Here is a 140412-nt window from a genome sequence, read left to right on the forward strand (position 1 = left end):
GCGGAACCGGATCCGTAAAGGGTAAACGACAAATTAACAAGTTGTTGATTAATCCTATTGAACACTCCAGAAAACGTAATTACAGAACGGAACTCATTTCAAGAGTATTCATTTGGAACGAAACCAATTTACTTCAAGCAACACTTCTAGAACCACTAAGGCTACTGATTTTCACACGGGACCGGTTCCAAATGGTTCCTGCCTCGGGGGCGAATTTGTAAAATGAAGAAAAAAAATGAAAATGATCTAAAATTCGTGACGGATAGGCCTTTTGTTCTCACAGGACCTGCTAACCGTACCGTCAATCCATTCCCGATCAGGTCCGATAACTGGACCTCCAAAAAAGCAGGTCCAGTTTTGGAACCGTTTCGGTCCCAAATGGATCTGTCACCGTGTAAACACCTGGACCGGTTCCCTTTGGTACTAGCAGCGCAATTAAGCTTGGGTACTAGTTGAATTTATCGTCCTTCGGTCAGGAAAAACACCCTTTCCTTGGTGAAAACGTTCTTATCTCTGCCGTTAGGATATTCAGCTACTTGTGAGGCAACGGAAATCTCAGAAGGATATCTTTCGAGAAACCTTTAATGATGTCTTCATAATTCCTTTTAACAGTTTCCCAATCTTTTCCGTTTGAAGGCTGGTAGGCTTTGCAATTTATAATAACTTTTAAGAGAAGGTATAATTCATCGTCTGTCCAGCTAAAGGCTTTATCTCCTTTCTCTATCGATTTAGCCTTCTTCGGCGCCATTTTTAAAGCTTCAACGTGTATTCTGCGCATGCTCAACTGGTAGAAACAGCTGCTTTTCTTACTTCGACTGATTCAGTACCGAACCATAACAGACCGGTCCCGTGTGACCTGACGTTGATAAGCGGAACGGTGCCGTGTGAACAGAAACGGTCCGTTCCAGGAAAGGGTCGGATCCATTTGGGACTCGTCCCATGAGAGCATAGCCGAAGTTAATTTACCTTATTCAGATCTACTAGGATAATTTAAAAATATTTCCTTGCATAGCTACTGTTGGCTTTTCTAATTATTTTCCCTTTAGTAACAAATGCAAGCATGATAAGGTTTTCGAGATCTTTTGCACAACTTGGCAAATTACTGAAAAGCTCAAACGGAAACTAAGGTTACCATTGCTCTAACTAATTGAACGATATAAGATATAGAAACAATAATAACACAACCTTAAACCACAAAATATACTTGGATCTGCTGTCTCATTGTGGCCGCTGTCTCGGCCACAATGATGATGATGATGATGATAAATTTGAAATATTCCCTATAAACTCGAATACGAGTACGATAAATATTGACCGAAATTTCTCTAACACACGAACCAGTTTGAAGAGAATGGTATGAAACTCGTACACCGTGGCGCTGAAAGACATGCACGCAGCAGGATTTTTTTTCCTTGAATTATCACAACGGAAGAAACTAACAAAAGTAAGCAAAACATATTAAGAGTCATATTTATACTCCTGAATTTTAACGTTGAAACAAAACATTTAATTAGCTACCATACGTTGAATTGTGTACAAATCTCTGTATCTGATTGAACGAGACGAAGGAATGACGTTATTATCTTTGTTTTGTAGTAAGATGTTAAACATTGCTCATTAATATTGCTAATCAATATTTTTTATTCTATTGCTCATTACGGTTCCCCTTTTAAAAAAAGAGAGTGAAATCCCTTTTTGCTAACTTAAACCATTGCTATAACAATAATGAAGAAACGAAAGTCATTTGGAAAACAAAAGGTCCGCTTTTGAAACGTTTTGATGTGAACTTTGAGACTTGGTGGCCAATAGGTGTTCCAAGCTAAATAAATATTCTCGAGCAAGTAAACAGATAGTGAATCTGCCCAGAAGACTTTGTTTTACAAATCACGAATCTCCACAGAAACGGTTTTTTGTTTATCACCGAATAAAACCGTATTGACAAAGAAACAAAATTATATTTATCTTTAAAATCAAAATTGGTAATGTTATTGTTGAAACGAAAAGATAGCGTTGGATTTTTCAACAAAAATCTTTTCTTTTTTTTCTCGTGAGCTTGTCGCAAGGTAAAACGGTTTGGGATTCGGTTCCAAGGTGTTGAAGGCAAACTGTCTGCTGCTGAATCGAAGTTGCTCATTAACACTTTACTAATGTTGTATTAGCGGGGAATAACTCTAGCAAACGTAGGACAACAACTTGGGATATAACAGCACCAAATCACACTTTGTTACCGGAAACTGAAAACTGTTGTTGAAAGACAGAAGGAGGAAAAAAACGCACTAAGAGTAAAAAAAAATATAATAAAATAAAAAATGCTGGAGTAACGCTTTTGGTTCGTTTGTATTCTTTTTTGCAAAGAAATTAAGATAATGAAATGTATAATGCTCTCTGTAACCTCATAGTCATATTCAGATTATGTATCTAACACATGATTTCGTCCGTATTTAGTTCTAGACCTGTGACGTCAGAGTCATTTATCAAAGATTACCCCGTGCGTCTCAAATGTCTGTTAGTTGTTTTGCTCACCGTGCATATCACAAATTTCATCGCGACGCTCTGAGTTTACCCTTTTTTTTATTTTTCGCAGCTCGTCAGCGTTAAGCTAAGCTTTGAGTATGTCCTTGGTAAAGTTATGTCTTCTGAAGATCGCTGTGATGGCTGTGAACGTTGCTACCGCTGAGTTGGACAAATCCCAAGGTAGGAAAAACACTTGTTTCTTTTCAAATCGATGCCCGTCTTAGATCGGTTTACAAATTGTTTATTTGAAAGGGGATTTCTTTGGCCCGTCATATTTATTTCTTAATGCAAATCGCATAAGGTCGCTTTGAATTTATTTCAGGAGGGTCTTATCATCATAGCTGCTAGAACATCGCTCTTCTTAAAAATGGTTTACATCTATTAGAAACGATAAGGCAAATTACAGTTTGAATTGTACCCCATATTAAAGGCTGAATTTCGTTGTACTTGTGTGCGAGTTTACTTGTTTAGTTTCCTTTCATACCATGGCGGTTTTCAAAGAAGACGACCAAAAATTTCTATTTTTAATTTCATTATTATTATTTTTTTATTTTCTCGAGGAAAATTAATTCAATTTCGCACGCAGTTTCTTACTTTACTCAAGGCTAGATATCATGCTTTCTATTCGCTTCAATAGTTTGACACAGGTATACAAACATTTTTTAGTTTTAGCTTGAAATTTATGCGACACTGCTGGTGTAAAAAATAATCAACAAACTAGGCCTTCGTTAAATTTTTAATGATGTAAAAACATTATAGTTGCTAAGATTCTAATATCTTCGGGCAAGCATAAGCCGCCAAAATTTACAAATTAAAGCGGCGACAAAAAACTAGAGTACATAGCTTGAATTTAAAAGGTTTAAGAAGTGCAAACAAAATTTCAAGAAAATCAAAATATGGCGGTGTCGATGATGGATCCCCCTCTTGCTTCTGCTCATTTCGTGGGGTTATTTAAATAAATACCAATGCTTCGGGGTTGATTGAAAACACATCTTTACGACTTCTTTGTTGTGAAACAAAAAAGGAGACAATTAAAGATACACACATTTTTTTCCATGTTAGAAACTTATTTTACCATTGTCGTTTTAATTTGCACTATACAATTAAGTAACGGCCGCGGACTACCCATGTCTACTCGCATTTCCCGAACCAACTTTCCGTGCGTCACAAATCAAGTGATATGACGGTCGCTTTACTATAAAATAAATTCCGGTTTTTGAAATCTCACTTGGAGGTATACGAAATATTCATTCTACTAAAATGAAAAAAGGAACATGCAATTAAGTCTATTTTATGCCCCAACACTGGTTGGCTAGGAATTTTTTTCATGCAAATCTAAATCTTAGTTTTGTCTAGCATCTTGCGTTTCCAGCGGTGACTTTCGGTTAAGACCGGAAAACCACGGTTTGTGAAAAAAATGATTTTATATTCGAACTTGCAGAAGGGAAGTCGAATTCTTCAGAGATTAAATCTCAATACTGAGTGGACAACCAAACTGTAAGATGTGCCAGTGTACTAATACAACTTACGTCTTATTCAAATTAAACCAGTTTAAAATTTTTCAAAAATCTTCGGCCGGAATGTACATAAATTGATTATGTTAAAAATAATAAATGTTGTATAGGTAAAGTAAAGCATATGTCGCTAATAACAATATTTTTATCTATGTTCATGAAAATACAAATGTATTGGGATAATAAACCTATTTAAAATTTCGAACTAGAAATCTTTGTTTTTCGACACTGCCGAAACATTAGTTTGCAAGTTCAAAATATACAGGGGTTTTTTTTTCGAATGTCAACAACTATCCCCCGAGACCCAAGACCACATCTGCCTCTGGCTCTCAGAGGATCAAAGACAACCGGATATAAAAAAAATGCTTGCTTCCAGAAAAAAATATATTTCAGAGACAACCCTTTCAATTTCATTCAACAGAAAATAATTTATGCTAAGCAAATACTGTTTTTTTTAAGGATTGTTTTCTCACATAAAAAATAGATTAAAACAATATAATGTTTCACTGCTATTCAGTCAGCGATAGGTATAGACCAACATCGCTTGTGAAGATAGTATTTTACAAGCATTGGGTTTGTTATACATTGTGTTGTAATTTCATCGCTTAAGGCAAAATGCAATCATATGACGTGAGATTTTTCCTTGATTTAAGGCGCCTGACATTTGATATGTGAGTCAACATTTAATGAAAGAATTATTCAAGTAGTACTTTTCAGTGGCAGTTTGTTTGGATTTTTTGCAATCGAGTCAAATGTATTATTCAGGGGCACCCAACGGTTCATTTTAGTGGATATCTGTTCGGAAGGCCTATCGCCTCAGATATTCACTGGAAAATGAATTCCTTCCGTTTACCGCGAAGGGTCAAACATGAGGTTAAAACTGAATACGAAAAACGTCCAGCTAGCATTTTCGTAAAGCCAACAGAAGCTAGTAAATTCGGGTCGAATAAGATTCTACTCCCTAAAACTATCTGGAACTTTTCAGCTTAATAGTCGGAACAGATCAAACAATGTTCACTTATACAAATTTACCTTTTAAAAGGCCATAACATTACATTTTAACTATTTTACTTTAATGTTCTCGTTGGGTGCCACTAGAAGCGCGGCGCTTTATATGAATGCTGATATGCACATGCACTAAAGATCGATATCTATTTAACATCTAAAGAACCATTTTGTCATTTAAGAGCCAGGTTCGTTCTAACATGGCTAGTGGCGGGGGCGTAAAATAAATAACGTCACTTGTGTCGCATCGTTCTTCAAACCTTTTAGCGTCTTTAAACTGCAAAATAATTACTTCGTCATAGAATTTGTTCCCGGCAGTTCTCGAACGTTCGAGTCAGTTTTCACTGTGGGATTCAAGTGGTAAGAAATCTGGTAATTCAGGGTTTTGAGATTTCTTGATTCTATATTTCCGGACCTCGCGCATTTTATAACTTGAGGATCTTCGTAAAACGCCGCCACAGTGAGAATAGTTTGATTCACGTTGTTTTTCTTCTTCAGTTTTAAGTCATGTCTAATACAGGTTTGGATTACATAATAAGCTTGCTTCAAACTAGGATCTACAGGTTTCAGCACTGTATAACAAATCGCCATTATGTTTTAGTAAAACAGAACTGAACAAAATTCTGTCTATGGGTGGCATCAAGAGTTTAACAATTCATTTTCACTACTCAGATAATTCTAAATGAACATATGTCTCATTTATTCATCCTTCACGAGTCTATTACAAACTCACAATATAACCAGCTCCCAGTTGGCTTGATAGCTCATTTGGTAGAGCACCGCACCGGCATCACAGAGTTCATGGGTTGGAATCCCGTTCAAGCTTGAATTATTTCCAGCCTTTCTCAGTTTCGCAACTGCTAAAGTTGGGTAAATAACTGCAGGGGTCTTTCTTTTATTTAATCAGATCATTCTATTCATTATATTGTTTAGTGAGAAAACTGAATAAAATTCTGCTCTGGTTAACAAGACATCGCTTAAATAAGAATGCAGTATCAACCGATAATACCGACCTACCGATATGATGTTTATTAACCGCGGTATCTTTTAGCTAAACGACTCCCTACTATATATTTCTTCCTGTCGAGGATGTATGGTAGAATTTCCTTTTCAATGGATTCACCTTTGAAGAAGCCGTCGTTGTGATCTTGACTTATCTAAAATGTCAATGTTACCGGGGAAATATCTCCTCTTATTGTTTGGCTAGGACAAATATGACAGCGAATTTAATATTGTATTCTACCTTTGACGCATTTGTAGCTTTCTGTAGACGTACGAATGACGTAAGTTTATCTTGCTACGAACTGCAGACTTGATAATTTCCTGGTTTAGCAACTGAGTAAGGATGTGCACTAATTCTTTTTTAAAAGCCGAGGATACAATGACCTGTCTCAACAAATAGCAGGGGTATTATAGGGAAAGTAATGCATTTTTAAAGCAGTAAAAACGAATAATGTGACAAATGGATAAGGCGTGCCATAGCAAAATTTTCAGTCCCTTACTTCAGCGTAGAACTGAAGGCTGACGTGTAGAGCGCGGGCCAACCGCGGTCACTTGGGCTTATTCAGTTCCATATTAATGTTACTTTGAATCAAATGTGACTGGAATATACCAGGGGAGAATGCTTTCTGGCCATCAGCAATTACGTTTTACATGTTACTCCACTGAAAATGCAACAGTTTTTTGCTAATTAAGTGAGAACATTAATTTTCGTCCTTTCGCGTTCCATCAGTAATTAATTGGTCGTTTGAATTGGAAAACCGTTGTTTATCGGGTGGTTTAAAAAGATCACAGGATGCGGTCGGGTAATGATCAAAATGGTTTCAAAAGGCAATAAAAATAAACTCTTTTCATGCCCGGCTTTTGATCTGCCTTTGACACACATCACTCAATCCGGGGTTCCGAACTAAGAAACCAACTGAACGATTCTCACTTGTTCGACAAAGTATTGGCTTGAAATGATAGATCCGAGGATTAACTCGGCAGTGTATGTTAAAGTGCTAAAGTGAACCCATGAATTTCCCACTGAGCGGGAAAAGGGAGATAGCACGCGGCAAAAAAAAAAAAAAACTCTGCCGTGAAGGTTCGGCAGAAAAACTAGATCCATGCTTCAGAACTTGCAATACAAACCACAGAGGTGGCTAACAACAATATATTTATTTGATAAGAAAAAATTCGAAGTACACACTTCCAATGTCTCGTGCAAGAATAAAACAATTTGAGAGATTTCGTCTCAAGAAATGAGCGACCGTTTTCGTACTAGAGAAATAAAATCCGTCAGGAACGAAATTGCATGGCCAAACAAATGCAGTGAGTCTATGCAGTTATGCGTCTCAAAATCCCTCTATTTTAAAGACGGGTAGACGCACGATCGAAGATAGTTCGTCCATGTATACTCCTTGTATGGACTACGAGCAGTCCCTTAATTTTCTTAGGGATAGTAAAACCACGCTCGCTGGCGGGAAAAGAGCAATAGAGTATTCACATTTTGTTATTCGCACATTTGTGCACTTTGCAGAGCATGCAGGAAACATAACCCATGAACAGAGACTGTTGAATCACCTACTAGAGGACTACAAGAACCGCAGACTGGTTCGACCGGTTATGAATCGCTCAGAACCGATTATCATCAAGTTTAGTGCTGAGTTGATTGGAGTGGCTAAAGTGGTAAGGAGAAGCAGATTTTTTCTAATAAAAGAAAAGTCTCCCTTCTTGCTTAGCCAGCTGGTGGAAAAGCTTTTCTTTCCAAATACGATTCAGAGTAGCATTCTTAACGATTATTAAATTAAATTTTGACACCACAGTACTCAGTGCATTATTTTTGCACACGACCTTCCTTGAAAAGGTACTTTTCAATTATTTATTTTTGAACTTCTAGTCTATGACAGTCATTTTGTTTGTTAAAAAACAAGTTATTTGTACAAAAAAATTTAAAATAATTAAAACTGATTAATCTACTTGCAGAAAAGTTGGTCGCAGAGCACCCAAAATAAACTAGTTGAACTAGTTGGGTGGTCATTTAATATTTTGACAATTGAATAACTAATTAAATCAATCAATCAATGAAGAGTAACAGCAACATACAAATAATTTATAAATAAATTACCCAACACGACTAAGTATACACAAGGCTGGAAAGTGCTGTGAATATCAAAAGACCAATAAACTTATAATTCAGACTATGTTCACACTTAGCACCCGAGCATAATGCCGAGTATAATTCTCACTGGGTACTACAGCGTAGTGTGAACACATCCTTTTTTAAAATAAAAACCCACAGCAGAATTGGGGTATGGTGCCCGTGTCAGAGTACAAGGTTGAGACCTTGTAGTCGAGCACTAAAGTGGGCACCAGTTCCCAGTGTGCACATGTTTAATGTAGTTCCAAGGCACTTGACCCCCAAATCATTGCTTTGCAGAATTATACCATGAATACATGATGAAATCCGTGCTCAGTTTATTGAATTTGAACATAATATCTTGTGTACCCAATGTCTGAACACAGCAGCATTCTGTGCTGATACCCAGGCACTAGTGCTTCTCAACCCCTCCTCCGAGTCCTGCACGCTGTGACTGTTCATAGTTTTATATGAGTAATCAATAAAATACACCCTACTTTTGATAAATGAGGTGGGCGGTCAAAATGTGCATGCCACAGGTCTTTTTACAGGTCACATTCCACAGGTCACTGTTGCACTGGTATATAACCAAGAATGTTAGCGTGCCCAAGGCCTGACTTAGCTTTTTAGTATGGAGTTAGGGCTAGGAAACCCTGCTTAGCTAGTTTATATACAATTATCACAGTACTTGTGACCTGTGACCTTTAAAAGAAACCAGCCGTTATTACAAAAAATAATACAAGACACACTTACTTGTTGGACATCGTTTTATGGTGTCTTTGTTGTTTCCAATTTGCCTTTGTTTACCAATTTCCACGTTAAACCACAGCGATGTAAACCCATGTTTAAAAACTGTGCACGTCAGACTTTCTACAACGAGGATCGACTGTCTATTTGATCGTACTTTGAGGCGTATTTTAAGCTGGAAAAAATTGCTGCAGAAAAGCCCATATTTCATATTTTGTAGGTATAGATCTCTTCTGTGAAAACGAACTCTCAACTCAGGAAAAAATTAGAAAAAAAGTGTTCGAGCTCGCGACAAAAACAGTCGCCATCTTAGCCTTTGCGGCCTAGCTTTTCAGTGGATTCCCGCTGTACTATAAGAATTGAAGTCTCGCTTCGCGCAAATTTTGACGTAAATTTGGTTTCATGAGCCTGGCCTGAGATACATTTATTTGTAGAAACGCAAAAATTCCAAAGCGAAAATGCCTGATAGATTCCACTTGAGAAGCACTTTACAGTTAGGTAGGCGCTTAAGGGGATCACGGGAAAGTTGATAAAAAGAAAAACTGAATTGTAAGTAAAAACAAATTTGGGTAATTTATCATTAGAAAATTGATACATTAAACAAGCAGAATGGAAACTGACTATTTGCCGGCCTAGCCGAATTAATTCCATAATGATCTTAATTGTAGAAGTTTTTAAGGAGTCTGGAAAATGTCTAATCCATTCTATTTTGCAGCAGAATGTGCTTCATTCAAGCGACATAATTGGCCACAAAAATAGTGAAGATATCATAAGTTGGTTTGTGTTAGCTCCTCTTAAGCGCAAAAAAGTGAATTGAAGCCACGCACTCTAAATTACTGGTTTTTGGTACTTTGGAGGAGTTTTTTTTAACTGACTTTGGCGGAGTTTCTTTTTCAAACGCATAGTGAAGCTCCCATAACTCCTTCAGATTTAATGTGGAAGTTCCCACCCTCACGATTTGAACTTCTCCTTGCAACTTACATGACTAGCCACTGACTAATTAATGGCACATTTCATCGTTACAGGATGAAAAAGAACAACATATCAAGACACACTTTTGGGTTCGCCAGGTAAGAGAACCTCATCTGCGTATGAAATTAAACTGATCTGAAAAATTTGACGTGTACTCACTGCGTTGTGTTATACTTGTAACAGTTTTTCCTTTAAGCATTCCACTCCCAGGGAGTGGGGGATATCGATACTCAGGGACATAAGCTACCGGGAGGGGCGAAAGAGACAAAATTGTTTGACTCAAGAGAATTCCTATAAGGCTAAAGGACTCCCAAAAAATCCACAACCTATAACATAGCCCAGAAAGTCTATTCTGCTCCACACAAAAACCCTAAAAAGGTCCTGGTCGGAATCTTTCCACCCCAAAAAATTCCACCAGAACATTTCTCCGCCCCCCCCCCCCCCCCTTTCCTCACAAAAAAAGCCCCCAACCCCTAATCTCAATCTTCACACTGTCCCGTCACTAATATACTTGAGTAACGCCCTTAGGTTTTTTAGTGCTAGTAATTCTAATCTAAATTCTGTCTACAGGACTGGAATAATCCTTTTATGACATGGAAACAGGAGGATTATGGTGGCGTCAAGGAGATCAGAATCCCTCCCGACATGCTTTGGGTGCCTGATATTATTCTTTACAACAAGTAAGTTTCATTTACTTTCATTTAATCCATGAGTGTAAGTGGTTGTATTTACCAAAGAAAGAACTGCTTTAACTTTCTTCAATCACACCTGTCAGCTGCAACCTTTGACACAAATCAATTTTCCATGGACTGTCTGTACATCGCCCCTTTCTCTTTCTACCTCCTCTTGTTCTTCCATTCGCTTCGAAACGACTGCCAAGTTGACGTTAACAGAGGTGATGTTGCGTATTGAAGCTAGGATTCCTGCATGAAAGTGAACATCGAAGCTTCCTTCTCAAGTAATCAGTTTTCTCTCCGATTAGCTACTGTTCTTTGAATTCCTGTCAATCTGAACTTTTCTTTCCTAGGGATTCTTCTTCTGATTATGTCCTTTCTTCTACAAAAAGGTGAGATGTGAGACGTTTTTTTACCCGCAAAAATTTTAACTCTTCAAACACCTCTCCTTTTTTTCTTAACAGCGCAGACGATCGCCTTAGCTTGAAAGCGACGTCTGGTTTCACAACGTATGTAAAAGTGCGCCACGATGGAAACCAAACATGGAGAGCTCATATCATCTACAAGAGCATGTGCAACATTAACGTCAAGTATTTCCCTTTCGATGAGCAGACTTGTAAATTGGTGTTCGCGTCCTGGTCACATGACGTAAGCACCCTCGACTTGAGAGAGAGGCGAGGTCTGCCAGGAGGAAGGGCTGTTGCAAAGAAGAAAAGAGGCTCAGACGTGTTTCAGGAAAACGAGGAATGGACTGTGGAGTGGATTAACATCGAGCGGGAGGAGGTGCGTTTCATTCTCCAGTTACAATGCCATGCCATAGCACGCTATACCAGTGACAATTATTTTCGGTGGCCGTTCAGGCTCCATTCATTGCAGTTGATGGAAAGAACAAAAGCCGGTTGCTTCTAATGGTGCTCCTTTGTCTGGATGCATTCCTAGCACTGTTTTCGTCAGGAGCCTGTTTTCATTAAAGGGATGCAAAGAAAAATCTTTGCAATTTCACCCCATTTCACAGTCAATTGCGTATTTACCTTATTATATTGGATAACGCAGTTCGAGAGTTTTAACTGGTTTAGCGACCATGGTATATGAGCCATTATACCTTGTCCCACAAATATGACAGGAGTACGCGTCAGGGGAAAAATATCACTAAATCAGCAACATTAAGCGATTTTTCGTGGTTATTTTTAATAAAACAAGTATTCGGCTCGCGCTTGTTGGATACGAGATGACAGATAGCCAACACGGCGCTGCGCGCAAAAAATCGCTTTCTTTGTGCCTATTGGTTGTGTTAGGTTCGCAAGGTATTGTTGTAAAATGCACAGCCGCCATCATTTTCCGTACGGCGGATTATCGTTTTCAGATTTTATGGCTGATATTTGCAGAGAATTCTTCCAGCTTTATTACATTTTTTTTCTCAATCATTGGTGACTTACAGGTGTGCAATCTTCTTTTCACTAGAAAGAAAACGATTGTTGTGATTTGGCAGTTGCGGATTTGACCGTCACCATGCTTCTACGTAGACGTACGTACTATTACGTCATGAGCCTGATCTTGCCTTGCACGCTCATAGCTTGCACCATCTTCCTAGAGTTCATTCTTCCAGCAGAGTCTGGCGAACGAGTAGGCCTGGGCATAACCATTCTGCTGTCAATGGCCGTGTTCCAGGAGCTGACGTCAGAGAAACTGCCTTCAAGCTCAGAACACTTTCCTTTGTTAGGTACGTGTCATGCATTGAATAAAGATTATATATTCTCTATTTGATAAATACTGTATTCATAGTCTGAGTGCTGGCGAAGATAACTCGATCGGGCAAGTTCCAAGTTCATTCAACATAAGTTATGATAATAATCCGGGAATTAATGAAAATTTCTTAATGGCAAAAAGGAATGAAGATTCTAAATTTTTCATCGACACTTATCGAGTTTAAGCATTGAAAGTTGTAGAATATAATCGATTCAAATATTCGAAATACCAGAAGACCTGACGTGGACTAACCGCAATTTGTCGAATTTGCGCAATTAATCAATTTTAGTTTTCAAATTATTAACTGTTATGTTTCTCTGTTTAATTTCAGCCATGTACTATTCAGTATCAATCATGGAAATAGGCACCGCCCTTGGTGCTACTTGTATTATACTGAACTTTCACCACCGCAACACCAAAATGCCGAACTGGTTTCACAAGATTGTTCTTGAGTGGATGGCCAAGTTGGTATGGTACAAGCCCAGGTGCGTCATGTCTCAGTTAAATTCAGGATCAGTGGACGAAAATGCGCAAGCGATACTTCAAGTCAACTCAGGATCGGATAGAAAACGAAACGACGCTTTTGACGTGGACAGGGATTCCATAGAGTTTGAAATGGACCTTTACGAGGAACCTCGCGGGGGACGCGAGCAGGTACCTTTGGCCCAAAATGGCAACCTTAGCATTTCTACCGGCCACGTTACCAGAAAACGGTCGATTAAACGGAAACCGCAGGACAATGAGACTGAGGCAACAGAGGTGCAGATATCGGAGACGCGGTTTCCAATTTACGATGTTAGCAAGGAGGAGATTTATAAGAAGCAGTGGCAGGATGCGGCCAGGATATTAGATCGGTTCTTACTAGTGGCATCGTTTGTTATCGGCTCCATCTCGGCCATGAGCATCTTCTTGCAGTCTCCTCGCATACGGGAACTGTTTATTCCCTGACACAGGGCTCGGGTGTCAGATGGGACTGAGTCGTATGAGAGAGAAGACACTGAGAAGATTACGCTAGGATATGTTTTATCGGTTGGCCTATCACTCAAGATTAACTGTGGTAGTTAGCCTGTTTTGAAACCTTATTTGCCGGATTCAGGCATTTGATTGAACGATCTTTGATCAAAGCTAACCATTAAATGAAGGTAAGCTGAAGCGAAAACAAAAACAAAAACAACGACAACAATTTTGTCAGGTCAGTCGTTACCCAGCTCAACAGAGAACTGACTGGATTTGCTAATAAATGTCTACGGGACCATACTTTTGATCGATTCAACCGTATGCAATGTCAGCAGTTTCAAGATCCCGCATGTACTGGATGCAAAATACAACGTGGATTTTCAGCTAACTTGACAAGAAATGTGTGTATATATACGACATATAGCAAGTATCAAAACTATTTTAGTCATCATTTCGCCACTCCAAGGTTAAAAGTTTATGAGAAATTTTATTCAAGATTGGCGAAGCAAGAAGTTAATAAATTATTGTTAATTAAGGCACAAATAATTTTGAAAGGGCGGCTGAATCAGGTTTAGGTTTCAGATATAACAGCACTGCGCAAAACCCATTTTGCAAAACCCATTTTGCAAGGCATACACAAAATGGCGTCATTGCCATTATAATTTCATGAACTAGAAGTTTCAATTTCAAAGCTTTGTGACCGTTAAATCTTAGGTACTAGTTTCAATTACTTTTCTTAGCTCTCAATGAGTTTGTCTCCACCCGAATTTCATCTCGTTTTGTCCAGGCTTTAAAGCACACTGTTGTTCACACCATGCATAGCATACGGAGCCATGACGCCATTCCCGTGCTTTATCTCATATATTCTCGCAGAAGGCAAGCTCAATTTCAATGAGCCACATACGCAAACTACATATTTATAAATCGTGACCAAGGCATTTACCAGTAACAGAGAATTGTGTTGTTTTCTGTTGAGCGCAAAAAAAATCACAGTGACTTTCGTAAAACTAAGTTAAAATCAAACCGAAATCAAGGAACCATCACTTAAAAATAATGGCAAGCACAAACCATCGTGAGAAATAATAACTCCATGAAACATATACCTATGTCAAGCGCGGGAAACCTGCAAACGAGTATTTACCGCGGTCGACTGGAAATACGTCTGCTGTTCGGAGGCTGCGGTGAACGGGTATTAAGCGTGGGAAAACATACAACCTGCGTCAAAGGCGGGAAAACGTGCGCCCGGTGTCAAGCGCGGGAAACCATGAATACTAGGCCAGCCACTCTTTCTTTTGATTTGAAACTAACCTTTACCCTGCTGGTTGGTCAGAGCTGAACACATCTCAGTTCTACAGACAATCGGACGTACTCTTTTCGTCAAGTTTTCATTAAACGTTTTGCATAGTCAATTACGTGACGTTACGTGATTGTGTAGAATTTCTTTCTTTACACTTTCAGATTCAATTGTATAAAGAAGTAGGTTGCATCCAAGTAAGAGTTGAGTTAACTATTTTTTGAAGACATGCAGTGTCTGAGCACCACCATTGAGAGAATAAACACAGTTCCAGAGCCAGAGTATGTGTTGAGGTTTAACAGTTCTGAAATATTTTCACTTTGCCAACACTCTAGCCTGCGTCGCAGGCGGACTATAACCTACCAATACTCTTTACTCCTCACAACTTACCCTCTTTTCTCGCACTTGGGAAGAAGAACCACTCCAACACTCTCTTCTTTAACCTTCCTTTATTATGTAATACTACAACTTCTCGATCTCTCCTGAAACTCCTGAACTCTTGTTGAATTCCTTTTAACAACCTGGCTAGAACCGACCTGTCAAGGACACGTCTATCATCCATCATCTCACACTTATCAAGCGAAGTATGCTTGCACAGTTCCTGCATTAACATATTTTCCTTCTCAATATTAGTTCTTTTAAAATGATTTTCCGTTTCGATTTATATACAGTTCTGGTTTAGACATGGTCATACCAAGACAATATAAGAAATATTAAAACTTACAGAGAAAATAACGTTTAAGGACTGTTTAATACATAACAAAAAGATAAACCGGCATTACATTTGGAGAAGAAGGGACGGACTTGGGATACTACCTATTTCCATAAGTTACTGAAGTATGTGCTCCGGGGTTATAAATTCAGTACCGAAGATGTACAACAATAATCAGGGCTTGGCACTAACTTTTGACATCACGTTCCACTTTAGGAAGTAAATTTCAAATTTTTACTCTCCATTTCAAAACTTTAATCTCCAACATATTTTGCAGGATTAGTCTCTAATAACAATAATTAAATATTTCTTACAATGTTCACAGTTGTAGTTATTAATTAGAAGTGCACCCCCCTTTCTTTAGTCATTGAAATTGGGGCGTCTCATCCTTGTTCCACTAGCCCGCCATATTTGGAGTCCAGGGTGACTAGGAGTTCAGCAACACACCGGGTTCTACAACTGATATCAATCCTCATTAGGCAGTCAAGAATGTCCACTGATAAGCAAGATCTGCAGTCTAACTTAACCTTCCCCACTACAGAAAAGCCTCATTCGCAGCAAGCTGTCGACAGTGGTAGTATCAGAAGTTCATCCAACACCGGCAGGATGTTGGGAAATCTGACATTGTGGTTAATAAAAACTCTCTTTCGCAAAGCTTTGGGAGTGAAGTGAAGATACAGTAGTTGTTAGAAATACATGCCTTCAAACCACTCCATTCCCCAAATACGGCATCAAATTCAAAAATGTTCTTCTCAAGTAACAGTCTGAAATTTACTTTCCAGAGGTGGCAAGTATTTTGGTTCATTTTCATCTTTTTACTTTCCAGAGGGAAAATAGTACTCTCCAGTGATAAGTGGGTGAGTGTTAGTATGGAGCCCTGTAATAGTTGTATACTCTTACAGTCACCTCTAATTTAAAGGTGTTTCAACCGTTGAAACACCTTTAAATTAGAGGTGACTGACTGCATATTTGTAAAAGAAGAAACACCATGTCGAAATAGAAGAAACTTCTATCTATCATGATCTCAGTTTAAAATTCGTGGGAATACACAAAAAAAATGATCGAGAATACGAAGGAAGGTTATTCCTAGGAAATTCCTGTAGAAGAATCAAGTGAACTTTAGTCAAGGCATTGTTATTGTCATTTACGTCAACCAATTTAAACATACCTCACTGACAAAGGCCACGTTGCCGCGGTAATGTAAACGCATGTCTCATTCCGAATTCACTAATAAGAGACATTATTAAAAACTGTCTCATTGGATAACGCAGTTTCATAGTTTTGATTGTTTTAGCGGTCCTGGTACATGAGCCATTATACCATGCCCCACAAATATGGCAAGAGTACGCGTCAGGGGAAAAAGAAAATATTGCTAAACCAGCAAGATTTAGCGGTTTTCGTCGTTGTTTTTAATAAAACAATTATTCCACTCGCGCTTGTTGGATTCCAGATGATTATAGCGCTGCGCGCCTCGTTGGCTATCTGTCATCTTGTATCCATCGCGGGCTTGTGGAATAAACGTAGATCATAGCTATAAACAGTCAAAGTTTAACTAATAGTAAGTAGAGTATGAACTTAAGCAAAACTATTTTTTCACCGTAGGGGAGAACACTGACTCATCATCTACATTGTCAGTAAACGGAAGGGCAACTTATTTTTCAATATTTCCCGAATACATATATAATAAAATTGTGGTATACTTTTTTTTAATTTCCAACACCAAAACAAGTAAGTTATCATGTTTTAAGTTACTAAAGCAATATAAGCGAACACTTTTCATCGAGCTTGCTACAGGCAAGTAGTGATAGGTGCACCGAATTATACCCGGTAAATGAGCAGCCATGAACATAAAGTGAGCAGCCAGAATAAATTTAAAAAATGCGCGGGAAATTTTATAAGCAATAATTATGAAGTCACAAAAGAATGTGTGGGTGTGTTGACAGGTTAGGGGGCACTTATGATTGATGGGTCCTTGACAAGTAAGCAGCCCAACGCTGATTGGTCGTCGCCAGACTATTATGTTTGCAAAATAAAAGGCCGCTTTCATCAAAAGCGCTATTCCACTTTTAGAAAACAAGGTTGTCTTACGTTTGTTGGAGAAAACAGAAATGTTTCGAGTGGAATCTTGCGCTAAGACTCTGTTGACTGTAGACGAAGTTGAACAAATCCATCGCAAGAAGGTAGCCACAATTATTGGTCATGTGTTCCAACTTACTTACGCTGCAGTGTTTGACAAGCTCATTCATCAAGAGAAAGTAAATCGATGTCATGGCTGCACGATTGACCACCCAAGCCAAAGACAACACTCTTGCCTGATGATGGATAATGAAGATGCGTGGTTCTATTATCATGATGAAGCCCGTGAGCAAATAGATCTTGCAGTGGTGATGAAAACTGTGGAAAACGTTTGCAGCACTCTGGGGTTGAAGCTTGACCAGACATGGGAAAGTTATCTGACGGAGTTACCGAAGTTGCCTTGGACCAGTCTATATCTTACTTCTTTGGAACTCGAACATTACGATGAAGATATGAAAAAACGCATATTGTATGCTCTTTATGACGGCCCCTGTGGACTAAAATGTAAAGATTTTAATGAAATGGAAGCTCGCGAAGATCATAACGCGGAGACAGCTGGTAACGTTGACTCGACTGAAGTGATATGTCCTGAGAACATTATCAGAAAAGAAGAAAAAGTAATGGATCTTGACTATGTAATTAATGAAATTCAAAACCAGTTCTATTTTTAAAACAGTAAAGTGTGTACATGATTTGATTGTGAGTCAGTTTGTGCTTGTCTTTGTCTTTGTTAACATGGGGCTCTCTCTGTCTTTGCTTCGAATCGACTTTTATCGTTATCGCTTTATAGCAAGTACTATCATAAGCGTAGAAACAAGTGAGGTGAAATTGCTTAAAGAAAGCTTTTGTAAATTACCAGGCTCCAATCTTGAAAAGTTGAAACAACTCCATGCTGAAGTATTCTCGAAAATTAACTGGGGGCGATTGGTGCTATTTTTGCGATTCGCTAAACAGCTCGGTTTAACCGAGGAGGAATGGGAACTATTATTTTGTTTTCTTGTTCCTACTCTTACCCAGATTCGAGAACAACTATATCAGTGAAACATCACCTGGAAATGAATCATTAGTGCTTCGACCTTGGAAGTAAACACAAGTGATGGGTTGCTTTCCACAATCACCCTCTGTAGGCTTAGAGAGAATTTTTAATCGCATTCGCTGTGTCCTCGCTTGCTGCGGTGGGAAAGTCATTGTGAAAAACTCTGAGTTTTGCGATGGAGAAAAAGCTAGCCAGCATTTATCTCAATCCAAGTCACCCCGCAAGTTTCGGTGGTTTAGATGCTGTGTACAGAGCAGTCAAAGAGGACGGCAAGAGTAAGATTTCTCGAAAACAAGTCCAAGATTGGTTGAGTCAACAAGATGTTTACACGCTACACAAACCAGCCCGGAGACATTACAAAAGAAGTCGGGTGATTGTACCTGGTATAAATGCCCAGTTTCAAGCGGATTTGGTCGACGTTCAAAAACTTAGTCGCTATAACAAGGGATATAAATACTTATTGACTTGTATAGATATCTTCAGCAAGTATGCTTGGGTTGTTCCCTTGAAGACGAAACAGGGCCAAGAGTTAGTGAAAGCCTTTAAGAACATACTTTCGTCTGGGCGCAAACCCATAAAGCTTCAAACAGATCAGGGTACTGAATTCCTTAATCGCGTATTTCAGAAATATCTACGAGAAAATAACATTGATTTCTTCACAGTCAATTCAGGACTCAAAGCATCAGTGGTGGAGAGATTCAATCGGACATTTAAGAAATAAAATGTACAAATATTTCACAGCCAAAAACACCCTCTGTTACATCGATGTGTTATCTCAGTTGGTAAAATCTTACAATAACACTTACCATCGTAGTATTAAAATGAAACCAAGTCAAGTCACCAAAGCCAACGAAGATAAGGTGTGGGACACACTCTATGGTGGTGATGTGCAAAAGCGAGTTCGCTTCAAATTTCAAGTGGGAGATCGTGTAAGAATAAGTAAGGCTAAAAGAATCTTTGAAAAATCTTACCTTCCCAATTTTACTGAAGAAATGTTCACAATCTACAAACGATTTGCGCGTCAAGTACCCGTCTATAACCTGAAAGATGATGCTGGAGAGATCCTAGACGGGGCATTCTACGAACCTGAACTGCAAAAAGTAATCAAGAACGATGATGTCTATCGAGTTGAGAAAATCTTACGCAAAAGAAAGCGAAACGGGGTGGTGGAATATCTTGTCAGATGGAAAGGCTACGAAGATCCAAAATTTGATTCCTGGGTTCCTGGGAGTGATATTTCGAAATTGTAAAGTTTTTTTTAATGCGATCAATAAAAGAATGTGAAATTACAAAATGACTGTTTCATGCCTCCTTATAAATTGAAAATATCTAGAGTTAACTGTTCATTTGAACACAAGATACGATGGAGGTAACACAGTTCTACCTTCACCTTCCTAGCAATAGCAGCCTCGATAAATTTCCCAAGAATACGCTAACAGAGTACCGGGTTTGTTTACCACAGACAATCAGCTTGACCGGGGACTGGGAAGTAGCCCTAACAGAAATTCATTACCCTCATAGCTGGAATAATGTGCAAGGAAATTTTGAGAATCGATTTTACCTTCGGAACCAAGAATTAGCTGGGGTCTGGGAGGCAGTTATCATTCCACCTGGTTATTATTCTTCAACTGAAGAGGTTCTTTCAAAGATGAACGAGTTGATCGGGAAGCGTTTTGGCGATGACGTAAAATTTACGTACGATATGCTTAACAGAAAGGTGACTGTTAACTTACAAAACAATGCAGAAGTTTATTTTGGTGACATAGGATACGTGCTAGGATTTACTCCGGGTAAGGTTATTTCCAAAACATCGACCGCTGAAAGAGCAGTAGACTTGGAACACGGATTTCATGATCTTTATATTTATTGTGATATCATACAGTCACAATTTGTCGGAGACGCACTTGTTCCCTTACTTCGAATCGTTCCCGTGGAAGGAAAAGAAGGGCAGAGAATCAGCAAGTCTTTCATTCGCCCGCAATATGTACCTGTCAGCAGAAGACAATTCGAATCAATCGAAGTCAACATAAAGCGCGACACAGGAGAGTTTGTGCCATTCGAGTTCGGAAGAGTATTGCTTACACTTCATTTTCAACAGAGTCGTCCCATGAACTTTTAAAGAGTGACATGAAGAAAATTCATACTCCAAATCACAAGTTGTACGAACAGTATTATTTAGATCAAGCAAAACAAAGAGGTGGAAATTTACCAGCTTTCCATGGTGGTCGATTTCAGCAAGGGTATGGATTAGGTTCCATATTTAAAGGCCTATTTCGATTTGCTGTGCCGCACCTACGACAGGGTGTGAAAATGCTTGGTAAAAAAGCTTTGCAAACTGGTGTCAATGTTGCACAAGATGTGTTAGCTGGAGAAAACTTTAAAACGGCGCTCACTAAGCAAGGTAAAAAAGCCCTGGGTCTACCTTCCCAAAATTCTCCTCAGTCAGGCGCAGGTCGAAAGGGTACAAAAAGGAGAGCGCAGCCGAGAAAAAACAGTTTGCCTCCAGGCAAGAAACGGAAAACATCTCCGCAACAGCATAAAAAACTCGAATATAAATATTCCTTCTTAAATTAAAGGAGAAAAATGGCTTTTGTTCATCACGAATCTCAAGAATGCACCAAATCGGAACTTGATCTCTTTACGATTCCAGCTACGCAGACATCTATCACCAAGGGGCAATGGATTGAATATCACCCCCTCAGTAACATTACTGACAGTGGCCCTATAGAATTTAACGTCTCTGGAACTGGAGAAGAATATTTGGACTTAGCAAGAACCCAGCTGTTTGTAAAGGCAAAGATCACCAAAGCAAACGGGGCAGCTTTAGACCCAAACGAACAAGTGGGACCAGTGAATCTATTTCTACATTCCCTCTTTTCGCAAGTGGATGTTTCTTTGAACGAGCGACTTATTTCCCCATCGACCAATACTTATCCATATCGTGCCATAATTGAAACATTGCTGAACTACGGAGGAGACGCCAAATCGAGTCAACTATCAATGGCCATGTTTTACAAAGACACTCCCGGGAAGATGGATGTTGTAAACCCTGTGGAAGAAGAGGATAATGCTAATATGGGTTTAAACGCTCGTTATGCATTTACGAAGCAAAGTAACACGGTCGATATGGTGGGCCCCATCCACAGCGATATTTTTTTTCAAGATCGGTTAATTTTGAACGGAGTTAATCTACGACTAAAGCTTAACAGAGCCAAAAATTCTTTCTGCCTAGTCTCATCTGCCCCCGGAGCTAATCACAAGGTGGTTATCACAGAAGCAATCCTTTATGTTCGAAAAGTAAAAGTGGCCTCTTCTATTGCTTTGGGACACGCGGCTGCACTGAAGCAAGCGACAGCTAAATATCCTATCCGCAGAGTTGATTGCAAAGTTCTCTCCATTCCAACAGGGTTCAGTACCTTTACGCCAGATAACCTTTTTCTGGGTCACATTCCGAAGCGCCTAGTCCTAGTATTGGTAGATTCAGCAGCTTATAACGGGACATATGACTCCAACCCGTTTCACTTCAAGCACCATAACCTCACTCAAGTGGGCGTTTACGTGGACGGGGAACAAATACCACGAAAACCCCTGTTTCTCAAATTTGACGATGCCGGTGGTCAGAACTTTATAGCTGGATTTCAAAGCCTTTTTTCTGGTACTGGAAAGCTTTCCCAAGATGCAGGCAATCAAATAAATCGAAGTGATTATGGCTCTGGCTACACAGCCTTCTATTTTGACCTGTCCCCAGACCACTGCTCGGGTGATCATTTTGAGCTTATAAAACAAGGCAACCTTCGTGTCGAGCTTCATTTTAAACAAGCGCTTGCCAACACGGTTAACCTTATGATCTATGCCGAGTTTCAAAACGTGATTGAGATTGACGCGAGCAGAAACGTTCTATACGACTACACAAACTAGAATGGATACCATTCAGCTGGCCCAAGTTTTGAGAAAAGATAGCTATACGCGTGGTGTGTTTCAAGGGGTGTATCCTTCAGACCAGCTACCCACAAGTGTATCTTCCTACCCAGCCTTGTTCATTGCCAATGTGGATACAAGTGAAAAGCCTGGTTCACACTGGGTTGCGTTTTATTTCACCAAGGACAAAGAGGCAGAATTTTTCGACTCTTATGGATTGCCTCCAAGCAATTATACTGGAACATTTACTAGTTTTTTGAACAATAATTCTAGCAGCTGGAAGTTTAACACTTTGACATTACAAAGCATGACAAGTAAAGTGTGTGGGCATTATTGCTTGTATTTTGCCTTATTTCGATGTCGAAATATTAGTATGAGCAGCATTGTATATCGTTTTTCCAATAATAAACAACGCAATGATTTTCTTGTTAAGCACTTTATCGAAAAACATTTCCCTGTAATTTTCCAAAAAAAAACCCATCACACTCCTATAAACAAACAAGCAGCGAAAGCACAGCATCAAGTTCAATAAACACACTGTAATTAACTTTGAACGTATTTTATTGAGTGATCAAAATAAAGAAAGTGATTTACAATAGTAAAACGTCTGATATTGTTATTTATAATCGCAGCCATCTAGCAACTTGCGGGCGTGGGCTTGCAATTTGTCGCCTTTGCTTCTTCGCAGTGGGCTCGTTAGAGGGTGGGGTAGGTAACCAGCGAGATGGGCTATCTGGAGTCTCGTCTCTAACTCTTGTTTTAAACTCTCGGATGGCGCTCTGCCTCTGCGGATTTCGGACTATGTTCTCGGGAATATTCATTCGTGCCAGACCTCTAGCAAACACAGACCAACCAACAGGCTCGAAACCTTTTCGATGACGCAGCGTATCATTCACTAAATCCACTAAATGAGAGCCAGATATCGGTTTGTTTTCATACAATAGCTCCCCCTTTTCGTTCCAATGCAGCACGTTCTGGTTTTCTTTAATTTTATCCAACAGCTATCTTGCCCCAGACTTGTACAGTTTGGGTACACTTTTCATCACTTCTTGTTCTACCGTTGATAGCGCAGGTTTCTCGACAGGGGCCGGTTCTTCTGTTGTTTCCTTAGCTTCTTCTTGTTTAGGTGTTTCCACGGGCTTAGGTGTTGTTAGTTTCACGTGAAGCGGTTCACTTTTTCGCTGATCGTAGTAAGTAAGATAACGCTGCAAGACTTGATTATATAGTTTTGCTTTCTCTTCATCGTCGAGTTGTTTACTGGATAAAATGTCTCCCATCTCACTATCCAAATTTTTCAGTGTTTGTGTCACTGGTGGTGTTAATATTTGCTGACGTTGCTGTAAACGCTCTAGTGTTGTTTCAGGCACGAGAACCATTCGTTTAGCGTGATTCATTTTAGAGAAGAATCGAACTCAACACACGGAGCACGGGTGGTAATAAGATACTTAAAAAATTCCCTCCGTGTTGCACTAATATTTTCTTTTTCTTGTTTAGTGGAGTACTTTTTTCAGCAAGAGCAATCAGTGATTTCTTGTGCTTTAGAAGCTTTCTTTTGGCTGGTCTACTGACAGGCACTGTTTCTTTAAGGACGTTCAAAACACACTCGCAAATGGTTTTTACCAAGCCGTCGTCAGCCGTTTTCAAAATCGCCTTACGTTGAGCAGGAGTACACTTGGTGAGAAGCTTCAAAAAATCGTGGTTCTTTCTCAATCGCTGGGCCATGCTCAACTGACTCACAACGCTGTGACAAGGCTTTTTTATACCTTTCTGACGTAAGCGTACTGTGTTTCCCCGGGGAAAATGTTAGCTCTCAACCGAAAGTCATTAGGAGTCTGTGCTTTGAGATCGCATAATAAATAGCCATAAGGCCTACTGGTTGCATCTTGGAAGGATTCTAACATGTATTTGGAATGGCCTGGAAACATCTGTTTTGCTAAATGAGTGACTTGGCTGCTATCTCGCGGAGACTTGAACAAAACTAAGTAGTGACAGTTCAGACTCATATCTCTAAGTTCTTTTCCACGGTGGAAAATGTTTTGTAGAATAAAAATGACGCTTAAGTTACGGTGATGACATCCCTTGGTAAACAGACTTGTAATTCGGGGACAATTACTAACCTCCTGCATGAGATCATCAATGACTACAGCATTTCTTATGGAGGGGTTAATCATGGATTCTAAGTCAGTGGGAACTCCTTCCACAAACTGAATGTTTGGAATACTATTTTGCATTTCATCATAAGCGGACTGATATAATGAATAACACCATATAATATTCTCTGGTGCACCATCAATCATCTCCTCACCAGACTCTAGCAAACGTTTTACAAATTGACTTTTTCCACAGCATGTCGGCCCAGCAATAAGCGCTGGAAAAGGGTGTTTCCATCTCGTGTCCATGATCACAACTGACTGTTTGAACTGTGTGCACTCTCATTTATAGAAAAATCGTTTTAGGTTCAGCCTCTTTGTCATACACACGAATCATGTTAGTGTTTTGTAATTTAGCAAATTGCAGCCAATATTTTCGCTCTAACTCTGTTAACTCGTGTACTAGTCTTAAATGATCTGCTAATCGAACTAAATATTTTGACCCACAATCTGGTATCGGACAATGTTTACATTTCCTCCGCACCATGTTATCTCTGTGAAAGTTGGATTCCTACTGAACAAAACTGTTAATGACATGAAATTTATTGTTAATTTAACACGAAACGACAGCCAAAAGCGCCAAAAGCGCCAAAAACGCCACATTTTGGAGTTGTGTTTCCCAAGGTTGCGCGTGGGAACTCGCGTGGAATACACACGCTCGCGTGGCTAAGCAGAAATCAAGCCATGATTATATCAAACCATGTTTATTTTCAAAATACTATGTACAAAATGAAATTCTTTAAAAAAATTAAGTCTTCAAAATATGTACAGTGTAAAGGGGGTGAAAACCTATATACAAGAACTCAAAATTTTTACAATACTTATATGTCTAAAGGCAGTGTACTCACTCCATCATCCAAGACTTTGCGTTTCGGATAAAAGTATGAAAATCCATCACGAGCTTGTTGATAAGTATACATGCTATTTTCAACTACTCGGAAACCTTTGTTTATCCCTGAACTGCTCTGCTTGGTGAGTAAAACACTGAGATACTTATCTTTGCTGATTTCATTACACCTTTTGTTCACACCTTTACAGCTAAATTTGTCTTCTGGTCCGAAACAATAATACGTTTTACTGCTAAGTCCAATTATTCCCTCCCCCGACCATTCTTCTTTAAAGAGCCCAGGTGTTCTCTTGTCAAAGGCTTTGTGCTCAGGGGTGTCTGTTCTTGGGAACCAATTAGATTTTTCTTTCTCATACTCGACTCTTAATTCAGGTTTGACTAAACTTTCAACCGATGGACCCGAAAGAGCAACATAAGCACTGTCAGTGTCAGTTTCACAATATTGAAAGTCACTTCTATCTAAATACTTGTCAAAAAAATCAAAATAAAATTGGAGCATTCGCAACTTTGCGTACTGATAAACAAAAAAACCTATTTGCATTGGTAAATTTAACTTTATAGTTTTCTTACAGCTTTGTATTTCATACGTTTCTCTGTCAATCTCCTCAATTTGTCTAAAAAATGGGCTGTTTATCAGTCGGGAGGCTTCTGTTTCTTCACAGAACTTCACGTCTCTGTGGCGCTCTTGATCAGTAATGGTTTTTCCGTAACTGGAATTTCCAACCTAAAAGAAAAGGAGAGATAAAAAGAAGAGAAAAAGAAATTGATTTACCTCAAACGATATTATACTTAAGAAATTACTTTTAGTTTTCTTACCAATTTCATAGTATCTGCTATGATAGCCTTGTTGGAATCAACATCCCCTGCGCGTCTGGCATCAGAAACAGCTTCACCAAACGGCTTGAAGCACGGAACTGGAGTATATTGTATAATCTGATAGATTTTAGTGACTTTCAGCCCGTGTTCCAGGTACCATTTGATGAGGGGAGTTGCAAGCAGGATCTTCTCACCGAAATAACTCCCGATCAGACTGCGGCGAGGACGACGCATGAGGTTGTGCTTTTCCGCGAACGCTTTCATGTATGGCCCAATGTCGTCTCGTGATATCTCGGTGTTTTTAAAAATTGGGGGCATTTCTGAGAATTTCTGTTTGAGAGCCTCAGGTACACGTATATCGCACTCTACTACTCCAAAGAGAATTCCCCTCTTGATGGCAGACAGGATTTGTTTTTCGTTTAGTGTGACGTAGTTGCCAAATGGGCGGCGGAACTTGGACTGTATGAAGTGGATGACTTCCAGGTTGGTTCTCTTCAACTCTAACCATTGACATTCATACATCTCGACGAGATTATATCCTTGATCCTTGATATACGCCGAGATGTTTTCCGTTTCTTTCCTGAGCTCGACCATTGGTTTCTTTCTCGTATCGTTCATTTCCTTGCCCTCGTTTAAAAAGCACTGATGACCATGCCAGTAGCATCCATGGAACTGGAATACAGTCTGGGATGGTCCGTGAAAACCGTCCACAGGCAGCCGTTTCTCTCCGATACGTTTTTCGATGTCATTCATTTCGTGACGGATGTTAATGTTTCTTGAGTGAGCCTCCCATTCCAACCATTGCGTTGCCATTTTCACGTTTTGTTCAGCTCTAAACTCGTTCTCCTTTCTTCTTCTTGTAAAAGAGCCCGTGGGCATCTCCTGCATTATCGCCCATAAGTACAGTCCATTTGCGTCATATCCAACGACTTTCTGACAGAGTTTAGGCGTCTTTCCTTGTGATTTCATCTCATGTTCTCTGATCACTGTTTTTCCCGCTTCGTGGTAGCGGTGGAAGATGATAGAAGGGCCGCCAACCAAGTTTTGTTTGAAGAGCGTGTACAGATCTTTGTTTTTTTCGTTAAATAGAGAAAAGAAGATACCAGGTTCCAGAGTAGAAAAGAGATAGATTAAAGTGATGCCGGGGATGGAAATGCCTTGCCGTAGCATATCGATTTTTTTTGCTTTCCAAAATGCACTCATCTTTTCTAATGCGTCGCAAAAAGGCTGAACGTCAAGGTTGTTGTACCAGATTAGGAAGTCTCTGAATGTTTGTATATTGTTGTCTGTCCACACTTGCTGACAGTATTTATATTCCTCGAAGGATATGTTTTTATTGGAGAGAGATGAATAGAATGCCTCATGGGGAGGGAGTGCTGGATGTTGGAGCTTGTCAAGAGAGTCCACCCATTCGTACGGGAAGAATCCTTTTGTTTGAGGACATTCGTAAGCTTTCAGGAATTTTTCGTAGCTAAAACCAGGTGCTAGAAAGTTCGTGACGTCCAGGAAACGGAGGTGCTCAGTTTTTAGACACATGAAATTATTGTTACGCTTGATCGTAAACTGTACTTGCTCTTTTTTAACCATGACGGGAAAGAGAAACTCTTTCACTGCATTTAAATCGTACTTTCCAGAGTTAAAACCAATAACTGGGAGTTCTTTTAAGAAGTCTTCTAGTCTCTCTTTCAGTTTTCTCAAAGGACTTTGTTTCATCTTCCTGGGTTCTGTCGGTTGTTCTCTGTCAAAGTCACTTTTACTCTGTTCTGGGAGCACAAAGTCTAAAGCTCGATAAAAGGACGGACCTTGCTCGGTAAGTTCCTCGTCGTTTATAAAAGTACGATCCTCCTCCGTCTCTACCTCTATATCCTCTTCTTCACCATCAGTATCAATTATATCTTCTCCTTCACCTTCTTCATTTTCTTTTTCTTTTGAGTTTACTTGTATTTTTAAACTGTCCTCCACTTTCTCTAATTTCTTGTCAATCGCTTCAAAGATGGCATTAAACTTTTCTTTCGCCAGGCTGTAACTTTTTTTACTGATTTCAATAAGGTAATCCACCATCTTTGTTACCAGCTGCTTGGGATCTCCCTCGGATACAAAGCACTTGGGTTCACTGTAGTCGGGAACGTTAGAACAGACGCTGACACTTAAAGGTATATGCTTGGCATCCCAGCTAAGTTTTTTCGTGTTCTCCAGCCCAGGGTCTGTATCAAACATGCACTCAAAATCGAAGGTGGCTCTGTACGGGAAGAACTTCATCTGCTGTGGTATGATGAATCCCTCTTCTTCAAGAAGCTGAAAAATGGTAGGTGGATTCTTGTAAACACCGCCAGGAAACTTATGATGAACTTTCGCCTCACAATTTTTTTCATGACGATGAAGCATCCCGGTATGTCTCCAGAATTTGTCACAACGCGTGCAGCGGAAGGACTTAGCGTAAATGTTCAGATCTTTAATGTAAGAGAAGTGACTTTGATAGAGGTTAAGGTAGAGTGTGCTGGAATGATTGCATAGTGAGCGGTTAATCAGTTGTGCAGCAGTTTCTGGCGTTGGACTGTTCTTTTCATCTTCTGACACATCAGCACCATCTTCTCCATCCGTTTTTGTCGGCTCGAGAGAGTAGACACAGATGTTTACTTCGAATAGGCGTTCTAGGGCTGGAAGGTCCTCCAGCTTGACTCCACTAAACTTCTTTTTCTCTGGTACATTTAGGCGATATCGTTCGTAGTAGTGCTGCGTATCTCTCTCTAGATTTTTTGAATGACAACCGTTATGGAGCGCTATAGCACGAAAGAAACACAGATTGTCATTGTAAGGCTTCCCAGTTCGTATGTTTTTGTCCAAACTGACGATTCCGCGGTTTTCTACAATATAATGCGGTAGAAATTTGCCCCGTCCAATGGGATGATCACGAAGCTTGGTGATGAAAAACGTAACGTTTGTCACCTGTTGCACGACCCACTTGGAATTCGGGCGTTGCTGGCGTACCCATTCTAGAATATCGGTGTCCTCCAACGTTCGCCGAACTTGTTGCAGGTCAGCCGCTGAAGTGATCTGGAAGGGTGCGTCAAAAATATGGTTGTTATTACGAGAAGCGTAGTAGTACTGCAGTGCACCTGTCTCATTATTTCTTAAAATGAAGCCAAACGAAATGTTCAGTTTATAGACAGTGGTCTGGTCTGTGAAGATGTCGTCAAGATATGAAGTTATCTCTTGAGGTTGTAAGGAAGACAGGCGGAAATTATACCAGTCTAGAAGGCGGTTATTCCGACTAAACCTTGTTCTTATCTGATGCCAATGGCGTGTAAACTCTGGTGTGACATCCTGCTGTTGGTTGTCAGGGAGGTTGCTGAAAGCCCTTGGATCTTCAAGCCAAGTTGAACTTGTGGTTGCTGTTGTCTTTAGAGGACTTGATTTTGATTTCTTTTTTGTCGGTTCTAAACAAGAATAAAATTAGCTTACAAAATGTTTAAATATAAGTGAAGCTCCCATCAGTGAAGGTATGATCATATTTAAAAAAGATGATTTTTTTAACATTATCCTTGCGTGATGTTTACATAAACTGTGCAATTAAGTTGTTAATGGGGTTTGACCATTATAAAATAAATTAACCCAAAACCTTATTTATATATATGCTGATTCCTATTGTCTTTAATGTAATGAGTATCTTCACACACCATTGAACGAATGTGACACAAAGCAGTTGATTTCGCATTTAACAATAAAGGTATCGTGCAAAATCTGTAAAATCGCTTAAAACTTAAAAAAAGTACCAACCTGATCGGTTTTCACTGGCTCTTTTCTTGGCCGTAGAGGTTTCTGTGTGGGCCGACTTCTGATGAGCTCGGAAAGGAGCCATGTTTTGAAACTTCTCACCGCATGTTTTACATGTGAATTCGCGTTGTGCTGCCCTCCGAGTATGTACTTGCGTCTCGTGACGTTTCAAGTTGGACTTGCGTCGAAATGCCTTATCGCACATGGAGCACTTGAAGTTATTCTCCTCTCTATGGATCTGCTTATGTTGAGTTAAATTTTTTCCTTGAGTGAAAATTTTCCCACAGGTTTTACACTCGTGACGTTTCTTTTTTGAAGGAATTATTTGCTCCTTGTCCTATCAAAATAAATTACAAACAAAACCTTTACATCACTCCTGTTCAAAATAAAAACAAATTTAAAAAATAAAAAAATATATAGAAAAATAATAAAAAGTCTATACCTTTGCAGGTCTTTTTCTGCCGCCCCCGCTCTGGAGTGTACGTTGCGCGGACTCATTAACATTCTAAAAGAACAAAAAAAAGTATTGAGAAAAAACTCCGCCTTCTTATGGTGCCTTTAGAAACTTAAACAGTCAAGAACACATTTTCACAAGTAAAATGTTATTCAAAACTAGAAACGGCGACTGGAAAAAAAATCCTGTGTCGATTACTCAGAATATTGAAAACCAAACTCACCTCTACGCTAGAAAAGTTTCCCTCTAGAAAAATACTTCTCGGTTTCATTGCTGACTCCTAAAGAAAAAGCAATCACAATGAGATGATAGCTTAACATAAAAAGATTTTTAAAAACCCTTTTTATTTTCTGTAAACGTCAAACTTACTTGTTCTAATTGTGAGTATCTTTCCATCATTTCATCGAATGCGCTTAATGGTTCGTTGTCCTGTAACTAAGGAATAGAGAGAGAAAATAAAGTTTGTCAGTCACTACGACAACAGATCGTGAAGAACAAAGACTGCAGTGTGAAATTTCAACACATAAAAAAAGCTATTGTTTAAAATTTACTGCATCAGTGAGTAGATTTGCGGTATGATTCAAAAGAAATTTCAAAAGTTTATTAAAATCCATGTCATGGTGTCTTCAAACTAAAACTTAAAACGGGGGCTAGAAAACGAGAAGCATGTTCCATTATATATAATCGCTATGTCGTAAAACCTCACCTCGACGCTAGAACAATTTCCACGAACTTCACCTGAAAAATTACTTCTCGGTTTCATCGCTGACTCCTTAAGAGAAAGCAACCACAATGAGATAATGGATAAACATAAAAATGCATTAAATATTTTTTTTGTCTGTGAAAGTAACGTCAAACTTATTTGTTCTAGTTGAGAGAATTTTTCAATCAGTTCATCGAAGGCGGTTAACGGTTCGTTGTCTTGTAACTAAGGAATAGAGAAAGGAAAAAGTTTGTCACTCACTATTACAACAGATCGTGAAGAGCAAAGGCTGCAGGGTGAAATATCACCACATCAAAAAAACTATTGTTCTATAATTTACTGCGGTATGGCTCAAAAGAAATTTCAAAAGCTTATTAAAATCCATGTTATGGAGTCTTCAAACTAAAACTTAAAACGGTGGCTATAAAACGAAAATCGTTGTCAATCGGTCTTTTTTAAAACTAACCTCAACGCTAGAACAATCTCCACGAACTTCACCTGACATCTCCAGGTCTGATTCCTAAAAAAGACAGCCACAATTTAATGAGATAAAGACTTAGCACAAATAGGTACTTAAAAAATCGACCTTGCAAATATCATCATACTTACCTGTTCCGGTTCGGAGCATGTTTCCACCAATTCATTTAACGCGCATGTAGCTTCGTTATCTTGCAACTAAAATATGAACAATATGTTTGTCAAATTAGAAAAAAGCGAAAATGATTTAGAGTTTTAAGCCATCTGGATACGTACCATTACAGCAGTACCGCTAGTTGTCGCGTGGTCCAAATTAACAACCTCTGTTGTATGCTCGGTTGGAAGCTTAAATAAAAAACATTCGTTTAGAAAATATTCTGTAGACGATGAATCGACACAGCTCATCAGTAAATCGGTATAAATGCATGATAACTTACCTCAAATGAAATATCTTGAAAACTGAGCTCTAGAAGCCTCTGGTACGCTATCGGGATCAAATCTTCAGGAATCTCCATGGAAGTTGTTAAATTCTCCCATTCTTCCATGGTAGAACATCTGTTTAACGCGGCTTCGATATCGGTAGAGTTGGTGAAAGCCATCGTAATTAAATTATTCGTTTTGCGGGCAATTTACGAGAACCTCAAAAATAAGATTTTTTACAAAATCCAAAGGCGAGATAATGCGTTTGCTAAACGCGCGCTTTTATTTCGGCAACGACCAATCAGCGTTGGGCTGCTTACTTGTCAAGGACCCATCAATCAAAAGTACCCCCTAACCTGTCAACACACCCACACATTCTTTTGTGACTTCATAATTATTGCTTATAAAATTTCCCGCGCATTTTTTAAATTTATTCTGGCTGCTCACTTTATGTTCATGGCTGCTCATTTACCGGGTATAATTCGGTGCACCTATCACTACTCAGGCAATTATGTAAATTAATTAAAGATATAGCAATTTTTATCTTCTAACAACTTACCTTAATTCTCAGCCCTAAAGCGTTACGTTTTCAGAATATTAGCTTCCCGGACTCCACTGAAAGAGTCAATAATCATTGTGGCAAACGCTGTAAATGCGAAAGGTCTCGCAGCGAATACTCCACTTATGAATAACCCATTATCCAGTTTGTTTTTAGTAAACGCATAGAGATTTAGAAAACCAGTACAACGAGAGAAGAAACTCCCGTTTTTCAGTGTTCCCGCTTTTTCCATTCCCCGCTCCCCGTTTCCTAGTCCCTATTCCTACAATTCACATTCCCCTTTGCACTGTAGAGATTACCAAGTTGGCGCCCAAATCCTTAAATCGCATAGAAAAAATGAACAGACAAATTGTGGTAAATTTTAGCTTCGCTGGTTCAAGGGGAAATTTTTTGGGTATTAAATTTGGGTTTATTCGCACTTGCATGTTCAAATTTGCAGCACGAAGCCGAATTCGCGAAGGATTAGCCCAATTTGAATTACAAAACTGACGTATGTCTTTTGGTGTGACAGTGTCACGGATTTTATTTTCTTCCTTATGCGAAACTGATACTGCCGTCTGCCTATTTTCGTCAGTACTGAAATGAGTCGCGATTGAACCATGCTCTTCTAGAAACTTATATGATAATTTGTTGGTTTTCTTGATTTTGTTATTTAAATTTCGGAGCAAGCATGCATGACATGCGATTGACAAACCTGGCAACGAAACCCACATGAATTTAACCCACTGAGTAAGTGTATGTGATGAAGGGAATTAATTTAATTTTTCTTTTTTGATATGACTGTCCTCGCAACATAAATTTTAAAGGATGTAGAACACCGATGGCAAGTTTAATTTCTGCCAATGACCAAATATGGTGAAACAATATATCATTTTCGTGATCACTCTTTCGCGTAAAGCAACGACGAAACGTGACCAAAAAGAATTTTTAAAAAGCTTTTATTATATTGTGAAATAGCGCTCATGGCGAGTAAAATGCATGTGATCCAGAGATGTTGCTGAAATGTGACAAACGGTTCCTGTGATGCTGTCACGAATAAAAATATCGATGATGTTTCCTTGTCGAACTTTGCGCGGGCAGTGCGGTTGTTATGGTAATCAAAGTTATTTCCCAGCATGCAGCGCATTCCTCCTCCTTTTCAACCACTTCAGAAATGGAGTGACTGTGTGGTGTAACGAAAGTTACTCTACTCATACACAAAACACATAATTCCTCTAAAAGAACTCCCATTCCATATACGCAGATCATTTAATATCGCCGTACTCTATCCAAGGAGTGTTCTTCGTCGATATAGATTGAAAGTTGAACGGTTGAATTTAACGTCTTCTATCCGACACACCCGCTCAACGATCCAACGCCATATTGATTGCATTTTACAACTGCAGTCACTGAACCGAAAGCAACACAGAATTCTCCGACCAAAACCTCACTGGCACGCGCTCATTTTGGAGGTTTACGAAGAGGAACAATGTCAAGATAGCAGTATTCTCTTGAGGATTTAATTTGCTTTGGAGTTTGGAAGAAAGTTCGTGAATATTTGGAGCGGTTGCTTTAAAGCTTTTGGCGTGGTTAACCGACTAGCTGCTTCAAGAAACAACAAACATTTCTTGGGGAGAAAATTTTAGAGACGTCTACGATGAGTTCCCGGACTGTAAAACATTTTAAGAGTGACAAGGATCTAATCATTCACGACAAAACTGGAAGGGTAATTTATTTGTATTATTTTACAAGTTCTTAGCTAGAGCGTACCTCCCGTGAGCTTTCGTGTACACAAGCCTGTATGTTGCAGATGACAATAGCTAAGACACTTTTGCATCTCGTAACCGTGTGGTGTTTTATTTGCAGATTTTGATTTCTTGGAATCGCTTTGCAAGGACGCTGAAAGAAGCCTTCGAACTCTACTGGGAAACTAAACAGGTATGAGCGCGGGAGTGCAACTGTTTCGTCATTAGATGATTTTACGATTGAACTGTGGTAGTTTTGTGGCGCAAATTTACCACCTTGGTGCTCCTTTTTGAGCGTACATGACTGCTTGGTTATAGCGTGTACATTTTGTTTTTTGAATGTCGTGTTCGCAAACATAGAAATTGATTTCATGGTGTACATTTCATTGATTTCAATCCAATTCGCTCGTTGGTATTTGTGGTTATTTTAGTAGTTCTTTCTTGTGTTAATGATGCGTAAAATTTATTCAAGCTTTTCTTGAATAATTGATAACTTGTGGCGTTTCTAATTCTATCCGCTCCCAGCACTTAAAATCCAGTATTTTGCCCCATTGGTGACATTAAGAAGATATTTAGCGAGCATAGTTTTTGCTGCACGCTCCTGGAAAATCTTTTGTTTGCGCAATGCGCGGTTGCGTGCAGAGCAGGGGAGGTGGAGGAGTCATATTGATTTGCATTTAGCCTGAGGCCTTTAGAAAGTAAACAAGGGCTTTTTTATTTTAATCGACCTCTGAGTTTGGATAAATATTTTGTTCAAAGTACTTAGAGTCTTTTCAAGTGGTGTATTTCTTATTTTGCATGGTTTTCTGAAGCTAGAATACCATGTTTTTGAAACGTGCTTTGAAGAAACAAGTTCAAAGGTCACGCTATATCATTCTCTTGTTTCGTCCTGACTTGGCTGATTATGAACTTTTTTATGTTTTTTTTTTTTCTGAAATTAAGTGATCAAATTGCAGTGTTAATCCTCCCTTTGCAGATAATTGTCAGAATTTCAAACGTGAGTATTCTTTTCCCCGAAACGTCCTCATCAAACAGGATGGGTTTGTGAGTTGAACCTGCTCACGTCCGGTTGGGATTTTATTTTCTTGGGGCCTAGCAAAATAAATATTTGACTCAAAGAAGTGGTCTGGGGAATGTCATACTTTTTGCAGCATTTCCCCAAAAGTACTCTTGAATTAAATTAAAAAAATGGTTGTAAATTACCATCAATATAACTATAATTTTATGACATGCTTGCTTAATGCTAAAGATACATCTTATTCCAGCAAGTTTTGTCCAGACCTTTAGATTCTTTTACATCTTGTTCCCCTCCCCCCACCCCTCATTAAACACCGTATTGCATTTGAATACCTTATGCTCAGAGCTACCAGTTTTCCAAGCAACCATGTTCCCTTCAGCAGTTGTCTTATTGACCTTTGCTGATTGTTGATGAATCAGTCCTCAATCAAACACTTTATGAGGGGGGTGAATAGGTCTACGGATCGACGGATTTGGTAAATATTTTAGCCCGGATTCTGGATTCAGAGCGAAATTTTAACGGATCTGCGGATCCTATGATCACAGCGGATCGCGGTTTTATCCAGTTTTGGGGAGCGAATTTTGGATTTTGGTTGTTAGGAAGTTCAAGTTTGCTCTTTTTTCTCGTATCTGCAAGATTTTGTTTCGATACAGACGTTGGTTACATAAATATTTCAGGGGCACCCAACGACAATTTTCTCTCAGTTCCTTTGAAACGTTATTTTAGGCGATCTGGAGTGGCTTTAAACCTCTATAGGTTCATTTTAGGCAGCGCTATAATATTTTTATCTGTTCGGTCATTCTAGGGGAACTTGAGTCTTTTCGAAATTAGTAGGGCATATTTGTTCATTTCCAGAAAACCTCAAGTCTTATTTCCTTTCCGAAAATCTTAGCTGACCTATTTTCGGTACCCGAAACAACATTTTATCAATCCGAAAACACTAGGCCTTAAATTTCCCATATCACGAAAGTTCGTGGTGAAAATTCCCTTTAGAAAATTGTAGGGGATTAAGGGCGTTCCGATCAGATAATTTACCGAAACGATCCGTTGGGTGCCCCTGATATTTCGGTGATAGTCATCCTCAACGCTAAAACACGCAAGGTAACTCCAACAACTGAAGTCGCTTTGTACATCGCGTATCATCTAACGCGGCAAACGATTTGCGGATTCGGATTTAGTTGATTTTTTGAGCGGATCGGCGGATTTACATACCCCTATTCACCCCCCTCCTTTATATAGTACCTTTCACAAGTAGCCCTCTTTTGTAAGTTTCCACCTTTCTTTGCCTTGAAGGATGTTGCTTACACTGGTATTTTAATAGTGATAGTGCATAAGCAACAAGATTAAGAACATTTTGAAAGTTTATTGCCAACATTTTTTTTTCTTTTTAATAGGCTGAAGTAACATCTTGGTTTGAGGAACTGCCAAGAAAGATCAAGAAAGTTCCATTCAAAGAAACAGTGATTGCTGCTATCCCCTTCCTATGTTATCTTATAGTTTATTCAAATTACTCTCTTTTTCGAACAATGCTTGGACTTGGAAAAGTGACAAAACCTAATCACACGTTCCTACCATGGATGGAAATATTAGTGTTTCACTGTTTTCCTCATCAAATGCTGGCAAAGTTTGCCCATCCTATACTTGACTGTATTGCTGCCATGCCATACTTATTTCATTTTGCTCTTCCATTCTTATTCATATTCTTCAAAGTGGTCAGCAATCGCAACATCCGTGGAGTGTTCCCATTTCTTTGGTGTGCTGGCTGGGTGAATCTAGTCGCAACAGTAATTCAGTTCCTGTTTCCTACAGCACCACCATGGTATGTTGACTCTGTTGTGTTTAGTCCAAAAGGAGAATTTTTGAAGGCTGCTGCTAATGAAGCTGGGTTTCACAGACTAGATGCAGTTCTTGGAGTACCGTTCTTTCATGGCATTTATGCTGCGTCACCGTTACCATTTGGAGCATTTCCTTCACTTCACGTTGCTTGGCCTGCTGTAATACTTGTTAGTGGACCTTGGATAAATGAGAAGTTTGCCATGTTTCATGTTGCGTGGATCACATGGGCTGCTCTCTATTCAAATCACCATTATGGAGTTGATGCAGTTGGAGGAATATTTTTGGTCTTCCTGGTTAATTTTATGATGCGCAAAGTATGGTGTCCATTTCCTCTGGAAAATGGCAAGAAACCTTCTTGCCATCTGTGTAGAAGAATGTCACCTCCTTTGTTGCAGGTTTAGCAGTGTAGAACTTTCAAAATTATCTGAACTTAAATTTAAAACAGTACTGGTTGAATTAAAAAACAGATGCTTAAATAGAGGGAAAATGTTTTGTGTTGTCAATATTCGTGCTCATATAAAAAAACTCAGCTTGTCAATTCAGTTATGCTTCTTGTTTCACTTTGGTTTGCATAATTTTACAACCTGATAAATAGAATTATAATGGAGAGATTATAGAAGTCTAGTTTATTGAAAAGTAAAAACATTAGGAAATAATTTTTAGAAAGTATAACCTACTTGCATTCAATGCATTTTTGATAGTTGATGACTAAAAAATAAAATAGCTTTTTCAAATTATATTGTTTTGGAATTCAATGCACTTACATTCGTTCATGCAACATTGATATAGGTAGCACATTGAATTTTTGTGGGAATTTATCAAAAGTATTGTATTATAATGCATTAAAAGTAAACTAGATTTTGATTTCATTTTTGTAATGAAACGTAAAATCTTACAAATGTTTTGTACTTAATACTCTTTTCCTTTCTAAAAGATTACATATTTTAAGGAGATGGTCATTCATAGCATAGTAAGCTGGCTATATTAATGATGGATTGTATACTGGCAATATATGTTGATTATAAATTTGGGTTTATCTCTATAAAAAATATCGGATTAAATACCATTTTTCAAGTAATCAAGAAAGTTTATAACAATTCCTTGTAATTCAGTTTGAGGTTTATTGGTTTAAAATGCTTCAGTTCACACTTTTAAAATGATGTCGGAGTTCTCATTTCCTTGTTTGGGTTTAGTGTTGCCTTGATGTCTAAAGCAAGGCATTGGACAAGTCATAGAGTTAATTTACTTTAATTATTCTAATAACCAAATACAATAGAACGTTATCTGTTGAAGTTTCTGTTGTTACAAAATTAGTCAGTTCACTGTTCTCAGAGACAACCCAGTGACAAATATATCTATAGAAAAAAATCCACTTAATTTTAAACAGTGGCCAGGAGTGATTTTGTAACAACAGCTTGGTGTGTGAAGGTTGTAAAAAATATTGGTCATTGAACACAAACACTTTTGATATTGGGAATGTTTTCAATAAAAACCTCGCTGGATTGTTTTTATACTTTTTTATTCATTTCTGTTTGGTAGATGGGATGGAAGGGAGGGTGAGGGAGTCTTGCACCAACCAAGAATTCAGCTTTACATGTACATTTATTTGGATTCCTGTGGTATAAAAGGGGCAAGATTACCTTTTTGTGGTGTCACTTTGAATGGCCAGAAAACGTTAAAATAATGATCCAGTTTTGTTAACGATTACCCCACCAGAGCAAAGAAACTAGTCTTAATTTTTTTGGCTGTGGTTGCGACGGTACATAGTGAAATTGAGTTCAACTCTCTTTCTCACAAGCAGAGGTGCTTTTTGACCGTCCCAGAGAAATGCCTGTTCAGTGGGCAGTCGTGGGTGATATTATGACTTTACTTAAAACCACCAAAGAAAAAGAGATCATTGATAAGTGGAGCGCAGCTCCAGGAATTTTTGATAGGGTGGGGGATCCCAACTCCTCAGAAACACTTCTGACACTTTTGCGGCAAATCACTTGTCCACCACACCTCCGAGTTCCCTCCCCCACTCGCGGTTACACGTTATAATCAATTTAACGTCAGTTTCCTAGCCCCTCAATTATACCGTGTATATGAATTCTACTCGTAAAGGATGCACCCTTTGAACATCCTCTTGTGCTTCGTAACAAAGGTTGCACAGATGTCGTCAGTATCAGTGTTAAGGCCATGGTGCAAGTACATGAGTGCAAGTCCTGACTGAACCGCTCTTCCACATCCTGTTTCTGAGATATGACGTAATTCTTCGCAAGCCGGAGAATGAGCGCTCAGGTTCGGCAGAACTAACAGGAAGTGTACACCAAATTATGAGTAAAACTCGTATGTTCGGATATTTGTCCTTGTCAGCATATTTCACCGGCACTCGATAAGATTTCCGGGTAGTGGTAAATTTGGTGTACGCTGTTTCCAAAAGTATTGCCATTCCTTTAACTCAGAGAGAAGTGTGCACGGTGTAGGTAAGTCCTGTTTCTGTGAACGCTGGTCGGGCAATACTACTTTGCGAGCAGAGGCGAGCAGATCACTAGAGGGTACCCCCCCCCCCCCAAAAAAAAAAAAAAAAACTACATTTTTGAATATACCTGGAATTTAGTAACTACTGGAATTAATTAACTACTATGGGGAACACTTCAAAACATCTTACGAAATTGTGAAACAATTGAGAAGTTAATTTTTTCTGGAGTATTTTATTTTAGCTTATTTTTCAACAGGAGCCATAATCAAGCAACGTGACCAGTGATTGCTTTTGGCGCGAACTGGCTGTTGGAAAAGCATTTTTTTTGTCACAAGGACTTTTTTCTGTAGCTGAGTTAAAAAGAAACTCAATCTCTTAGAAATCGATAAGTATTTTCAGTTAGTGTTTTAGGAAATCGATAATCTTTACAAGTGAATTACTTGGAATGTTACTTAGATCGAGAGTAACTCGTTAGCGTAGAGCGAAAGTTTCGATCGTTATTGCGCTATGAACGAAAGCTGTTTAAATACAGACAGACATTTTAAAATATTTTCCAAGAACGCTCAAGTCCTCGCGGAGTCGTCACGGAAGATTTATTGACATTTCAAAGCAGACCAAAATTCCATTTTATCGTATCTTGTAGTAAGCAGTGCACGCCGAAAGCCAAGCAGAGAGCAGATTCAGCTTTTATCTGCAACTTGACGTGCACCAAAACTTGACGCCGGCGGACCACAACGCGACATCTAAATTTTTTTACATTTACCATATTACAAGCATTCCCTCTCTACAAGGCTTATATGCTCGGATTCGGTCAGGTTCGTGAAGGTTCTTAATGTTTCAGCTCACGGACCCCACTCTTAAAAACATTAAGACTTGGGGCTGTGGCTAATGTGGCGGGCAAACTGTTCCACTGCTTTATAGTTGGCGTGGCTATTTCTAAAGTGTCTCGTAAGTGGTATAAGTTCTTTAGAAAGATCAACTTCAACTAGGTTATTTACAATTTTGTATAACATAATTAATCTTTGGTCTAAATTGCTGGCCTTGGAGTAATTCCAGCGCGGCTGTTGACGTTCATAGAAAAAATAATGCTACTTTTACACTATATAATGCGGTAAATAGGCTTGGTGACAAATTCATTAGTGTAGTAATACGGTTCCGTTTGAGCTTGTAACTGAACCGTCAGTTTTAATCCTACTGAATAAAAACATTGGTCTAACGTTTCAGATTTTTTGATTCAATTAAGACATTTCATTTTATTCAGGAGGCATTTTATCGCTAGAAGCTTCTTCATTAGACATTGCTTTTCGTCAAGCTAATAGAAAGGAAGCTGCTTTAGCTCGGTAAGCTACAGCTCCAGCGGGCAAAAATGACAGTTTTAAGGTGGCTTCATCAGTCGCCAGTCCGTGTTTGGTCGTATGACAAAAACATGACTGAGGTATAGCGACATTACAATTCGCCAAAATTCCTTTCACCGGTCGGTGAGGGGGGGGGGAACAAATTCGTCGGGAAAATCTTCAGTTATGTTTTTCTTCCTAACGAATAAGATTAAGCTGAGCATATCGCCCACGATGGAAAAAATTAGTTTCCGCGAGCCTTGCACTTTAGAGGCAGTCATTTGACAACTTGCGTCTTTCTCAACCGTAGAACATGGAACAACAGCACATTCCTACGAGATTTTTTATGCCAAGATATAAAGATTTACCCTTTGACTCCGGATACACGTGGACATCGTAGATAGAACGTAAGCAATTTAACTGTTGCGAAAACTACCTTGATTAATTACTTCCCTGTTCGTCATAATGACAATAAATTGTATTTTCTTTTTTCGTTCATTCGGAAATGTGAGCGACTAAAGGAGACCTATCGCCGCCAATGCTTTCCCGGACCTGCACAACTTGGTTCAAAGAAGTTTTTTAGAAAATGACAATGACTTGATAACACTTGAATCACTGTTATTCTTTCCGGCACTGTTTCTGTTAAGGACGAAGCATTTTTCTTCAAGTTTCAACTCCCTAACAAGAGGTAACGCCCATTCAATGTCGCTTTTATCATTTCGAACCAGAACTTCGAATGTGCTCTACTTGGATTATATAGCAGTCTACATGGCTTACATTGAATAATTTCAAAATGAGAAGCTCTGCTTGTACAATATTTCTTGTGCTTTGTCTCCTTCACACAATTTCTAAGCATCTTTTGACTGCTCACGAAGCAGGAAACACATTTCACTGGAGTGGATGCAGTTACGTAACAAGATACTGCAATTCATGCATCGCAGACGAACTTGATGGAACACAACATAGTTCACTGGTTGTGGTCGATTGTTCCGCGAAAAATCTGACAGAATTCCCAACAGATTTGCCAAAAACGACTGGAAAACTGGTGCTCAGTCGTAACATGATTCCAAGTTTAAATCCTGAAGAAATGAGAAGGATTCTATATCTTAAAGAGCTGTTGATCGATGAAAATAACATTTCTTTTATTAGCGAACGAACTTTTCTAAACAACGTGATGATGGAATCACTGGATTTGGGAGGCAACCAACTGGTTGATGTTATTCCAGGAATATTTCCAGGACTAGAAAACTTATTGAAATTATTTATCAATCGAAATCGGATTTCCAGAATAAAGAATGGCACTTTCAAGCGTTTAATTTTGTTAAATACGCTTGATTTGAGTGAGAATGGAATATTTGTAATTGAAAAAGGAGCATTTAGTGGGCTGAAACATTTAACATATCTTGGTTTGGCCAAAAATAAGCTGCGCAAAGTCTTCGATTTTAATTTCAGGAAACTTGCATCTCTACAAACATTGGAACTTGAATTTAACATGATCAACGAAGTTGAAGACGAATCTTTCTCTGATTTAATACACTTGAAAAGTCTTTCTATGCATCATAACAACTTAACGGCTGCTCCAAAAGGTTTAAATATCCTAGGAGCATTAGTATTCCTTGACCTAAGCAACAACCTCGTTGAGTTCATACCTATGGAAACGTTTGTACACTTAAAATCCTTGGAATTCTTAAACCTGAGCTTTTCAGATATTCGAGTGTTTCATGGTTCACTCCTAAAGAAAATTTTGCCCAATCTGAGACTTGTCGTTCATCATAATCCTCTGGATTGCACTTGTGATTTGCGATGGCTCAAAGAATGGTTTGATAACATTCCTCATCTAAACATTACATTGCATGACCGGTCTCAAGTGACTTGTGAACATCCCAAGACATTATATGGAAAAACCCTTAAGAGTCTCAAAATCACTGATATGAATTGCTCTTGTGAATATTGTCAGAAGTCTTCGATGTGTGCTTCTAGCGGAAAAAGGTGCAACTGCAATATCGAATGGGCGGGGTTATCATGTTCCGACACCTGTCAATCTAATGTCACAACCAGCGACTTCTCATCTGAATTTATGTGTAGTTCGTCGCAAGGGAAGTGTTTTTGTTCCAACATGTCTAAGGTTTGTGCCAATAATGCTTTGCTCGCGTACCAAAACCACAGTTTGCCTGATTGTGTTTGTAAACCAGGCTATCACGGCGACGGTTTTCTCAACTGCACGGATGTTGACGAGTGCGCAAGCGCACATAATCTATGCCACAAGTACGCTGACTGTATCAACACCAGGGGCTCGTTTCGATGCTCTTGTCGTGCTGGTTATGAGAAAGATGGGGTGTTATGTCATTCAATCAAACATCATAGGATTGTTGCTATAGCTACCACCGTAGTTTCTGTTTTGATGTTTATTGTTCTGGTCATCACGCTGGTGTTTTGTGTAGTTCCTAAAAGGCGACAACGAGCCAAGGAAGGGAGCAGATCGTCTCGATCTGGCGGGAAGAAAAAGAAAAAACAGTCCACCAGGAGATATGTGGACCTGTGTAAAATCCGAGAACTTAGCTTCACCAACACTGTTTTCAGACAAGGTATCTTGCTAAATCCTGGTTCTAACTCGCGTAATAAGCCAAGGACTAGCACAAGAATAAGTACAAGCGCAAAGAGGTATTTGCTAGCGCACAGCTGCTGACTAATCAGCTTGTTCTTATTTTACGCATGCTCGCACTAGAGAAATACGCTGCACAAGCCGACTGCAGAGATAATCACAAACATAACAAAAAGGATATCTGTGTTTGTGATTATCTCTCGCCATATGTTTGTGTTTGGCTTCAGTAATCAGACACAGCTTTGCTTGCAACTTCTACATTGCATCGATTGGCCACCACGGAAATAGCTGCGAGTAAGATTACTGCAACATTTTAGACGCTGTAACTTTGTTAGACGCCGTAATGCACAATGTTGCACACTGCCTAACTTTTTTGGAGAAGGGAAGACTCGTTTTGCACAAATCGTGATTTGAACTTCAGTAACAACTGTTTGTAATACTAGAAGAAAAATGTGTTAACTGAAGAGTGAAAAATATAATCTGCGCATGTTTATCAGGCACAATTCGTTTCTGAAACTGAATCCGATTTCAAATCAGAGGTAAGTAGCGGTCAGTCCCAATTTCAAAATAACCCGGGATAGATTTGGTATTCAGGAACACAATTTTCTTCCTTGTTCATTCATGCTTTGAAAGTCATAATAAATTAACTATGAACTAGATTTCCACTGCGAAAATCCACAGTCAACCAGAAAGGTGACGAGGAGGGAAAGAGTTGTGCTGAAGTCTCCGAACAAAATGGGATTAAACTACGGGAAAAGTAACTAAGAAGATTTTTCGTGTTGGCTACAACAAGATGGGTAGAGGACGTTCAATGACTTTCAGTTAACAATTTGACCTTTTATTTGTCAGAGCTCGAGTCATCTACCCGCGTGGACGACTGGGAAATTCCACGAGAAAAGCTGCGCTTGATCAGAGCCATTGGACAAGGAGCGTTTGGCGTGGTAATGGAAGGAGTGCTTGATACAGGTAACGACACAGTTGTTCGTGTTAGTGGCGGGGATTGGTAGGGAATGAACAAGAAAATAATTTTAATTCAAGCAAGAGTGTTTTAGAGGCCGTTTCTTTGAAGATGATGAAGTTGTTTAGAACACTGCGAGTGCTTTGCACTTGAAACACTTTTTCATCCCCATATCTCATATATTTCGTGACCATTTTATGAATGTAGATTCAATAGTGCTCTTGCTACATGGCTGTTTAGTTAGTGACAGCAGTTTGTATATGGAGATGACCATTCATGAAAACCACACTGCGGTAAATACGTTGAACAGGTTGCCAGGCCATGTGTATATTAAATAGTGGGATGTGGAGCTTTTCTCTCACATGCAGCCAAAAAAAACACACCGGCAAAATCGTCTTTTTTTGTCCCGTTCAGATTATAGCTGCTTTAAGGCAAAAGTACTTCATTCAGTTCATTGCAACTCTTTTTTGTGTCTCAGACGAAGGAACGTTCAGGGTGGCCGTGAAGACTTTAAAACCAAACGCTGATCGTTTCGATTACAACGACTTGATTACCGAACTGTCAATCATGAAGCAGGCGGGAAGCCATCCTAACATCGTGAGTCTCCTGGGCGCATGCTCCATAGATGGGCCGCTGTACCTCGTGATGGAGTTCGTTTCTGGCGGGAATCTGTTAGCTTTTCTCAGAAGAAACAAATGTCACAACCCACACTACATCAACATGTCATCCTCTCTGAATGAACGACAGCTTTTAAAAATCGCGGAGGATGTGGCAAACGGAATGAATTACCTAACTAACTTGAACCTGGTACACAGAGATTTGGCCGCCAGAAATGTGCTACTTACAGCAGAAAAAGGGGCAAAAGTGACAGATTTTGGTCTCGCACGCGACGTACACTCGGAAGGTGTTTACACCAAGACAACAACAGCCGGCAGATTACCCGTGAAATGGATGGCCCCCGAGTCCATACGATTTCATGTTTATACCACCAAGTCTGACGTATGGTCCTTTGGAGTGCTGTTATGGGAAATTATCACGATTGGCGAATGTCCATACCCGGGTATCCCCGCGCGATTATTAGCGGGAAAGCTTATGATTGGTTATCGCATGAAGAAGCCAACACAGTGTTCAGATGAGCTGTATGAAGTCATGAAAGCTTGCTGGCAGCTCGATACGGAAGCGAGACCAACTTTTGCTGAACTGGCAAACATTTTACGCGGATTTTTAGCTCGAACAGGGCAAGGATACGTAAACTTGGCAGGAACATTTCCCGATCTAAATCAGGTTCAAACAACGGTTGCTGAAATGCATGATTTCAGAAACGAAGAAAGCATGGCAACTATGGTAACCGAACCGAAAGTGATCCAGGACACGGATTTTACATCGCAGAATGAAGACGTTTTTCAACAACATTTCATTACAAAATTGTGACACTAGTAACGAACACACTGATGTAGGCTATCGTACATGTGCGACAATTACTAAAGTAACTTCAACTTCAGCTACTTTAGAGGCAGCTGTATGTTAATTTAAACAATACTATACATATTATTATAAATAGACTATTTTCTCTCACCGGTTTAAGTTTTGGTTATATTCAGTTGCTGTTTATCTCGTGATTATCAGGATAACGTATCGGTCTGATAAGGGCAAATTACAAGCTAACGATTCATGGAAACAGCGTATAAAAATACACACACTATAAATAATTCGAGGACTTTTCTCGTAAAAAATTACAAATGGCAGCGTATCGCACGGTATCAAAGACCAGTAGGCAACCAGCATCAGTCTCAAAGATATACCAGGATAAAGCGCGCTACTGATACAAGGTGTGTTGAAGACTACCAGCCATTAAAAAAAAAACCCCTTTAGTTTTTCAAACACCCCTCTAGAGTACAACTAAATATATCTGCTCTTACATTTAAGAGCCAGCTACTGAGTACTGCACCATTCTGTAACTATTCTAACACAACATAAAAACTCGACAGGATGTGCAGTGTAATGATCAATTTTTAACCAAATTAAAAAAAAAAAAAAGTAATCATAATACGTAAATAAAAAAATAAATTCTCTCCTATATAAAGACCCCCCTCCCCCCCCCCCCCCCCCCCGTGAGCCCTTCCCAAAAATATACTCCTCAAAGCGTCCTCTTGACGAATAGAAACTTCTTTTCCTAAATATTTTTTCTTTATTCGGTTGCAGCCTTAAAGTATTACAGCAATAATATACAAAAGCAACTATTTGGAGTGCAGTAATTACTTTCTGTTTGACATCCGATTGCAACAATACAAAGCAGTCCAGTTCTAGAAAAAAAATGGCGGGCAAAAGTTGAGTCATGTCGTCAATATTTGTACAGTTATTCCAAAATAGTTGCAATGAAAGCGAACAAGGAAGAGAATTGGGCATCGTTTGTACACACGAAGCTCTGGGTTTACCTCGCAGTTTGTGTCAACCCTTCTGGTTAATTGTAATAATTGTAATCAGTCTACTTTTAATTTTTGCTTGCAAATGTTTAGAGTTATAATTTTATTGCGCGCGATAGCGGCTGTAGCTCAGCTGCACTTGTAGTAACAATTCTACTTAATGTTTGAACCTCTAAACAATCTCTGTCAAATCCCAGAGCCTGTCTTCGTTTGACTGGGTATCAATTCAACGCTGAGTATGTGTAGCGTGGGCTCACAAAACTGGTGTGGAACAAAAAAAATAGTGTGTCACTAAACTTTCGTTGTCTGCTCATGCACATCATCGCCACCCTCGTCCCCAGACCCCACAATTTTGTCGCTCACAGTGATATTGACGTAGGATCTTGCCGATTCCGACAGCATCTCCGAAAGGGTGTGGCACATTTCAGCAAACGTCGGTCTACTCCTGGGGTCCAACTCCCAGCAAGATGTCATCAAGTCATAGAGCTCGTCAGAACAGTGGACTGGTTTGGACATACGATATCCACACAAGAGTTTGGTTAGGAGGAGAGTGACGGGAACAGAGGGATACGGGGCTCCCCCGATAGTAACAATCTCCCACAGGAGGACACCAAATGACCACACATCTGACATAGTAGTATACACCTGGTCTTGAATAGATTCTGGAGCCATCCACTTGATAGGCAGTCGTCCCCCACCACTCTTCACGTATTGTCCATCTCCGTATACATCGCGCGCCAGTCCAAAGTCTGCCACTTTAGCCTCGTGGTCTTCTGTGAGAAGAATATTTCTGGCTGCAAGGTCGCGATGTACAAACTTTTTGTTAGCAATGTGGTTCATCCCTCGCGCACAGTCCAGCGCGATTTTCAGTAAATCACGTGAGCTAAGCGTGGAAGTGACGTTGACGTACGTCTCATCCGCTGGCCTGCTGGACCGCAGATAGTCGAGCAAATTTCCGCCTGAGACGTACTCGGTAATTATGTACAGCGGTCCTGGTGAGGTGCAGGTTCCCACGAGGCTGACGACATGTGGATGGTGGCCAATCTCCTTCATCATCTCCATCTCTTGTAGCAGATCTTTGATATCGAAACGATCTGCATTTTCCTTAACTGTCTTCACAGCAACTCTCATAGAACCATCCTCTGTAATTACAAACAGCAATTAATATGACGTGCTACGAAAAACAAAGCGGTTTTCGAAAGAAAAACACGGCTCTACGCTAATGATTCAGTGATCGGAAATTAAGCTGTTACCGTATGTAACGCAATATGCCACCACTACTTGTTTGAAAAGCACGTGTTGGAAATAGAAGTACGAAAATTGCACTTTTATTTAGTACTTTTCCTTGTTTCCTTTGGCGTTTTGCTACTCAATCCACTTTTTATCTCCCTGAAGCTCGCACTAATTATGGTACGTATAATATTAGATTTCTTGGTCCTAAAATCGACGACTCAATGAAGGCTCTAAGTAATCACTCGTTAACTAGATGAACAGAAACTTAAAGCAGAATTTCATTAGCCTTTACCAATAATATTACTTTACATTCATAGACACTTGTATGTAGTTATTTATTTATTTATTTATTTATTTATTTATTTATTTATTTATTTATTACTATTATTTTTACCTGACCAAACAAATTAAATGTAAACCTTTAAGGGGCACCCGACTAGTTTAACTCATCATAGTTACTTCGGGTGCCCTGCTACCAACTTTCTTGTTTAAATCAAAATTAATTAATTGTAATTTCTTTCTTTTTTTGGTACAAATAAATTGCTGCTGTTGGGTGAAGTTAGAGATATGGTCATATATCTGTATTTTGTGAAACAATTGTTAAATATACACTAGCCATAATTACGCTCCCTTTCCATCCCATGACACCCACCAGTCATAAGCGTGCCTTCCAGCACCAGACCAAACTGTCCTTCGCCGATTTTCTGACCAATCACCAGCAGATCACGAGAGATCTCCCATTCGTCGTTGCCATCAACCGCACAGCTCGCGAATGAGGGCAAATTACTTCCTGGATAAAGTGCAAATAGAAACACTAAGTAAGTTTCAAGATGCAATCGATGAACTGATCGACGAACGAGAATCCCACATCAGGAAAATTGTATAATTTGTGCTAAAACATGTTTGGGGTTTGAAGTTTGAAGAAGCAAATGATACAACACCACCAACAATTTAGATGAATACCCCTGGTAGACAGCCATAGAGTTTACTCAAAGTCGTGCGACGTCGTGCTCGCAGTCGTGCGAGCACTTGCCTCCCACCAATGTGGCCCAGGTTTGATTCCCGGTACTAGCATCATAAGTGGGTTTAGTTTTTTTGCTGTTTCTCGTCCTTTCTCCAAGAGGTTTTTCTCTGGTTACTCTGGTTTTCCCCTCTCCTTATTCCAATTGGACGATACGTATTGAACATGCTGCTGAGAGCTCTTAGGTGCTCCATGGGTAGACAAATTGTATTTACGTTCCTTTAAATTACTGCCTCTCATTTGATTAGTGCTATGAAATGTAGGCGAGTTAGGCCTTTGAGTCTCCTTTCCGATGAACTTAACTTCGCTAAGTTCATTTTGCGATCCTTTAACGACGGACGTAAAAAAACAAATTAAAACCCAAGTTAAATAAAAGTCATGTGAAAGACAGCCACAAGCATTCAGTTTACCGAGTTCTAAGAGATCCCTGTGCCCTCTCGGCTCAGCTCCTCCGCTGTGAGAGCGCCTCCTCATCTCAATGAGATCCTCCAGTCCAGGCACAAATTGAGGATACGGGGCTTTCCTTTCATATCTTTTCCTTCGTTTCATCAATAAATAGAGTGCAAAAGCTATGAACCCCAACACAGCAATGCTAACCACGATCGACACTCCAATAACGATGGAAGTTTGGGAATCATCAGTAGCAACCACACCGCTAGGGTCAGAAATGGCGGCAGTTTTGAACATTGTCTCAGCACTGTAGATGCTTGTGTTAAAAATGGAAAACGCTCCTGAGCAAGCAAAGGGAAAAAACAAGTTATGCCATGGTTAGGGTCAGCCTTAACGTGTAACATAACCATGTTTAGTCATAAAAAGCAGCTTCTTTATCGTCATTGTCATCGTAATTGTTATCATCGTTACTGCCACCATCATCGTCATAATCATTAACATCAACTTTGATCACCATCATCACCGCCATCAACATCATCTTCTCATCATTATCATTATAAAAGCTATTACCATCATTGAGTTCATCGTCATCGAAACCCACTTCTCCAAATTATTCCGATATTTAACTGTGACTTGAAGAGCAACTGGCTCAGCAGTTGGCTGAACAGTTATCTATTCAATAATTGAATACTTTCGTGACTCTTTACACCCTTCCTTTTTAAATACGTTTTATCATCCAATTTTGCTATCGTTTCATTTTATGATAGTAAATTAACTGTGAAGACTCAGCTTGGGAACCTAGTTGTATTGTGTTGTACTATTGTATTGCCATCTTCATCGTTGTTGTTATGATCATTACCATCACTTTCAATTTTTACCATCATCATCATCATTCTTACAACCACTATCCCCATCATTGAACATCGTCATTGTCAACTTTATCAGTATCGCTATTTTTCTAATCGCCTCTATCCTCGTTCTCATCATCATGATCATCACCGTTACCTTGATTGTCAACAACTGCACGAAAACAAGCTAAAATTACAAGAATTTATAAAACACTCTCGAGGTGGCTATCGCTATGAATAAATAAAGAACAGTATTTTTTAAGGGCAGGAATTACATTTCTGATTGGTTTCCTGAGCCCCTCCTCTATTCACTTATTCTGTTAGTCCCACCAAGAACAATGGTGGACCTCTTGCTCTGCAATAGTTGATCACACCGGGTGAGACTGTGCTCTAGTCAGACGTTGACAGTCACGTGACCTACCTATGCGCACTAGGTATGTGGAATCAGATTGCAAATCTGTTAAACGTGTCGTTGTTTCGTGCGGCTGTACGGCAATAACCTCCCATTTTGGGCGAAGAATTCCAAATCTCATATACTCCACCGTCAGATGTTTTACTATGGACGTGTTAGCTAAGTTCCATTCCACTGAAACTTCGCTGGGACCAATCTCCGTTACAGTAACTTGTGATGGCTTGTCCGGTACCGGAAAACAGATCTTTCCGTCCCCGGTGTAACCAGGAAGACACAAGCAGGTATAAGCACCTTTATGTTAAACATAAAAAGAGTTAATATGGTCGCCAACCCATTAACACCCTAAGTATGACCCCTCAGGCTCTTAGGCTTTACCTGTTAGCATTTGACCGCGGTCAGACGTAAAATAATAGAAAAGTCCGTTAAAAATAAGGTCTTTATTTTGAGACCTCAAAGATGACAAGTATTTTTGAGTCCGTGAGTTTACTAAATCATTTTACGATTTACTAAAATAGTTTCAAGGTTTTTTTGAGGGAAGTCTTGCTGTGTCTGTTTTCTGTTTGAATGCGTGACATAAGGAAAACCGATTTCACTAAAACTGTTTTTTTAGTAAATCGTTAAAAGATTTAGCATACTCACAGACTCGCAAAAAGCGTATCATATTTGTGCTCTCAAAGTGAAAACCTTACCGTTTCCTATAATCACGCGCTCTCAATAATCACACAACGAAAGGTTTCGGCAACAAGTTTATTGAGTCAGATTCGACTGCTGTACACTGAGTAGCGAATGACGTCGTAGCTGAGTCAATAGACTCCCGTGGGAGGGAGGGTTGGGTTGACGTGCTTGCCCTATGAAAACGAGCTTATGACTGACCGATCCACGAAGCTCGCGTTACGATAAGCTTACTGACGTCATATGATACGCACCTAATTACCAAAAATCACTAAACGTAATTTATGCTCTTATTTCCGTTTGGCCGTGGTTAAGGTTTGCATGCGCACGACAAAAAAACGTGGTATCCAAGAAGAATAACAAACGCTGTTGGGACATGCGCACACAGGGTGTGTAGAGCTCTTCCCTTTTACGCATGACCGACGGGGGGAGGTGACCTGCGCATGCAGTCAAGCCAAAGGCCCTGGAAACTTTACCTGTTCACAGACTAACTTATTTTGTTTCCGTTCACCTATTTATTACTTTGATCTATATCCCTCATTTATAGTTTGACATTCTCCTCCAATGAGCTCAAGGCAGTTGTCAAAAAACATAAAAAGAACGCTTCAACGTTCTGTTAGAAACTCTTGACCTGAAATAGTCCTTTTACTTCTGCGCCTTTTATACGAGATTAGAAAAAAATTAAGGAATTTCTATCATTTTTCGTGGTTTTCTCCCGCTTAACTGAAATTGGCAATAAGATATCTGAAGCTTTCGGGCGTCTGATTACGATGTGCATTCAAGCAATTAAAGAATTGTTCGCAGGTATTTTCAACGAAAGTACTTAGAGAAACGTTTTTGAAATAGTAATAAAAATAGTCACCAGAAAGCAAATACATATATTAGAAATACCCATGGCTGCAATAAAAGTAATTTCAGTGAAGTGAACGCACATTGGCCTTAATCAAAGTAATTTGGTGGCACAATATATTTATTAGTTTGGGTTACATATATATGCAGGACAATTGTCTGAAGACACTGTCACTTAATGCCCATTGAAACGATCAAAAATGATTTCAATCCTTCAGATTTGCTATATGAAAAACATTTTTTGTCCATGCATTTGTTTAGGGAGCTCGCCGGCAACTTATTGTTATCCACGTATTGCCGCGAATCTTTTTGACAAATTTCATAGTTCACTGTCTGTCATATTTCCTGCTTATGAAATCTTTTCTATGTACGTACGTGCGTCAATAATTACAGCCGGATAAATCAGATTTGCCCTCCAAGCGAACTGAAGGATATGAACTTGCAAAGACCTTCAAGTAAGTAAATATACCACATGGCGGACAGTAAATATTTTTTCTTTTTTCGTTTTTTTTTTTAAGAGTGAAATGAAACGGGCAGTTATAAGATTGAACAATTAAGGAAAACTGCACGAAAACCCTCATCGGCACCCAACGAGGAAATTTAAGCAAAATGCTTAAATTCTTGTCTCCTGTGTTCCCAGATCATTTTGTTTGTTTTTTTTTGAAAGGCATATCTGTGAAAGCACTACAGTAAGATATTATTCGGCTACTTTAGCCGAAGATTTAGCTGCAGAAACCTTTAGGGCCATGAAAGGAGTCAATATTCCCGGAATTTACGAGCTGATATGGTCTGATATTGGCTTTATGAAAAGCTAGCCGACCTTTCTTCGCACTTTAAACGACATATTTGCCCTCCCGCGAATACAAAAGGAAATAGTTTTCAAATATTACGAGATTTTGAGTAAACATTTTGCCGCCATTTTTTCGTGAAGCCTGTAAAGTAAAAAACATGACGAAAGTCCAAATTTAAGAGTTGCAGATTTACTTAGTAAAGATTCGATGATCACGTTTTGTTAAAGGATATTTTATTACTCTGTATATTTTCCATTCGCGACCTCAAGCGGGACGCTCTTCTTGCCAACAATATTATTTTCCTCTCAGGTGGACGAGGTTACGCTATTTCGGGGCATTTTGTGGCCATGTATATAGATTTCGCAACTTAAAACGGTTGATGAAATTCTTATCTCAGCGATCAAAGACTACATGTGAATATCTGACGACAGGGCACCGGCTAACAATGCGATTTTATTACCAAGGCTTTTAATGATGGTCTCCGGCTTCAGTTTTAGCAAAGAAAACAGCTTCGACTGTTCCGGGGCACCCGAAGAGAACATTTAAGCAAAATACTTAACATGCTGTGCATGTGTTCCCTGATCGTTTTGTATCTAATACAGTTTGATTTGTTCAGATGCTTTTGCTGAAAATTTAAATTACAAAAGTAATGGGAAACGGAATCTTGTGTCCTGAATTTACGAGCTATTCTTGGTTTTACGGAAATGCTAGCTGACCTTAGTTCGCACCTTTATCGAGATGGTTACCTCTCCGAGAACGAAAGCAATTAGTTTTCCAGTCTTGCGAAATTTTGAGCAAAAAGACCCTTAGATTTTCGGTAAAACCAAATCCGGCCGAATTCTGAGGCGATTAAGGCTTTCCGAACAGATACCCACCGATATGAACCGTTGGGTGTCTCTGATATTTAAAATGAAATATTTTAAGTTCGAAGTTTGAAACTAATACTGTGAGAATTCATTCGGTTTCTAACCGGAATCGCTTTAAGTGAGATAAAGCAATTAGTTCAAGTCCTGAGGGAAACCGCTTTAATTTTACTTTAATTTACGGCTACAAAATCCGTCTCCGGTCGAAGATTGACAGTATGCACTAGAATACTGTCAATTCGTTAAAAAGCGGTCAAAGCTGACACGAACAATTTTAAAGTCACGAATGCTCTTGGGGTATTTTCGTGCCACTATTTAGAAACTGCGTTGACCTTATATCTGTAATTTCAAGTTATGACTGACTGAAATGCTCCCTTCAAGGTAAGCCTTTATCTATATTGGTTATATTTGTTTGCGTCGTCATTAATTTAGCTCAGTGCCCCACGCGTCTGTTTGCTCAGCCTCCCACTCCAAACAATTCACTTGTTTGTTTTTATATTTTTCTGATCCTACTGCTTCCTCAATCACTCGCTCTCCCATCTCCAAAACCTGAGCCTATTTCAGACCAAAATATGTCATTTTTCGGTACCCCAGTTTTCAGACCGAACATTTCGGGCCAGAAAGCTACTATTTTACGTGCACAATGTTAAGTACCACAAATTCGATTTTTAACAATTTTGAAAACCAAAGTGTTGATAAATTTAGGCTATTTGCATGAAAAAACTTCTACCAGTTGATCGTAAAAGGATTTACAAAACACTTTTCGGGGCCGAAAGCTGTTTGGCAGTTCTGTGAAACTAGCTCGCCCCTGGCTTTTAAAATTTTTATCTACTTTCAGACCTGGTCTCTAGAATCCATCCCCGTTTCTTTAAAATCCATATCCATTTCCAGACTTACTGACCAAAATCGCTAAAATCTGCCCCTATTTTCAGACCAAAACGGCTCAAAACTATGCCCATTGGGCGCCACACATACCTTATAATTTATACAGGGGAGTAACCCTCCCCCACTAACCGGATGGATGAATTCCTACCTTCATTGTTTTGGCACTGGGCATGCCGACCACATGCTAGGCTTTCTTTGCATTCATCGATATCCTCACAAAGTGTCCCTACACCAGGAGCTAACTTATCCTTGAACCCCTGACGACACTGGCAGCGGTGTGAACCTAAAGTGTTGATGCAGTGTGCGTGCTTAGAACACCGATGTCCTCCTATTTGGCATTCATCAATGTCACTGCAATTGACTCCATTCCCAGTAAATCCGCGTTTGCACGCGCATTCCAAGTGAGCGCCGTCCTTTTGCAACTCTCCGTGTTCGCTGCATTTTTCTGACGTTATGTTAAAAGAGCAGTTTGCAAATTTTGGCGTTTTCTGCAGAGTTGTCTTATTCTTACAAAAACAATTCTCGCCAAATTTTCTGCACATGCTCACTGAGTCATTATATGATTGACAGATGTCATTGCACGATAATCCTGTCCTGTTCTTAGAGCAAGAACAGTTGGTAGGTTGGGGGTTGCAGTTGCCGCAGTCAGCGCACCCACAAACAAATGACTGCAAGGTAACTGCTGTCATGTTTTGCCCAGAAATGTCAGGTGGGGACTGACAAACAGCACCATCTAACACCACCTTTGGTTTCCTTAACAACCATCTCGGAAGCCAGCTCAAATGGCAGTCGCACTTTATTGGGTTATTGGTCAGGTGAATACTGCTAATCTCTTGAAGCCCATAGAAAGCGTTGTCTTGAATCCCGGAAATATTGCAACCACTTAAGTCCATTGCCTTTAAGCTTTTGAGGCCGATAAAAGCGTCCGATCCGATGAAAGATACGGGATTTTCGCTGATATCCAGACTATCTAAAAACTGCAGATCAGTGATGCTTTCTATGGGAACCTTTTCAAGCCGGTTTCCTTTGAGTCCGAGTTCCTTTACTAGCGGTGCGCAGCTGAAAACACCTTCCTCGATCCTTTGTATTTGGTTTGACGCCAGCTCTAGACTGGTAAGAGACATCAGATTCCCCAGAACCTTGCTGCTTAGTGCTCTCAGCCGATTAAAGCTTAACAACAGCGTTTCCAAATAATCTAACTTATCAAACGCACCTTCTTCCAACACGTTTATTCTATTAACACGGAGGTCAAGCATTTTTAAGAAAGGTACAGTTGTAAACGTCCCCCGAGATATATTCTCCAGCTTATTATGATCCAATCGAAGTTTCGTTAAAGACGTTAATCCTCGGAACGTTTCTGCACCGATGTTTGAAACCTTGTTTTCCTTCAGGTCAAGTTCAGTTAGAAACCGCTGTTGAGAGAAGGATCCATCTCGTATCGTTTGCAGACCGTTTTTATCTATATATAGAATTTGCAGAAACGGGTACCTTCTGAAAGAAGTATTTTTCAACTCAAGGATATTATGAGAAGTCAGCCTCAAAGTACTGAGCCTTGGTGAAAGATTTTGAGGGATGCTTTTCATTTTGTCGCCTGTTTTAAACTGGCAGAACGCGATGACAAATTCGGACAGTGTTCCATTGAACATTCGATGCTCGGTGTGACAGCGAGAGCAGCGACTGCAGACATCCTGTTGAGGCTGAGCTATCACTGGACTTGTTAAAAACACAGAAATGGTAAAAAACACTCGGAAGAGTGTGTAGACGTCCTTCATTGGCTCTCACGCACAAGTACCAAGTCTTACACGAATCACCCTGTTGAAATGAAAATCAATTTTTCAATAAGAACTGTTACAACGAAAACAACGTGACCTGTAGAGAACACAAATAGCACTAAATGTACTCACACTTCCCCTAATCTGCTTATACTTATGAAACAGAAAACCTTTCTGCGTTGAACTTAATTAATCTCGATGACTGATTGGCAGTTTTATCCACTTTCATCTCAAAGTTGACAACTGGAGGTCGATGCCAAGCATATAATTGAAACAGCGGAACTTTCTCATTCAATTTATTCATGAGCCGTCCGACAGTCTCGATATTTATAACTTTGTCTTTCTTCGTGATTTCTGTACCTTGGTATATAACAGTGCCGACTAAGAGAAAACCAACGGAATAAACGCCACTGTGCGTTTTAATCTATACGTAAATTAGCTGAACGTGCAAGTAAACGAAAACATCTTTAATCAGCTGCTCGGCGAATCAGGCTTTTCCTCTTCTTCAAAATGGTAATTGCCTTGCTCGTGCAGGGATCAAAGTTTGGCGAAGCATTTGTATCCAGTGTAAACAGAGGCCAAGATTAACCTTAAATGAATATTCCATTTGTGGTGTAGGCCCATTTTTCATGACAGGTTCAATTAATGGCTTTCGGAAACTCACTTTGTCTTAAGGTGAAAATGGTAAATATGGAGAACAGGTGGCAAGCCATTTTTTAAATGATTTCAGTGCCTATATTTGCACGTGAACGAGGACTATTATCACGGACAATTCCAAGGACCTAAACACAACCAATCCGGAGTTATTAAAATCGGCGTGTCTTTTGAAAGACTTTAATATAGCAGCGTTGAAATACAAGTCACGAAATTATATTTTCTGTGTCGATAGAGAGGGAAACAGGACTGCGCGCGGCCCCATTGAAGTCGAACCCTCCGTGACAAAGTGATTGGCTGGGCAGATTTTGTTGTAGTTTAAAATTATTTCACCTAGCTCTTGAAAATGCACACGGAAAATGATCCTATTTAGTTGGTTCTGTTCATGAATAAATTACTGCGAATGTAAGTAGTGGAAACGTTTAAGGGCAGCTTTATCGATTTTATCACAGAGATCAAGTTTCGGTTCAATCGCCAATGCAGCCGAGAAATCAGTAATAATATACTGCTGACTCAATGTAAGACTTAGTTGAACTGAATAAAAATCCTGAAAACGTGACAAGGGTTTTATTCGATATCACAATAGTGTCCATATTTAGTTGGGATTTTTAAAACTGTTATGTTGTTTAAATAAGTTCTCCTTCTTTTTCCTTGCCATACCCTTATGTTGCCTTTTCGTATATTTTCAGGGCTAACAGTCTGTCATTAATGTTCAATTAATAAGAAAAAAAAAAAAGAACATTTCCACAGCTTAACACAGATAAATAAATAATTTATTATTTTATCCAAGAAACACTTTAGAAAAAATTAAATTTTATTCTACGCCTGTGCGTCACATAAATACATCCGTTAACGTCATTTGCGGATTTTAACACTGAACGTGCTATCTCCGTTTTCCTTCTTTGCACGTTTGTTTTGTTTTGTTCTGTCTTGTCTTTTGAGTAAATAAATCAATTTTCAACAACCTTAACATGCCCAATCCAAATGAACAATGTTTCTGCTCTAAACTAAATAGAATCACATACACGGTATTTTATAGTGTTTGGCACCAGTTTTGCTCGCATACTATTGAAAGACATATCAAAGATATAGCAGGAGTGAGATATACTTTGTTAGTTGACATATTTAAGAGGCTGTGACTGAGGAAAGCATATGTTACGAGATAGAACTGAGGAACGCGGGTTTGTAACAATTTATCATACCCCTACTGGCCTGAATAAAGCGTCTCTCCGCCGTGAGACCATAGATCTTTACACATTTTAGAACTCCCCTAGGTAAGTTCAGCCAGTCTAACCAGTATTATCGATTCAAGCGCAAGTCAGTTTTGATTAAGCATTTTGTCCGGCCATTCCCTTTGAAGGAAAGTTTATTTTCCAATGGTCACGTTCTTTTAGGTCAGCACCATCAGTGGTAAGGTTTCTTCAAGGGGACTCAAATAGGCCATTTCCGAGTTGCTGTGAACCTCATTATGAAAATTAGTTTTGTGTGCATATGAATGAAAACTAATTTTAATAATAAAAAAAAACAAACTGCACTTAACCTCGCTTTCATAATGAGGCTCAAAGCAACACGGGAATGGCCTATTAGATTATTGAGAATATGATGGTACTATTGGTACAGTTTGTGTCCCCACACATGAGAAATCTACCTAATCACGTTTCATCTACACGGCTCATGGAAAAGAAACTCAGTTTTGGCGCTCTGAGTCCATAGCTAGTTTAAACCCTCTGTTGATTTCCAAATTAAGGACATTCATTCAGACAACAGTAAACTGAAATAACTTTTCCGGTCACTCAGATTTCAATTTTGTTCGGACTACTTTACTAAATGAACAACATTTCCGTGATAAAAAACAAAATGTATTTTTTCGTGTCAGAGTCACGATTTCGTCACTTGAGAAATCGTAACGCTTTAACTGTTTGCCCGGCTCGTCCGCTGATCAGGAGGGCAAACTGGTCACTTGCCACTATTTGTATCACGTTGGGTCTGATTGGTGTATTTCGACCTTCATTATTTGGGCGACAAACTGTTCCTTCTGTGGTCCGTCGCTGAACGGATCTCCCGCCAGTTGTGTTTCTTTATCATTTCCATCTACACTTCGGGAATTTCGATTCCGTGTTTTTATAGACGTAATATAAGAGTCCAATAAGGTCATGGAAGACGGTGAGAGCTATGGGAACACTAAGATGGCCTTAGGCTCGAATGACTCTCCCTCTACTGTCTGAATAACATTCTCGTGATGAACTATAAAATCCTGGAAAATATTCTAAATGCATTAAACAAGGCTTTGAAGTAGGTTTAGTGACAGAAATCCGGCAACGAAAAAGCCTTTATTTCCTTGCGAACTGTCCAAGTCGACACTTACTTACAATGAGCTTATGTTTCGTTATTGTAACAAAACGCCACAAAAGTGTTTCTGTAGAGGAAGTGCCGGCTGATATTTGCCGGAGGTAGTTTATTTTCTTTTTACCAAATACAGGAACAATAAATTCCATGGGAAAGTAACAGAAGGGAGTTCTAAGACAAAACAGTTTTTTGTCTTGTTCAGTGTGCTTCAGTTATCGCCCTTGTGTAATAAAGATTGTAATACTGCGCAGCGTAGTTAATAAATGTGAATTCAAAATATTATAAAATTGACGCTGTAAGATATTTTAACCGACGTTTCGGCAATGCTGCCTTCTTCTATCCTGAAGAAGGCAGCATTGCCGAAACGTCGGTTTAAAATATCTTACAGCATCAATTTTATAATATTTTGAATTCACTTATCGCCCGGCCCACTAGAGACCAAAACTGCAGACGTTTCGGCAATATTTTCGCACTCTTTGCAATTACAGAATGTTTCGAACGAATCTGAATTTAGACCATGCTTGTCAACTAAAATGGAATTTGCTTTTGAATACGACCTGTTTTTCTAAGCAGCTTTCGGATATGTTGAACTAAAATTATTAGCACGACCCACAAATTAAACAAGCTTTGCCATTGTACTAACCTTGAAACAAATTCCCTTTCGAATTGCACACCTGGCGTCACATGATCTGCCACTAGTTATGGACCGTTATGTTACATTTTGGCGATTTCTGGACAGATGGGGACAAAATTCATGAGTATGCGTTCGTGCATGTAAGGAAAAGCATTTAAGAATTTAAGCGCATAGACGAAGCGAAAGCAATTTGCGACTTGGGTGCTTTGTATGACATGATGATAAGGCCTTCCGAAATTCGTACCACGTGATCACTTTGAAAATACTTAGTGGCTTATTGACGTCTGACGTCTGCAGGCTTTTTTGCAAAACCTGTCGTCCTGCGGTTGTGATACAAGTTGCCGTAAGGCGTAATTAACCGAACTAAGCTTCTGCAGATTGTAATACAAATATATCCTGAATTTTGGAATAAACTCAGTGCTTTCATCACGTTGGAAGTGCATTCTCGGTTTTTACCCTTTGATTGTGCTTTGGCTGTTACTTTTTAACCAAAGCATAGCACACCTTGTTGTAAGGCTTGATATCGAAATCGTCTTTTTACAAGTCCAGACCAATGCAAAAATGATGAATTTATATCACACCCATTAGCGGGTTCTTTTATTGAAGATGGATGAAGTTTCGTCTGAAACATGTTTACATTAAAAAAGTCGTGACCTTCATGAAAATAATTTCCTGCCTGCTGGCACGACGGAAATTAGGTAATTTACGATAAACTTATGCGTTATGATTCATCAGTCACGGTAAATGAAGCCATCAGTGGACTGGGTAGGCAAACCTTATAACCTGTGAGCTTAGCAAGCGGCCTGATTGCACTGAATTTTTCAGGGAGATGTTATTTTGACTTCCGAATAGGTATCAATATCATGAAGAAGAAGAAGAAGGAGGTGGTGTGGGCCTTGGAGATGTCCTTTCCGTGTTCGGGAAAAGAAGTCCGAGGAGAGGACGGTCAATTACGGGCCACTGCGATTCGAGCTGAAGAAGCAGTACCCTGGCTATGATGTTGAACAATGCAACATCATCATTGATGTGCTGGGGGTATGGTCAAGGGATGTAGACCTGACAATGAGGAACCTCTTTGGCAGCAGGGGCTATGACGTATTGAGAAGGATGCAGAAGGCTACCAGCTCGAGTTCTCTCAACATAGTGAGAACTTTCAAAGCTACCGTCACTTGACTTTCCCTGAGGGAATAGCATAGGAGCTCAATATTGTTTTAGTATCAAAGAGCTTTAGATTGTCTATTGAATTTATCTTTTATCGCCAATTTTTTTTTAATTCAGCAGTTTTCTTTTTACAGTTCCTTCAGATCGCATATATAGGTTACGCTGCGCGCCCTATGTGTTTCTATTTTAGCATCCATACGTTTATCAACTGCACATAAATAATAACAATAATAATAATAATAATAATAATAATAATAATAATAATAATAATAATAATAAAAACCTTACAACGACAAGATGATTCGGACGACTCAAGTTTAAAAGTCATCGAGTCGCTCGACTAGTTACCTGGTATCTATTTCTTTTTTTCTAGTTTCCATAATCCATACCCGTCTCTGTAAATCCATACCCCTTTATGAGGACTTTCAGACCAAAACGGCTAATATCCATATCCTATTTCGAACCAAAAAGGCTCAAAGACCATGCCATTTGGCGTCGCACATACCTGTGTAACTTTTTTTTATATATATATAGGGGGGTAAACCCCTCCCGCGCACTTTGCTCCAAATCAGGCGCGCCGTCACGCCCTTTGCATGGGGTGATTCGTTTAATCTACGCGCATTTTACAAGGGCTTTCGAGATTTTAGTCATATCCTCCTCGTACATTTTTCTGAGTTTCTACTAATTGAACGCGTTTTGAGCCGGAAGCATTCGGTATAAAGTGCAAGCACGAGAACGAAAAATGTCGTTGACCACCAACGGGTCAAAAAAAGTTTACCATGATCGAGTTTTCAGATAAGAAAAATAAATTTCATGGTATTAAATTTATTTGCGAACTTCAGGACATACACTGATATCTTTGGAAAAGAGGACCTTTGTTTTATTTAATTACAGTATGTGGTCTATTGCTTTTAACAGTCATGTACGTTAGTCGCCGAACCTTTGTCAACCTTGCCTTCTGTCAATACTGTTACTTCCATAAAACAGACACTCGCTTGGTTCGAGAAGCACCTCAAAAACGAACTCAGATGTTCACTCATACAAGTCCCTTCGGTGTCCACAGGCCCGGTGGAATGCGACCAGTATATCATGGCATACTGATTTCTGAATCAGGTCATGGCGACATGTTCTTCTATTGCATGTACCCTTCGTCTGTTTGAACAAACATTTTTTACAGCCGTCCTGTAATTAGAACTCTGAATTACATACACAATCGGGTTAAAAGAGCAGCTACAATACGCTAAAAAATATGACACTTTGTAAGGCAATGTGTCCGTTGCAACATTCATTGCCGAAACCGCAGCGAACGGTACGAAGCAGACCAGAAATATTAAGGTCACTGTGATCAACAATCTGACTAGTTTTCTCTTGCTCTTGTTGTCTTCCTCCTCCGCTTTATTTCCCTGATTGTCGGAAGATAGAATATCTTCGTTTAACACAGCTTTGACAATGCGAAAATAGCAAAGCAACATAACAAGAAACGAAAGAATCACTAATGCCGCTAACAAGCTCCAGTAAGCTTTAGAGGTTGATGCTTTCCAGTCCATATGACAATTTTTTACCTCATCAACGTACTTTTGTGCGACAAAAAGCGGTATGACAAAAGCAATAGAGAATGCCCAGATTAGGGTGATAGCAATGTAGACATGTTGCTTTTGAAGTCGCAGGTTTTCTTCCATTGGTAAAAGCAGTGCGTTGTGTCTTTCAAAGGAAATGACTGTAAGAGTTATTCCCGAGACCAACAACGTTATTCCTGCCACATGATGCATACTGACAAACTTACAAAGGAAGCTACCAAGCCCGCCCTTTGGGTGGTCAATAAATTGCAGTATCACACCTGGGACGCAGAACGCAAGGCTGATAACATCAGCAGCTGCGATGTTTGCTAGTAGAAAGTTTGTTGTAGTGTGCATAAGGCGTGTTCTTTTCACCACTACAATGAAGAGCAGGTTTCCAAGGATACCAACCAAAACTGCAAGACCGTAAAAAGGTAGAAGCACAAGGTTGATGATCTGTGGTTCCATCCTCCCTCGGCCAGCTTGGCTTTTTAAAGCGTTTGACGCGGTTGTCGTAAAGGCGCTGAATGTTTATCAATACTGTAAAACATGATGGTCGCGAGCGCTGTAAATTGAAAGAACTGTTAATTACTCTTGGGAAAATAAGTTGCTTCGTCATTTTCTTTCTTTCTTGTCCAGCTAAATTAATGTGTACATTTGTTGTTGTATTTTTAATTAAACTCGAGCAATATTTCCAACGGATTACACTCTTTTTTCTTACTGTTATAAGAACGTCTTATTTTCGGGCTGAGGCTGAAAGTTCTTATTTTTTGGCAATTTGAGCCTGAAAAGTTCTTAAGATGTTCTAAGTTACCTGATACAGTATTTCAATATACGCGGGCGGCGGACGTGACTAAGACACCTATTGTTTGGGTTAATTGGACAACATAGACTGAAATTTTTAAAGAATTATTTATCCGTATTTATACTGTTCGTTTTAAAACATTTGGTCAAAATAAAAATGTGGCTAACTGACCGTCTCAGCCTGGGTAATGTTCTTAATTTTAAGTTAATCGCAGGCTCAACGTTAGTTAAAAAAAGGTTTTAATAAAAAAAAAAGAGTGTATGTGTAATTTACGAGAATTCAAACTCATTAATGATTTGTTTTTGGCTGCGCTCATTTGCCCCTCTTAGTTTTCCAAAATGACTAATGATAATATTTTATTCAAATTCAAATCAACTTGCAAAGGAGAACCTTGAGCCTTGAAGATGACTTGATTTGAAGATGTGACTGGAAGATGTATTCTTCTTAAACATGGATCGGTACGGTTTGTAGGAGCGGGTTCTTTTGTTAGGCAAATACACATAAATGCAACTCAGTTAAGTGCACAATTGAAGCGGTTCAATTATAGAGTACAGGGCCACTTATTTACATCTTATTGTATAAGAATAGAATCTCAGCGTTATGCCTCGTTCTTCACAACAGGCCGACACCGGTGGACCAAAGTGGCCCTGACATCGTATTGTTAGTTCAGGTCTGAATAAGTATCATTCTCAATTCTTTACTTCACCCTTTAAGTTATTATTTTTATATGTGACTTCTTTACAACTGTTATAAAGTACAATGTGATTCAGTATAGATCACTTGTTGCGCATGGTCACCATCTGACCGCGGACACGAGAAAATGGCGGACGTGTCGACAATTTTCACTGGCCTGTTTATTTTTATGATCTTCGCTTTCATTTTAGCAAGAATTATAAAGATAACAATATCTTCTAGTTGGTACAAGAGAAATTCTGCCGAGAGTCAGAACCGCTATGCAAAGCTTACCGGCGTGATTTTCCAACCGGTAAGACGAAAGCTTTTCGCTGATCTGGGCGAGCATCTAAAAATAATGAACGGCGATGTTTTGGAAATTGGCATCGGCTCAGGACAAAACCTCGACGATTATCCTCAAGGTACATCGCTTATAGCCGTCGATTCAAATCCACATGTTGAAAAACTTCTCAGGGAAAACCTGGGAAGAGCTGGAAATGGCACAGTCCACTTGAAGAAGTTTGTTGTAGCATCGGCAGAGGACATGAGTTCCATGGGGAAGGTCGGTGTGGAAGACAATTCTGTTGCTGCGGTGGTTTGCATGAAGTTGCTATGTTCGCTCACTGATGACCAAATAACGAAAACTGTCCGTGAAGTGAAAAGAGTTTTGATGCCAGTGAGTATGTTTAGTTTATTCTACCGCCATGTGCCTACAAAAAGAAGCCACCTCCCCCACCCCGCCCCCCTCCTTCCCAGACACCAGCTCAACCATTCCTGGAAGATATAGACTGCAGTCATTGGTTCTCTTTAAAGAAATTGAGTCACGCCAATTCTTCAAGTGGAGTACAGTGAATCCGCAGGGTGTAAGTTATGAGGATGAACTTGCATTTAAATTGCCTTCATACTTCTGAAACCCAGCACCATGGTGACAGAGTATTTGCATAGTGATGGCAAACAGGGACAAGATTTCCGCACAGCCTCATACATTAACAAAGGTTATTCACACTTGCCCTTTTGGAATAGAGTCAGCATGACAGTTGTGCATGTATAATTATATTCATGACATGTTAATTGCCACAGGATATTAAAATGTGTTTAAAAATTTGTAGGCAGAGAATATGTTGAATGACAAGGGTTGTGTATCTTTTTTTGCATGACAATGAGCAGCCGGGCTTAATGGTAGTAGCAATCTAAATCGGCCTTAAAGAGGCTGGTATAGCTAGGATGTATTTGTCAGCTGACTAAATCAATCTTTCTCACCTTTGCGGGTGTAACATGGAAATTTAGCTGCTATTCAGCCATGACACATTGTTGTCTTAAGCATCCCCTGGAAAAAATATGCCTCAAAACTTTGTAATGTCACCACAATAATATAGGACAATTTTATCAGTTACTGTCATAGGAAAAAGTGCATGTTGTTTGTCAGTTGTTTATGCTCTGATGGGTACTTGAAAACTGAAGGTGAGAATAACCTGGCCAGGCCAGGCCCCTTTCCTATACCAGAATTTCCTGTTTAAAGAATTTCTCGACAACAGCCACAATAGCCACATTTTGCCGACATTTATATACAAGCCCTGGGGTTTCTCCCAATGCTTTCTCACCAATTTCGCTTTAGTTTTTCTTTTTCTTTTCCACTCTTTTTTCAACTCTGTTTTTCTCATTTCTTTCAGGGTGGACGATTCTTTTTCATGGAACATATAATAGGTCAGTGTCAAGGTTTTTGTCAGAAAATGAAATTTTGCTTAATCACTCAGACCTTCAAACCCTCCCCCAAGGGGTTCATCAAGGTGATCTTCTTTTCATTCTGGTATTAGAAACACTAGCCATTAATATTAGGTATGATACAACAATAGAAGGAACCAAAATTGACAATCAAGAACTGACACCACTTATCTTTCTGGATAATCTAACTATTTTTCTTAAGAACAAAGAATCATTTTCACAGGCTTTGCCATACGCTAAGCACATTTGATAAGTAATTCCAGTTTAAAACTAAATTAAAACAAAAAGTGACAATTATTGGATCTTGCTTCACTTTTACTAGGAAAATCTTGGACTTTACAATACATCCTTCAGCAGCTTGTCTCAAAGTCACAGTTGTGGCCGACCTTGTACAATGGATGTCGCTGTGACAGAGAAACACTTAATTGGATCAAGCAAGGAGGATTCAAAATGGTGCAAGCTGAAAAAAGATGGCTAAACTGGACTCCAACAATAATTATGGGATCCAAAAGTATTCCCTTGGGTTGGCATATAAGATGCCTTTTGTATTTTGTGTCTTCAATGCTTGTTGGTTTTGCAGAAAAGGAACAATGCACTCAAGAGAAGAAACAATTGTAACTTTAGTTTGCTGTTGGAAATTGTGTGGTGTTTTAGTTACGTTTTAGTGACCATCCTCTTTGAAAACACGATTTTGAGCTTTGTTTGATTTAGTGACATGATTTTAAATAAGTGTTAAGCGATAGACCACACGTGAGAACCTGATGGTCTTAAACTTTGGAACTCCGAACCTCAGGATTGACAGAAAAAATTAAAAAACAATAGAATATATAGAACATGAGGAAAGAGGGCAGATATTGGACTTGCACTGCGAAGACCCGTAGAGAAAAAAATAATAATTCAATCAGGATTACTCATACTAACTAATCTTTGGAGGTAATTTCCCAAAATTGCAGTCAAATTTTGGGTCAGCAAACAGTCCTTCTACTCATCAAATAATTATTATTTGATGGCCCATGTTATGGCTCCTGGGAAGACTAGTTATCTTCCTTTTCATAGTGGAATGGCAACAGTGATTAGGGGCCTCAAAGAGATGGGTAAAAGGAACTGGAAGAGTAGGAGGAAAGAGGCAGGAGGGAATAGGGTGAGCATCTGAAGAGAAGGGTGTGGGAAAAAGGGGAGAAGGGGGGCCCAAAAGGGAAGGGGTGCAAAATGGAAGAGAAGGGGAGAATCAGAAGGGAAGGGGTTGGAAATGGGAGAGAGGGTAGGAGCATAAGAAAAGGGGTGAACAAAACAGGATGGGGTAGGAAATGGAAGAGAAAGGGAAATCACAGGGAAAACAAGGGGAATGGGAAGAAAGGGTGAACCACAATGGAAGGGGGTGGGAAGTGGTGGAGAAGGAAAGCAGAATGAAAGAGTAGAGAGGTTGGGACCAATAGGGAAGGGGTGGAAAATGGGAGGAGGGGGGAACCAGAAGGAAAGAACTGGAAAATGGGAGAGGAGGGGCGAATCAAAAAATAAGGGGCTGGGAGGTGGGCAAGATTAGTTGTGAGAGATAACAGGAAGCTGGAAAAAGGAATAAAAATTTGTTTCATCACATTTTGATAATGTGCAAATTACAAAGAAGACAGCTATCAGGGAAGGGAAGAGGAAGTATAGGATGTAACAATTCGGAAGTGGCCTTTAATTGAAAATAAAAAGTTTTACTTGAGCTTGCTCTAGTACATTCTTGGAGGCAGGATCTGTGGGGTCATGCAGTTGGTGCTTTGTTCGCAAGACATATTGATATACAGTTCACAGAAGAAAAGGACATAGAGCACAGTTTAGAGTACTGGTTATAAATTGGTTGAGTCTTCTAGAATGGCCAAGTCAGATGATTAGCGTACTATACGAGCAGCAGTGACCTGTCTACTCAGGACATCTTATTCCAGCATCAAACTCAGTACCTCAAAAATTTGCATGATCAAGCCAATATGCGACATTGACTGATAGGTTAAAATGTTATCATGATGTATCTGAAAGTTCGTTACGCACATTTATTTGGCTATCAATATAACTAGATATCTTATTAACATTAAGAAGGGCAATTGAGTCCCATGTTATGGAATGTTGATCATAGTCAGATTGCTAAACACCTCATTTTTAGGTGACGTTTTGGTATATTAAATGGCAAAACATTGTTTCAGTAGCTATCCTTATTGCAGACTCTATGAAGATTAAATTGGTTAGCTAAATCCTTAAAATTTTCAACAGTAATAAGCTGGCATATAGTTCTACACTGAAGTTACTTCTAAGTTACTTATACACTGATAAAATAACTAAACCTTTTAACAGCATTCCAGATATAGGTAGGTAGGGAGGTAGGTAGGTGGGTTGCCTTTATTTATACACGATGTATATGAAAGCTGAAAGCTTGTGGGGTTGTGTACAATACATTACTACTAGATTAAATACAAGTAGAACTAAATATTAAATACAATTAAATGCAGTGTAAAAGCATATTAAAATGCTATCAGTGCGACTTGAAACATATTAGCTTACATTCAAATATATACAAAATCTTCAAGTTCAAACCTAGCGGTCGAGGCTGATAATCGTTGAATTTGACTATAAATATGTTATCATCATCATCATCATCATCATCATCATCATCATCATCATCATCGTCGTCATCATCATCATTATGATTATGATTTTGTATGAGACAAATCCAAGAGCGATCAACCCCCCCCCCCCCAACCCCTCTGAACCAGCGCCAGTACCATTGTAATTCATAAATCACCAAATACACAAAACTTGGGTTTTATAAATCTCAGAGATGTATTTTTGCTAGTTATAAATTGCAGTGGAAGTTTGCTTTGTGATTTATAAATCACAGTCAACGGGCTTTGCATTGTAACTTGCATCATAACGCAATATACCACGCCAATGTAACTTTTTACTTGTTACAATTTTATTTATTTGTAATTTATTTTTCTTCTTCCCCCACCTCGATTAGCCACCTACATGAGGGTGGAAGAATTTTTGTATAAATTTATTTAGTGTGTTTATTAAAGTTTTGTTGTTGTTTGTTGTTTGTCGCAAATATTTACATAATTTTTTAATAAATTCCGTGCAAGATCAAATACAAGATCAAAATCACCTCCTTTGATGAAAGTTCTATTTTAACCCTTTAACCCCCAAGGCAAAACGACTTTTTCTCCAGATTCAAGACTACAGACTCAATGTGCATGTATGATATACCATTTTAAAGCTACTCATGAGTGTAGTTCATAACTGATATAATTATGAACGAGAAAAGTTATGGCTTTGAGATAAATGACCTTAAAACGTAAAAATTTTAAAGTTCAAAAACGTCCCAATCCTTGTGTATATTAGGTATACCTCCAAACTATAGCTCATTTGGCAGTTCTCAACATCTTCATTAATGTGAGAGCTGTCTTAAGACCCACAGCGTCTAGGGGAAAAAAGTTGAAAAGTTATGGGGGTGGTCAACATATCACATATGGGAGGGGGTTAAGTTTTTATCCTTTTAATGAGTAGATCTTCAAAAGATCATCTCCGTGTCAAAAATTTATAGAAATCTGTCAAATATTGAAAGAGTTATGAAATTATGTGCCAATTGGCACTCTTGGGGGCTAAAGGGTTAACTAGGAAAGCCACCAGCCGTGTTCTACAAAGGACCACAAAGGGAAGATTTTACAAAAAGACAGTACACGTCACGCTTTTCTTTAGGTAACGCAATATACCATCACCTGGTGGTCATACACTGGTTATGTTATGTTATGTTATGTTATGTTATGTTATGTTATGTTATGTTATGTTATGTTATGTTATGTTATGTTATGTTATGTTATGTTATGTTATGTTATGTTATGTTATGTTATGTTATGTTATGTTATGTTATGTTATGTTATGTTATGTTATGTTATGTTATGTTATGTTATGTTTGTTATGTTATGTTATGTTATGTTAATTATGTTATGTTACACAAATTGAACCCCAAATAGTAATATTAAAGTAGAACATCGATTCACATACCTGACTTTGCGATGTCTGTGGCGGATTAGACGATGATATTTGGTCGGCAAATTGAGAGCTCGAGGCGGAACGAGTCTAAAGAATTTATAAATAGACATTAAGCAAATGGCTATTCTCTACGCATGAGGCGAGACTGTTTGAATAACGGCATGTTAAATGAACTTACTGGTCTGTTGAGGGCAACGAAGACCTCAATGATGGCCACAGACACAACTGTGGAAATTCTCCGTGTCAAGGTTTCTTCGTCCGCCATGCTTAACTTTTGAAAGCCTGGGGACTCTGGGTACGAGATTCGCTTTGCTTCCCGCCCTTTTCCCCGCGCCTTTCCCGCCAAAAGGGAAATGTCAAGAAAATGCCGCTGGGTAACGCCGAGCCCGCGAAAAAATGTAAATGAACGCTTCCTAATACGGATTTGAGTGGAGATTTTACGGGACTTGTCGTGGATGGGTCGATGGTCTTGGGACGCACATCTGGCATCCCTCGCACAGATTTTTTTGCAGGGGCGGATGACATCACAAAGAGAGAGAACCTGGGATAGAGATTGGCATCGAACGCACTCTCTAATCTACGATTATCACTAGTTGTCAATCGGTTTTCGAACAACCCGGCCCTGAGACAAAAATAGTTGTATTGGCGATTTATATTAAAATTACAATAAAATAATGTAAAATTATCGCTAAGTAATATTTTTTTACAAATGGCACCCCATACCAACCGGCATTTGCAAAAATGATTTATGAATCGTTTTGGTTGGGAATTGATAATATGCAGTTAAGTCACACCCAGGGAATATTTGTATGTAAGTTTGTAAGAACATCAAATAAAAAAAAATAACAACTGAAAAAAAAGAAAGCGCAATGCACTCGCCCCACAATTGCGTACCGCTGTTGTATCCACAAGTTTTTGTAAAGTTGAAAGTTAAAAATTCCAAAATTACTCACCTTTCAAAACAAATTCCTTAAAAGAGACGGCCGAAACGGTTTTCCTAACGTTCTTATTTTCGTACCACACTTTAAAAAACGGCATTTTTCCTAAGATCTAGCGAAGGCTAGGCCACGTGCAATGACAAGTGAATTGTGAAATCCCTTAGCTTGTAACCGCTTCGTCGAGTCACATCCCCGGGATATGATCTAGTGAGGGAGGGGGGGGGGGGGGGAGAGATCGCTCTTGGATTTGACTCATACATTATGATAATTAGTACAGGCGATTGAAACATTTTCCACAAACAACAACAGAGCAGATCGCGTTGTTCGCACATCACTGCTCCTTCTCCTGACGTACGGTCGATCCTTTGAACAGGTAGGTCAATCTGGCTTTGTAATACGGAATCATTACTGCGTTCAGCACCGGTGCCACAGCCGAAGCGATCACGCCGACAGCAGAGGCCATTCCATGCAGGTTAAAATGGAGCTCTGTATAGGTACCGAACACGCCAAAAACTTGGACGAGCACAAACGGCAACCAGGACACATTGTACACCACAGTTAGCCAGAAACACAGCTTCGTGACCTGCCGCTCTTCAAGTGATTTGTTTACTCCCGGAGTGCTGTACGAGAGATATATCTGGATATATATCACTACTGTTATGACGATGGAAAGACCAAAGAGCGGCATCGAGTAGCCAAGAAATACCTGTAATGATTGCAACAAGAAGGTGATTTCAAATTAGGTCGTTTCAGGCGAGAATCGTGACTCTAGCCAATCACAACAGATTCCAACAACACCCAGCCGTGACCTGCAGGCACGTGTTTTCCCAACCTTGGTACCACTTACAGCCAGGCGCGGGAAAGCACGTACATGAACAGAAAGAACAAAGTCATTAGGTTTAGTTAGCTTTTTGCTTGGCTTCCTGGAGCAAAGTTTTCTTGAGCCGGGATATTATAAGCATTACATCTAGTGAGGGGAAAAGTCTTACGAGTGGAGCTCATGCCCAGTCCAATATCCTCCCTGCAGTATTTTTTATTTTACTTTTTTCTTTCCGTCAGTTGAGCTTAACGGGTTCTTCACTCGGGCTCAGTGAGACGCAGGGTTGATATTGAGAGCTTTTCTTCAGAAGGTAGCAGTCTTTGGCCGTGGAAAGTAGGTCTTAGGGGCGATTTCTAGTCGGGCAGGATGAAATTATGGGGAATTTTTGACAAGGCCAAAGACTTAGGCCCTGTTCAGGCTAGGTACTCGTGCCAGGGCTCTGTGCTCGGGCACTAAAACGAACGTTGTTCAGACTCCTTGGTGCACAAGGAGCAATCGTGTTCTCGTTCATCAATTTAGCGCCCGCCATTTTGTTTACTGTACCGTAGGAAAACATGAAAACTGACAAAATCCTGTTCAGACCAGTGCCCGTACCCAGGAACGGTGCCCGAATACTACCCTTGGAGGCACTACGAAAGCCGAGGAGGGACTTCCGACTTCCTACTTCGGACTTCCGACTTCCGACTTCCGACTTCCGACTTCCGGCTTCCGACTTCCAACTTCCAACTTTTTTTTTTTAATTTTTTACTTCTTAATTTTTTTTAAATTTTTTTTTTTTTTGGAAATAAACTCTAGTGACGTAACAAACGGCAAAATGTTTTTGCGCGTTTTTTGTTTGTTTGGTAGTGCCGACATTCTTTCGCTGAAATTGACTTCTGAGAGTTTTATCTATAACGTTCTCGGGGTAACCTCTGTTGCGTAGTCTCTGTTTGAATAGAGTGATGTTTTCTTCAAATTTTGTTTTTGAAGAGTTTGTTCTGATAAGTCTTAAGGCTTCGCCTTTGATAAAGCCTTTCCTGACGCCTGGAGGGTGGCAAGAAGAAAAATGCGTGTACTGGAACGTTTCTGTCGGTTTGAAGTGCGTGCACGCGTCAAGTTTGAATTCTTTTTTTTAATCTTTCGCCCTTGTATACACATGTGTCAAGGAAAGTGATTTCAATATCTGAAATTTCAGCCGTGAATTTTATGGTCGCATGATAGTTGTTGGCTAGCTCTATAAAAGTTTGGATTTCATTTTTGCTTACGTTCCATAGAGAGAAGACATCATCAATGTATCTCTTCCATGTAAGCGGTTTTGTAGCACTACGGCCAATTATTTCTGTTTCGATCTCTGCCATGAAAATATTGGCAAAGGATACTGCCATCTTTGTACCCATCGCGGTCGCGTGTCTTTGGAGGTAGTTTTTTCCATTAAAGATTTAACGTTAAATCCGTGAGCCCCAAAATTAAACATTGTGCATTTTCAGCGTCACGCAGGATTTCCGTCATATACTGCAAGGAATGCTTTTTGGGTGTTTTTTCGCTGTTCACACCATTGTTGGAACGTGATTTGTACTACAATGATTAGATATAAAATATGTTATCTCACTGTCTTGTTCTAACTCCCTGACGAAGTCTGTGTTATAAGACGAAACCGGTAGGAGATTATAAAGAAGTTGACAAGATCTGTTGCTGTGTGCCGCACACTAGAGTTAATTAAAAAAATAAAAATTAAAAATTAAAAAAATTAAAAAAAAAGGAAGTCGGAAGTCCAAAGTCGGAAGTCGGAAGTCGGAAGTCGGAAGTCCGAGGTCGGAAGTCGGAAGTCGGAAGTCGGAAGTCGGAAGTCGGAAGTCGGAAGTCCCTCCTCGGCTTTCGTAAGGCAGTGCCCGTGCCCGGGAACAGTGCCCAGATTTTTGCTCGAGCACCGACAAAAAGCCATGTTCAGACTAGTGCCCGTGCCCGAGAACCGGGAACCTAGTCTGAGCGGGGCCTTAGTACTTCCCAAATGTTCATTTCAACACCGGGACTTCAAGTAAAATGACGTGCAAAGGCAAGACTTGACAAGGATTTTCTCTTCAAAAAGCGTGAGTTTGAACAGCTATTCGATTATTTTTCGCCCTTATAACTGTGTAGCGAGGGGCTAGTGATCGATTACTCCTGAAATGTCATTTTGCATGGGAAAGTGTCATAAATAATTTCCAGATGTTCGATCGCCGTGATTCGCACGTGCAGCATGAATCAAGAATGTAGATAAAAGATTAATTTGGAACGCTGTCTTGTCCTGATTAAGCCGATTCTGTTGTAGTGGATTTGCCAAATGTCACACTTGTCTTTTTATGACAGGTTATGTTTTATTTCATGTAGGTGTCAATGTCATGTCTATTTCCAAAGAAAATCCCCTCTTTCCTCTCCCATAGTACTATTCTTTGACCTTACCTTCTTGTGATGAACCGTAACTGAAGTCTTGTTAATGACTAGCGTATTCCTTCAGCCTAGAAAGTCTCAAAATGTGCTTAATTTCTGTAGCCACCTTCTTGAAAATCAGCCGCTCAGATATATCTCAGATTCTACAAATTTTCCCATCTCTTGCCGCATTAGGGATGCTAAACTAATATTAATTAAAAATTATTAATTTATTTATTCCATTAACTGATGTAGACAAAGAGCACTGGTTCGGCAGTTTTTATTACTTTCATAGACAAGTGACACAGAAATGTTTGTCTCTGCGTGTGAGAATTCCTATTTTCACATAACCACGTACAAGTTATGTTAGATAATGAAATGATTACTTTGAGGATAGCCTATCGCGCGCAGCATGTGGGTTGCAGCAGATGGCTCGTTAAAATACTCCGTTCTACACCAGGAGATCTTGTCAGGGGCCCGGAACCATTGGGCGCCACACGCACGTACCCGTATAGGTCTTGTGAGTGAGTAGCCCTCCATCCCAAGGGGGTCTGTTCCGCACATGCTTTTTCTTTCGCAGCAGTTCTTTGACCAACTTCGCTCCCTGGGACTTGAAGAGGAGAGACCCTGGGAACGAAGTTGTTCTGTGACTAGCCTAACGAGTCACGCGTGATGGTGTTAAACTACTTTGCATATACTAACCTTTGTGTACAAGTCCAGGCTCTGATTGATCACCAGACAGCGGTACATTCTTGGATAAACAGGATCACTAATAGCAAACTCACGCCAGGCCAACAGGACCATTATTACACCGGACAAAATGCTCACGGACCATAATACGTGCATCATAAGGCGCGCTTTTGCCAGGGAGAGCCTTTTGGGTTGAGATCGCAACATGGCGTCTTTTCGATGGTAAGCCACCAACGGAAACGAAAAGTACAAAAGAGAAACGCTAACCATGGCAAGAAAGAGGGTTATCTCGCAAAATGGCGTGTAGCTAATGATCCTGGCTTGCTCGTGAACTCGATAGGCGAACAGCAACGGCGTGAACAGTGCGCTGATTATGAGATCTGCGATGGCCAAGTTTGTGAGAACGAAGTTGAATGTTCGATGAATGGCTTTGTCTGTGACATAGGAGTATATAACCATTCCATTGCCGAAAGTGCCAAGTATGATTGTTATAAGATACAAAGGGCTTACAAACGCTGTTGTCACGGTATACTGCTCGTAGAAATGCATGGTTTAACTGAATCGTCACTGGAACATAAGAATGCCACCTTTGCCTTATTGGAGTCAAAAGTTGGCAGGGTGCCGGTTGCCCAGTTCAGACCCAGTCTACTCGTGATCTGTGGCCGAAAGCCGTGCTTTATAATAGGAAGATGGAGGAGAATTGAAATAATGCTTTCATCAGCTGCACAAGTGAACAGATGCTTCCGAATTGTCGGAAGGCGCAAGGGTTGAAAGTACGGAAGTAATGGAACAATCAAAACAAAATATATTTAAATAATTTTCCATCACAATATGCTAAGCATCCCTTGACGGCTGGAATGATTACGAAACATCTGCCAGTGCACGTCCGACAAACAACACAACGCAAACAACTGATATAATTGGAAAATTTTAAGAAACCAAACTTAAGAAGAGACAGGAGACTGTCGTAAAAAATAACTTCTTATGTTATTTTAGTTTCATTTTGGTTTCTAATATATATTCATCCATATCGCGCCAGTTGACTGACGTGATGAAAGTCGCCGGGCAGTCAGCTGAGCAGATGCCGTGCTCCATCACATGCTTGATTTAACTTGAACACCATATGAACTACTTTCGAGAAAGTTATAATCTTCATTTTGTATTTTAATAGATTTTAGAAACTCCACCTAAAAAGAATATTTCAATCAAGTAGCATAACATTTTAATGGGTTCTATTTCATGCCGTTGTTTTCATAGTCTCCTTCGCGCAGCCGTCATTTGGGCTAGTCATGCAACGCGCGTTGCGTGACGAGCCCAAACGACGGCTTCGAAGGAGACTTGTTTTCATAACCCGCGAAAATTTACTTACCACTGAATTTTCCAGTACCAATATTTGGTACAGACGCACATTTGTCAACAAAACGATCTTTAAAAAACACAAGAACTGCAACAGTGTAAAATAATAAAAAAAAAGGAGCTCGTTCACTTCGGTTGACAGTTTCCGTCGGATCCGGAAGTTCGCTTATTTAGTAATACAAGCGACTACTGCTGAAAAACTCACGCGTTTTCTAGTTTTCTTGTCCAACTGTCGTATCGAAAAGTAACCACTGTCTTCAATTGCAAACATATATTTTCCTGCACAATACAAAAATATTTGTGGTTACTTAGAGTGCTTCCATTTGCCAGACCGGCCACAAAGATCAGTACGGAGGAAAAAGTTAGTTAAAGCATTCAATGCACGCTTCCCAGAAGAGAACTTTTGAAAGAGCAAGCCAAATAGAACATACAAACCAGCGGCTACAGGTTCGAAGAGTGTACGACTTGCGCCATTAATTAATTAATTAATTAATTAATTTAATTTCTTCAGACTCTGTCAGTGTCTATGTTTCTTCCTTTTCTTCATTTTTATCAGTTTTTATAACGTCATGTTAACGTTTGGTCATTGTCTCTTGGTCTTGGCTTGGCAACCGTTTTCCACTTGCTGCGTAGGGTCAATTTTGCGAACAAAAATATAATGTATAAATAATATACTTTGGCTTTTTACTCTTTTCATACTGACTCGGCCGGTTCATTAGTTCCACGGGAACGAAAACGCAAGTCACTTAAATTAAATCATCGTCTGTTCATCTGAGAATGATTAATGGGAAATAAATAACTTTCAACGCGACAGAACAAATATCTAAATTACTTAAGCTTCTGATCTTCGACGTAGTATCATTGGGCTCAAAAAAATGTTTCTTGAACAGGCAGATGTCGGTTTACAACTCAGTAAACGATAGATTTCCTTTTTAACTGCTAACTACAAAAAAACAACTAATTAGTAAACTTTGCATGACCCATCACGGTTGCGTGTGCTAAGTTTAAATGGCTTGCATGCAATTCATAAAAGCAGGCAAAATAAACGAGTGGGTAAAGGAAGAATTGTCGATACTGCTGAGAAGAAATTTCATGGCTGATCAGAATTTTAAATCTACAGCGTTATAAACTTTTGGTTGGAATGAGTACGAAAGAATTTCCACGCGCTAAAAGAATTAAAAACAAAGATTAATTTTAAGTCGTCAGAATTGGATGTCAAATCAGGCCAGGGGCATGCGAGTCTTTTGAAAAGGCTAGGAGGAATTAGACAGACCAAAACAATGGAAGACATTTACTCATTTTAAGTACCGTCAGATTTGTTTAATTAGTGTCCATAAGCCTCTTACAGAGGCTCTTTCGTGTTTTAAGTTATATGCTCAGTAGATGTTTTGGCTTACAATATCATGTTTCCAATCACTGACATTGTTGGATAGATAAACTGGAACGCTACACTGACCACCGCACAACTTGAACTTGACTTTACCGACAGCAACGGCAAACACATTGCTTCCCTCAATATCCTGACTAATTGCTGCTAACAGTTCGGGTAAGTTTAGTTTACTAGAATGTTTGCTTAATTAACTTACACTAAACCCCATTTACTAGAGTTTGCTGAATTTCATACGTTCTTATTCTCTGCCGGATGAGTCTTCCGGTGAAAACCCGGTTACTGACCTATTGTAGCTCCGACTAGCTGTTGCTACAGCTTCTGTTATTTGACAGTTGGAATCAGCTCAGCTTAGCAATCCCCTCTTCTTGCGTGCATTATCACAGTTCGGAGCTTTTGTCGTTGCAAAGCAGGGAGAAGAACTGGTGGGGAGGGTATCGGTATATACAGCGACACAACAACTTTACTACTGTTTGTACTCGACCGGCGTAAGCTACATTCATAGTTTACAGTAATTTATGTTCAACAACAGTAAACTTAAGAGGTGGAGTGCTGGCTGCCCGAAAGAACCATGACGGGGCAGCCATAATAGCTAAGAAGAAACGGTCAGAAGATTCGTCTTATTTAAACTGGTTCGCTTCGGCTCCAGATGCACTCAACGATGGTTCAGTTGACCATTCGAACTAAGATTTTTCGCAGTATTCCGCGGTATTGCGGATTAGTTTATATAAGCAGTCAGAAAACTGGTCGACGTTTACATTTTGAATAAAGTGCAAAACAAAACAACAAAAACCAGCGAAATCTGATATGAAGTCGCATACTCGCAGAAATGTTAGAATGTAGCGATAACTAATGTCGCTTTTATCTTAACTTTATTTTCTTCACTGACAGCTAGTCACACTCAAAGAAGATTTACCTTTTCAACAGCAAAGATAATTGCACAGGCATATCTCAGTGATTACCCAGAACGAAGCCCATGAAGTCCCGGCGTGATAATTGAAAAAGGATCGACTTTCGCGGTCAATCATTTTGCATATGACAATCATGCTTACGATATTGTGGCAACCCATTTTTTTTAGTCGAACATTATAGCAAGGGCCGGATTTACGCCTCCAAATAATCTGCTCCATCTTAGTGATTCCCGCGGAAGGTACATCTCCCAAACAGAAATGTTACAAGAGCTTTAATCGTATGGAGTTATTCTCACTATTCAGTCAATTCAGCGAGTTATTTAAATCATCTACAATAGTAAATCTGACCTCTCGTGGTTGAATCACGGCAGTAACTCCTGAAAAGTATCTCTGCCCTTACAAGCTTAGGAATTATTTTTAAAATCCTCAAGAATTACTTTGTACACAGATCATTTGATATGATTTATTTATAGATAAATCAGTAAACCAAAAAGTTTCACACTGATTTCATTCTCCAGTTTAATATCAATTTCACTTTCCCAGCACTCTCGATCCAATGATACATTGTTATCAGGAGAGAAAAATTATCACTGAAGCGAGCATTGGCATTGATATGTATCCTACATCCAAAGTTTCAACATTTTCTTGTACTTAAGATTACATGAATTCATCGGTTTAGAAATTCGAACATATCAACACGACGTAAAAAAAATGTTATTCATATCCTGACCAGACATATTACTTCCTTCACTAATGCACATGGCTAGCCAGGTGATTCCATCAAAATGTGTTCTGTTTTACCTTGTGAAACTCGACAAAAATGTAGGAAAGTGCATTGTTCAGCGTCATATTTAGATACAACCTCGTTCTCGGAAGAGAAGGAGACCCTGGGACTCATCTTCGTTTGAATTTTGCGAGCACAAAGGATAAAATTTCCAGATGGTACGCAGTTCGTTACAACCTCTAATTCCCGGCGTTGGACCTTCATTTCACACAGCTCTATTGTTTCAGGGCCAAAGGCCATTGTTTCTGTTATTTGTTCATCTTTCCACCTAATTTAATAAGTTATAAACGGCAAATCTGATCCTTACGGCAATAAAAAAAGAGACGAAAACAAAACAGTTATTGGATATATATCTAGCCAACCTTTTTGTTTTCGTCTCTCTCTCTCTCTCTCTCTCTCTCTCTCTCTCTCTCTCTCTCTCTCTCTCTCTCTCTCTCTCTCTCTCTCTCTCTCTCTCTCTCTCTCTCTCTCTCTCTCTCTCTCTCTCTCTCTCTCTCTCTCTCTCTCTCTCTCTCTCTCTCTCTCTCTTTTTTTTTGACTGACGTAAGGATCAGCCTTGCCGTCTATAATTGATTATCTCAAGTGTTTTACTGGTCAAGGTCTGTAAAAGATCCGGCATCTCCCAACGTCTTGTCGCCGCGATCCTTTCCAATTAATTTATGCGTTCGATCCCCTTGCAGGGCCAGGGAGGATCCGGTGGAGGTTCAACCCCCCTACCACTTCCGGCATAAAACTTTACCTTAGAAAAAATGTACCCCCTTCACACATACGAAACAAAATCGTGTGCCTCTTCATTTACCACACTGGGCTTAAAACGAAACATATTTCTTTCACATACAGATACCACTCATCATTATTCAAATCCTAGCAGTATGTAGTCTCCTGCAGCTCAGTGGTAGAGCGTCCAAACTGGTAATCAGAAGCTAATAGGTTTATCTCCTGTTCAGAGAACTCAGAGTTTCCTTTTCCGAGTATGCCGTTGTAGACTAAAAAATTCATCTATCATTTCTCATCGTATTGGTATAGCCGATAGGACTAAATTCACAAAAAAAAAACATCCATGTTGTAATTTCGTCCTTGAATTTTCTTGTTCCTCTTCCACTTCAGTCTTTTTTTCAACTTGCGTTGCTTAAAATACTTAAATTTTGAATTTTTTTATAGCCCTTTCGGGCAGCGAGTGTCTCCGTATGATACGGAGTACTTCCCGCCCCGGATCAGGGATGTATTCCGCAGAATACATCCCTGCATGGCCGTGGGCTCCTGAACCCTGAACCCTTATCCAGTTTTACCTAAAATAGTGCATACCAGAAATAGACAGCCCATTTCCTTGCTAATTTGTAAAGAGCCGCTTAACACATTCTCAAATATCCTGAGTCACTTTGAGGATAAGAATAGATTCTTTTCTCTGCTCACCGTCCCGTCCACCGGAATTCAGAAAATATTCAGTTCATATTTTTAGAAACCTAAGATTGAATGCAGTTAAAAATACTGACTCCGGCGGTCCTGGGAGCTTAAGGCTATTTCCTCCTTTGGCTTCATCATTTGATTGCAATGGTCGAAACAGACCTTAGCATAGTTTGTTGAAATGCTGTGAATAAGTTGTCATTGTTTATGCTTATTTTCTTGTTTCATTGGAGTCTCCAGTAGCTCAGTGGTTAGGGCATAAGACCGCGGAGGGGAGTGGGTCCTAATCAATCTTCCCATGATGCAAAAAAACATCATGATGTCATTGAATTACTACGGGTTATTTTAACAAGAAAGATTGTTTTCTGTAAAGCTTATTTCCTGCTCTTTAAAATGAGGTATGGCATTCGACACTCTGTAAATAGCTAGCGAGATATTAAAAAACAAATATGGTCAATTTTGCTTGTTTTTGCAAGGGCGGAAAAAGAGTTAAGGCGGAGGCCCAATCAACCACACAGTCGTATTACCCTACTCCTTTAAAAACGACTGCGTGGGTAGATGCGAATACAGGGGCCCTGACCACGTAAAAAGGTGAGAAGGAAATGTATCTTTTCCCCCAAATAATTTCTTGGGCGGGTTGGCCCATTCCTCTAGCTAGTGGATCAGCCTGGTGAATAAATGAATAAATTTTTCAGTTAGTGACACAGGCATACTTGAAAACAGAAAATCCGAGTACTCCCAAAGGCAGTCGAACCTCGAATGCTCTACCACTGCACTGAGCTACAGGAGACTCGTGACAGCTAGGCCTCGTATTGAAATTAGAAAGTTGAAAATGCGAGAGGAAACTGGGAAAACTGCTGCATGCTGTAGGAAATTCACGTCTTAACTGAGTACCCGGCCTTCCAAAGGGGAGGGGCTACCTTTCCCTCGTCCCCCACCCCCCCTGCCTCCGAAAAGCCTCATACTCAGCCTATGCACGCCTCGACCTAGAACACGGCGCGGCCTACGCGTGCTGTCGAATTTTGAACTGTTGTCTTGTCTGTGCTTGAAGAACTTGATGACAGCTCAGTTGTATTACAAGGGTGTTTCAAACATCACGAAGACACACGCCCTCTAGAAATTTTATACTGAAAAGAGGGAATTTATACAGCGTCATCTCACGCAAAACGGCTAAAAAAACATTAGCTTCACTTATTGGGCAGCAAGCTCACACCATTTTGCTTTTATTTTCAAGCTAGCTACAGATACGATGTTGACATTCAATACCTATTTTAAGGTTGTATGACGAACTTATCTGACTTAGGGACGGACCATTAGAAAAGTGATCGGGGGGGGGGGGGGGGTGGGGAAAATACAAAAAAAAAATTGGTGCAAGCCAAAATGCCCGAAAAAAAAATTCTTCCAAGCCGAGAAGGAAGAAAAAAAATTCTTGCAGAAGGAGATTAAGGAATTATTATAGAAAATACCTTTTAGTGTTTTAATGACAGAAAATTTCTTACAGAATGCCCCAAAATGGCCTTTTTAATGTTTTGAAAATCTAAATTTTTTGTGGAAGTTTGTTTTGTATGAACAACAAACCAACCCCACGTTTTGTGTCGTGGCTGGAATTTACCCTTACTACAACTCAGTATTTTGTTTTGTGTTTGTAACTGGTAGTAAACCCAATAATCAAGAGCAATAGGTCAATTAGTTTTGAAGAAAAACGATTTTGTCAGTAAAACGCTTCCAGCATATGTGCTTATCCATAAACCGCTTTGTAGTTTTATTCGTTGGGCCACCGAGTGCTTTATGGTTACAAAATTTAAAAAACTGAGTAATTTTCAAGAAGTCCTGTTAAACGCATGTAGGAGCATCTAGATTGAAGGGCAAGTGTTCACTTTATTCACCACAAAATGCTCTGTGGCCCCTTGGTCAATACCACAAAGTGCTCTGTAGGCAAATTTTAAAAAACCGCACAAAGTGCTTTGTGATCTGGTGATCGAAAGTACCTTGTATCTTGTGAATGACTTGCTGTTTACTGAAGGATTAAGGCGGTCAATAATCGACATAGTTTTAAAATAATTTATTTCTAAAGCTTTTACTGCAAAAATCAGGATGTAGGACAAATTTGCTTTGAATATAGTACGGTGAACCCTTTCTATTAAAGACGTGCATCGTCGGGACCGACTCCAACTGTCTGGCTTAGAGAGGTTTCCGGCTTATAGAGAGTAGAGGTATTAAGGTGACACCAGTAATACTGAGATAACAACCTGAACCGAAGCATAATGCTACACGCGGCTGTATTACGTCTGTCTGAGGTCGTTGAAACTACGAACTGGGACAGAATCAATATTGGAAAATGGATTGTTTTTTTGTGCGTCAGGTTTGAAACCCTCAAGGCCCTTACTATTCTCAACGTATTTAGTTATGTATAAATGTGTAATTTTTAGATATTGTCTCAAAGGTAAAAGGTAATCATTCCAAGCCCACAAAGTACAACTTTTTTTAAAAATCCTTTATTTAAAGTTTTTTTCTGGAAAACAAAAAAAAATAAATAAATAAAAAATTCGTGCAGAGGGTATCAACCGAAAAAAAAATTCCTGGACAAGCACTGAGCAAAAAAAAAAAAAAAAAATTCCTGCAAACTGAAAATCCCCCACCCCCCCCCCCCCATCACTTTTCTAATGGTCCGTCCCTTAAATATATTACATCATGTACGAGGTCATTTCTTGTTAACTGTTTGTATGTTTGCAAGTTCTGCCTGCAGAGGCTCCTCTTCAACAACGTGCGAGGAATTTTGTTTATTATTTCTAGATGGCACCAGAACATTCTGGATACCAAAGCAAATAGCACTGCGGTTTTTTTTTTCGCAATATTTATCTAATGTAGTACGACATGCTCTTGAGTGCACTGGACATATGCGTAGATACCATACAATGTAATCAGCCAATCGCATAGCGCAGTTTAGAAACGTGACGTAATGCAACCAATATTGCGTGACTAATTTACAAACCCCAGGAGACAACCCTAAATCATGCTACATTGCATAACAACAATATATATACTTTGTGAGGCTAAATTACTTTGCGAAAGCGCATTTCCATACAGTACTGTTTCGCAAGTTATTGCTTGTCTGAAATTAATTTTGAGGTTTTATTGTTTAGCGCATGCTGTGCTCTAGACCTTCCGGAGGAAATATATTACACAGGTGTTGACACTTTCGCTCATCACCTCAAATTCCATGACTGACGCGTGAATGATTGGTTGAAGTGGACCTTTGAAAAAGTTGACCTCCATTCAAGAGTGAAAATTGGCAGTTTTATTTCCTCTTTCAGTGTCCACGGCGTCACAATTAACAATCTTTTGTTCGGTAGGGTCGCTCGCTCCGGACCGACGCAATCTGAACGTCACCGACGCCGAACAACGAAGCTCTTTCCAGACAACTTTTTCACGATGGTGTACGCGTTCCTTGTTAGCATGTGTGCGGTAACGCTTCTATTGTTGATGATAACCGGGGCTGTGAGTAAAAAAGTCCGTGAGACTGTGATATCCTCAAGAACCTACAAGAAAGCGTTCGCGGTGCACATGAACATCTTCAGCCGGATCCACAACAGAGCTGTTCAAAAACGGAAAGAAGAGATGTTTGCGCACATGAAAGAGACATTGAAAGGCACTCAAGGCGATATCTTAGAGATTGGAGCAGGAACAGGGGCGAACTTTGAATTTTTACCAGAGGGCAGCTCTGTTATTGCCCTCGACCCCAATCCACATATGGAGCCCTACCTCGTAGAAAACGCGAAAACGTTTCCACACGTGCATCTAAAGGAGATCGTGTCAGGCTTCGCCGAAAACATGGAAGGAATCGCAGATAACTCGGTTGAGGCAGTTATTTGCACTCTTACCCTGTGTTCTGTTCAAGATATGGAAGCAACCCTATCCGAAATTAGGAGGGTATTAAAACCGGTGAGTCACGTAAACCCCATATGTTTTCTTGATGCTAAAACACGTGTAAGTGTCGTAATTGTTTTCTTTGTATTTGATACTTTTTCCACTGAGGAAATTGGCGAATTAATTTTCCCGCCCTCGACGAGTGTCAAATGAAGTGTTGTTTGGATCTTTGGGCTACTGATCGCAAGCCTGCCTACCCTAACTTTTCTCCTTTCCGATATCTGTTTCAGTATTGAAAATCTTATTAAATGCATGTGCGGTAGTTGTACCTTGGAGAAAGTGTTCGTGAAATTAAAATTAAACACACGTCGAAGTCCGTCCTCCTTTCAGGGACTTACATTGAAAGAGGACTAAAATGGAAGGATTGTTGGCTGTAATGATATGAAACTAAAATATAGAGTACACCAAATTCATTTATTGACGTAAAACATTCCCCTGTAATTGAAAGCAACAACCTGTATTACTAAAACAACTGAGGCCACATTTAGATAGCTGGAAAAACTGTGTTACTGAACGTTACTGTTAACCTCACACTTTCATCTGAGCCAAAATTGCTCTCACTAACTTGTGTCTGTGTTTACGTAAGTCACCCTGATTTTCAACCTATGCTCATATTGTACATGTATGTCGGTTCTGAGGTCCGATATTTCGAGATATTTACCAATATTTCAGTAAGTAGAGCAGGCATATTTCTTTCAAAATGTGTTTCCTTCAGCCTACAGATAGGGGCGGAAATGTGTTAAAGCTAAGGTAAATACGGCCCTGTATTGGACTGTTTTCGTAAGCTAAGCCGGTTTAGCCGATATATGTCCATTCAACTCGGAACAGTGCGAATTTTATTCTTAAAATCATCATTTTATTTTGCAATTGCCTTAGTTCACAGGTGGGTCGCTGGCCTTACTCGTGTTCACAGAACTTTAATTTGGGTTTCTTCAAAAGATGAAATCTGTTTAGGGAGGGACATTGCTAGCAGGGAAAACAAAATGTAGCCTTTTATAGGCATGGGAAGGGAATTAAAACCCACCTTAACACTCCAAGTAAAGTGTCGTGATTCAGCGACTGCCGCATTTTTTATTGCCCTTTCCCGATTGAGCAAGTTCCAAAAGAGAACGTTTGTTTACCTTTGCAATGTCCGCAAACATTCCAAAACATTTCCTTGTTTCAATATCGTCACAGATAGCGCAAATTACCCCGTAATACCATTTCCGCTTGTTTTTGTTCCCTTTTTGTCTCAGAAGAGTGAACAGAAGCTCGACCAAACAAATACTGCATTTAAACATTTCGCATTCCTGTAGATTTACATCACTACTCGGCCACTGAACACGAGTGTTAACACGTTTCTTTACCTTTTAATTTCCAGGGAGGCTACTTTTATTTCCTGGAGCATGTGGCAGGTATGTATTTCTATTATTTTCAAGATATTTTTCTTTCGATTTGGGTCTTCAAGCCTTTACCTTATCTCAGTCAAAGACGCGCACGAGACTCGCCTCAGGCTTTTGATTCAGTGCGAGGTCAAATTCCAGGATATGACTCCTAAAACGACAACTCGTGAGTCTCCCAACTTTCCTGTGGTGCTGAAGGATTTGTTTTCAGTTCTGAATCATTTACTACGGACGTTCTTACTTGGAACGTCCATAAATGGTAAATGACTCAACATAGCAGTTCCTGTTTGCTGAAATGGGGTCATAGCAATTAGTTTAAAAGCTTTCTGTTTCGATATTATAACTATTTTTGGTAATTGTCTTGCTATAATAGTATAATGTCTTCAATTACTATCAGTTACAAAACTGCTTGATTTTACCCTGAATAAAATATCGCTAGAAGAACCATCTAAGTGTTTTCGCGAACAAACGTATTCAGGCGTAAAAGAATGCCACTCGAGTTTAAAATTTGTCCTTTGACAAAATCAGTTTGAAATCAGTTGCTGGCGTTCGCCAGTTTGTGAAACGCAAGTTGACTGTCGACGGGAATTTATTATTCCCTTGTCTTTTGATAATAAAAAAGGTTTAGTCAGCTAAAAAAATCCGGTTTTTGTGTCTCTTGCTACAGCTTTGAATCCCTGTGATGTGATTCAACCACATAATTACAGAGAATGGACTACCTGTTTTATTCCCTTCCCGTAAGTTGTGAAATGCTCACAATTTTCTCATCTTTGAGTGTTTCTTTCGTTTACCAGAGACATCATGTGGAATATGAATTCTAACGCCTTATCTTCCTATATTTTGGCTATTTGTGATGAAAACATGACCAAAGCTTTCTTTTGTTAAATCACTGCAATTGTTTACCGAATGAAGAGTGTTTTTGCCTTTCAAGTAAGATTAAATAAGATGTATCAAGTTAAATTCAGCTCCGGGTATATTCTTTTGAAATCGGGAGTGAACATTTCTTTTTAACATCTGATTAAGATGATAAAACTTCGATATTTCGAAAACAAAAAAAATAGATAGCAAAACAGGAAGCGCACCCTTCCCAAAACATGACTTTTGAAGCGTTTCGGTATGTACTTACTTATCTAAAAAGCCGGAAATCCTAAGTGTTTGGGTCATCTCGTAAGTGTATCATATTCATTCCAAGCATTTAGGGACATGATATCACAAAGAGCGAGCCGGAATGAGAAAGAAGTATTAAGTATTAAACCTGTATCCAGACAGCAAAGAACCAAATCTCTGAGTTCCTGATAAGAGTCGAGTGCTTCCCCTTACCGGACGATTTGTTCTATCCGCTGAGGTTCAACCCTGAAAGACCTGAGATGCGTATCGCTGGCCGGCCATTCACTGGTCTTCAGTTGAGTAAATGACGTGTTGTATAGTTTCAAGTGCAATTACAGATCCTTTTTGGCAGTTTGGGTCATAAAAGCGGATAGTACGAAATGATCTTAAGTATATAATCATCCCGAGGTAATAAATCTTGGCCTTTCTTAACTAACAACTCGCAATATGTGATACCTTTGGACAAGATGTCGAAAGATAAACTGATAAAGTTGACTGCCAAAACACTTGTCTCTCGTCATTACTATCGCTCTATTATGCAATAAAGTAAACTGATTTACGTTCACCAATATGAAACTGAGGTGCTTTTACAGCTCAAGAAGAACTTTCCTGTGGTTTTTTTGTTTTGTTTTTGAGATATTTGCGGGAGCATAACGTTGGTGGTACAAACAGATAGTAAATGCGAGGGAGAGGGGAGGGGCGTGAACACGTCCTAAGGTGTTGAGTAAGCTAAATGTTGCCAGGCGGACGTCTACATGAAAGGCTGACAATTTAATTGTTGTTTACACTCAATGGTCATTCATTATCACGGGTAAGACATGCTCATAGGTTGAGACTGATACAAATGGACAGATTACCTTCAACTTCACTGCATATGCATGCCTATAGTGTTAGCACGCAATCCTCGTTTTATACCTAGTCCACGGAATGTACGAAGTCCGCAGTCCCTGGCCGTTTATCATTTGTCAACAAAAACCGGAATTTTTGGTCGGAAATTCAACTGAATAGCATATTTCATACCTAACTCCACGTCTTATCCTCAGTCCATAGTCCGTGGTCTATATTTACTGACCGGCTTCAAAGTTGATTCACATTTCCTTTGGGTGGACCGTATGGATAATATCGTAAAGTAGAACCTACGAAAGTTCTGACCCCTTTCAACAAATATTCGACATCGTTCTCGAGATTACAAGCATGTTTGACAGTGCTCCAAGCGATGTTAATTACTTTACAGTATTTAAATATCGTTAATTACATACAAACATACATAAAAAAACGTAATTTTAAAGAAGTTTAGACCACACAGGAAGACCACAGGAAAGTGCTAGATATGCGCTAGTCAACAATTTTTTCATCTTCCGGGCATCTTTTCTTTCCCGTTGAATAATTATGCTTGGTTTCACCTTTCCCTGTCTAAAATATTAAAGGCGTATCTAGTTTCATCCACTGACTCTGCAAAAGTTAGACCCCCCCCCCCCCCCCTTGTAAAGTATAATTAACATTCTGCTAAATAGACGTTAATTTTATTTAAGTTTTTAGGGGTGAGAACTTTTCAAAACTTGTTAAGTTTCACTTAGGAAGGGAAATGATTAAAATTTGTAGTAGATTTCCGCTTTTGACAGTTATAGCCTTCAGGAACGCTAAAATGGCACAGCTCAGTAAAGCTGAGAACGTTTTTGAGACGTTCTACCATTTACGAGCCGGCAAGGAATTCTGGGTAATACCCGTCCATCTCATTCTACTCGAGGCTCCTCGAGGCCTAACTTCGCCTAGTCCTAACTGATGTTTCATTGATGCATTTCCATTAGAAATCCCGAGCCTGAGTACCACATCCTTGCCGCGTCTTTCGTTTTTATTGAATTCAGTGCCTCTCTATTGCTTAGTGTTGTCTGTCGATTATGATTCAAATACTAATGGCAAACATAGGAAATGTAAACAGGTTCCTTAGGAAATCTTAGGATCAATGGAATGAGGGTAAAACCTCTACGGTGTATGAATTTGTTCTTCTGACGTAGTTCCATGCAGTAATATTTGTTGTTGCTGTTTTTGTTTTTTGTTTTTTTTGGGGGGGGGGAGGGGGGGGGGGCGAGGGCAGTGCAAGCTCTTCTGTTTGGTCGATCAACTGCTTAGATGATTCTTTTTGGGCCGAGTTCCTTCGGCCGTTTTTTGCTTTTTTAATAGGGAGGGCATTGTCCTTCTACAGAATTCCAGTGGTCCACACCTTTCAACAATTGTTCGTTTCTTTTCAGATGAACCAGAGACGTGGAGAAATAAATTCCAACGTACATTCGACAACCAGTGGAAATACTTGAGTGATGGGTGTTCATGTAGTTGTGAGACTTGGACCTTCCTGGACAATGCTGGTTTTTCCAATGTCCACTATCAAAAGTTCTACTTGAACGAGCTCATGGTGATTGCCTACCTGATGCGACCACACATAGCGGGATATGCGGTCAAATGAGGAGCATGAGTCACCTATTTCACTGTGACGCTGACGTTTGCAAGCGTTGGTCGAACTCATGTTATGCTCAACTTTTCAGAAACATTCCTTGGTTGTTACGATCTTTTAGCGGGGTATCATGACATATTATCATAACCATAACATATTGATGGACGTGTTTTGTCGAGTAACAGGATGAAATATCATACATAAGTGAGGAGGTTTGAGATGGAGTAAAATGAAGGTCATCACTTCCCGTTTCCCTGCTTGCAGAGTAAATTTTTCTGCCAGAGACTCTGCTAGCAAGGAACTGCGCCATATTTTATTCCGCTAGTTGGCCGAAGGAAATCTGGGGACACTGAACAGAATAATGAACCGGGCTGTGCGTGCAACTCTGCCTAGTTCACTTCAGAGGAGGGGAACCGGGTGTTCACTTTCCCAACAGTGGTTGGCAATCAAGCCTAGATGGAAGCAAAACTAATTAAACGATTGGACATCGAGCCGACAGACGATGTTGGTTAATGCGACAGTGATCTGGCGGCATTTTAATGATGTCAAGATCATAAGAGACCTTTATGGAGTCTTTTCTGCTTCGGACAACACATGGCTAGTAAAGACCTTTAGATACTACTGCGAGTACGAAAACGAATCCGACATTTGACTTCCAAGTTTTAGTGAAGAACCAAGTACTAAGATGACGACGGCTATCTCGTTTTTCCAACCAAAATGACACTGGTTCACTTGCGCGCGCCCTTTGTCTATTGGAAAAACTCGTAGTCGTACTTGTACTAGTGTAGAATCTAAAGCTCACTAGTTAGGGTTAGGGGACGGCTTAGTGAGACTTTCAGTAATGATATTTAACAGTGCAGAGCAGATGAAAAAGTGAATACCAGAGACCAGAGCTCAACCAAGGGAATCGTGAATTTGTTCAGCAACGAAACTTTTTTTTTAACAGACAGTATATATTGAAATATTTATGTCACAGCTGTTCAACGGATGACAGGACTTGTGTTTGTGTGTACTTCAGTAGTAATTACATATAATCTTGTTATCCAGTTCCGCGTTTAAATTCTTTAATGTTTTCTACCTTGTTTACGGTTTCATACGTTTTTAAGAATATATGCTAAAACTGAAGAATTATAAAAAAAATACTTGCAATGTCACATTGTCGTTTTATTCGAGATCTAAGAGTTTAAATAATAATTTGTAAAAGCACATTGTTGTACTAGGGAATCGGCGCGAAGAGCTCCTAAAGCCGAAATGGTCGTGTATTAAGAAAAAAATGAAAATATTTACAGTCTTGCGTAGAGTTAATATTCCGCAGATTTTTGGGGGTATGTAATTAGATTTTAGTATTTCGATTGGTTTCAAAGTGCTAAAAATTTGAATTTGAGGATAGTTACATTGTAAGTGGCATTTCATTTGCGTCAAGCCCCAGGTAAACTGGCAAAAATCCTTGTAAATCAGTCCAAGAGTGGTTTTCAACTGAGTGCCGTAATAATTACTCTGACCAATCAAAACAGCGGTAACCAGCGCAATGAAGCAATCAGGAATCAAAGCAAATACATGTAACTGGCGTCGAGCGCGGGGAAACGCTGGCGACGAAGGCACAAAGTGGTTTGAGTTTTTGGAAAAAATAAAATGCGAGAACTTTGTCAACCAGTCAGATAGCGTTGCAAAAACCAAGGCAACCGCGAAATTTTTTCCGACACTCAATTATAAACTTTTCTAACTACACAAGCAACAAGTTATATGTCTTTATTCTTTGAGAAGTGAATGTCATGAAAGTGAAGAGTGCAGATTTGATTCAGGCCTCTCTGATACTTCTATTACAGTCGATCAAAGAGAACCTTGATTCAATACGACTGAAATGTCCGAGGATAAATGCTACGTATAAATCTAATCGTTAATGTTACTTTCTTACAACAGAGTGGGTCTCGTTATATTGTTTATCATTGGTTGCCGGCAGGTTAGGAGTTTCAGTAGGCAGTTTATATTGTTACTTAGTTTTTAAAGTAGCCCGGCTGCAAAGACATGAGACGTTTCATCAAAGAGAAAATGTATTGTATATTGTATTAGTAATACGAAAAGTGTTGTTGTATTTACGAGGGCAACTTTGGCCTATTTAGTTGTCATTTACCTTATTTTACGAGGTATATTTAGTGGAAAAATAAATCCCCTAATACCACTCTCCGTTGTGTATAATTTTCTTTTCTTTTTTTTTTTTTTTCAATGATATGCAGTGACGGATCCAGTCTCGAACGCTCGACTTGCTTCTCTTCCTAAAAAGGAAACATCTCGACAGATCGGCCCTTGGTTTTGGTTTAAAAATTAAGGAGGGGGATGGGGTGGGGGAGAGAGGGAGGGAGGGAGGGAGGGAGGCGAGGCCCTCTCCTAGATCCATCACTGATATGGAACGTCTTGAACCAAGCATACTCTGTTTCTCCATTCTGATGAAATGCACCTGCGCCGAATCACATCGTTCATCGATCCCTTTTCCCTACTACTCTGAACTGAGCAGTGCTATTAAGTCAAGGTTTTGTTTTTCAGACCGGGAGTAAAATTCATTAGCAACTGTAAGCAAGCGAGGATCACTTGCAACCAAAACAAAACACAGCTATGTACATAAATGATGTAACTTAAAAAAAAAATAAGAATAATAATAACACGACTAATCGCTTCTCTTTTAAATTTTAAGGATAGTGCACTTACGCGTATAACATCCTGATTATTTTTCGCTAAATTTGAGTGCGTAATTATAAAATTGTTCTAATCTCTGCTGTATATGAAAACAAAACAAGTTTTACGGCGTCTAAAAGTTGATAATTTCCGGGAGCCGAGCAGTTCGACGTATTTTTTGCAGGCGAAATTCTCCACGATTTCGTGAAAGGATCACCTCGTTATGCCTTTTATTTTGGCTAGGTAAGGAGTTTGTGAGATCGTAAAAAATTGGCGGGCAATATTTGGTGAAAAAAATTTAGTCCAGGAAAGAACCGACAAAACTACAAAGTTCATTTCCAAAATTCTTCAAAGTCAATAACACAAACAGCAAGCATCTGTTTGTGTTACAGTAAGAGGTGGCTAATACCTTAACCGACTTCTTTTCTGTGAACTGATGTCCGCAGTTTTATTTTGCAAAGATTTAAGCCCCAATAGCGACAAGCAGCTAATTCCACCTTCCAATATCACAACTGAATCAAACATAACCGTCACTAGAATAAATGAAAAATTCACAAAGATAAAATGTCTTGTTGTTTAAACAAATTCTCCTAAACAATACCATAAGAAATATATTGAGAATAGTGGTGAGATTATGAATGTTGATACTGGGGTTTAAAGGGTGTCTCCTACGCAGCCGTTATTTGGGTCGTCACGCAATGGGGAGACCCTATAATAATGGCTGCGAAAGAGACTACTTAAAGGGTTCAAAATGCGTGAAAAGAAAGGCCGCCAAATAAAAGGCATTTGAGGACTTCAGTCAAGGTGTAATTTTCAAAATATTTATCCCATGTCGGGGAATTAAACTGATACTTTTATCTCGGTTACAGATGAGAGGCTTCCCTGTATTTGTTGAGGAAAGGAAAACAATTCTTCCTCAAATACTCTAAGGCATATTTGGAATAAAATTACAAATGCCATATTAAATTATTCTCGGTTAAAATGCTTCCACTCCTCGCCTTGGTTGGTACACCATTTCCCACGATAGCAGCCGGCCACATGGAGCCACATTTACAATGTCTTCATCTTCCTTTTCAGTTTTATTCCAATATTACACTCTAATATTCTTCAGGTAATCAACAAGCAGTCACTTTTCACGGGCAGACTACTGGCCTTTTATCGTGTAATTACGTAAGGAACCTCTATTCACTCCCCGTGCCATTTTCCACTGGAATATCCCTCGGGGAATTAACCACTTTCCTCATGTTACCACACGAGGGTCACCCAGTAACAGTAAATTCCTCTCCCCCTCCAAGCAACAGTGCATGCTCCTGTGAAATAGCTGCGAGTTCTTTCAACCACTCTTCCAACACCACAAGACAGTACACAGCATTCTTCACGGTCTTTGGGTTTTTCCTCCTGAACGACGCGGTGTTCTTGACAAAAGAATTTTTCGGCGAATTCTGCCCAGCCTTCGCGGGGCTGGAAAGTTTTTGCACCGTACCTGGCTTGGGGTAGTTATCTGTACTTAGGTCCATTGTGCTTCCGTTGTTAGGACTAAGTGAGTTCAAACTTTCCCAGGACTCGCTCAGTGACAGACTAGAGCTTGTACTCGCGCTTGCGTTACTAGCACGTCTATCAAAATTCGCTTTCCCTAGTTTCTGGCTCCCAGATGTATCAAGGGATTTTTTTCGCATGCTCGGACTTCCCTTGCCTCCGAAACTCTTAGGTGGAGGACCATCTTGTAGAAGGCGAGTGCGGCCTAACAGTGAAGAGTCCGTTTTTTGCCTCAATAGTTTGCGGGCCGTTGTGGGGCTTTTCGAGTCCGAGTGTTTCACCAGCTTCACCGGCGGTGGTACGTCGATGACAACACTTTGAATGCTCGCACGGCTCTTTTCCTCGCGAAGAATCAAATTTTTCCTTGCGCGGCGGAGAAGCCGGTCCAGTCCCTCAGTTTGATCCGCGATGTTTTCCACCTTGATTTTAACTGAGCTGAGGATCTGAGGAGACGTGGATAAGAAAATAAAAAAGATCAATTAACGCGATTTATGACTCAACATGTTTTGTTGAAGTCAAAGATTCACAAAACAATCAAGACATACTTCGTTGTCTCTTGAACTGGCAACCAAAGCCTACAGGAGTTAGCGCGCTAGACTTGTAGTCCTGAGGCCTCGTTTTCAAGTCTTCCGTACCGGTGATAGGTGTGCCCTTGTGTTTAGGGCGCTGGACTTGTAATCCAGATGTCAAGGTCTCAAATTTACGGCATTTAGCTTAGACTATTAACTGGGGACACTTACCAGATGGAATTGTAATTTGGAAATGTTGATTTTTTGAGAAGAGGGAAAAACCCGGTGCCCGGTGAAAAATGTCTGGGAGCAAGGACGAGAACAAACAATTAACTCCAATTAACTCCACATTTTATACCGTATCCAGGAATCGAACCCGGGCCACTCTGTAGGGAGGCGAGTGCTCTCACCACTATGCCATTCTTGCTCTTCCCTGTTGCATAGTTCAGTGGCATTTTGGAGGGAGAGTGACCGTTTTTAGTATCACCGATTCCTAGCGCGATGAACGGGGACACTATCCAGGGGCCAATTTAATAAAACGTTTACACTTGTAGCTAAAAACCTGTTCCCTTGTTATTCAGTGAACATTGCGGTTAGTTGACTTAAACGATGATTATCGAACTTGTTTTGAACTCTTCATTCAGTTTCTTTAATTCAAAGTGTTATAGTAAGGACTAAATTGCTCTTAGCTTCCCCCCCCCCCCCCCCCCACCTTCCACCCCTCCTACTCCCGGGCTTGTTAGCCCTGTAAATGAACACTGATTTTGACCTCAGCGGGTTTTGAACCCACGACGTCTGGATCAGATCACCCACTCTCTAACCATCTGAGCTACCTACAATGTAGCTGGGAGCCGATCGCGGGAATCATAGTGTTTAAGTCGCAGCAAGGGGGTATCCAATCACCTACAATGTGCGTGTGCAAATACAACCTACCTGAAAGAGTGATCTTACTCCTGGTTTAAGAACCATGTTGTAATTTAGGAGAAACGAGCGGAGAAGTGGCTGTGGGTACAGTGCAAGCCTCGACACCACTCCTGTCAAAATCAAATTCACGTAGAATGTGTTCTGGTGCATCCGCTCCACCTTCTGAAACAGCGTCGTTATAAATGGTCCCAAGTCTGGCTCAGTCAGCTTCTGCCCGTGTTCATTGGCTGATTTAGAGCGCTTGAGCGGAATAAGCTCGTCACCTGACGTCAGAGACGAGCTCTGATTCGGAATACTGCCATTGGCAACCGGCGCTGATAAGTTGGAGGACGATCGACCTCGCTCTACTAACGAGGGGTCCTGTGGGAGTGGGTTTTGACCGTCATAAGGCGCACACCAACAAAAACACCTCATTTGACAATCTCTCAGTAAATTACGCGCGTCTGCCAGGTACTCCATGTAATCCACACAGACTTCAGAGTAGAGATCGTCGAGGTGTGATGACCTGTAAAATACCAGCTCGCTTGATGTTTTGAGGTCGATCTTCATTGGTGTGTCCGAACTTGAGTTTAAGTTCTCCGTAGATGAAGAAGGCGATGTGGACTGACTACTGCTACAGCAAGCGGGAATGAGAGACAGGAATTTGAAAGCGCTCTTGCTGTAAAGATCCACTTCTTTGATGGTTCTCTTTTGGCTGGTCAGAATGTGAGTGCATGGAATGAGGTACCTGTGGAATTGATACACTGCACGGTCAAGAAAGAGGTTGAATTGTTAACCACGTATGCTTCACGTTTTACGGTAAATCTTAGACTCAAACCACGTATCGTGTAGAGTTATCTGGTTTTTTAAGTTCTCATTCTGTGGATGAAAACTTTAAGCCTGGCCGCTGTTGGATATGAGACAATTATAGCCTTCTCGGTGCTATGAGCCTCTTCCCCTGTACCTATCATCTTATATCCGACCTGTGCTAGTGGAATAAATTGAATTATTCCTGCTACTCACTTGAGCACCAAGCTATACATGATGTCTTCACAGTTGAGGTCTAGAAGGGTGTAAAATAAACCCAGTGACACAACAGCAAGCTAAAACAACAAAAATAAAAAAAAAATGGCCATTACTAAATTTTGCTGACAAAGTGCAGTTAACTATAAATGCAACTTATGCGATCTACTGTGGGAATGGGTTGATGAGGGTAATCTTCAATGAGGATGCCAACAACACAAAAGTGGTTTACAGAAGGGTCCTCTAAAAAATTAACACGAACAAATAAAATCCTAATTATAGAAAACAAGAAATGAAATAATGTATATACAAAAGTTAAAAGTAGAACTGTAAAAGGATCATAAAATCCAGGGGGGGGGGGGGGGGGTACTTGGGTTCAGTTTTGCTGGGTATGTGCCGCTGGCCTCTCAGAGCCCCTGCCCTATTATAGTCTATTTTGTGGCCACTTATAGACCCCATCTTAGTCACTTTTGGGAAAATGTAATTTTCGCGATCCCAACTAAGTCACTTTCTATTTATGCATCTACTTTATCAATCCTTTAAATAGGTCATCCTAAACTGAATGGACTTTGTTCTGGACCGGTGGTTTTGCGCTATTGAGTAACTGGTTAATATTGAAGTTGTGGTTTCAAGAACGGAATGTAATGCGAGATGATTGTTACATTTAATAAACAACAGCTTTCTGAACTTTTAAACCAAGACCATTTTGAATCCCTACTTAATATAATTTTCTTACCCCAAAAATCCGAAAATGTGCAACCCCATTCTAGTAACTCTATTGAAAATGCAACCCCATCGAGCGGCACATCCCCGTTAGTCTCTTATAAGGAAGTACCCCCCCCACCCCCGGGCATAAAATGGCTTTTGACAGTTCACCACTCTGCTTCCCTTATCGTGGGATCTAATCTGTTTCAGATTTCTGAACTAAAATTAATTGACGAGTGGCCCCATTTTCCATTGGCAGTGGATTTGTGGATATTATTTCTAGACCTGGTATAATAACCGTGAAAATCACCATTAAATAAGATTGGAACGGTGTGGCAAAAATGGAGATATCCAGCTGGGGATATCCAGTCGTCCAGCAACTTCCATACACAGCAATTACTGTAAAGGAATTTCAGGAATTAAAAAAGGTTCTACCATGTCCTTTGGCATTCACATGATATAGCTGCAAAAATGGCCACAACAAGATTGAAATATAACTGGTTAGTGGTTTTTCATAACATCTCTGTTCAGCACATGTAAATATACACATTGACAACTGGAATCAAGTTCAGGTTATCAAGTTGACAACATTGAACAAACTGTCTTCACCCATTTCAGAATAACATACCTGGGATTCCTCTGCAATCCTAGACACCAGCAAGTCAAGAACAGGTTTGCCATCAGATCTCTCCTCCAGGATTAACTGTAGGAATACTTTCATCAAGTTGGCATCAGTGATGCTGCGTAGAAACAAGTCTAAGTAGGCTGTTGCAGCAATCAGGGCTTCTGTTGACATCTGCCATTTTTAGAAAAAGAAAGAAAATTAGTTTATATTTAGTTTATAGAGACATTTGTATGCCACTTCTACTACATTGTACATTTAAATATACAGTGTATCAAGGTTTAGTGAGAGTACTGTAAGGGCTCAAATACAGTGTTTCAAGCTGTTTGTATGACTAAAACCAACTAATTTTGAAGCAAAGCCTTTTGTTAATAATAAGCTTACCAAAAACAAGCACATCCCCAAAATAAGACCTTAAAAGGTCCTCTCAACAAATCAACCCCATTTCACAGAATTGCAAAAGGTTTGGGTGTGAAAATCAGAGATTACTGTATATGTAAATGTGGCTTGAAGACTGCCTACCAAACAGGAGGGTACTCAGGTACATTATATTAATGACACAGAGGTGTAAATGAGGTCAAGTTTTTAGACCTGAAAAGCCCTACAAAGTTAAAACAGACCCCAGAAAAGTCATTCAGCCCAGAAGGTAACCCCCCCCCCCCCCACCCAAAAAAAATCCATTACTTTCTGCCCAAACAAAAAACCTAAAACAAAGTCCATAAGAAAATGTTTCCACCCCATAATGTCCACCAGGAAATTGCTAACCCCCCTCTGCCCCCCTCCCCCCCCCCCAAAAAAAAAACTTCCTAGTGACTAAATAAATTTTAAACCCCCAAAAGGTCTTCACACCTCCTGACAGTAATTTAGTGACTTACCGCAGTATACTACTTACAACTTGGATGCAGACATACATGCTTATCCTTTTGCTGCATCTCCACAAAATTAAAAAACTCAGCCAATTCTAATAGAAAGGACTGTAAACTAATGGCATTATTCCCTCAACACCATAATATTTGACGAAGAAATGCTTTTTTAAAATGATATTGGATTTTCAGCATTGATGAGGGAATTTAAAAAACGTACCTGACTAAGTGATGATGCCATAACTGACACAAGAAATCCATGGTAAATGAGATCCAACAGCCTGCACTGAACTTGAGGATGGGCAATCTTGATACAAGAATATATTGTGCATAAAGGCAACAATTAGTACAGTGCAACTTTGGCTGATGATCACCATGGTGGTAATAAGAAAAGTTCTCTGAAACTTAATGTTGGCCTGCCTCCCTCGCCCTCCCCTCCATCCCATCTACCCATCTGTATAACCCCATAAATCTGATAACCATGTTAATGCGACCAGATTTCTGAGGCTCATGCCCCATGGGCAAGGGTGGCCATATACTGGTAAGAATCCATAGTGTCTTGTACCATGTAAAAGGAGGCCAAGGTTATGTAATATGCATCTATATGCATTTCGTTGCCCGCTAAAACTACAACCCACACTCTCTTTTTGTTATTATGATAAGAACCTAATTCAAGCTTGTTGTTTGAAAACAAGGAAACAGCACCAAAGCACAGGTACCAATGAGATACCTGCCTTACTCAGTCAATCGAAGGACTGAGAGCATAACCGACTTATGTCGAATTTTAGCCTGGTTTTCGATTTCGCTCGGATTTGTCCAACTTTTTGCCCTCCCTGGTTTTGAAAACATTTGGCGGTTTTACAATCGTGGACAAAACTCCTTGAGAAAACCAAATAAGGAACAGCAAAAAAACCACTTGCTTCCTATTTCTCTCTTGTTAATTCTACCACAGAGCTTTACTTCTCTCTCCCACCCCCTCCCCCTATGCAATGACAACCGAACACTGAGACAACCAAAAAGCCACTCACTTACTGTTTCTCCCTTCTTAAATCTACCACAGTTACTTCTCCCTCCCCCCCTCCCCCTCCCGCAATGTTGATGTGGGAAGTGATGCTTGCCAGGAAACTGTTCGTGACCCAAAAAACAACATTAAGTCGGGGGAAGGAGGGGATTTGGTGGTTTACTTGTCTACAAGTGAGCGCGCTTGGAAGGCAAATTTTCTTACAAGTTTTGTCCACATCAGACTTGTTGTTTTCAAAATTATCGGTAGCCTAAAAAGTCCCACTGTCCACGAGCCGTGTTTAGTCGCACCAGTTGTTGTTTCTACAAGTAACATTTGTGATGACATCATGGTTTGCTTTTGCGGGTTGTAACAAGCCCAAAATAGATCAAGGCGGTCGGGATAAACAACTTGCGTATCATACTGGCTAGTTGGTTTCGCTTTTGTTTGCTGAAGTTTGTAAACACACAACATCTATGGATCTTTTGAAAAGTTATGAAAGTGACGAATGCAGTTCACAGGAACTGGTCAAAACGTTGTCCAAAGAATCCCTCCTTGGTAGTGATGACTGTAGCGAACGCACCGGTAACTTTAATTAAACTTCCATGACAGTTCCTAACTGTAATTACACGTAATCATAACCAGCGCGTTCGCTACAGTTTCTGACAGTCTGGATATAAAACTAACAACATAGGACAAGCGTCCCGAAACTAAATTAACATGAAGACCAACGGCAAAAAACAAACTTTGGCGCGAAAACGAAATATTTAAATAGTCCGCGAGGGGACTGGTACTAAGCGCCTACGATACACCGCTGAGAGTATTGTTGCAACATCCCGGCCCCGCATTAGCAACCCGGGCTAATTCTAACTTAAAGCAACAACTATAATACACAGTTCATATTACGCAGTTCATAAGTTCATAAGCTCAAAGTTCTCCACAGGTAACACTTGAAATCAAGTCTCTGAAAATTGAACTCCTTCAAGCAGACACAACTTTCTGATGTCTCGTTTACACACGGATGATGCCGTCTTCACTTTCACGCTACGGACATGGCCATTGCTGTCTGGGAAGACCTCCTCGACAAGACCCATCGGCCAGCGCCCTCGTGGCGCTTTCTCATCAATGACCAGGACTAAATCGCCAATAGCGAAATTACGGCGAGGGAAGTACCATTTCTGTCTCCTCTGAAGCACGGGCAAGTAATCCTTCATCCACCTTTTCCAGAATGCATTAGCCAGACACTGTGCTTGGCGCCAACGCTTGCTGTACTTGTCTTGGTCTGTGAAGACATCTAGAGGTAGGCAGCTGTTAGACTTGAGGAGCAACAGCTTATTGGGCGTCAACGGTTCTGGATCGTACGGGTGGTCACTAAGGGGAGTCAACGGTCGATCATTGAGGATCTTCTCCACCTCGCACAAAAGGGTTGACAGTGTTTCGTCGTTGATCCGCTGCTCTTTTAGCAGGGCGGCGAGGATCTTCCGTACGGACCTTATCATGCGCTCCCAAATTCCTCCTTGGTGACTGGCTTCTGGCGGGTTAAAAAACCACTGGACGTCGTCCTTCCTAAGTCGGTTACACACATGCTTCTGATCAAGGCGCTCGAATGCTTCTCTCAGCTCTCGTTCTGCGCCGGTGAAGTTGGTTCCATTATCGCTGTACATTGCTCGAGGCCCGCCCCGACGACTGACAAAACGCTGATATGCGCAGATAAAAGAGTCTGCCTCTAAAGAGTGCGTGATTTCAATGTGCACCGCCCTCATGGTAAGACATGTGAACAAGCAACCATAGCGTTTCACCTCACTTCGTCCTTGCTTCACAAACAGAGGACCAAAGTAGTCCACTCCCACGTGTGTGAACGGTGGGTCGAAAGGAGCAACTCTCGCAGCTGGGAGAGGGGCCATAATCTGTTCACCAGGACGAGCATTCCGTTTGCGACAATCGATGCATCTTGCCAATACTTTACGTACCGCAGAAAGCCCTCGCAGTATCCAAAATTTCTGTCTAATAGCAGCCAGGACATGAGCAGGACCGGAATGTCCCTGTTGGCGATGACAGTTCTGAATTATTAAGTTGGTCACGTGGTGTTTGCTTGGCAGAATAATAGGGTGTTTAACTTCAAAGGAGACTGAAGCATTCTCGAGGCGTCCTCCTACCCTTAGTATTCCATCCGACACATAAGGGTTTAGATCGCGTACTGGGCTTGTACGTGGTAAGCACTTCTTCCTGCTTCCTGGTGCTGTTTCATTAAGCGCAACTATTTCTTTCGGGAAGGCTTCATTCTGAACGACTTTGACAATGTCTTTCTCGGTGTCAATAACTTCCGGTACAGTCAGAGGCCCTCTGGGGACATGATGTTGAGCTTCAGGCTTTCGACTCAACATATACTTCTTAAATCTTGCCATCCAGGCAATCGCCTTACGCAGACTGTCCCAAGACGAATAGTGGGAAAACAGCAACTCTATCCCCTTTCCGCTGGCAATTAAATTCGCATGACCTGTCGGTTTCTTTATGTCGTTGTCGTCTCCAGACAAATCCGGCAAGTGCAAGGGTTGTTCGGGCCAAGAAGCTTCATCCTTTCGTAGGAACATTGGACCATGAAGCCAGAGATCCACTTTGTCCAGCTCTGAACCTTTCGCCCCTCTAGAGGCCACATCTGCAGGGTTAGACTCAGTGTTGACGTGTCTCCACTGTTTGGGGGTAGACTCCTCGTGGATCATGGCGACTCTGTTAGCGACAAACGTTTGGAATCTTCTTGACTCGTTACGAATGTACTGTAGAACCACGGTGGAATCTGTCCAGAAGATGATGTCATCTATGGGGTACTCAAGCTCGTTTCGTATTAGGCAGTTTAGCTTCACCGCAACCACAGCAGCTGTTAACTCAAGACGTGGTATAGACATCACTTTAAGGGGCGCTACGCGGGATTTACCAAGGACAAAGGAGCGTGAGCGACGCCTTCGTCATCAACAATTCGTAGATACGACACAGCACCGTAACCAGATTCTGATGCGTCGGAGAAATGGTGTAGCTCAACTCTGGCAACTGCGCTAAACCCTGAAGGCTTGAAACATCTAGGTACTGATAATGTTCTTAAACTGTTTAGTTCTCGTAGCCATCCTCGCCAAGTCACATAATCCTCTTCCGATATTTCTTCATCCCATCCATATTTCTGGTTACACAAGCTCTGAAGTAGGCTCTTTGCATGAAGGATTACTGGCGCCACGAACCCCAGGGGGTCATACATCGAGCTAACGACCGACAATATGCCTTGGCGAATTTTCCATTTCAATGATCAAATCCCGCGGGAGCATCAGAGACAAATCCTGCCATGTGCAAGGTGTTTTGCAAGCCTTAGTTGTGGCTTGCCAGGCTTGAAATTCGGTATGTAATGATTAACTTTACAATTTCAAGGCAATGATTCAATAAAAGTACGATTAACATAGATTTTCAATGGTTAACACTGACTGCTCGTGAAAAGAATAGATAGTCAGTACCTTTTAATAGAACTGCCGTTAATCGTTGTTAATCATTCAAATGGCTAAATGTCTTCCTGTTAATCGTGTGGAATTCTAGTATTTTGCGCTATCAAGAGTGATATGTCAACAAACAGGACAAAGCTGGATTTTACACCAGGAAATGGACACATTTTCTCTTGCAGAATGTAACTGTTTACATTTCTGACATTCCTGTCATGCATGTAGTAGTTTGTAAAAGAATCAAATAAAAGCGTGACAGGATTCTTTTCGTTGCTCCCGCGAAAAAGACCGCTTTCGTGTGCCGTGTTTCAAAGACAACAAGTGTATATTGAATACAAGTATTCAATACTCAGTGCATTATCCTTTTGGTCATACATAGCATCCATAATGTTATCGATATATCTTTACAAGATGGTAAAAATTCTCAATGGCATTAATACGAAACACAAATTGGTGTAAAAAAATACTGGACAATGTTTTTCAATCGAATTGCAGTTCACATGCAAAAATTCAGACAAATCCAAGCAAAATCGAAAAACGGGCTGAAATTCGACATAGGTCGGTTATGCTCCCAGCCCTTCAATTGGGATTCGCTCTGACAAAGGGTTAATGGTCATAACATCAGCACTCAAATTCCTTTACGGTGGTAAATCTTTACCTTTAGTTATCAACTCTGTTGATAAGCCAAACACTCAATTTTATTGAAGGCAGACTTTTTTACCTGAATAACATTGTTGCAAAACTCCAGTGATGTCAGAAAGGACACAAGTTCAGGAAAGGTTGCCCATAACCCCCTCTCCAGGGAATACCAGTCCTCTGATGGGATGTCAAGTGAGGTCGGCAGATCAGAATATAGAGCACTAAGACCAGTTGCCAAAACCTGAAATATAGGTAACAATCCAGGGCACGATGTGAGTATTGGTTTCCTGTTCAGTTGTTCCGTGCATCTTCAAGCAACACTCCTCCCCCAAAACTGCTACGGAAAGCTAAACTGCATGTCATTCCAGACATTGAGCCAAACACAGATCAATACCCACTTTTGGGGGTTGCCACTTGGGCGTGCTCAATTCCTTGTTGTAATTCTGGCACTTATCATAACTTGGCATCAAATAACTTCAGGATAATCAGTTAGTTGAGCTTTTCAAAAGCAAAAAAAAAAAAATGACATAAAAACAAATAATTATTGAAAGCCACTGAAAACCACTGTTCCATGTATTAAGTATGCACCGTACCTATATAAGCATCACGACCAATTTTACTGACATGTGAATTGAATTAGGAATGTAAACAATAATTGCATTAGCTGTTTTTGAGAAAGAGTATTGCGTCAAGACCCCCAGAACAGCTCTGTAGGAGACTACGGGCACTTGCCACCAGCAAATTTGAAGGTTATCTGGTTAACCATTTTAGCTTGAACTTGAAAAAGTGTGATTCCCTATTTTGCAATATGTAGAAAACCATTCCTGGCAAATGTCTGAAATTACAAGTACTTGAACAAGTTACTTTCATGTCTTCCAAATATCCCCCAAACTATTACATCCTCAAGAAGATTGAGGAAGGATCTGCAAGTAAAATAACTGTTTAGAGCACCAACGTTTCACCTTTGGAGGCAGGTGCCTACCTAAAGATGACTCACTGGTAGCAATGAAAATTTACCAGGTTATAATTTGCATATTAATATTATTATTGAGACACAAAAACAAAATGTGCAGTGATCCAATTGCACATTCCAAACAGAGCTGAAAGCACCTTCAGCAAACAAGGAACAGTTAACTTGAGAAGTTTAAAGCAGTTGAAGAAAACATAAAAAGATCAATGTCAAATAGACACAAAAGGACTAGTTACAACTTTGCTCAAGCTTAATAGCTACTCTTTGGGAAACTTAGCTAGCTATTAAACTGAATCACGATAGATGATTTTTTATGAGCTGAGGAAGACGAGAAAAGATGGCACGAAATAAGAAGGGAGAGTCAAAACTAATTCTACCCTTACTAAATTCACTCTACAGAAGTGTTAAAGCCACTGACAATCGAAGCAACGAAAATAAACAAAAGCGCTGTCGACAAATTGATATTAAGCCCGCCAAAGTTTAAAGGTAGAAAAATATTTTACTCAGAGAATGAATAACTTTAAAGCACTTTATTCTATTAATGATCTATAAGGACCGTAAATACAAAGAAAAGAATTAAATATAAATTGAGATTACTCACGGGACAAAAGTCCGTTTCCTCTGCGATGTACGTTCCTAGTCTAGCATCAACAGACGACAACGCCATGCATAACAGCATGGCATCTCGCGCCCAGTTACCAACATTTCCCTCACGATGGACGAAAGGAATGAGCAATGAAAACACTGAAAGCTTGGCAATCTGTCCATGATGGTGATTATCCAAAAAGAATAGGTCTAGTAGCGCAATATCTCGATTTACGCTCACGCAAAGCCCTTTCAACACAGCCACGAAATGCTCTTCCATATCGGAAGAAATTTTGTTTACGCACGAGTGAAGAAGATAAAGCAAGGGCTTCCAAACTTGCTCGTATATCAGTAAATGCGCTCTAGCCTTCTCTATGAGGTTTCTAAATAACCTCAGCTGTTCTCGCTTCATGTCCTTCACGCAATTCTTGTTCGCTGCACTCCAGGTGTACACACTTTGAAACACATCTTCGTCAAGTACATACTGTAAACATGGTCCTGGATCTCCGTCTTTTTCATCAACTAAAACGGACACAATTTCATTCAAATGGTAAACTAATATATTGCAACGCTCTTGGTATCCAATGGTCTTTTCGTCCAAGGCTATTATTGCCTTTGCATTATTCCAGTGAACGTCCACAAGTCGCAAATACTCCGTGCTACCCAACTCCACAAAACCCTCGCCCAATTGCTTTTTCTCCGCTTCCGAACTAGGCGATTGTAGAGGAGACAAAGACGCAAGTTTCTTTAGTAAGCTCATGGCTAAATGACGGGTCCAAAGTTACATAAGCTGTTGGAATAACGTGTTTATATGTAGACAGAGATTCCGCTCATGTAAGCATACCAGCAGGCCGCCATCTTGAATCTAACATGGCGACACGACATCCGACAGATGATTGACAGCAAAACAATAGCAAGCCTTCTATTTATGTTCGGTGTTTCCAGACAGTCAATGACTTCATATCAGTTTCGTGGACTAAAACAAGAATCTTTGTATGCATTAATTCTGCCTAAAATAAAACAAAACAAGACAACAACAGCAAAAAATAAATAATAAATAAATAAATAAATAAATAAATAAATAAAAAATAGAAAAATGTCAGGAATTTGAAAAGTATTTTGCTCCACTTAGCATGCGAAGCAGTAGTTTCCTCTCCGAGAGAGCAAGGAACAATTTTTATTTATTTATTTATTTATTTATTTATTTTAATAAGGCCAATGTCACGACAATAACCAAACAGTTTACACATGACCAGTTCAACTACACAGATGGGAAATATCTTGGGGAGAGAATACCAGTCAAGGTTTTGAACCGCGGAAACAAATAAAGAACTTTATTTAACGAGGGTGAAACATGCGACAGTAAAAATTGAAAACTTCCGGGACCCTCAACTGAATAGCATTGAAATGTGTGACTGAACTAGAAAGCAGACTGCGATTATCCATGCCGGATAAATTGCTAAATCCATCACTGGCTAAATTGGGTAACATATCAGTTTTGCGTCCGTGAAGGAAGTATGTTTTTGACTTTATTCAATGACATTTTCTTCCGTCCGAAACGTTCTTTGCAGCTTAACCGACTGAGAAAGCATTTGCATCTTCAACATTTCACAACCCTAACCCCTAGCGTACCCAGCTGGGAAACATGCTAGGGGAGAGAATACGTCGAAGGTTTTGAACTGCGGAAACAAATAAACAACTTTATTTAACGAGGGTGTAAAATGCGACAGTAAAAACTGAAAACTCCGGGACCCTCAACTGAATAGCATTGTTTCCCACTTTTTAAAATATACATTAAAAAAAAAAAGAAAAAAAAAACCATTTCGCAGGTGTAAATGTTTCCCACTTAAAAATATACTTCCCACTCGTTCACCACACGCCTGTATTAAGCTTACTGAATTGTTTAAACAAATTTTTAACCTCTCCTCATTTGCTCCCCAAGTCCGCGTTTTACACCAGCTACACCCAGTCCATATACTTAAACCTGGTCCACGGTTAATTTTATACCCTGTCCTTAGTCCATATCGTAGTCCATATTTTATAGAATGCACTTAATACGACTACGCGATGTTCCATTTAACTTCCCTTGCAACAAAATTTTATTTCATCATTTCAACATTTCCTGTCAGTTGTTCCTTTAATTAATGTTAAAAGAAGAATTACTTTTTTTTCTGTCTCAAAACGATTGACGAAAAAAAAATGACAGTAGCGGTGTCCTTAACACCGCCTTTTTGTAAAGGTACTCTAATCCCATTCCATCTTCAAGGGGGTATTAAAAGGATGAGGTAAGTTTCCCTAGCTATCGTATTGCTTCAACCACGAAAAAGAAAAACAATCCTATGTGCATGTTGTAAATTGGAGAAGCGTTTACGTAGGACCAGGAATTCTAACGCAGAGAAGGTTAAGCAGGGCCAGATCCTGGGTTTGGGGCTACTCAGGAAAAAGTGAAAGGGTCCGCCCGAAGTCCAAACAATTACCCTTTTAAATACCAATACTTTCATACACCTTCCCTAGCGGAAAATGGTACCCCCTTCACAACCCAGTAGAAACACCGCACCACAGCCTTTTAATACCCTTTTGAATGACAGTTCCCCTTCCATTTTCTACTGAGTCTGCTAGTCTGGAATTGGGTTGGAGGGCCTGCTCACAGGTTTGCCGTTTTCATCTCGGTCATTTATTGAGCTTCTTGTATATTTGTAGTGGCTTAACATGATGATTATGTTTTAAATTGTCTGAAATAGGGTATAGACTTAAGGGTCTGGTCTGAAATAGGTTAGGGAAAATTACATATTTTTGATCTGAAATAGGCCCACAAGGTTTCGAGAAGCGCGCCACACACACCCACCCAAATTCTCTGGGAGTACCCAACCCGGGTGATAGACTCTGACTGAGAGGACATGTGATAAGCCTCTAGCCTCAGTTGTGTCATGCTGCCAAGAGGGATGTCAACATACAAACAAACGCGTTGCCGTCCTAAAAACACTATTGGTTGGCGCACGATAAAAGAACAAGTAGTTCTGATCTGTAGTAACGCTTTTGTTGCAGTTTATCTCATTTACTGAGATCAAAGTAAACTTTAGAACGTTTTTATTTTATTTCAAAATCAAAACAGAAACAACTGTGTTTCTTTCTACTTTGTTCCATGTTGATGAAAAAGTGACATTTTTGGCAGTATGCAGTTCAAAACAGACTTAAAAAATTGTTATTCTGCAAGATTTCTCTTGAGTGCAACAAGTTTGTTTTTCAATATTTCTATATCCGCAACTAAAGTGGAGTATTTACTGTCATCAATACAGTCTAGCGAACTTTCTCTTGTTGGTCCGGCCAAGTTAGCTTGGCCCTGTGATAGGGGTGATTGTTGCATGGGGTCGTCACCATCGTCATCGTCCATTACTATTACTTCCCTGTCAGTAGAACTTTCCCCAGAGGAGCAAGACCTTTCGTTACGGTTTAAATCTACACAATTCTCTCTGCGGCAACCGTTGTTTAAGATTTCCCTGAGTCTCAACATCAAGGTCTTAATGTCCTCCAAGTCTCCACCGACAGTCTTGAACACGTTTTGCAGCATTGCTAGTTTCTTGTTTATGTTCAACTCTTCGGACTCTGCTTCCTGGCTGTTATTTCGCTTATCGTTCTCTTCCAGTTCTTCTGACATGATATACGAGTTATGATGCTCACTTCGGTCACAGTTCTTATTTTCTGTCAATTCCTTAGCTTGGCAACAAAGACCAGCTTCCATCGCAAGATTATACCCATCTGATTGGCTGGTCTCGTTGTCCTGCATCTCATCTGCAGCGGTGTCGTGCTCCTCTTCAAGAGACATAGTAACGAATCTCAATTTATTTCCACTGAGCGGCTCAAATTTTCAGTTTGCAGAAACGCAAGCTATCCAAGGGAACACGCAGTTTTAATGCTTCGATTGACAACGCAACAAAGAACACCATAGTTACGTCATCAGAAGAGAGTGCGCGCGCGAGATTACTTCCTTTCCCAGCCCTTGGGAAACTTTGTCTGATAGCGCGAAAGGACGGAGTATTTTGAAACTTTGATTTAAGACACGCAAACTATGATAATGCTAGGAGATCTAAGAAAAACTAAGACCATAAATGAGAATTACATGTAAAACCACTTTAGGAAGAACTGGCACGTAAAAACCTGCATAATGACTGCATGAGTTGTCTTTGTTGATCATGGGTCCATTAGTCGTTATTGTAATTCGGTAGCTATGCAAAACCTAATAATCATTGGACGATAATGAACCACACGAAAAAAAAAACTATCGTGTAGTCCCCTTACCAGCAACCTTGCTCATCTTAAACTTCCCGTTTTTTTGCACTTGCGGCTACGTGCCAAGCATTCACATCGGTTATTTTACTACGGAAACGCGTGACAGGGGCTAGAAAGGGGGGGGGGGGGGGGGGTGAGAAATCTGACGCGTGCGCCATGCCTGGTGCCCTCGCTTGGCGCGAGCTCACAATTCGCCTCTTCCTCGTACTGTTGGCCATGAGTTAACTTATTAATTTACCCTCCATACCTGAACTCTTGCAGCATCAAATTGTTTCAACTTTTGCCCAAACGAATAAAAACTATTAACAGTTCTGTGGCTTTGTTCTAATTTTAGGTACAAACAGATTACAACAGAAGCCTCCTCCCCACATAACGTAGCCCCACTGTAAATCCAAACAACAAACAGCAGGATTAAAAGAACTATTACTCTTAAACCTTGAAAAACAAAACAAAAGTAATGTTTTTGTGTTAAAAAAGAAGTCTGTCTATACTGCTTTCATCTCCTTAAGGATGGTGCCTCCTGATGCAGAGGTATTTTCGTGCAGTTTAATACTTTGCGAGAAAAGCAGCTCTTAGCAGGGTCTTTGTAAGCAAAAAGAAAATATTGAGGGTAACCACGCATTTTCAGAGATAATTACGCAACAACAATAAAATTCTAAAAAGCTTCAAAATACATTACAACGTATGCCACTTTTTCCAAATTTAAGATTAATTACGTCTGAAATATGCATGGTGACCCCCAGTTTTCTTTTCCACATACTCATAAACCCTGCAAATGTATCTTTGTTTTACAAGGCACTGTTTTACCTGAGTTTCTCAGACCATCCTGACATGCACAGAATCTATGCACAGTAGCAAAAGGAGGCATCGTCCTTAAAACTTAACAGAATAATCAGTCTTTTCAAAGTTCTTCCAGGCTCCATATTGTGCACAGGAACTTATAAAAACACGACTATTCCTTGAAGCCCCATTTGAGTACAGTGCTAAGGCATCAACAATTCGTCTATGGGACGTACTTTGATATTGCTCTTGTGCAAAGGCATTTGCCTGCCATACATTTTACCTTTGCCTCAAGTAACCAGTCAACAAAATGACAAAATGCCCAAGCAAGGCAGATTCTGCACGATGGAACCAAATATTGTGATTTGTCACTGCTTTGCACAGCTTGAAAGTTGTTTTCTTGGGAGTTTCATCTGCTCTTCTTTTTCTTTTTCTTTTTGACTGGTTCCTCGTCACTATCAGACTCCTCTGAACTGCTGCTGCTACTGCCGCTGCTGCTGCTGTCCTCAGAGGAACTACTACTCTCACCAGATGAGTCATTACTGCTGCTGTCTGTTGATGAGTCATCAGACTTATCACTTTTATCCTCGCTGTCACTGCTGTTTTTATCACTAACAACAGTAAACAATATGTCAAAGAATTAGTTCAAAGGAACAATATTTCAAAGGAACAATATTTATTGAAGGGCTGAATGTATAACTGTCGTATGTCAAAATGTAGCCTGATGTTTTTGTTTTGCTCAAAAGTGTTTGAATTTTTGCACGTGGCTTTCCATTTTGTTACAGAAAATAACTCTGTGAATTTTACTGTTACTGGTTTATGCTTGGAGAAAAATGAGGTGAAATTTGACATAAGACAGCCATGCACTCAGCCCTTAAATTCATTTTTTTCACACAGGTATGTGGCAGAAATAACTTTATCCTGAATACAAATAATTATTATTCAGGCTTTACATCTCAAACGTCCCCTTGAGGGGACATTATTGCCCTCTCTAAATATTCAAATACCCCCTTAGGACCGAAATCAGGAATGAACAACCAGATAGGGCTACATGTTGGATTTCAAGCTGGCAGCAGTACATCCCTGCATATTTGATTAAGACTAAATGACTGAAATGTACATGATACCTTTCACTTGCAGTCTTTTTCTCCTTGGCATTAACCTCACTGGGAAAAAAGTACAAAATTAATGTCCCTGATACTCAGCAAAGGTTAAATCCATGTGAATCGCAAAAGATTGAGCTGGGGATTGAGCAGGCCACATGGCTCATAAGTGTGGCTCCTAAAGGCCAGTTTCCACATCTTGAAACAACTACGTTGTAGATCGACGATAACGATAATGATACTTTATTTGACGTGAGATTTACGCTTAGCACTTCCTTGTATGAGATGAGTCTACCACAGGATACCCAGCATAAAGTGACAAGGAGTTTCTGCCCCCCTCTCCCCTTGGATGGAATGCTAGTCCATTACAGGATACCCAACATGACGTGACTAGGAGTATTACTACTCCCTCCTGGATTGGAAAGCAAAACTGGTGCAACTTTCTCAACCAGAGTGAAGCAAAACTAAAACCATGTTTCCCCATGCTTGGCACTGGTTACATGTATTTGCTTTGAATTCTGATTGGTTCATTGCGTTGTTTGCGTCAGTTGCGATTGGCCAAAGTAATTACTTTGGTTTTAGTTTTATGACACTCAATTGAAAACCACTCTAAATAAATGATATTGGAGCAAATGATAAAATAGCATCAGCTCACTATTGAATGTAACTCAAAGCCCTTTGTCCTTCATGTGAGCACTATTCTATGGGTGTTATGAAATCTAAGACCCTCGAAAACGAAGACCTAAGACCTAAGACCCGGTCTTAGTTTTCATAGTAGGAAAACTAAGACCCCTGGTCTTTTCTGTTTTACTGCGAAAACTAAGACCCCTGGTCTTAGTTTTCGCAGTAAAACAGAAAACCGTAAATATTACAAGTTCAACACACATTAAGCAGCAGCAAGGCTTAGTGATATAATAGGACATTTCACTTCATGCATTTCTTCCCATTATTATATTGGTAGTACTACTGGCCTGTCTTCTCTGCCCTGTTTCGCTATGCAAGCTAATTTGGTAGTGAAATTCTTGAGGTTTTCCTCAGGTAAACTTACCACGCATATTATTCTGGATCAGCAGGCAGGATTCGAACACTAGCCGCCTTTGATTTATAGTCAAGATTGCGTGACAGAATAACAAAGAACGCGTTCTGTACAGGAAATGACTCTGGGGTTCTGTCAATAAATATTTGATGTCTATGTATGTTGTAACTAAAATAGATTCTAACAGTTGATAAGGCTTGTCTGCTGAAAAATTCTCAATAAACAGTCAGCAGTTCTTTTTGCTGACATAGGGTCTTAGTTTTCGTAGTAAGAAAACAAAGACCCCTTATTAAAAGCAGAAAAACCATTGAAAGTACGATTGTAGACGTACACTGCGCACCAGTAATTGTTATTTTAGCTTTTGATATGTAAAGACTGACACTGCGTGCGTGGTGTTTCTTGGTCTTTCTTTAGTCACCACTGCTTTCGGCTCTTGGATTTGTTTTTCTATGCAATGAGTTCAAGTTTGGAACAGATATCCCCGTCGAAAGAGCGATCAGAATATTTTAGGCCCTCAATAAGGTTTATTCGGGCGCGTACTCTCTTTGATGGCCTAGCGCGCATTGCATGAGGGAAGTGTACAGTGAAAGAACACGATCTTGTTGTTGGTGGTCTGACAAAACAATGGCTTGCTTTGAGCAATTATTGAGGTTGAAGGTCGACTATGGTAAGTGAGGCAGACGTAAACATTTTGGCGGGAAACTTGAGCCACATATTTAGATCAAGCGGCAAAAAATTCAGCTATATCCCAAAGAAGTTAAGCATTGTACAATACAATACAATATAGCTTGTTTCGGTTACTGGTGTCATTTGATTTTAATAAGAAAATATCTCTTTTAGCTGTATTATCTTTTTTTCTCGAAACCCACAAGAATTTCACTACCAAATTAGCTCGCATAGGAAACAGAGCAGATAAGACGGGCCAGTAGTACTAGCAGTATAATAATGGGAAGAAACGCATGAAGTGTAATGTCCTATTTTATTACTAAGCGTTGCTGCTGCTTAATGTGTGTTGAACTTGTAATTACGCGGGATGCCCTGAAGGGGCATACCGTGTCTAAAAACGGGTCGATTTCTTTTTTTTTTTTTTTTCTTTTTTTTTTTTTCTTCCTCGTAGCTACAAATCGGTACATTAATTTATTCATTAAACTCACTCCTCTCCTACTCGGGGTGTATTGTTCTGATTGTCTTCAACAGAAGCAGCCCAATCAAAATCCATTCTTGTCGCTTACATCGCGAGGGAGGGGACCCACTCACCCCTACCTGTGTGACGTCAACGCATCATTTGATCTATTTATAAAAAACAGATTAAATTTGGCGCCATATTGTTAACATGTTCTGGACTCAAGTGTGCCGTTTTCAAACAGAAATTTCACCATTTTGAAGCGGCAAATCGAAAGAATAACTTCTAAGAAGCATTCGACATTTAAAACGGTGGAAATTGGTAAATTCCTGGCGAAGGAATCGTGCTTTGTTTGACAGTCTTAGACCACGACGCGAGACTGAAAAGAGGTCATTGAGAAGCTTACGTTATCGCAATGGAATTCCCGCAATTTCCCTTGAAACCCGGAGTAGCGTAACACAACGGAAACAACGTAACGCGATCGTCGTGACTCAAACTATTCCATCAGCAAGGATAGTTTAATCAATCGGCGAAGCATACAGTTGGAATAAATGAATCAACCCCAGCATCACGCGTAATGCCAGTATAGCAGGCATCTTGTTTCTACGGTTTTCTGTTTTAGAGGGTCTTAGTTTTCGTAGTGATAGTCTGTTTTGAGTAACAACCTCTCCATTTACCTCTTGTTATTCTCATTGGCAGATTTCATCAGTTTCATTTTCTTTTTTATGACTGCAGTTCGCGAATCCCGTTGTAAATATTTTCGTTTATTGTTGCATTCGTAAGTCCAGTGACCCACTTGTAAACACTTCTGACATCTTTGATTTCCCGCCTGCTCTTGCCTTGCAAAGAAAAAAAAATAGCTTTCTTACGTAAAGGTTAATAGAATGAGAACGAGACACGTGTAACTTTCTGCTGTCGACAATTTTCTCACCTTTTCTTGTTGAGAATGTAAGATCTCGCTACAGACGCCATCTTTGTCTGTACTTCAAACCCAGGCTCTCTCTTGTGCCTGGTACCGTCTTAACCCAGGCTCTTCTGTGTGCCCTTTGACTGGTTCAGCACTCTTCTCTTTCAATTATTTTCACGTGTGAAAGGCATTTATTTTACAGCACTTCTCAGGGTTGTAAAATTTGCTCAGTTAATTTCACATTATTTCTAGCATGTTATTTGACCTTATTTGCTACTTACAGGAACACACAACGATGCCCATGACTAGGAGCCCCTGTCTATATTTTTTTAAAATTCCCAGCTGAGTCAACCCGGCCCTTTTCCGAGTAAATTAATGATTTATTTTTAGTCTTGCCTTTCCCAAGAAAAGGAATGACCTAGGTATGACAATTAAGTAATTGTCATAATTTGCTCTTCTTTGATAATTTTTGAGTATTTCTGGGGGCATTCCAAATGTCCCCTGAGACCCATTTCTAAAAATAAATCTTCTTAGGTTTGACTCCAAGGCTTAGCATGAGAGATAAAAACTCTGGGTTATGGGCTCCTGCCACTCATCATCAACACATCACTGTCATTCACCAGCCACTACCATCGGCATTAACAACAGAGACTGCCAACAGCCCAATTTTCTAAAAAGTTGGAGGAGTGGTGGTGGAGGGGTGGATTGGTTAAATTCCAATTGTCAAGACCAAAATCCAAGATTGAGCAGTTACATTTATCAGAAAAGCTTACCCCTCCAGCAAATGTGAGAGGGATTACTGCAGTAAATCAATAAAAACATAAATAAATCAACTACAGGTTTTTGATTTGTAGACAGCTTATCTGGCATTTAAATGAGTCCAAGGAGCAGCGCTAACTTATTTATTGGTCTTGGGAGATTGTGCTTGGGAGAAAGGAGAGACATTCATAACTCACCAGGGATTGAAGAAGAATGAAGCTTTCAGGGGGGGTGTGTCTTCAGCCGAATCAGCCACAGGGGACCTTTTGCATCTGCAGAATTAGGAGGCAGCGTGGTCGAGTGGTTAGGGCATCGGACTTGTAATGCGGAGGTCGTTGATTCAAGTCATGCTCTGACTGCTAGTTGGAGTTGTTTCTCAGTAGCCCCAAGTTCAACTCCTCACTCGCTTGTAAATAGCCAGCTGGCCTGTCTTCTGCCAGCTGGGATTATTAGTAACCATGTTATGTTATGTTATATTTCAAATATTTGTTTCTGTCTGGTTTATTCCATTGTCCCTGAAAAGACCCTCAGGGAGAGAGGATTATCAAATTTATATTATATTATCACAGAAATGAGATCCCATATAAACTACAGCCTAAGCTGTATTAGTGACAGCAAGATGCGAATGAGGCCTACTAGGCTGAAATAATTTGTACTAGAAAAAAAATCCACCAGCCCAGAACAAAACCCGGTATTTCCACTAGTGATACTCTGAGTTGAAATAGTGGCCCAGATAAAATTGCCCTTTGCTGTAGTGCCAGCCCTACAGTTTGGTCTATTTACACCCCGGGGGGGTTACTTCCTTATAAGAGGCTAATGGGGATGTGCTGCTGGATGGGGTCGCATTTTCACGACTGGATTAACTAGAATGGGGTCGCATTTTCAATAGAGTTACTAGAATGGGGTTGCACATAATTTTTCGGATTTTTGGGGTGAGAAAATTCTATTTAGTAGGGATTCAAAATAGTCTCGGTTAAAAAGTTCAGAAAGTTGTTGTTTATTAAATGTAACAATCACCTCGCATTACATTCCGTTCTTGAAAGTAGATGCTTAAATAGAAAGTGACTTAGTTGGGATCGCGAAAATTACATTTTCCTGAAAAGTGACTAAGATGGGGTCTATAACTGGCCTCAAAATAGCCCATAATGGGGCACAGGCTCTGAGAGGCCAGCGGCACATACCCAGCAAAACTTAATCCAAGTACCCTCCCCCCGCCCCCGGGATTTACACGTAAAGTGACACGTGGCTTTGAATGCATCTCTGCAACATGAGATCCAGCATCAAAAAGTATTCAGAACAGTTTTGCATGGTGTGATAAGTCCATTCTTCTACACATAAACACCTTTAAATTTCTAAGTTCCTGTTGAAACCTTTCTACCATAACAGGTCCATGGTAAGGTTTCCAACTCCCAACAAACTGCGCAATAAAATTAATAATTTGTTAATTTCAATCTCAGAAAAGGTCTTAAGCACCTCCTCCATACCCTTGTCGGGGAGGAGCATTGCACAATGAGTCTAAAATTGGTTGCATAGGAGGACTAAGATGTAACTAGTCATGACTTTTCTTTGGGGTCTTTTTCCAACATGTAACAAATAACTCTTCTTGCTTTAATCTGTGAATTGGTTCATCTCATTAATAATGTTTTCTGTGATCAGGAAGGAAGTGATTACTGTGGAAGTCAGTTATACTGTATGATAACAGGCCCGTAGCAAGGCTAAATCAACTCAGAGGGCTTCGCAAAATGGTGAAACAAAACTACCACCCCCCCCCCCCCCCCATCCCACCACTGTCACTCAAAAACAGACTGACCTGGGAGTTTAAGATGCAACAAGAGCATCAAAAAAACCCGGTAGATTTAGTAAGTAAAACAATAATTTTGCACCTGGATGACACTCTCACGTCATGTTTTTGCCTTTACTACGTGAAGTTTCCTAATTTCATGTTTGAAGGACGACGTAGACAAACGACGACAAATTTTTCTCTTTTTAAATTTGGAATCGGGCAGTAAGAATCCGAATGCAGGAGAATTTTTTTCTCTGGTCTTGAGGACATATTTGTGTGGCTTTTTTGTTTGACAATGCGGGAACACTAAATTGTTATAAACTAAGGACATTTGTATTGCTTAAAATGAGCGGATGTCTTAGAAAACAAGTAGTTTATTTTGACAGCTTTCACGGCTTCAGATTGGTTGATTTCAGTCCATTTTGATTCTTATTTCCGATTCACAAGATAGGAGTGCCTGTTAGCGAAGGAAACTGACAGGTAGTAAACAGACTATAAAAGGTTGTGAAAAGGCACTTGCAGCGTCAGAATTCAACATTAATTTGTTTTAATTATATATTTTTGGGCACATTGCTTTTTAACTTCCAAAAATTCTCGGGGGGCTCAAGCCCCCCCTGCCCCTCCCCCCGCTACGGGCCTGGATAATAGCCAAATTGCCAAGAATTTGTACATCAGATCTGTCCAACCTTAAAAATGATCAGGTACCTATATAGCGTCCTGCATAATTGTTTTTAGGGGAGTATATTACTCTCAATGTCTTCCCTTAACCCGACTGCCTGTGAAGGAGGCTATGCAGGAGGCTTGTCCATGTACCAAGTGTGCGTTTTTCAAAATCTCAAAGATTTCGGACCTGAAAAACTTAAATTTTATATGCACAAAATTCACAACCAAAAATTCCATTCTTGATTATTTTGAAAGCAAAAACATTATTTTTAAGTTGTTTGTACGAAAAACAACCATCAATCTGTAGAAAAGGGATAAGAAAACTACTTTTTGGGTCTGAAAGATCTTCAGGAGCTTTGAGAAATGCACACCTGAACATCAATATTAATCCCACCAAGGACAAGACAATAGACAACCAAAATATTAAACTTTTTACACATTTATTTGCCTTAAGCATATGAGCACCCTTTAAGTTAAACATTACTTTTTGACATTATTTACATGTAGCCTTCTGGTACTTGGAAAATAATATTCATACCAAATTAGATCAATCTTTATTTCTTTCATTTGCAGCGTTGAAAATCAAGTAATGTAATGCAAATTAAACTTCAAGTCTGTGGATGGAAAACTTTAAGTGTGGCCATTCAAAGGAAGGCCACTGCCAAATACTTTCCTGTGGTTCTGTTAATTATGTTGTAAAAGGTGGTTCTAGCTTTTGAGTCTGTGGATGAAACTTTTAAGTGTCATTGTTCAAATGAAAGCTGCCAAACAGTAATTTCATGTGGTGCTGTTTACTTGTTTATTTTATTTAGTATTTTCCCCATGCTTGTTTTGTTCATGCCTGGGAATGGAAGGTTCACAATTACAAATCAGTGAGAGTACAGCTGTTTTCTAAAGAAAGTGTGCACAGGGAGACGTACATGTACCTATGCATTTTGAATCTGTGAATAAAAACCTAAAATGTGAAACATTCAAATATACTGCTAGTTAATGCTGTTTATGTTCCACATCAGTGTAAATCTCAAAAAGTGTGACCAGTGTTCAGTTGGTGGAGAGTAGAATCTCCTTATAGTGCTGTTCATTCTTCTGTACAAGGTGTCTATGGATGACATTCTGAAGTCTGACCATTCAAATGGAAGTTACCCAACAGTAATTTCCTGTGGTGCTGTTCATCATGCTATGCAAGGTGAATTTGTTGAGTCCGTGGATGGAATCCTTAGTGCTGCTATTACAAATCAAAAACACTGCTACCACAAATCTTCCTACTGCATTGAAAAAAAAAAAAAAAAAAAAAGCAGTGTTTCAGGTTTGAGTGAGTAGTATGTCCTACTATGTCTGTTTATACTTCTGGTGGGTCCTTGGTGAGAACAAGACACTGCAGCATGTTCCAGCAATGTAGACTTAACAAGTACTCCTTCAGTATACAAAACAAGAAAAATTGGGTAAAAAAAGTGCAAGACTATTCTGTTTCAGCTAAGTAAACAAGACTCTCCACACAACTAAAATAAATAATATCCCAGAAGATAAATGTAACTCCTAATTTGTCTGTATATTTGAACTACTGATTACAAACGGGAACTACAAGATTTGGTTTATTTGTCAATTGTTTTAATACTAATAAAAAAATCCTTTCATTGACCAAGTGAAGCACCAAAATCATGACCACAATCTTCTCAAGGATGGTAAACACAAAAGCATATAGATGGCAACAAGAGCTAAGCACCCATAGTATTAGATTGATTGAAAATAAATTTAATATGAAAGTGATGAATTTGATCCAAATACTGGTTCACTACTACAATATCATGAATGAGTTCTTCACAGATGCTCTTAAATTAAAGTATTCACATGTGCAAGCTAAACTTGGATCTTAATTTGTCCTCCACTTCTAGCAGGCATACAAGATTACTGCTTCCCTTTTGGCTGTGACGAAGAAAAGGCACAGTCATTCCAAGTTTCCAAAAAATGTTATCAAATCTCTCCCAGCCCAGGCCCTTTGGGCCTAGCTGTTCAAAAGCTTAATAACACTAATACACTAATCTCGCTCATTGAATAATGTTTTCAAAACTAAATTTAAAAAAAAGGTAGAAAAAAGTCCAAGTCATTTTAACTGACAGGCAAAACTCTCTATCAATAAAGTGATTAACCTGGAATTCATGTTCACACTAACTCTGGTTTACCTTTAGTTAACAGTTCTCTGAGCAACTTGGCCCTGAAGGGTTTCATTCAATACTTGATCTGAACTGTACATGAAAATGGTCAAGATCTTAAATAAATCCTCCAGTGTACTACTACATAATAGTGGTCAAATTAATTCCAATGGTCTGGTCTGTCATACTGGTCAAATTGACACAAACACAAATCAACTTTAAACTCTCAGTTTAACAGTTAATCTTTTGGTCATCCACTTTGGCATACTGAATCACACTAGTCAGACTGTCAGACAGGCAGATGAACACTCAGCAGCTTTTTTAGTTATTTCTTTTGGTTTATTGTCATCACTGCACTGGACTAAAGAAACTGCTATTCAAGCAGGTCTTTGTAAGAGAAAAAAAAATTTGCTTACAGTTCACGATTAAAAAATCCATGACAAACTAGTACCAAGCTATAAATATCTCCTCAAACATTGTTCATCATAACTTTTTTAAATAATCCTACATGTATAAGCCTACTAATCAAATAACTAAGGCACTGTTGCTGGTAAAAGCAAACACAAATGAACAGTGGACATACAAATGACCAGCTGAAGCTGTCTGCCATTATTTAGACTGTCTGTGCGTCCTAAAGGGAGATGGTCAAGAGGACTGATACACAACTTGTAAAATACTGACTCCATGTTACCACACGAGTTTCTTAGGTAACAACCAATCTATTAAGGACTAAGATGTCTATTTACATGCACCCTGAAGTACTTGAGATTCAATATAACAATAACTAAGAAGGAAATAAGAGCTAATGATGCTAAGCTCGCAGATTGATATGTTCAACCAAGTTGGATGTTGAACTAGACTGGTCGTCCCTTTCCCAATTGACTTCAGCACTAACATGAAGGACACGCCCAGATCCAGAAACACTGGAGCTCTCTGTAAAAGGTGCAATGAAAACAGATATAAACAAACGCTGCACAGTCAAAACAACATTAAATGCAAATGAGCTTTAAGCTTCTTTCTAAAGCACAGGGGAGATGCAGCATTCTTGATGCTTAGATGTATGGTGTTCCAAAAATCAGCAGCAGCAAACTTGACACTACATTTGCCATAACTGATCTCTCCTTTCCAAGGGCCTCTAAGACCCTTGCAGATGTAGCCCAGGTCTCTTTTTCTGCAAATGCTGCCTTTCACTTATTCAACAATACACATTCCCTTTTACTCTTTGATTTCCCCTGGCAAAATCAGAAAACCATACTTTCCCTGGGTTAAAGGTCCAAGTTTTCACTCTCAACATCACCAAATGAATATTAAATTGACATCAAATACAACCAATAAAATTATTATTTTAAAATATGAGAACTGGAAACAAGCTACATACCTGAAGTGTCTGAGCTTGGCCTCCGCTCACTGACAGAAGGTTCAATTTCATTCATAACCACACCCTGGTTATCAGCAGCAATATGATGGTCTGGCTGTTCTGGCAGTTCTGATGTTCCTACCTCCACGTCTTGATTGCGACACTCGTCACTACTCTGAAAAGAACATGACAATCTTCAGATCAAATGTTTCCAAGGAAGGCAAGGTTGGAATTCCAACATATACCCCCAAATATAGGCCCTTTACCCTTGAAGTACCTACAGTGACCAGCCTCTTTCCCTGCTAGCAGAGGCCTCTTTTCCATTGTATTCACTGATTAAACATTCAGATCATGAGAATTATGAAGGAAATGATCACCCACCAAAGATAACATGCATTGATTGATAAACAAATTCTCTAAACTAATCCCATAATAGATATGTACAAAATGAGGGAGAATATACATGTTGATATTAGGAATTAAAAGGTTTTGACAGTACATGCTACAGAAGCAGGTTCAGGTTTGGATCTGTACCAGTCTGGTACAGAGCAAATATTTTGATTTTAGTTTAGAAAATTAGAACTGGTGCAGTTTTCATCTATGCAAGTTTTGTAGCAGTACATCATAAACATACTAATATTATAAAGTACACAGGTAAGTAAAAACTAGCGATATAATGTTCCGACGTTTGAATAATATAAGCGAGTTCAACATTGCCGAAACATCGGAACATTATATCGCTAGTTTTTACTTGCCTGTGTATTTCTAAAGCATTATTGCCCTCGCAGGGTTTTGGCCCAGAGGCCAAAACCCGAGGAGGCACCCTAGGATTCCCCGCGTGTATACATATAAGGAATTTCAAAATGTAAGAAAGTAAGTACTGTAAGTAAATTTGTTAGTATGCGCAAAAAATCTCGATTTGATCAAACCAGGCACGCACGGTCGTCTCGGGTAATATTTCAGAAAGCGCACAAGGTGCTGTCGGGTAGCTGTCATTCTGCAACCGGAGGTCTTCGAGCAGCGTTTAAATTAAAGGTCTTGCGAGCAAGAGTTTGCGTTTCGTCGTCCGCTAGCAGCATTTCGAGTTCTTTCTAGCAGTGTTTCAAGGTCTTGCAGCCACGAGTTCGCATTTCGCCATCATTTAGCAGCATTTCAACCACGAGTTCGCGTTTTGCCATCTTCTAGCAGCGTGTCAAGGTCTTGCAACCACGAAGTCACGCTTCGCCATCTTCTGCATCTTTAGCAGCCTTTCAAACCACGAGTTCAAGTCTTCGAGCAGCGTTTCAGGGTGAGTATTTTGCAGTTCAGTGATTTATTTGAATTCAAAAGCATTCAGCAGCACTGAATAGAATCGCATTTCAACCATCGCGTTTTGCCATCTTCTTGCAGTGTGTCAAGGTCTTGCAAACACGACTTCACACCTTTCAAACCACGAGTTCACATCTTCGAGCAGCAATTGAAATAGATTTCTATTGCCTGATTTATACATAAATATACTGCAGATGATTATATATTGATAGATTTATACATTGTCGCAAGTTTAGTTATTGTTGTTGTTATGGTTATTATAGTGATTTTTCCCAACAATTACTCAAATTTTTAACGTACAATACATTCCGGTTACACAGAGTATTAACCTTACAATTGAAATACATTTATATCAACTGATTTATGGATAATATATTGCAAATAATTATTCATACAATACGTTGCTGTTTCACAAAACAAAACTATGACTGTAATAGATTTCAATGTCAAATTTATATTGGTAATTGAACTGAGTGGAGTGCAATTTGGTCTGAAATCATACGCGTGATTTCAAAATCAAACGAGCGCGCAGCGCGAGTTTGATTTGAAATCACAAGTATGATTTCAGACCAAAATTGCACGACACGAAGTTCAATTACCACTTAATTACATCCATTTTGAAATCACAGAATATCATTGTCAATATTAATATTCTATTTGTGTTACTTCACTTCCATTTTGATGGGCTAAAGAAAGGATGCAATTTAGAGCAAAAAATGGTGCAATTTGTTCCCAAATTGCACCATTTTGGACCAATCAGATTCCAAGGATTACCAGTGATTTCAAAATGGATGTAATTAACAGATAAATATGCTAACCAGTTACATGGATGTCAACTTCAATAAATATTCAAACGTTTCTTTTTTAAAATTCGTATGCACAGTATTTATATCCAGTAAAAACCATATACCGGTGTTAAACAGATCTTCAAAAGCGGGGGCAGTTCTAGTGAAAACTATTACTAGTTAATTATAAAGTGCTTGAAAATTATATCCATTAAATATACTTACAAGTCCCAGTTCTTTTAAAATGTTGAGCTTACACATAGGACAGGTCCTGTGCTCTACCAGCCATGGATCAATGCATAGCTTGTGGAACTCATGCCTACAGAAAAACAAGTCACCATGATTGAACTTGGTTTTCACCAAAACCAGTACATAGTCCATGCTGGTTTTTGGACATAAAATTAAAGGAATATTCATGCACTAAATACTGAGTTTTCAAAGAGTATTCAAAGCAAGTTTACTTTGTCTTGCAGCAACTTTAAAAAAGCCTTATTATGCTCTATTTCACTCCATCATCCAATAACTTGCAAAACACTTCCAGACATGGACTTTTCAATAATTACAAAAGAAAGCTTGTTTTTAAACAATGTAAAAAGAGTTCAAGCACCCTGCTCAGGGCTCAAAATAACGGCTGGTCATTGGACAATGTCCGGTTAAAATGACAATTTGTCCAGACAAAATTTCAGTTGGGCGGTCATTTTGACCGGTCACATACACGGCTTTCAAATAAATAACTTGAAAAATAAAATCTATTCACATTTATTCTGGAAATCATAAACAGTTAAATCATAAAATATCTTAGCTGCTTGCAGTCACAAATCAGGAGAATACAGATGAGACGGTCACGTTCTGCGGCTTTGTGCTAATGCAAAGGCAAAGTTCTGTTACTTGTAGCATGAGCCTATGCCCTATTAGTGTTTGGCAGAAACTCAAAGTGCTTACAACCAAAATCGCTTCCACACCTAAGTCGTAAATTTATTTGAAACTATATACAGGGTAACATCACATTACGGTTTTCTGAGCATTTCTACCAACAATAATGTAGTCATTCTCACTTCCAGCCCCCCATTACAAGTTTTTTGACAAATAGCATGCAGAAGCCACTGCCTGTGGAAATGTAAATAACGAACATAAGCGATAGAGATAGGGAATGAGCTGCTATTTAAAGGAGCAACCTTTTCTAGAAAAAAACTGAATAACTTGCATCTCGACCAAGTCTTATTTACATATAATGTGCGTCCTAATTATAGTAAGCAGAGAATGGTCCGGATGATTAAAATGTCTCGTAACTGGTGCTTTACTGAATTAAAAAGTGCCACTCACTGGCAGGGAAGTATGCGGACCACATCGCTGGCCTTGTATCCATCTAAACACACTGCACAGTTGTCTGATTCATCATCTTCAGTCTGGGAAACAAACAAGTACTTCAGAAAAGATGAGACTCACAAAATAAAAATTATAATACCCTTCAAATACTGTGTAACGACAGTAAAATGTCTCAATAAGACTTGCACAGAGTTTGACTAAGACTGTAGGCAAAGGTAGAGCAACAGAACCAATCTTTTCCTCTAAGGATCACAGCATTGTGTATTTCCTCGATAAAAAGTCCTTCCTCAAATAAAAGCTCTGTTAGGGGACATTAAAAGAAAATCAGGTTTAAATGCACCTCATCCTCCCAAGAAGCAATAAATTATTGCAACAAAAAGAAGAAGAAAGGGAGGGCAAAACCATAGTTTTAACTGATGTAAAAAAAACAGAAACACTGGACTTGAAATAATTTTCCAGAACGGTTATTTACAAAAATATTGCTTTCCATTTCATCTTAACTAAATATGTTGTCATTGCATATATTTTTTTAAAGTAAAACTGTGACTCGATAATCAGGGATGTCACTAATAACCGGTTACTGGTGACTTTCACCATGTGAAGGAGATCTTCTCGCCAGCTGAAATTTCAACAGAACACAAACACTTGAGGCTAATTTTAAAGACACACAGTCCAAAATAGCTGGCGAGGTTTATGAATGAGCCTACTGAGGTTTTTCTTAGCTACACCGTACATCCTTGGATAATGGCATCATAAAGCAAAGTATAAAACCAGTGCAGGATTGAGGGGCACTTTCTAGATATTAAGCCAAAATTTTCAATTGGATCAGTTGACATGGGAATGGTACGTGTAGATCAAACAGAAATTTCCATGACTATGGCAAGAGAAAGAGAGCTTAAGAGCTTTCCTCTTTGGGTTAAGATTAAGAGTTACCAGCTGTGAATTTTAAGAATTTCAGACATTACTAGATTGTCCTTTTGTTGAATAACACACCCATGTCAAAATCTGTTAGCGGAATGTTTCAAATAAATTGTAAAAACTGAAAGGCTGAAGGTAAGCCAAATTTCCGTGGTAAAATAAGTATTTGAACTATTATAAATATTTTAGTAACAGTGAAAGATATCCCAGTATTTTGGTCATTTTTTTTACAGGATAAAGCATCAATAATTTACTTCATGTTCCCATGAATCCATGAATGAAAGTAAAAAAGACACAAGTGACATTTCATGGAGTTTCAGTGGGTATTCACTTTTATATGGAGATCATATGGAAACCACAAGGTTACATTTTCCGAAAAATATAAACAGGATCATTGCTATTAGATTTTCAATTTGTCATGACATGTACATACACAACTCATAAGAAAGACAAAACTCTAATAGAAAGAAACCAAGCTATATCACCTGATTAAGGGACTCATTATGGCCAATACACCATAAATAGTTTTCCGACAGAAAAGCTAATATTGTGAACCCCTCTATACTTGTTTTATTATTGACAAAACATACTATTTTTGCCAAATATAAACAGTGCTTTGTTTAATTTATTTTTCATTACCTTTTTACTAACTGTGCGTGTAGGGAGTTTGGCTATGGCCTTCTTGGCAGCAGAAGTCAGGCGTTTCTGGTGAAAGAAAATAAAGACACCATATTTGAAAATTTAACAAAACTGACCATGTAATTTAAACATTGTTTGTTTGTTCCCCAGTTTCTATGCCAATGCTGCATTAATGCAAAATTTTCCCAGCAGAGTTCCAATATTTATAACAATAGCTATTACTGACTGAATTCTTCTCTTTACAGAACTGTACAGCAGAGACTGAAATATATGTCAAACTGTTATTAACAGCTGGCGCTGCTAAACAGTGACAAAATTGATACAAATCATACCCTTGACAAAATATGGGAAATAGCTGCACAATTTCACAGTTGACCTGGTAGCTCAAGTTCATGCTCAAAGTGGAATGGATTCACAGATTATATAATAATGGAAATAAAATGAGCGAAGGAAAAAAAACAGTGCTGGCAAATGTTAAAAATTTACCAGTTATTTACTGTTTCAACACCAGTAACTCCACAAAAGAAACCAACTGAACATCATGCAAAATCAAGGAATATCTCTGCAAGTCTTAGCCGATCAAAATGATCACACAAGCCACAGCAAAAACCAATTTAAACAGTTTACGGATAAGAGGGTTAGTTTCTAAAGAAACCATGGTGCTGCGTCAGTGGGGAGTAGAAACAAATGTTTGTTTTTATCAACAGTGGTAAAGAGATTTGACTACTGTTGTTTCAAGCGTTTACCCTTCGTCAAAGCGAATCCTGGCAAAGGGTTAATGCTCATGTCAGTACGGTGGCCAAATTACAGTACCTTATTAACTCTGTTGAGAAAACCAAACATTCATAAATAGTTTATGGCTAAGTAGTGCAATGGCCAGTAAAACATATGAGACATTTTTATCTTCTTTTCATCAGTACCGCGTATATTGTTGTAGTAATTGTGGTTTTTTTTAAACATTCACTACCCTAAGGCTACTTATTTCACACCAAGACAAACCACTTTACAAAAATCAATCTTTGCCTTGGGTAGAAATCAACAAATTCAAAAAGGAACAACATATAAATTTTATCCGCCTTGTTCTCACAGCGCACCGAAGGCGGCGGACTGAGTGGGATCTTTGTTTCCACCTTTTCTATTGAAATGCAAAGTGTTTAACATCGAAATTAATTTCCGTGACGCGAAACTTTTCAAAATTCCGAAACTGTTAATTACGAAAACTATAGAGGAAGAAAAGACCAGAGCAACACTTAAACATATTTCGGAGAAATTAAACTAGGTTGTCAATTTCAGATTGTTGATTTCACAATTGGCGAATGGTTGGAAAACCAATTACGAGAAGTGCGAATTAAAGCGAATTTCAAAACAAATAGAAAACAAAAGCTCGCATATATCTTGAAGAATTTACACGCAATTGCTTTATGATGTAACGTTTATTTTCAAGGAACGTTCTATATGTTGTATATGTTTAAAAATTCCTTCTAATTCTTGCTTACCTCGGTTTTATCGCGTGCGTGAACATAGCGAAACCTCTGAACGTAGTAGAAGACAAGCCAGGCAAGAGAGATGACCATCAGCACAATGAACGAGACAGACACGAAAAGAACGGAGGTCGGATTTACTTGCCATTTATTTGTGTTAAAGTGATCGCCAACTGAAATATCTATGAATACCGCAGTGGTTCGATTGACGAGCGCCAGAGAAAGTTCGTCACCAAGAGTTTTCGTTATACTCACGGCCACGATAGAATCGGCGTCAATATGCGACATCGTCACCGGTTTTATCGTATCACTATTGTCGTAAATTATCACCGCCGTAGCGTTGTGGTTGTGGGCGTTTTTTATCTTCTCTTCGAACTTACACGACCCTCGTTTGATGAGAGCAATCCACGGTTTCTTGTCCACTAACACATTAAATTTCTTGCAGCCATTGACGTTGTCTTCCGTCAGGCTATACAGCCAACCTCTGGTAGCGTGTTGAGGACTATGCTTTCCGAACTTTCCATTTCTATCATAGGGTTTTACATGACAGTTCTTTGCGAATCTATCGCAATAAGTAATATTCAATTCAGCCACCGTATACTCCGTAGTTTGTTTTTCATCGTAGAAACTACAATTGACAAAATCCCCAAGACACACGAAAACTAATAATGCCACCACTTGACCGATAAAACGAGTTCCAATCGTCTGCATTGCTCACAATACGTTGAACAGTTCAAGAAGGTTGTCAATTTTGCCGTCTGTAAGGAAATATCGCGACTGCGAGTGCTTCTAAACAGGATTTCTACTGGAAGGAACAAAACAATTCTTCCGCCATCTTGCCCAATCGTGATAAACTGAAACAAAAAATCACGTGATCGCTAGATTGACACACCTGGAGGCGATATTCGCATACGTCATTGAAGTCGTTTGTAAATACACACTCAAAAGAAAAAGATTACTAGTGCCTGATCTTCTATCACGGAAAAATTTTAATTTTGCTTCTATTTTGCCAATTATTTTCTTAAAAGCTCCAAGCATAGTTAGTTAGATCGAAGATTGGTGCAGCTTTTAGGATCCTGTATGTAGGGATCATATTACATTACATTTGCACAATTTTCCCTTGTTCCAATACTGACCGCAAAAATAGCACGTCATAGCCAAACAGCAGAAAGACAGAAAAAGACATACAGCCACGTGACGGACTTTTTGTGGCATGTGATGTTGTCGCTTTTAATTTTCCAAATTGCACATTTTTTAACCTTGATTTCTCTTTAGAAAGTGTAACGGAGGTTCTACCCTGAATCACGACCGCAGTGATTACCATATTCTTTCCGCGCGTCATCCCTCATGTATGTTGATATTGCTCTTAAGAGGCAAGATGTCCAAGATGGTGCGAGAAAAGGTAGAGGAAATCAAAGAGCGTCCTATAAGTTCCCAAGTATATCAACACAGTCGTTATGGAATATTATTTTTCTTCCGTATCTGACGAAACTTGTTAATAAGTTCGCCGTAGGTTAAGACCCATGAATAAGATTCATCAAATTATGGGTCGTTAATTGGCATACATGTCTTTGTGGGTTTTAATTTGAATCTCTTACAAAATGCAAGCCCCTGGTGAACATCGTCGTGCACGGGTAGCAACAAGATGAGTATGGCTCACTACGTATACCCTGCAAGCAGAGCCGTGCCCTAGGAAGGGAACTCTGCTCACAGGGTCTGAGATGCTGTCACAGAAGAGAGAGCCAAGTTCAGGCTCATGCCGGATGTCTCCTGCTGACTCACGGACCTCGGGCTCGCGGACGAGTTGGTTATTCTCAAACAGTAGTGTCCCTAACTGGGACACAACAACAACAACTTGATTGGACTGCACATGTTACGCTGGTGGGCTGAGATCTAACGGACAAATTATTCATTTCTCTTTTTCAAATCAAGTGAAAAATGTAAAATTCAGCCTTGGCAGTGTTCTCCATATTTGGCTAATCCCTTCTTCAACGTTCTTATGATGTTGAAACGTGATGAAACCATAAAACTGATACTGTTAAAAACAGCAGATTCCCAGTCACGTCCTGATGTAACTTAAGAACCAAAAAAGTGAGACATCGCACTTCTGATGAAACAAACTGAGGCTGCGGTCCTACGAGCAGTCATTTATTTTCTTAGGGATAGTAAGCGAGCACGAAAATTGCCTCCTCGCGGGAAATACTGAATTTTCGCGCTTGCTAGCATGGCTGCTCGTAACTGAGCTACAGTCCTGCCATCGCGCACGCGCCAAATACAATCATCAAGTCAAATAAGTAAGGTTTAAAGGTGGGTTAAAACCTGACTCGTCCCCAGTCGTGACTTATGATACCGTACGGTCGCTTCTCCACTTGACCACGAGAGACGGTCAGGGTTAAAACTAAACTGATGTACATGGTTATTTAACAGCACAGTCGAAACTCCGCTAACGGAAACCTCAAGTAGGCGGACACCTCTCGTAAACGCACACTTGGTCATGTTCTCAGTTACATACAAACACTACATTTTTAACCTCCTATAAGCGGACACCTCTCTCAAGAGGGCACTTTTTATCCAAGGGTGTCCGCTTACGGGAGTCTCGACTGTATTTTCTTCACTATAATTAACAAAAGCATGCACGAACTCGCGTTGGATATGAGATGATAGATGGCCAACGAGTCGCGTAGGTAAACTTAGGTGTGGCCGGTCCGGGTCGCACTGAGCGTATCCCGGAATAAGATAAAACAGAACAGATTCCACGTTCACGGTGACATCTGAAAACTTTTAATGATTTTGGCCGTGCACAACTTTGACGACTGCCAGCTTCAGTTCAATTCACAGACTTCCACCTGCCCCTGGCGTAAAAGGAACGATTTATACGAAGAAAGAAAGACTTTCGGTCGGGAAACAAATGGTACATATCATACCAGTTACAAAGTTTCAGAAAATGTCATTTTATTTTTGTTCCTAATTCCCCTTCTTTTCTGTTTTTGTTCAGTGGGTTTATGTACCTTTTGATCTTCTCTTTATCTAATGGAAAACCTTGCAATTAACGTTTGAGTAAATATGATTTTTAACGTACAGGTAATTAGTAGAGTGGGCAGGCCAAATCCTCCAATTTTTGGAGGGAAAATCGTTTCATTTTGTGGCTATGTAACTCTCAACAAATGTGATCAGACATCATCTCATTTAGCGTGTATTCTGAGGTCTTTTTCTACCGCATTACCTTATTGTCAAAAACAGTTCACATCACCTAGCCTGGTGATGTCACAAGCGGTACAACTTGCGCAAGTAAACCTGTTCTCTGTTAGTTTAAGGGTAAGGTTAATACGGATTGACGTTAAATTGGACCTTCAACTGATCCTGCTGATCCCTTTGAAGGCACTTTACAGCTCCCCCCACCCCACCCCTTAATAGGGGGCTTACGTAACAACGACGGTACTACCAACGAAACCGTCACTTAGAAAATACATTTTCACATTTTCTATTCTACTTGTACTTTGCGATTATTCCAACCGGCCGCTCAAGTTGTACAAACTTATCCTGTGATATAGTTAAGGTAACGGCATTTAAGTCCAGAAAAAGAAAGAAAAATTCAATGTCGTGTTCCCAAAACCTAGTCATTCCATGCTGTTGTTACGTAGAGGAAGTCAAAGAAATTCACAACAATTTTTTAACGCACGTGCACGTGCAGGGCCATTGTTTCGCTCATTAAACCTTTCGCCACGGTGTTTTGACGTTGCTGCGTTACGTAATCAAGGTCCTTAATGGACGGTCTCTTACACGCTTCACCCAGACAGGAGAGTCCAAGACTATGCCACCCGGACAATTTTGAATTTTTATCAACTTCGGAAATGCCTTTTTAGGCATCTTGGAACACTTACTTACCGCGGCAAAAATCACGATGCCACTCTACTTCAAATAATCAGTCGATGACCCGGCCCTCATCCTTGCAGCATTTTTTTTGTCGTGAATTCCTTCATGCGGCAAATTTCTCCACTCAGTCACCCGCCTAAACAATCTCATAATAATTTTAACTGCCCCTAATTACTTTGAAGAGTCATATCTTCAACACTAGGTTTGTATTGCGGTGACCAAGTTCTTGCTACTGACATACTGGCAGAATTTTCCCTCTCCCATACAAAGGGTTGTAAAATTTCCCGATGTTACGTAATCATACTCCGCTATTAAATCGAAATCAGTCTCAAGTCTGATATGGCTCTCAACCTTGGCCTTTTGCCTGTTCCGCAAGGCTAACATCAAATTAAAACATACCACAACATTCTTCAACACGCGTCATTGAAGAACTCATTATGCCGACGGTGTGGGGTCGACACTCCTCTCCATACCCGTACTTTTCGATTACATTTCAATTTGAATTCGTGATTAGGCCTTGCACTATTAAAAAACTCATTAAAACACACTTCTCAGATGCGTCCCAGCTTCCCTTTTCCTATTTTCTCGCTACAAAAAATTTTCCCTCCTCTTTTTTAAATGGCGCGTTCCACTTCACTTCTTGAACCAGCCCACGCACAGGTTGGATTCTTCAAACACAGCGCTCTCTTGAGTAACCACAATACTCGAGTGTGCATGTGACCGACAAACCACAGATAAAACAATTTTTTCACAGACTTCCACCAGCTCCCGGCATAAAAGGAACGATTTATACGAAGAAAGAAAGAACTTTTGGTCGAGAAACAAATGGTACATATCATACCAGTTACAAAGTTTCAGAAAATGTCATTTCATTTTTGTTTCCATTTCCTCTTCTTTTCTGTTTTTGTTCAGTGGGTTTATGTACCTTTTGATCTTCTCTTTTTCTAATGGAAAACCTTGTAGTTAACGTTTGAATAAATATGATTTTTAACGTACAGGTAATTAGTAGAGTGGGCAGGCCAAATCCTCCAATTTTTGGAGGGAAAAACGTACCATTTTGGGGCTATGTAACTCTCAACAAACGTGATCAGACATCATCTTATTTAGCGTGTATTTTGAGGTCTTTTTCTACCGCATTACCTTATTGTAAAAAACAGTTTACATCACCTAGCCTGGTGACGTCACAAGCGGTACAACTTGCGCAAGTAAACCTGTTCTCTGTTAGTTTAAGGGTAAGGTTAATACGGATTGACGTTAAATTGGACCTTCAACTGATCCTGCTGATCTCTTTGAAGGCACTTTACAGCTCCCCCCACCCCACCCCTTAATAGGGGGCTTACGTAACAACGACGGTACTACCAACGAAACCGTCACTTAGAAAATACATGTTCACATTTTCTATTCTACTTGTACTTTGTGATTATTCCAACCGGCCGCTCAAGTTGTACAAACTTATCCTGTATTATAGTTAAGGTAACGGCATTTAAGTCCAGAAAAAGAAAGAAAAATTCAATGTCGTGTTCCCAAAACCTAGTCATTCCATGCTGTTGTTACGTAGAGGAAGTCAAAGAAATTCACAACAATTTTTTAACGCACGTGCACGTGCAGGCCATTGTTTCGCTCATTAAACCTTTCGCCACGGTGTTTTGACGTTGCTGCGTTACGTAATCAAGGTCCTTAATGGACGGTCTCTTACACGCTTCACCCAGACAGGAGAGTCCAAGACTATGCCACCCGGACAATTTTGAATTTTTATCAACTTCGGAAATGCCTTTTTAGGCATCTTGGAACACTTACTTACCACGGCAAAAATCACGATGCCACTCTACTTCAAATAATCAGTCGATGACCCGGCCCTCATCCTTGCAGCATTTTTTTTTGTCGTGAATTCCTTCATGCGGCAAATTTCTCCACTCGCTCACCCGCCTAAACAATCTCATAATAATTTTAACTGCCCCTAATTACTTTGAAGAGTCATATCTTCAACACTAGGTTTGTATTGCGGTGACCAAGTTCTTGCTACTGACATACTGGCAGAATTTTCCCTCTCCCATACAAAGGGTTGTAAAATTTCCCGATGTTACGTAATCATACTCCGCTATTAAATCGAAATCAGTCTCAAGTCTGATATGGCTCTCAACCTTGGCCTTTTGCCTGTTCCGCAAGGCTAACATCAAATTAAAACATACCACAACATTCTTCAACACGCGTCATTGAAGAACTCATTATGCCGACGGTGTGGGGTCGACACTCCTCTCCATACGCGTACTTTTCGATTACATTTCAATTTGAATTCGTGATTAGGCCTTGCACTATTAAAAAACTCATTAAAACACACTTCTCAGATGCGTCCCAGCTTCCCTTTTCCTATTTTCTCGCTACAAAAAATTTTCCCTCCTCTTTTTTAAATGGCGCGTTCCACTTCACTTCTTGAACCAGCCCACGCACAGGTTGGATTCTTCAAACACAGCGCTCTCTTGAGTAACCACAATACTCGAGTGTGCATGTGACCGACAAACCACAGATAAAACAATTTTTTCACAGACTTCCACCAGCTCCCGGCATAAAAGGAACGATTTATACGAAGAAAGAAAGAACTTTTGGTCGAGAAACAAATGGTACATATCATACCAGTTACAAAGTTTCAGAAAATGTCATTTCATTTTTGTTTCCATTTCCTCTTCTTTTCTGTTTTTGTTCAGTGGGTTTATGTACCTTTTGATCTTCTCTTTTTCTAATGGAAAACCTTGTAGTTAACGTTTGAATAAATATGATTTTTAACGTACAGGTAATTAGTAGAGTGGGCAGGCCAAATCCTCCAATTTTTGGAGGGAAAAACGTACCATTTTGGGGCTATGTAACTCTCAACAAACGTGATCAGACATCATCTTATTTAGCGTGCGTTACGTTAAATTGGACCTTCAACTGATCCTGCTGATCCCTTTGAAGGCACTTTACAGCTCCCCCCACCCCACCCCTTAATAGGGGGCTTACGTAACAACGACGGTACTACCAACGAAACCGTCACTTAGAAAATACATTTTCACATTTTCTATTCTACTTGTACTTTGCGATTATTCCAACCGGCCGCTCAAGTTGTACAAACTTATCCTGTGATATAGTTAAGGTAACGGCATTTAAGTCCAGAAAAAGAAAGAAAAATTCAATGTCGTGTTCCCAAAACCTAGTCATTCCATGCTGTTGTTACGTAGAGGAAGTCAAAGAAATTCACAACAATTTTTTAACGCACGTGCACGTGCAGGCCATTGTTTCGCTCATTAAACCTTTCGCCACGGTGTTTTGACGTTGCTGCGTTACGTAATCAAGGTCCTTAATGGACGGTCTCTTACACGCTTCACCCAGACAGGAGAGTCCAAGACTATGCCACCCGGACAATTTTGAATTTTTATCAACTTCGGAAATGCCTTTTTAGGCATCTTGGAACACTTACTTACCGCGGCAAAAATCACGATGCCACTCTACTTCAAATAATCAGTCGATGACCCGGCCCTCATCCTTGCAGCATTTTTTTTGTCGTGAATTCCTTCATGCGGCAAATTTCTCCACTCAGTCACCCGCCTAAACAATCTCATAATAATTTTAACTGCCCCTAATTACTTTGAAGAGTCATATCTTCAACACTAGGTTTGTATTACGGTGACCAAGTTCTTGCTACTGACATACTGGCAGAATTTTCCCTCTCCCATACAAAGGGTTGTAAAATTTCCCGATGTTACGTAATCGTACTCCGCTATTAAATCGAAATCAGTCTCAAGTCTGATATGGCTCTCAACCTTGGCCTTTTGCCTGTTCCGCAAGGCTAACATCAAATTAAAACATACCACAACATTCTTCAACACGCGTCATTGAAGAACTCATTATGCCGACGGTGTGGGGTCGACACTCCTCTCCATACCCGTACTTTTCGATTACATTTCAATTTGAATTCGTGATTAGGCCTTGCACTATTAAAAAACTCATTAAAACACACTTCTCAGATGCGTCCCAGCTTCCCTTTTCCTATTTTCTCGCTACAAAAAATTTTCCCTCCTCTTTTTTAAATGGCGCGTTCCACTTCACTTCTTGAACCAGCCCACGCACAGGTTGGATTCTTCAAACACAGCGCTCTCTTGAGTAACCACAATACTCGAGTGTGCATGTGACCGACAAACCACAGATAAAACAATTTTTTCACAGACTTCCACCAGCTCCCGGCATAAAAGGAACGATTTATACGAAGAAAGAAAGAACTTTTGGTCGAGAAACAAATGGTACATATCATACCAGTTACAAAGTTTCAGAAAATGTCATTTCATTTTTGTTTCCATTTCCTCTTCTTTTCTGTTTTTGTTCAGTGGGTTTATGTACCTTTTGATCTTCTCTTTTTCTAATGGAAAACCTTGTAGTTAACGTTTGAATAAATATGATTTTTAACGTACAGGTAATTAGTAGAGTGGGCAGGCCAAATCCTCCAATTTTTGGAGGGAAAAACGTACCATTTTGGGGCTATGTAACTCTCAACAAACGTGATCAGACATCATCTTATTTAGCGTGTATTTTGAGGTCTTTTTCTACCGCATTACCTTATTGTAAAAAACAGTTTACATCACCTAGCCTGGTGACGTCACAAGCGGTACAACTTGCGCAAGTAAACCTGTTCTCTGTTAGTTTAAGGGTAAGGTTAATACGGATTGACGTTAAATTGGACCTTCAACTGATCCTGCTGATCTCTTTGAAGGCACTTTACAGCTCCCCCCACCCCACCCCTTAATAGGGGGCTTACGTAACAACGACGGTACTACCAACGAAACCGTCACTTAGAAAATACATGTTCACATTTTCTATTCTACTTGTACTTTGTGATTATTCCAACCGGCCGCTCAAGTTGTACAAACTTATCCTGTATTATAGTTAAGGTAACGGCATTTAAGTCCAGAAAAAGAAAGAAAAATTCAATGTCGTGTTCCCAAAACCTAGTCATTCCATGCTGTTGTTACGTAGAGGAAGTCAAAGAAATTCACAACAATTTTTTAACGCACGTGCACGTGCAGGCCATTGTTTCGCTCATTAAACCTTTCGCCACGGTGTTTTGACGTTGCTGCGTTACGTAATCAAGGTCCTTAATGGACGGTCTCTTACACGCTTCACCCAGACAGGAGAGTCCAAGACTATGCCACCCGGACAATTTTGAATTTTTATCAACTTCGGAAATGCCTTTTTAGGCATCTTGGAACACTTACTTACCACGGCAAAAATCACGATGCCACTCTACTTCAAATAATCAGTCGATGACCCGGCCCTCATCCTTGCAGCATTTTTTTTTGTCGTGAATTCCTTCATGCGGCAAATTTCTCCACTCGCTCACCCGCCTAAACAATCTCATAATAATTTTAACTGCCCCTAATTACTTTGAAGAGTCATATCTTCAACACTAGGTTTGTATTGCGGTGACCAAGTTCTTGCTACTGACATACTGGCAGAATTTTCCCTCTCCCATACAAAGGGTTGTAAAATTTCCCGATGTTACGTAATCATACTCCGCTATTAAATCGAAATCAGTCTCAAGTCTGATATGGCTCTCAACCTTGGCCTTTTGCCTGTTCCGCAAGGCTAACATCAAATTAAAACATACCACAACATTCTTCAACACGCGTCATTGAAGAACTCATTATGCCGACGGTGTGGGGTCGACACTCCTCTCCATACGCGTACTTTTCGATTACATTTCAATTTGAATTCGTGATTAGGCCTTGCACTATTAAAAAACTCATTAAAACACACTTCTCAGATGCGTCCCAGCTTCCCTTTTCCTATTTTCTCGCTACAAAAAATTTTCCCTCCTCTTTTTTAAATGGCGCGTTCCACTTCACTTCTTGAACCAGCCCACGCACAGGTTGGATTCTTCAAACACAGCGCTCTCTTGAGTAACCACAATACTCGAGTGTGCATGTGACCGACAAACCACAGATAAAACAATTTTTTCACAGACTTCCACCAGCTCCCGGCATAAAAGGAACGATTTATACGAAGAAAGAAAGAACTTTTGGTCGAGAAACAAATGGTACATATCATACCAGTTACAAAGTTTCAGAAAATGTCATTTCATTTTTGTTTCCATTTCCTCTTCTTTTCTGTTTTTGTTCAGTGGGTTTATGTACCTTTTGATCTTCTCTTTTTCTAATGGAAAACCTTGTAGTTAACGTTTGAATAAATATGATTTTTAACGTACAGGTAATTAGTAGAGTGGGCAGGCCAAATCCTCCAATTTTTGGAGGGAAAAACGTACCATTTTGGGGCTATGTAACTCTCAACAAACGTGATCAGACATCATCTTATTTAGCGTGTATTTTGAGGTCTTTTTCTACCGCATTACCTTATTGTAAAAAACAGTTTACATCACCTAGCCTGGTGACGTCACAAGCGGTACAACTTGCGCAAGTAAACCTGTTCTCTGTTAGTTTAAGGGTAAGGTTAATACGGATTGACGTTAAATTGGACCTTCAACTGATCCTGCTGATCTCTTTGAAGGCACTTTACAGCTCCCCCCACCCCACCCCTTAATAGGGGGCTTACGTAACAACGACGGTACTACCAACGAAACCGTCACTTAGAAAATACATGTTCACATTTTCTATTCTACTTGTACTTTGTGATTATTCCAACCGGCCGCTCAAGTTGTACAAACTTATCCTGTATTATAGTTAAGGTAACGGCATTTAAGTCCAGAAAAAGAAAGAAAAATTCAATGTCGTGTTCCCAAAACCTAGTCATTCCATGCTGTTGTTACGTAGAGGAAGTCAAAGAAATTCACAACAATTTTTTAACGCACGTGCACGTGCAGGCCATTGTTTCGCTCATTAAACCTTTCGCCACGGTGTTTTGACGTTGCTGCGTTACGTAATCAAGGTCCTTAATGGACGGTCTCTTACACGCTTCACCCAGACAGGAGAGTCCAAGACTATGCCACCCGGACAATTTTGAATTTTTATCAACTTCGGAAATGCCTTTTTAGGCATCTTGGAACACTTACTTACCACGGCAAAAATCACGATGCCACTCTACTTCAAATAATCAGTCGATGACCCGGCCCTCATCCTTGCAGCATTTTTTTTTGTCGTGAATTCCTTCATGCGGCAAATTTCTCCACTCGCTCACCCGCCTAAACAATCTCATAATAATTTTAACTGCCCCTAATTACTTTGAAGAGTCATATCTTCAACACTAGGTTTGTATTACGGTGACCAAGTTCTTGCTACTGACATACTGGCAGAATTTTCCCTCTCCCATACAAAGGGTTGTAAAATTTCCCGATGTTACGTAATCGTACTCCGCTATTAAATCGAAATCAGTCTCAAGTCTGATATGGCTCTCAACCTTGGCCTTTTGCCTGTTCCGCAAGGCTAACATCAAATTAAAACATACCACAACATTCTTCAACACGCGTCATTGAAGAACTCATTATGCCGACGGTGTGGGGTCGACACTCCTCTCCATACCCGTACTTTTCGATTACATTTCAATTTGAATTCGTGATTAGGCCTTGCACTATTAAAAAACTCATTAAAACACACTTCTCAGATGCGTCCCAGCTTCCCTTTTCCTATTTTCTCGCTACAAAAAATTTTCCCTCCTCTTTTTTAAATGGCGCGTTCCACTTCACTTCTTGAACCAGCCCACGCACAGGTTGGATTCTTCAAACACAGCGCTCTCTTGAGTAACCACAATACTCGAGTGCGCATGTGACCGACAAACCACAGATAAAACAATTTTTTTTGCACGATCCCTGAACACGTAAGAACAACGGTGTTTAATTTTATTGCGATTTAGGCAGCTATTTATCTGACTTGAAATGATCATGTGCAAAATTGGACCTTCAACTGATCCTGCTGATCTCTTTGAAGGCACTTTACAGCTCCCCCCACCCCACCCCTTAATAGGGGGCTTACGCAACAACGACGGTACTACCAACGAAACCGTCACTTAGAAAATACATTTTCACATTTTCTATTCTACTTGTACTTTGTGATTATTCCAACCGGCCGCTCAAGTTGTACAAACTTATCCTGTATTATAGTTAAGGTAACGGCATTTAAGTCCAGAAAAAGAAAGAAAAATTCAATGTCGTGTTCCCAAAACCTAGTTATTCCATGCTGTTGTTACGTAGAGGAAGTCAAAGAAATTCACAACAATTTTTTAACGCACGTGCACGTGCAGGGCCATTGTTTTGCTCATTAAGGGAAAATCTAAATCCGGATTTCCCAATCGAACGCACCCTCAGATCATTCGGATCATGCCGCATCAAAGGAACCGACGAATCCACTCTGGACAAGGATTCGTTATGTAGAGGAAGTCAAAGAAATTCACAACAATTTTTTAACGCACGTGCACGTGCAGGGCTATTTGTTGGCTTCACACGACAAGCTAAGTTAGTTTCAAGTAAGCACTTGATTCAAGTGCACTTGAAAATCTTTAGAAAACTTGGCTTCACACCTGGTGACAAAGTATACACTTGAAGCACAAGCTGTCAATCATCGTTCGCGGTAAAATCAGAAATGCGACTGCTCGCCGGAAAATCATGAAGCCTTTACAACGGAAAAAGGTTTGTGTTGTTTACTCTTTATTTTGTCTTTAATTTTAACTCAGAGAGTTTTAACATTACAGGAAATGCATAGGTACTTCATTGTTTACGAGTACTTGGCGACAAAACAAAAGAACAGGCGACATCTTCTGAACTGAAAATCGATGGTTCAGGCTGTCCGTAAAGATGAAATTCAAATAAGATCGTAAGTTTAAATCGGCTTTCCTTCTTTTTTATGTTCACTTACAAAAAAGAGTGTTCCATGGAGTCCTCAAACTGCGAGGCGTATCTCCAACCATCCATTTTGATTTTTTTTTAAAATTAATTTTAGTTCACGGCAAAATGTTTATCTGTCCTGGCA

General features: G+C 39.7%; 15 protein-coding genes and 1 long non-coding RNA gene across 23 annotated transcripts in view; 7 read left to right on the forward strand and 9 right to left on the reverse strand.

The window, feature by feature from the left end:
* The window catches only part of LOC146472113 (uncharacterized), an 80889-nt gene extending 71011 nt beyond the window's left edge, over positions 1 to 9878 (reverse strand). The window contains exon 1 of the long non-coding RNA XR_014866777.1: positions 8905 to 9878. This is a non-coding gene — a long non-coding RNA (uncharacterized LOC146472113). The remainder of the gene's footprint in view (positions 1 to 8904) is intronic.
* Positions 1 to 14822, forward strand: part of LOC146472117 (neuronal acetylcholine receptor subunit alpha-7-like) — a 23471-nt gene extending 8649 nt beyond the window's left edge. For 3 of the 5 annotated variants that reach the window (XM_085120699.1, XM_085120700.1, XM_085120698.1), the window contains exons 2-9: positions 2585 to 2694; positions 7552 to 7700; positions 9924 to 9968; positions 10441 to 10550; positions 10898 to 10936; positions 11009 to 11327; positions 12006 to 12264; positions 12622 to 14822. In XM_085120699.1, coding sequence (XP_084976825.1) covers positions 2613 to 2694; positions 7552 to 7700; positions 9924 to 9968; positions 10441 to 10550; positions 10898 to 10936; positions 11009 to 11327; positions 12006 to 12264; positions 12622 to 13238 — 1620 coding nt within the window. In that variant the 5' untranslated portion in view covers positions 2585 to 2612 and the 3' untranslated portion in view covers positions 13239 to 14822. Of the gene's footprint in view, positions 1 to 2474; positions 2695 to 7551; positions 7701 to 9923; positions 9969 to 10440; positions 10551 to 10897; positions 10937 to 11008; positions 11328 to 12005; positions 12265 to 12621 lie in introns of those variants that run through there. The other 2 variants (XM_085120697.1, XM_085120701.1) reach the window with 2 other exon arrangements.
* A 4364-nt stretch (positions 14823 to 19186) lies between these two features.
* On the forward strand, positions 19187 to 19615 carry LOC146472118 (uncharacterized). Its single transcript, XM_085120793.1, has one exon. It carries the CDS (start codon positions 19187 to 19189, stop codon positions 19613 to 19615), a length of 429 nt encoding a protein of 142 aa, XP_084976919.1.
* Positions 19616 to 20948: 1333 nt separating this feature from the next.
* Positions 20949 to 22283, forward strand: LOC146472119 (uncharacterized protein F54H12.2-like). Its single transcript, XM_085120794.1, has one exon. The coding sequence runs from the start codon at positions 20949 to 20951 to the stop codon at positions 22281 to 22283; it is 1335 nt and encodes a 444-aa protein (XP_084976920.1).
* Positions 22284 to 24846: 2563 nt separating this feature from the next.
* Positions 24847 to 28496, reverse strand: LOC146472120 (uncharacterized). Its single transcript, XM_085120890.1, has 2 exons — positions 26097 to 28496; positions 24847 to 26004 (listed from the first exon to the last, which is right to left on the reverse strand). The coding sequence occupies exons 1-2, from the start codon at positions 28479 to 28481 to the stop codon at positions 25255 to 25257; spliced, it is 3135 nt and encodes a 1044-aa protein (XP_084977016.1). The 5' UTR covers positions 28482 to 28496; the 3' UTR covers positions 24847 to 25254.
* A 5044-nt stretch (positions 28497 to 33540) lies between these two features.
* LOC146472121 (uncharacterized) lies at positions 33541 to 38572 on the forward strand. The gene is made up of 3 exons (XM_085120708.1): positions 33541 to 34188; positions 34329 to 34400; positions 36620 to 38572. Exons 1-3 carry the CDS (start codon positions 34120 to 34122, stop codon positions 37460 to 37462), a joined length of 984 nt encoding a protein of 327 aa, XP_084976834.1. The 5' UTR covers positions 33541 to 34119; the 3' UTR covers positions 37463 to 38572.
* Positions 38573 to 40833: 2261 nt separating this feature from the next.
* Positions 40834 to 46431, forward strand: LOC146472122 (uncharacterized). The gene is made up of 3 exons (XM_085120891.1): positions 40834 to 43441; positions 44308 to 44424; positions 44895 to 46431. The coding sequence occupies exons 1-3, from the start codon at positions 41650 to 41652 to the stop codon at positions 45845 to 45847; spliced, it is 2862 nt and encodes a 953-aa protein (XP_084977017.1). The 5' UTR covers positions 40834 to 41649; the 3' UTR covers positions 45848 to 46431.
* Positions 46432 to 46581: 150 nt separating this feature from the next.
* Positions 46582 to 70459, reverse strand: LOC146472123 (uncharacterized). 3 transcript variants are annotated; one of them, XM_085120709.1, is made up of 7 exons: positions 70330 to 70459; positions 70164 to 70238; positions 54952 to 56615; positions 50753 to 51034; positions 49504 to 49824; positions 48725 to 48862; positions 46582 to 47981 (listed from the first exon to the last, which is right to left on the reverse strand). In XM_085120709.1, the coding sequence occupies exons 3-7, from the start codon at positions 56573 to 56575 to the stop codon at positions 47131 to 47133; spliced, it is 3216 nt and encodes a 1071-aa protein (XP_084976835.1). In that variant the 5' UTR covers positions 56576 to 56615; positions 70164 to 70238; positions 70330 to 70459; the 3' UTR covers positions 46582 to 47130. The 3 variants fall into 3 exon arrangements, with proteins under 3 accessions (XP_084976835.1, XP_084976836.1, XP_084976837.1); XM_085120710.1 differs by lacking the exons at positions 70164 to 70238; positions 70330 to 70459 and adding an exon at positions 60219 to 60360; XM_085120711.1 differs by lacking the exons at positions 70164 to 70238; positions 70330 to 70459 and adding an exon at positions 56708 to 56973.
* Positions 61783 to 63949, reverse strand: LOC146472124 (QRFP-like peptide receptor). Its single transcript, XM_085120713.1, has one exon. The coding sequence runs from the start codon at positions 63392 to 63394 to the stop codon at positions 62480 to 62482; it is 915 nt and encodes a 304-aa protein (XP_084976839.1). The 5' UTR covers positions 63395 to 63949; the 3' UTR covers positions 61783 to 62479.
* Positions 64128 to 66831, forward strand: LOC146472125 (thiol S-methyltransferase TMT1A-like). The gene is made up of 3 exons (XM_085120716.1): positions 64128 to 65079; positions 66074 to 66107; positions 66448 to 66831. Exons 1-3 carry the CDS (start codon positions 64552 to 64554, stop codon positions 66741 to 66743), a joined length of 858 nt encoding a protein of 285 aa, XP_084976842.1. The 5' UTR covers positions 64128 to 64551; the 3' UTR covers positions 66744 to 66831.
* On the reverse strand, positions 68135 to 77126 carry LOC146472126 (apelin receptor-like). Its single transcript, XM_085120715.1, has 3 exons — positions 74997 to 77126; positions 69786 to 71795; positions 68135 to 69264 (listed from the first exon to the last, which is right to left on the reverse strand). Exons 1-2 carry the CDS (start codon positions 75531 to 75533, stop codon positions 71421 to 71423), a joined length of 912 nt encoding a protein of 303 aa, XP_084976841.1. The 5' UTR covers positions 75534 to 77126; the 3' UTR covers positions 68135 to 69264; positions 69786 to 71420.
* A 556-nt stretch (positions 77127 to 77682) lies between these two features.
* LOC146472127 (thiol S-methyltransferase TMT1A-like) lies at positions 77683 to 90843 on the forward strand. Of its 2 annotated transcripts, XM_085120718.1 has the most exons (4): positions 77683 to 77886; positions 84180 to 84768; positions 86114 to 86147; positions 89492 to 90843. In XM_085120718.1, exons 2-4 carry the CDS (start codon positions 84259 to 84261, stop codon positions 89701 to 89703), a joined length of 756 nt encoding a protein of 251 aa, XP_084976844.1. In that variant the 5' UTR covers positions 77683 to 77886; positions 84180 to 84258; the 3' UTR covers positions 89704 to 90843. The 2 variants fall into 2 exon arrangements, with proteins under 2 accessions (XP_084976844.1, XP_084976843.1); XM_085120717.1 differs by lacking the exon at positions 77683 to 77886 and having other exon boundaries at positions 83830 to 84768.
* A 582-nt stretch (positions 90844 to 91425) lies between these two features.
* LOC146472128 (FHIP family protein v1g243165-like) lies at positions 91426 to 106094 on the reverse strand. The gene is made up of 7 exons (XM_085120712.1): positions 105212 to 106094; positions 103723 to 103881; positions 98743 to 98829; positions 97666 to 97833; positions 96333 to 96412; positions 95340 to 96057; positions 91426 to 94340 (listed from the first exon to the last, which is right to left on the reverse strand). Exons 1-7 carry the CDS (start codon positions 105953 to 105955, stop codon positions 93621 to 93623), a joined length of 2676 nt encoding a protein of 891 aa, XP_084976838.1. The 5' UTR covers positions 105956 to 106094; the 3' UTR covers positions 91426 to 93620.
* A 2154-nt stretch (positions 106095 to 108248) lies between these two features.
* LOC146472129 (uncharacterized) lies at positions 108249 to 109159 on the reverse strand. The gene has a single exon (XM_085120720.1). It carries the CDS (start codon positions 109016 to 109018, stop codon positions 108398 to 108400), a length of 621 nt encoding a protein of 206 aa, XP_084976846.1. The 5' UTR covers positions 109019 to 109159; the 3' UTR covers positions 108249 to 108397.
* Positions 109160 to 109784: 625 nt separating this feature from the next.
* On the reverse strand, positions 109785 to 114551 carry LOC146472130 (uncharacterized). The gene is made up of 4 exons (XM_085120721.1): positions 114456 to 114551; positions 114202 to 114363; positions 111390 to 111428; positions 109785 to 110873 (listed from the first exon to the last, which is right to left on the reverse strand). The coding sequence occupies exons 1-4, from the start codon at positions 114494 to 114496 to the stop codon at positions 110672 to 110674; spliced, it is 444 nt and encodes a 147-aa protein (XP_084976847.1). The 5' UTR covers positions 114497 to 114551; the 3' UTR covers positions 109785 to 110671.
* Positions 114552 to 120103: 5552 nt separating this feature from the next.
* LOC146472131 (RING finger protein 150-like) lies at positions 120104 to 128466 on the reverse strand. The gene is made up of 6 exons (XM_085120722.1): positions 127616 to 128466; positions 126120 to 126185; positions 124560 to 124642; positions 123462 to 123555; positions 121165 to 121318; positions 120104 to 120719 (listed from the first exon to the last, which is right to left on the reverse strand). Exons 1-6 carry the CDS (start codon positions 128309 to 128311, stop codon positions 120598 to 120600), a joined length of 1215 nt encoding a protein of 404 aa, XP_084976848.1. The 5' UTR covers positions 128312 to 128466; the 3' UTR covers positions 120104 to 120597.
* Positions 128467 to 140412: the final 11946 nt, after the last annotated feature.

This window comes from Pavona decussata, unplaced genomic scaffold (genome assembly GCF_977016875.1).
Source record: "Pavona decussata unplaced genomic scaffold, jaPavDecu1.1 SCAFFOLD_102, whole genome shotgun sequence".
NCBI classification, from domain to species: Eukaryota; Metazoa; Cnidaria; class Anthozoa; order Scleractinia; family Agariciidae; genus Pavona; species Pavona decussata.

What these genes read in the sequence shown, in the direction of transcription:
- LOC146472131 (XM_085120722.1), bottom strand. Translation starts at nt 128,311, where the DNA reads ATGCAGACGATTGGAACTCGTTTTATCGGTCAAGTGGTGGCATTATTA. An exon ending in CACGCACAGTTAGTAAAAAG is followed by an intron (nt 124,643 to 126,119) that starts GTAATGAAAAAT and finishes TTTGTTTCCCAG; the next exon opens with ACTGAAGATGATGAATCAGA. An exon ending in TTTTAAAAGAACTGGGACTT is followed by an intron (nt 121,319 to 123,461) that starts GTAAGTATATTT and finishes TGTTCTTTTCAG; the next exon opens with AGTAGTGACGAGTGTCGCAA.
- LOC146472125 (XM_085120716.1), top strand. Translation starts at nt 64,552, where the DNA reads ATGGCGGACGTGTCGACAATTTTCACTGGCCTGTTTATTTTTATGATC. An exon ending in TGAAAAGAGTTTTGATGCCA is followed by an intron (nt 65,080 to 66,073) that starts GTGAGTATGTTT and finishes CATTTCTTTCAG; the next exon opens with GGTGGACGATTCTTTTTCAT. An exon ending in TTTCATGGAACATATAATAG is followed by an intron (nt 66,108 to 66,447) that starts GTCAGTGTCAAG and finishes CACTTTTACTAG; the next exon opens with GAAAATCTTGGACTTTACAA.
- LOC146472120 (XM_085120890.1), bottom strand. Translation starts at nt 28,481, where the DNA reads ATGCTTCATCGTCATGAAAAAAATTGTGAGGCGAAAGTTCATCATAAG. An exon ending in TAGCAGATACTATGAAATTG is followed by an intron (nt 26,005 to 26,096) that starts GTAAGAAAACTA and finishes CTTTTCTTTTAG; the next exon opens with GTTGGAAATTCCAGTTACGG.
- LOC146472130 (XM_085120721.1), bottom strand. Translation starts at nt 114,496, where the DNA reads ATGGCGTCTGTAGCGAGATCTTACATTCTCAACAAGAAAAG. An exon ending in TACATTCTCAACAAGAAAAG is followed by an intron (nt 114,364 to 114,455) that starts GTGAGAAAATTG and finishes TTTCTTTGCAAG; the next exon opens with GCAAGAGCAGGCGGGAAATC. An exon ending in AAAAAGACTGCAAGTGAAAG is followed by an intron (nt 110,874 to 111,389) that starts GTATCATGTACA and finishes TACTGTTGTTAG; the next exon opens with TGATAAAAACAGCAGTGACA.
- LOC146472126 (XM_085120715.1), bottom strand. Translation starts at nt 75,533, where the DNA reads ATGCATTTCTACGAGCAGTATACCGTGACAACAGCGTTTGTAAGCCCT. An exon ending in GCCTGGACTTGTACACAAAG is followed by an intron (nt 71,796 to 74,996) that starts GTTAGTATATGC and finishes CAATCATTACAG; the next exon opens with GTATTTCTTGGCTACTCGAT.
- LOC146472123 (XM_085120709.1), bottom strand. Translation starts at nt 56,575, where the DNA reads ATGAAGGACGTCTACACACTCTTCCGAGTGTTTTTTACCATTTCTGTG. An exon ending in CACATACCTAGTGCGCATAG is followed by an intron (nt 49,825 to 50,752) that starts GTAGGTCACGTG and finishes TTGCTTGCTCAG; the next exon opens with GAGCGTTTTCCATTTTTAAC. An exon ending in CAGGGATCTCTTAGAACTCG is followed by an intron (nt 48,863 to 49,503) that starts GTAAACTGAATG and finishes CACTTTATCCAG; the next exon opens with GAAGTAATTTGCCCTCATTC.
- LOC146472129 (XM_085120720.1), bottom strand. Translation starts at nt 109,018, where the DNA reads ATGTCTCTTGAAGAGGAGCACGACACCGCTGCAGATGAGATGCAGGAC.
- LOC146472118 (XM_085120793.1), top strand. Translation starts at nt 19,187, where the DNA reads ATGAAACCAAGTCAAGTCACCAAAGCCAACGAAGATAAGGTGTGGGAC.
- LOC146472119 (XM_085120794.1), top strand. Translation starts at nt 20,949, where the DNA reads ATGGCTTTTGTTCATCACGAATCTCAAGAATGCACCAAATCGGAACTT.
- LOC146472124 (XM_085120713.1), bottom strand. Translation starts at nt 63,394, where the DNA reads ATGGAACCACAGATCATCAACCTTGTGCTTCTACCTTTTTACGGTCTT.
- LOC146472127 (XM_085120718.1), top strand. Translation starts at nt 84,259, where the DNA reads ATGGTGTACGCGTTCCTTGTTAGCATGTGTGCGGTAACGCTTCTATTG. An exon ending in TTAGGAGGGTATTAAAACCG is followed by an intron (nt 84,769 to 86,113) that starts GTGAGTCACGTA and finishes TTTAATTTCCAG; the next exon opens with GGAGGCTACTTTTATTTCCT. An exon ending in TTTCCTGGAGCATGTGGCAG is followed by an intron (nt 86,148 to 89,491) that starts GTATGTATTTCT and finishes GTTTCTTTTCAG; the next exon opens with ATGAACCAGAGACGTGGAGA.
- LOC146472121 (XM_085120708.1), top strand. Translation starts at nt 34,120, where the DNA reads ATGAGTTCCCGGACTGTAAAACATTTTAAGAGTGACAAGGATCTAATC. An exon ending in TTCACGACAAAACTGGAAGG is followed by an intron (nt 34,189 to 34,328) that starts GTAATTTATTTG and finishes TTTTATTTGCAG; the next exon opens with ATTTTGATTTCTTGGAATCG. An exon ending in TCTACTGGGAAACTAAACAG is followed by an intron (nt 34,401 to 36,619) that starts GTATGAGCGCGG and finishes TCTTTTTAATAG; the next exon opens with GCTGAAGTAACATCTTGGTT.
- LOC146472122 (XM_085120891.1), top strand. Translation starts at nt 41,650, where the DNA reads ATGAGAAGCTCTGCTTGTACAATATTTCTTGTGCTTTGTCTCCTTCAC. An exon ending in CAACACTGTTTTCAGACAAG is followed by an intron (nt 43,442 to 44,307) that starts GTATCTTGCTAA and finishes TTTATTTGTCAG; the next exon opens with AGCTCGAGTCATCTACCCGC. An exon ending in GGAAGGAGTGCTTGATACAG is followed by an intron (nt 44,425 to 44,894) that starts GTAACGACACAG and finishes TTTGTGTCTCAG; the next exon opens with ACGAAGGAACGTTCAGGGTG.
- LOC146472128 (XM_085120712.1), bottom strand. Translation starts at nt 105,955, where the DNA reads ATGAGCTTACTAAAGAAACTTGCGTCTTTGTCTCCTCTACAATCGCCT. An exon ending in TTTGCAACAATGTTATTCAG is followed by an intron (nt 98,830 to 103,722) that starts GTAAAAAAGTCT and finishes TCTTGTATCAAG; the next exon opens with ATTGCCCATCCTCAAGTTCA. An exon ending in ATGTATAGCTTGGTGCTCAA is followed by an intron (nt 96,058 to 96,332) that starts GTGAGTAGCAGG and finishes TCAATTCCACAG; the next exon opens with GTACCTCATTCCATGCACTC.